Source organism: Stegostoma tigrinum, chromosome 33, assembly GCF_030684315.1.
Source record: "Stegostoma tigrinum isolate sSteTig4 chromosome 33, sSteTig4.hap1, whole genome shotgun sequence".
Taxonomy (NCBI): Eukaryota; Metazoa; Chordata; class Chondrichthyes; order Orectolobiformes; family Stegostomatidae; genus Stegostoma; species Stegostoma tigrinum.
Window position 1 is genome coordinate 32482342 of NC_081386.1, and position 144179 is coordinate 32626520.

The 144179-nt window shown below is 42.8% G+C and overlaps 1 long non-coding RNA gene across 1 annotated transcript; it reads right to left on the reverse strand.

Annotated features, from left to right (window-relative positions):
- Positions 1-12233: 12233 nt before the first annotated feature.
- Positions 12234-92017, reverse strand: LOC132206185 (uncharacterized). The gene is made up of 3 exons (XR_009442903.1): positions 91908-92017; positions 39261-39404; positions 12234-12545 (listed from the first exon to the last, which is right to left on the reverse strand). It is a non-coding gene; the product is annotated as an uncharacterized LOC132206185 (long non-coding RNA).
- Positions 92018-144179: the final 52162 nt, after the last annotated feature.

A 144179-nucleotide genomic window follows, 5' to 3' on the forward strand; every position in this document is an offset into this window, starting at 1 on the left:
AAGTGTGGAGATGCCTGGATTTTCTTTTTAAATGACTCCTTGATAGGCACATGGAGGATAGTAAAATGTAGGGTATGCAGGGTAGATTGATCTTAGTAGGATAATAGGTCAGCAAAACGTCATGGGCCGAAGGGCCTGTACTGAGCTGTACTGTTCTATGTTCAACAAAAGACATATTAGAGTTTTATCTTTAAAGGGTATTTCTTTGAAACAGAATAATTGCTGGGCTTGGTCATTTGAACTCACTTCAGGCACAACCGCTAAGTACTTTATGATTTATGATCATTCTGTTTGAACAGTTCTTGCAGGTTTGGCGTTTGTGTTTTTGAGTTTCAGTTTAGGAAAACATACTACAGAGCAAACTTCTTACCTCATGCCTCGTGTTTCTGAAACTCCTTTGCTAAGAGATCAGGACGCAACCTGGTCATTCTTCTGGAAGAGGATGTGAAAGATCTTGTCAATATTGCATTTCCTGAGCAAGCTGCATCTGCCAAGATCCCAGAGTAAACCATGTCTGATCAGTGAGTTTCATCCAGGTCAATAGACTGGAGCACACTTTGTACCCTACCCTGTTCTGGCCTTCAAGAATAACTACCATTTGCCAGAAACTTTTCTTTTGAAGAGTTTCTCTGGAGAGAGAAATCCATTCTTTTTCCTGTTGCCTGAAATGGTGTGTGTGTGTGTGTGTGTGTGTGTTAACCCGTTGTCCATCTTTGTTGAATGGGTTTATTTTATAATAAAGAAATCATTTTGTGTTTATTAAGGAGCCCAGGTTGATGGATCTCTTCGTTCTAAGCCTTCTGTTGGATAAACTATACAATTGGACTGATCAGGACTTGTGTAAAACTACTTTACTCTACATTGCAATCCATAGAGAATGGGACCAGAGTGACCATGAACTCCTCCCCTCTCAGTCATAACAACCAGGATTTGTCTCTCAATCAGCATTCTAAAGTAGAAAATCTGGCCATTTACTACTTTGCAGTTTGTGGGATGTTGCTGTGCATGGGTTTGCAGCAGGATTTTCCATCATACAACAGTGACTACACTTCAAAAGCACTCCATTGCCAGCAAAGATCCTTGGAATATCTCAAGGTTGTGAAGGCACTGTATTGAAGTAATTCTCTCTCGTTTTAAAAGGATCTCTTGTTGAAAACAGTTTATCAGAAAACACCTTAGGGTTAGGGCTGTGTGTAATAACATTAATCCCATCCACAGTGAATACCACCAGATTCAATGATCGCGTTATGATGTTTAAATGAAACTCTGGAAATGAGAACGAGATAGAAAAATTGAAACCATTCACTATTCCTTTTAAGTGCTTAAAGGTTTCCAGCCCTGTAATCTTGTAACTTGCATTACAAGACTTTCTGTCTCCAACCGCCCTACCTACTCAAACATACTTTTTTCCAATTTTTAATATACTTATGAGTAATCAATGAAAGATGCACAGGGTGCTTTTTATTGCATGCTTGTGCTCAAACAATTGGAAATCTTTGCTGGAACAGTATCTGGACTCAACGGGTTAAATTGCAAGGATTGGTTTCACAGAGCAGGCTTGTACAAGTCGTACCTCCCAAAATCTGACAGCATCAGGACCAGTGCTTTGCTGCTCGTTAGAAGGTTGGGTATATTCGCTGCACAAGCACTTTAGAAGCTAGGACCTGACCTTGACTTGTATCCATCTCTTACAGAAGGAAAAAATGATTTTCCAGCTGAACACCAAAAACAAGATTCAGGGTATCCAGACTGGTCAAAGTGTAACAAAATTAATATCAATAAAGATCAATGTAGAGACACTACAAGGCTAGCTGGGAGCTCTGTGGGTGCTGGAGCATGAAGGTTGAAGTTACAGAGAGCACTTGATTGGGGAAGTCTGACCTTGGTACGCATAAATAAACAGAGGAGTGCTCTAACAGAGAATTTTAGCATGAACCACAGAGGCACAGAATTGCAGAAGGAGGCCATTCAGCCCATTGACTTGTCAAACAAACAAGCCATTTGATGCCATTCTCCTATCTTCTTGCATATCCATATTCACTGGCCCACTTCAAATAACTGTCTATTTTCCTTTTGGAACACTTCAGCTGATGCTGCCTCCCCTACAGTGTCAGGCAAAGCATTCTACACCCGAACCATACACTGCACAAAAAGTTTCTCCTCATCTCTTTGCTGTTTCAAAAAAGTTCACATTACAGAAAAAGCAAGTTCAAGAGGTCTAAGAGAATATAAATGTGGATAAATCTCCAGGACCTGATCTAATGTATCCCAGAATGTTGTTGGAAATAACAGAGGAAATAATGAGACCCTTTGCAGAAATATTTGCCTCATCTATAACTGCAGGTGTGGTTCCTGATGACTGTAGGGTGGCTAATGTTGTACCTATGTTTAAGAAAGATTGTAAGGAGCAATCGGGGATCTATAGACCTGTGAGTCTGACTTCAGTTGTGGATAAATTGTTGGAGGTGATTATAAAAGATAGGGTTTATAGACATTTAGAGAAACAAAAATTGGCTAGAGACAGTCAGCATGGTATTGTTAAAGGAAGCTCATGTCTCACAAACTTGGTTGAGTTTTTTGAGGAAGTTACCAAAAAGATTGATCATGACAGAGCAGCAGACATGTTTACTTGGGCTTTAGTGAAGCCTTTGACCAGGTTCCACATGGTAGACTAATTCGTAAAGTTAGGTCACATTCAGGGTGAGGTTACCAATTGGATACATAATTGGTTTAACAGCAGGAAACAAAGTAATAGTGGAGGGTCACTTTTTTAACTGGAGGCATTGATTCTAGGTCTTTTTCTGTCTATCCTTTACATAAATTACTCAGATGATAATATACAAGGCATGTTTAGTAAGTTTGTGGCATAGTAGACAGTGAAGAAGGTTTTCTAAGATTACAAAGGGATCTTGATCAATTGGGTCAATGGGCTATAAAATGGCAGATGGAGATCAATCTGGATAAATGTGAGATGTTATATTTTGGAACAACAAACTATGGTAGGGCTTGTACAATTAAAGGTAGGGCCTTGGATAGCATTGTAGAACAGAGGGATCTAGGGGTGCAGGTACATATTTTAAAGAATTTTGTAATGTATATAGACAGGATGGTTTAAAACAACATTTGGCTTGCTTACCTTCATTGCTCAGTCCTTTGAGAAAAGGAGTTGGGATGTCATGTTAATGTTGTACAAGACATTGGTTAGGCATCTGCTGGAATACTGCATCCAATTCTGGTAGCCCAGTTATAGGAAAGATATTATCAAGCTGGAAAGGGTTCAGAAGAGATTTAGCAGCATGTTGCCAGGTATGGAAGGTTCAAGTTATGAGGAAAAGCTGAATTGACTGGGATGTTTTTCGCCAGAGCCTAGGAGATTGAGGGGTGGCCTGCCAGAGGTTTATAAACTAATGACAGGGATGGATAGAGTTGACAGTACTTGTCTTTTTCCTAAGGTGGGGTATTTCAAGACTAGGGGGCACATTTTTAAGGTGAGAGGAGAGAGATTTAAATAAGATATGAGGGGCAGATTTTTTACAGAGAATGGTTTGCGTGTAGACTGAACTTCCTGAGGAAGTGGTGGATGTGGGTACAATTGCAATTTTATAAGACATTTGGATAAGTACATGAATAGGAAATGTTTGGAGGGATATGGGCCAGAAGAAAGCAGGTGGGATGAGTTTAGTTTTGGATTATGACCAGCGTGGACTGGCTGGACCAAAGGGTCTGTTTCCATGCTGTATGACTCTATGACTCTATCTCACGTTTGATAACTGAGCCAATGATCTCAAACCTGGGCCCTCTTGTCCTTGATCACTTAGCAATTAGGAACAATTTCTCTATGTCTGATCTGTGTAGGTAATGTTTTAAACTTATGTAAAATCTCCTCTGAATTTCATTGAAAGCAAAATATTGCAGGTCTTGAAAATCTGAAACAAAAACAGAATGTGTTGGAGAATCTCAGAAGGTCTGGCAGCATCTGCAGAGAGAGAAACAGAGTTTGTAGTGTGAATCTCCTTCAGAATCAAGTTATAAAGAAGATGAAAAACACAAGCCGCTCCTTCTTATTTGCACTCAGCTCTTTGGTTAGCACTGCTGCCTCACAGCTCTAGGGACCTGGCTTCACTTACAGACTTAGGTGACTGTCTGTATGGAGTTTGCACGTTCTCCCCGTGTCTGTGGATTTCTTTCAGGTGCTCCAGTTTCCTCCCACAGTCCAAAGATGTGCAGACTAGAGTGGATTGACCATGCTAAATTACCCCTAGTGGCCAGGAATATGCAAACTGGGTTGATGAGCCATGGGAAATGCACGGTTACAGGGTTAGGGTAGGGGTGTGAGTATGGGTGTGGGAAGGATGCTTTTCAGAGGGTTGGTGTGGGTTTGATGGGCCGAATGGCCTGCTTCCACACTGTAAGGCTTCTATGATTTAAAGTTTCCCGCTCCACAGATGCTGGCAGACCTGCTGAATTCCTCCAGGGCTCTCTCTGTGTTTGTTCTCCTCTTACCTTTCTCCTTTCAAAGGAAAACAGTCCCAATTTCTCCAAACCATCATCATAACTGAAAATGCTCATCCCAGGGACTGTTTTTGTAAACCTCGATTGCACTCCCTCAATGCCTTCACGAGACTGTCAGTGGAACTGAGAAGGGAGGTAGACAGAAGTTGTTTCCTCAGAGAGGGGGTGGGGTGGTGCAAGCCCAGAACAAGGTGGCATTACTTTAAAATCAGGGGTGATGTCAGGAAACAGTTCTTCGCTCACAGGCTAATGGGAATCTGGAATCCTCACCCCCTTGAAGCTGAGACTCCCTTCAGATCGATAGAATTTTGTTAAATTAATGGATGGAAGGCAGTTCAATGGAGTTAAGATATAGATCCTCCAACAGGAGGCTGAATGGGTTCCTTCTCTTCTGATGGCCCTAACTCATGGTGTGAATGAGTTTCTGTCTTGTTTCTTTGATACTGATCTTCCTAGTTTAGTGAGCTAATGAGGCAGGAGGTAGGGAGTTACGGAGTCGTACAGCTTGGGAACAGACCCTACTGTCCAACTGGTCCATTCTGACCATGTTCTCAAACTCAACTAGTCTCATCTGCCTGTGTTTGGCCCAGATCCCTCCAGACGGGATGTGGTGACTCTCTCCTGGGGGCAAGCAAAAGGTCATTTAGATGTCAAAAATTTTCCTTTTTTATCTCAAATTATTCATATATTCCTCTCTCTACATGCTGCACCCAAAATCCTGACTCATAAAATATGCATTATTCAATAAAGCAATAATGTTATGATAATTAACAAATTTAATGAACATAAATTATAAATGTACATTTAATTTTTATATTACAATCATTGCTGTCTCTCTTTCTGTGCTGAGGGATATTATTTCAGGTGAATAAGACATATTCCTGTTTTCATAGTTCAGTGTCAGCATCAGGCACTTGCAAGTCAGGGTCAGATGTTATAGAGAAAACTACCCCGTACCCTACCCCGAGATTGTGCCAGAGCAAACCGCCCACCCCACCCCACACATATCATTCTCACTGCCATCCCCCACCCGTGGTAATTTCCCCTTTGTCACCAGGTGCCTTGCAAAGGCTTCTTATGAGTGGGGTTGCAAGTTTCCTGGTTATCAGTTTGTTGGAAGAATCTCCTGTCTGGCCCCATGAAGGTCTGGATTGAGCTGAGTCCTGTTCCATCTGTCATCAAAGGGAAGAATTAAACCTCGTCAATTCAGTTAGTCTGGACTGCATTTTACATTCATTGTCCACTACATCAGCAACAACAGCTTGCATTCTCTGACAGCACCAGTGGCGTTGTAAAACATCATGAGGCGCTTTGCAGCAGCTATCATCTAATGGACTGTGAGACTGTGCCAGATGGAGGTATCAAGCCAGGAGTACAGAGATGTAGGGCGGACTCTGATTGGAGCCTGAGCAAGGTGGGCTACCGCGAGTTTTGTGCCAGAATTGAGTGAGGAGTCCACTGAGGTCTCTCTCTCTCTCTCCATCAGGAGCATCTCACTCTGTCTTTTATGGACCTATCCATCTCCAAGGTGAGATTTTCACTGGGATGTGGCAACTCGCCCATTGAGGGGGATTATTGCTCATTAGGCTCCATGTGAACTGCACATCCTGCCTCATTAGAACATAGATCATAGAACAATTCAGCTTAGTACAGGGCCTTCGGCCCACGATGCTGTGTCAAACTTTTAACCTAAACCTAAGGTCTATCTAACCTCCACCACTACCTTATACAATCATCCATACACCTGTCTAATAGCCTCTCAAATGCCCCTAAAGAGGTCAACTCCACTACCCTTTCTGGAAATGCATTCCATGCCCCAACCACTCTCTAAGTAAGGAACCTACATCTGACGTTTCCCCTATATCTACCTCCACTCACTTTAAAACTAATGCCCCTCGTAATAGTTTCTTCCACCCTCGGAAAAAGTCTCTGACTGTCCACTTTATATATACCTCTGATCATTTTGTACACCTCTATCAAGTTACCTCTCATCCTTCATCATTCTAAAGGGAAAAGCCCTAGCTCTCTCAACTTTTCCTCAATCCTTGAACTCAATCCTTCTATTAATGAAACTAACACACCATATGCCTTCTTAACAACTCTATTCGCCTGGGTGGCAGCTTTCAGGGAACTGTGGACATGAACCCCAAGATCCGTCTGCTCCTCCACACTGCTAAGCATCTTTCCCTTAACCCTGAATTCTGCTTTCAAGTTTGTCCTTCCAAAATGAATCAGGGTTAAACTCCATCTGCCACTTCTCAGCCCAGCTCTGCATGCTATCAATGTCCCTTTGATACCTAGAACAGCCCTCTCCAATGTCCTCAACTCAACCCACCTTTGTATTGTCATTAATAATAACAATACAAACCCAACTTGGCTGGGCACAGTTGGCACACAGTCCAGAGCTTGACATGGTTACTTGCCCACTTGGGCTGCTGTTGGTCAGGGGATGTGCTCGCTAACAGCCCAGGGAGTGGGCAGTGGTCAGTCCGGTCAGGGCCAGCAGCAATGGTCAGTGAATGGCAGGGTCAGTCAGGGAGCTGCAAGGACAGGGGGTAGGGATCGGTCCTAAATTAAGTAAACACTACTAAGTAAATCTCTAAACTCCTTTATAAACTCCCCCTCGCAGGTACACAGACAGACATAAAGAGGGGAAAACCCCACAGACAGAAGGAGAACGGTTCTGTAGTCTTTGTTCAGAAGGATCTGTTTGGTTGGTTCTTACTGATCCAAAGGTTCCTTCTTGCCTTTATTTTTTCTGAATGTTTCCCCAGGCTTGCAAGAGGTACAAGATGCCGGTTTCACTAATGAAAGGTCTGATTTCTCCAAATCACAGCTTACAGCATTTACTGAAGAAGAGAGAGCCTGGTTTTCTGCAGGTTGAAAGTAGCTTACTGCAGAGAACTGAGAGAAGTTTTGGCTGTGACAGATCTGCCTGTTTCTTTTCTGGTTTGAACTAGCTTCTCTCTGTCTTGCTCACAGCCCAAACTGATCATCTCACTGAGAACCAATCGTCTTGTGTCTGATAGGGAGAGAGCTTTTATTGTTGGGAACAGATCCCTTGTTCACAAGCCAATCAGCTTCACTTGTCAACCTCTCAACTCTAGTTCGTCTGCACATCATTGTAGCCTACAACTTCTCAAGCAAGGTTCACAGTTGGTATTAAATTGTTTGCTGTAAAAACATGCAGCCATCTTTGTAAATCCCTGGTTTTGAGACTGTTGTTTCTCATTTCAGTGAACAATTTCTTAAAAAGCATGAAAACAAAAAGACACAATTTTAACATGACACGAGTATTTGATTGTGAGCGAGCAGCTTCCCTCCATCATTGGTCGTTGGAGTAAACATTATCCAGTTTCCTTACTCTGATGGTACAGGAGACACAATGGGAACACGACTCCACAGCACTGCTACAAGAATGCAATTATTCCATCATAGAGTCATGGAGTCATAGGGTCATACAGCATGGAAACAGACCCTTCGGCCCAACCAGTTCATGCCAAACATAATCCCAAACTAAACTAATCCCACCTGCCTGCTCCTGGCCCATTTCCCTCTAAAGCGCTCCCATTCATGTCCTGTTCCAAAAGTCTTTTAAATGTTGTAATTGTGCCACTTCCTCAAGAATTTCATATACAAAGTGATAAAGATCGGGAAAGCCAGGTGAATAATTCTCCCTCTGCCATGTTACCCTGTCAAACCCTATAACCACCAGCTCTCCCCCCTCCCCACTGCTCTCTTTGTAAATACTCCTTAAGTCTCTTTATCCAATGCCTTATCTAATCCAACATTCTATCCTGGATTTCCAGGACTTTCCATTTTATTTCAAGCAAGAGCCTAATTGAAGGCCTGAGTAAACTTCCCACAGGAAGCTCCTCCCTAAATCTGTAGTAGCCTCAACAGAATCAAAGCGGTTTTATACCTTTGCTGGTCTCAGTCGCATGTCGAATATTTGCTGCTGCACAGGTGTCCACCAGATTCCTCTTTAAAATGATTATCCCTGTTAGCGGGAAGTTTGTCTCAAACTGCTACAGCGGTGATAACATCAAACGACGGCCCACTATGGCAGGAAACTCCATATCAATCTGTTCAGAGAGCTTATGGCACATCTTCTGGAGCAGGTGGGTCTTGAACCTGTGCCTCCCGGCTCAGAGGTAGGGACATTATCACTGTAGTGCAAGAGCCTCATGACACTTGACATTCTCACTGAAGTCTTACTTTCCTCATGGTTGCTGCTGTTTAAGTTGAGAATGGCCCACACTATTTGTCAATGAAGTGACTGGGGACAGACATTAAAATGGTTTGGGAAGAAAATTGACAGGCAACTCAAGAAGGTTTTGTTTTAATTCATTTATGGGATGAGGGCATTGCTGGCTAGGCAGCATTTATTGTCCATTCCTAATTGTCCAGAGGGCAGTTAAGAGTCAACCACATTGCTGTGGGCCTGGAGTCACGTGTAGTCTAGACCAGGTAAGGATGGGAGCTCCCTTCCCTAAAGGACATTAGTGAAGCCCAGAGGTTTTCCCTGATAATTGGTGATGATTTCGTGGTCATAAGCAGACTCTTAGTAACAGGCTTTGATTGAATTTAAATTCCACCATCTAATGTGGCAGGATTGAAACCTTGGTCTCCAGCATGTTTCCTGAGTCTGTAGACAGACAGGTCCAGCAATAACACTATTAGGCCATCACCTCCCCCTGAGCTTGAAAGCAATCAAAAAGGAGCAGGCTATTTGTGTATTCCTGATCCTACACACTCTAATTGCTCAGGGAATTAGCACAGTCCAAATCTATCAGCTACCTTACACTGGGTTATGTTAGAGCAAGGACATTGTATTGGAAAACCATCAGACTGGCCTTCAACTACAATTGACATTTTATCCAGGGAGTTTTTCATGTCTGGAACTTACTCTGCAAGGAGGAGCTGAGGCAGATAACATTGATATGTTAATATTTATCATTACCTTTGCCTCATCATATGGCATGTAAGTATTGCACTAGACACCATTCAATTCAATGAAAAGTTAAATGATTGGTCTGGCTCTAAGATGGGAAGGGGGTCTGAGTGCACTATTCTTCCTCCTTCACTAGGTTGGTGAGCTACCCTGGTGTACCACACGAGGTGTGGTTTATGGGTACTCACAGCACTGGTAAAGAGATAGACAATTGCAGTAGCAAGGCCTGACGACAATGCTGCTGGTTATAACAGGAAAACCCAATCATGGGAAAACAGTCAGTCTCCTTTCCTCAACTGGCCCATTTCCCAATTCTCACAAAGGTTTCAACCACTCTTTCTGAGGTCTTTACTCTGATACTTTATGATGTAGTTAAGATTCCTCTAATGGACTGGTTAATGTTCCAGACAAGCTCTCGTGCTTGTCGGCTGTCTTTTTGAGTCTGAGTAAAGAGGTCCCAGGTGGAAAATCCACTTTGCCAAATGCTGCCGCTTTTATTCAAGAAGGGAGTATCACTAAGCTACAATAAAGCACACAAGCAACATGCCTAATATCCTCCACCTGGAAACTTAACCACATAGGAATGGCAGTTAAATGGAACAGCTTGTGTTTTGCAACTTCTTCACATCCTGGAATTTCGTGTTGATCGGGATGGGAGAGCGGACAGTCTTACAGAGGAACAATAAGCCTTAGGATGAGAAGGAGGTGAACAGGGTGGGACAGAGAGACAGGATCAGTTTAACTTGCTGCAGCAAAGACCCTGACCAGGGATAATGATGGGCCGAGGTCTCTCATTCTGTTATCCAAACTTACAAATCAGGCTTTGTGGTGTTTACTCTGATTGTCACGACTGTCATCGTGTGATATATATCACCTCTGCCAGGACGTGGCACAGAATAAGAGTTTATTTTTAGGTTGTTCACTGCCAACAATCCTGGTGTGGGGCCTGTACAAGCCTAAGAAAAGGAACTCGTCTTCGTTTTAGCAAAATGGCTAATTACTCCATTTGCAGTAAGTGCAAACAACATATTGATCAGTCACCATTATGAAGGAATCTCAGGAGTTGTACAGAAGGCATCTGCTGCCTAAGAAAGCTCATGCAGAACTCAACCATCACCCAAAGACTGTGTTACATCATCAGGATGGGTGGAGCTAAGACACTTTCATTGTTAACTCTTTCAGAATTATCTCTTTACTCAGCTGGCTTCCTAAGCTCCATACTCCACTCCCACTCCTCCATACTCCACTCACGCTCCTCCATACTCCACTCCCGCTCCTCCATACTCCACTCACGCTCCTCCATACTCCACTCCCGCTCCTCCATACTCCAGTCCTGCTCCTCCATACTCTACTCACGCTCCTCCCCACTCTACTCCCACTCTTGCATACTCCACTCACGCTCCTCCATACTCCACTCACGCTCCTCCATACTCCACTCACGCTCCTGCATACTCCACTCACGCTCCTCCATACTCCACTCACGCTCCTCCATACTCCACTCACGCTCCTGCATACTCCACTCACGCTCCTCCATACTCCACTCACGCTCACCCATACTCCACTCATGCTCATCCGCACTCTACTCCCACTGCTCCATACTCTTTCCCACTCGCCTTTGTCAGGTGTAAAACTTATAGGTGGGGTCTCGAAAGCAAAATCCTAATAAAAATTATGACGTGAGTAAAAAGTTCATCCAAGACGGCTGAAGGAAACGATCTATCCTTTTCATTGAATCATTCTCAGGAGATGTCATTTGGCCATCTTCTTGTTTCTGACCAATTCCTAATTGGTCTGGAGAGGTTGGTGGTGACATTTTCTTGAACTGCGTGATGATGCAGAGGTGCTATGGAAGTAGGTGACTAGCTGGCTGTTTCAGTTAGGATCTGGCCACTTGACTGGGTCAAGACAGAGCAGGATGAGAGCGGAATGTTCCTCTCCTGAAAGGGGGTGGATGCTGCTGTAGGAAAGTCTATAGCCTGGCAGTGGCAGGTCCTTACCCTCACCATTCCTGGAGTCGATGATGTGGAGGTGCCGGTGTCGGACTGGGGGTGGGCAAAGTCAGTGGTCAGGCAATCCCAGGTTATAGTCCAACAGGTTTATTTGAAACTTCACCTGACAAAGGAAGAGCCCTCTGAAAGCTTGTGATTTCAAATATACTTGTTGGACGATAACCTGGTGTCATGTGACTTCTGATTTCTGGGGTCAGCAAATCACATACAACCAGTTGTTTTAGACAGGATAAGTCTATTTTTGTTTACTGGGGCTGGATCCTGGCTAGCTCTCCCATCAATTCCTAAATTGTTGGGAAAATAACAAAATTCTATTAGCCCTACACGTAACAGAGTCATCAGCCATAATCACACAGGGTTTCCCTCATCTTCCAGCAATGCACATGGAAAGCATCAGGCCCTTGAAACGCAGCAGAAACATCAGATTGCTGGCAGGATATCTAGCGCCGGTTTCTAGAATGTGGTACCAATAATCATGACTCACTTGCAAATTGATGGAATGGAATTCACTCTGTTGATGAACTCAACTGCATTATTATATCACCCTTTGGGATTAACGTGTGTATAGCCAATAGCTTATTGTCGCTGGGGGATGCCAGATGTGTTGGCCAGCTGATCTGGCACAAACTGCATCAGGAACCACGTTGAGGCACACTTGGGTGGATGATTGAGAGATCCCACACATGTCCCCAGAGATTCCCTGGAAGGAGCCAATCATGTAAAAGTTCATGCAACTATCACCTTGGCAACCACGGGGATGGGATGGCCACCCACTGCTTCAGGGTCCAGAAGTTGATCCAGTTCAGTGACAGTGTCCCGGGACATCTCAGTCTATGCTAACACTGTGCCTCACTCACCCGGAGGGGAACGGCACTGAGGGTGATAGACTCTGGTTCTCCTGTGTCTCATCCAGAGAGAAACTTCAGCTGCGAGTTCCTCATGTGGAGGCTGATTGGCATCTTCTCCAGGGTTTGATGTGCATCTGTTCCTCTTCCATCTCTTCACTGTGCCTTCACTGGGTCAAACTCCTGGAAATCCACCCGAACAAGATTGCTGGGGAAAGTCAGCACCTATTGAAGGAAAAACAGAGTTAACATTTCAAGTCCTGTGGCACTGTCACTTTTAAGATCATCCATGATGCATTGTGCTTCATGGGGATGTCTGTCTTCAACCTGCAAAGATATGGTCAACATTGCCCATGGCCAGCATTAAGTACCCCCCTACACAATGTGCAGAGTGTTTTTGCAGCAGTGATGCAATGAGAGGGGTGAGGACATTTCAAAATGCAGCATTACACAGATCAGTGACATGCCATGATGGTGTAGAGCAGCTGGTACATGCCCAATTCCAATGTCTGAGGATGTGTGATTTACGCATACACTGCTCACAGAGCATGCCCTGAGATGTTGATGCCAGTGTCTAACCTGGGGGTCTGGGGGCGTAAGCAGTGAGCTGGAGTCACGCAGGAAAACTGCTCTGACTTTCAGATCAGGAATTCTCAACATCTGTTATCCATCCAGCAGACGATAAAGTGTGAGACTGCACACTGATAAGGTCAGATTAGGGGTGATAATGAGTAATAATCCCTGCTCGTTGGCTTCTCACTGCTTACTAGCAGGAATCTCATCATCATGTCCAACAGTTATCGGGAAAATGGGGCTTCCTGGGCTCGACATTGAGAAGGGCCTCACTGATCATCTCACTTGGTAATCCCAGATTTCCAACCATTTCTAATGTTGTTCTGGAGCCGGGAACGTTCTGCCCCGTGATGGTGAAGAAACACACCAAATCAGGATGGATCATAAACCATAGAACTACAGATGCTAGAAATTTGAATCAAAAACAGAAATTTCTAAGGTTTTAGAGTCAATCTGTAGCTCGGGTTGTGGGTGTTGAGGCTGGTTGGCTCGCCAAGCTGGTTTGTTGTTCCGCAGACGTTTTGTTACAGTGCTTGGTGACATCCTCAGTGCAGCCTCTGATGAAGCATCGGTGTGTTTTCCTGCCTGGTTTTTAAACTCTGGGGTCCGTTGCGATGGATTGCCTCACTTCCGGGTTTCCTCTGTAGTGGAATGTATACGGGGTCGAGTTCAACGTGTTTATTAATAGTCTGCTTCGTGGAGTGCCATGCTTCCAGGAATTCTTGTGCTTGTCTCTGCCTAGCCTGTCCCAGGATCTTGGTGTTGTCCCAGTCAAAGTCGTGGTTCTCCTTGTCCACGTGGATTAAGGTGAGTGATTATTGGTCGTGTCTTTTTGTAGCCAGTTGGTGTTCATGTACTCTTGCTGTTAGTTTCCTTTCTGTTTGTCCGATGTAGTGTTTCTCACAGTCTCTGCGAGGTTCTGATGTAGTATACAACTTTTCTGAAGAAGGGTCTAGGCCCGAAACGTCAGCCTTCCTGCTCCTCTGATGCTGCTTGGCCTGCTGTGTTCATCCAGCTCTGCACCTTGTTATCTCAGATTATCCAGCATCTGCAGTTTCTGCTATCTCTCCACAATTAATACTCACTTGTCTCAGTACACACAGACAATGAGGGCCATCAGTTTGACTGGGACGAAGTGACTATACTGTGACAAGCGAACAACAAGCATGCAAGGAAATTTCTGGAGGCCTGGTTCGCAACACGGGACTCCGTTAACAAACACATAGAAATAAACCCCATGTGCAGACTGCTGCTAAAAAAACCCAAAAATGACAAAACCATCGCACTGGAGGATCATATAAATCCAGAAAGAAGCAGAACACCAATGCTTCGATTAGAGGTTGCATTGATGATGTTGCCTAGAATGGTAACGAAACACCTACACACCACTCCAGAACTACTGGCTCGGCAAGCAAACAATCAGCTGCAACCATTTCATTTATCAGAAAAACCCACCTGGTTCACTAATGCCCCTTTAGGGAGAGAAACTGCTATCCTGGTCTGTCTTCCATGTGACTCCAGACCCACAGCAATGTGGTTGACTCTTAACTGCCCTCTGGACAATTAGGGTGGGCAATAAATGCTGCCTGGCCAGTGATCTCCACATCCCATGAATGAATAAACAAAATGCTGATATCACTGGGTGGGGCAGAGGAATAAGCAGGTGGTGGATAGTTGGCTTCCCATCAAGTGTCCCTTTGATGGCCTAACTGTCTTTCTCTCTTTCTGGGCTCCATCCCCAGCTATCTGCTTACTCCTTTCCAGCCCACTCCTGCGTCATCAGCTTTAACCAGCTGCTATCATTTTGAAGAAGTGTGACTGGACTCAAGATATTCATTCCGCTTTCTCTCCGCAGACTATGTCAGACCTGCTGAGTTTCTCCAGCAATTTCTGCTTTTGTTTCAAATTTGGATGAAGCATGTTTTGGAGGTGAACTTTCACCTCTGCATCTAATATCTTGTGCGGCTGAGGATGGAGAAAGTTAATGGTTTGGCTAAATATAAAAATTCTATGGTACTCTTTGAGAAAAAGCAGAGAACTCTACTGGAATCCTGACCAACAATTATCCTTCAATGAATGTCATTAAAAATAAATTAGCTAGTCATTCCCCATGCCCTGTTGGTGGGACACTAAAGTGTACAAAATGGCTGCCGTCTTGACTACATTTTAAGAAAAACTTGTGAGCTGTTATGTTATTCAGGGACATCCTGAAGATGTGAGGGTGCCTGATAGATGTGAGTGTTTTCCCACTATCTTTGACCAGATAGAGACAGACAACATTCACGGCAGCAGAGATGTTCGAAATGTCAAATTTAAAAGGGTTGCTCTTCCAACCACAAAAACAGTACATAATTTATGGAGTTTAAAAAAATATGCTGAGTGAAATTGTGAGAACATTGAGAGAGCAATGAAACTCAATTAAACTAGTGAAATGTCACACAGCAACTGTTGGATCCTTCCAACTAGTTCCACTTGACCAAGCATAATGAACTAGACACAAGTGCCTCAGATGTACCAGAAGGGCAAGACAATTCTCTTAAACAGAAGCACAGCGTGTTACAGGATGTATTCTGCCTGATGGATGATCTGTGGAGCAGAGGAGATAAAGAAAAGCATTTGAGCTTCTGGCAAATAGATGTCTTGCCTGCCTGCTGAAACAGAGCAAGGTCCAGGGAAGCAGACATACTTTGACAGGGTGTTGAGGGGCCAGACTGAGAATGAAGAAACATCTTCTGACCTTCACAAACATAGAAGCAGAGTTTTGAAAGCAGAAGCTCTCAAGTGCTGCAGAATAATATAGAACCTCAGGCTTACCTTGTAATTCAGAATTAAATGATATGGAAAAGGCAGTCCAGTCATGTCCCCATTAATCTGAATGGAAAACAGCAGGTACAAAGGGAATAAAAGCAGAAAAAACTAGGGTAATTTGCCACCTAATTGTAAAGCACAGCAGTGTTAAATTGATAGTCTGATAGCTTATTCCAATATCACATGAAGCTATACCTATGGGAAATAAAAAAAAGTGTCTGGTTCCTTTATTTTCAGTTTTATTGCAAAAGTTGAACTTGGATCTAATCTGCTAAAGTAAAACTATCAAAAAAAAACTATTTGAAACACTTCAGCAAGTCCAGCTTTGAAATTGCAGGCCAACTGCTAGCTAGTCACTTGGAAATGAAACCGTTTACGCAGACTCTAAACTGAGACTGATATATCAAGCACTATAAATGGACCCTGCCAATGTACAATCAGTTTCAGACATCAAAACATTTCTATTCTATTGGCTTACCCCATATTCGGTAGACAAATATTTGTGCAAAAGCTGTGAAAGATATTTTCATGTCCACGGGGTAAGTGATTCTGTGTGAAACAGCCAGAGAGGACTCGACCTGAGGAAAAAGTTTAATTCATACTAAGGTGGTATGACTCTCCAAAGGTACCTGGGATTACAATGTGTGGAACAGCTCCAGCATCGATTCCTTGTTTAACATCCGGAAAATTTAAATTCAGGATTGTGGCTCTTTAAACAAGAAAACTAAGCAGGAATAAGTCTGATTATGATCAATAATTTTAGGCATTTATAGACTCACCCAGCATGGACAGACCCTTTGGTCTAACCAGTCCATGCTGAACTAAACCCAGAACTAAATCAGTCCCACCAATCTACTCCTAGCCCATACCCCTCCAAACTTTTCCTGTTCATGTACTTACCCAAATGTCTTTTAAATATTGCAACTGTAACCACATCCACCACTTCCACAGGAAGTTCATTCCGCAAGTGAACCACCTTCTGTGTAAAAATTTAGCCTCTTATTTCTTTTTTGAACCTCTCTCCTCTCACATTAAAAATGTGCCAGTCTTGAAATCCCCCATTCTTGACTAATGAGAAAAGATTTTTCATTTACACTGAAGGTTTAGGGGCCTTCTATAGAGGATAGCTCAACACCAACATCTCCAGGGTGATTAGGATGGGGTGATAAAATGCTGGCCTAGCCTGGAACATCTGTGTCCTGCGAATGAACTTAAAAAAAAACCCACATTCAAGGTGGAATTCTGAAGAAACTCCTCTGCCCAGAGATTGATGAGATATGGAACTTGGGGATTTCCTAGTTTGAAAATGGCGTGCAGTTCTGGGCATCTCAAAGGCAAGGATGTAATTGTGCAGGAGCTGGTGACAGAGGCGATTTACAATAACATTGCGAAGACTGTACCTGCTTTTTTAGCCAATGAAAAATTGGATAGCCCAGTGTTGTCCTTCTTCAAAGAGTGGAGGCTGAGGGGGCCTTTGTTTGAGGTGTACAGAATTGTGAGGGGCCTGGATACAGTGGATGGGAATGGTCTACTTACCATAACAGAGACGTGAGTGATCATAGAACATAGAACAGTACAGCACAGTATGGCGAACTTTTACCCTAAACCTAAGATCTATCTAAGCTCCACACCTACCTTATACTATCATCCATATGCCTTTCTAATAGCTGCTTAAATGCCTCTAATGAGGCCGACTCCACTACCCTTGCCGGTAATCTGGGTAAAGAACCTACCTCTGACGTCCCCCTCATATCTACCTCCACTCACAGTGACTGGGGGCATAGACTGAATGTGACAAATTGAATAATTAGAGGGGAATTGAACGGAAGTATTTTTACCTAATGAGTGGTGGGGGCTGCCTGAAAGGGTAGTCAAAACAGAAAGCTGTAACTTAACTTGAAGGTACCTGGATGTGCACAAATGAAGGGAAGGTGAATGGCCTAGAAGTACTGCTACTAGACTATTAATCCAGAGACACTGGTAAGGCTCCAGGGGGCCTGGGTCTGAATCCTGCCAAGTAACAATTTGATGAATCGTTAATAACCAGAAAAATGCATCTGGTTCACTAATTTCCTTTAAGAAAGAAAACTGTGCTTACCTGGTCTGGCCTACATGAGACTCCAGACCCACAGCAATGTCGTTGACTCTGAACTGCCCCCTGAGCAATTGGGGATGGGCAATAAATGCTGGCTGAGCCAGTGATGCCCCTCATAATGGGAATAAAAGGGACAGCTCATTGCTCTTTCCAAAAAAACTAATAACATGCAAAGCAAAAGGTATGCTTTCTACACTTTGAGGAGTGGGAAGCCCAATCAGGGAATTTGTTGCACAGTAAGGAACAGCTTCTAAACTGAGAAACATTCAAAGCTTCAAGGCTGGGCTGTGAAATCAAAGACCTAAATCTTTACCAACACATTAATCAGGAACTGAACTGAACCACGGAGAAAGTAAACACCACCCAACAGGGAAAAGCAGCAAAACTTTTACTCAATTATTAGTGAACTACAATATAATTTCTGCAAAGTTACCTGTTTAATTGATGCAGTTACTCAATGTTAAATTGAAGGGAAAGCCTTGATTTTAAATCTGTGTGTCTTTTAACTTTCCAGGTGACTGTTTAAAAACATACTGCGCAAAGGATTTCAATTTGAATTAACTGCAACTGCACACAAGGCTGGATTCCTGTTGCCTTTCGACACCAATTGTGTCTTTATTTTTTCTAAACTAATGACATTGTTTAAAATAAAATGGCATTTTTTTTATCATGTGGGCAATTTCTGGGCATAGAATCAGAGTTTTTGTAGAATTGGCTGTGTTCACCACCTCTAATTACGAGTGGCCGTTCCTTCAAATTGACGCTTACCACAATATTTATCTTATTATGTGCAATTCCTTTTCAAAATATGAGTTTGACACATTATTACTGTGTCACGCTAGACTCTGCAACCCACTTGCTGTAGCACATTAGGCATTAGCTGTGGTTCGGTTGGTTGAATACTTGAGTTTAACTCTGTAGGTTACACATTGAAGTTCCACTGCAGAAGCATGAAAGTGTGCATCCAAACTGACACTTCCAGTGTAGCACTGATGGAATGCTGAACTATTTGTCATGCTGGTGTGATGCTCCACAATGACAGAAAGGCTCTTTGTCTCAGACAGAGGCTTGAATCTGGTCACCCTGGATATTGGATACATGGAAGCAATGGCCCAGTGGTATTATTGCTGGACTGTTAATTCAGAAATGCAAGTAATATTCTGGGGACCTGGCCTCATATCCTACCACATCAGGTAGTAGAGTTTGAATTTAATAAATATTTGGAATTTAGAGCCTAATACTGACCATGAATCCATTGACAATTGTTGGGAAAATCCCATCTGTCTCATTAATGTCTTTTAGATAAAGAAAACTGCCATCCATACCTGGTCTGGTCGATATGTGACTCCAGGCCTACAGCAATGTGGTTGACTCTTAACTGCCCTCTGGGTAATTAGAGGCAGGCAATAAATGCTGCCTGGCCAGTGACACCCTCATCCCATGAAAGAATAAAAAGAAAACCCATGCCAGGGAATCCAGCCCCTGCTATTTTTGCATGGATGGGATGGAGATGAGGAATGGTAGGGGCTGTAAACTACATATCCTTGGAACCCAGAAGCAGTGACCACTATAAGGCAGCAGCTGTCTCCACTCACATTGGAGCCATTCAGGGAATAAGTAGGAGGTTGACACAAGAAATGATGTCATTTATTGAGACAATGCAGGAACAAAGAACCAAATGGTCTCCTTCTGCGCCATAACACTTCTGTGATTCTGGGATGTAGGATTTTAGTGAGGCAAGTGTCTGAAACCTGAAAAGTACAGATTAGACCCAATAGGAGATAGGCCTATACCTTGTAGATTTATTTGCATTACGAGCGTGCCCCTTTGGATATGGTCCTAGGACATCTTTGGGAATCTCAAGTAACATTTAGAAGTCAGGTGCCCTTTGGGATTATTAAAGTAGATAGGCATGTTTCTAAAATGCATTTAAACTAATTGTAACTGCCAAAGTTATCAAGATATTTAGCTCTGCTCAACTTTATTTTTCTAAATATGTTAAGTTTAAAAAAAGTTTGTTTTCAATTTCACTCTGTTGACATAAGCCTAAGGGTCATCATTAAATAATTTGTGTTGTATGATGGATTTGAGAACCTAATGTGATCACACTGGGGTGCCTATTAATTGAACAATTTGATTATCAGCTCTATGTGGTCCTTGAAAGAAGTGCTTGTTTTTATTAAAGTGTTTAAGGGAAATGTTTATTTTCAAAAGAGATTGGAATCAAAGAATCCTAGAACAGTACAGCACAGGAACAGGCCATTCGACCCACCATGATGCTATTTTAAATTAATCCCATCTGTCTGCACATGGTCTATATATGGTTAAAGAAATTTAAATGTGTTGGATTTTTTTAAAATCAGAGTTTTTTTAGAATGTTGCTGTTGAGAGACATAACTTGAATTTATGTCAGTATGGATCTGGATGGCTGCCCTTTGAGCATTTTAAGTAAGTTGGCTTGAAGTAGGTATGGCCAGAGTGTAGTGAATGAATGGGAATTTGTTGGAATAATTTTTCACTATGTTGGCTCAGGGCTATAATGAGACCAAGGGAATTAATGAGGAGCATGGGTCAGAATAAGGTATGAGAGGTCATGGGAATGGATTGGAAGTAGAGGGTGGGATAACAGGTCTAAGCAATCATATTGGGATGGGTAGAGGGGCATAGCTTGACATCTGGGTTATAAGATAGCCCATGGAAATGTTCGTAGGAAGTCTAACAGAGGGGATTGTGAGGCATAGTCACTGGACCCTAAATGTTAACTCTGATTTCTCTCCACAGATGCAGTCAGATCTGCTGAGCTTTTCCATCAATTTCAGTTTTTTTTTGATTTCCAATATCCACAGTTCTTTTGGTTTTTAGCTTTCCCGCTGAGTGAGGTGTTGTTTGCTTTCATTTTGATCCTTTTCCATTAAACGTACAAGTGTTGATGCAGCTGAGCAGTCCTTCTACAACGCTCACCCTCATTCCCGCAGCTTCTGCTCGCATTGCAGGGGCCAGCCAGGGCAGCTCCCAGGGAAGCTGGCCACCTCCAATCAACAGTCCAGGCTTCAGAACCACTTTCTCCCAAGTTGGGTTTGCAGAGCTGGCCAATGTCCCAGTTATGCTCTCCCCAGTCGAGATTTAAAATCCAGGCTGTCATTGGTCAAATGCAGCATGATCCACCATCACAGGTGGTGTCTGGAAAGAAGATCTCATGGAACTCTTTTAAAGAAGAAAAGGGGAGTTCTCCCAGTGTCTTAAAGATTATTCAGACTTCAATCAACTTCACTAAGAAAAGATTACACCATTGTTATTTCTGGGAGCTTACTGTCTGGAAGTTGATTCTTGCAATTCCCACTTTACAGCAGTAAGTACACATCAAAACTACCTCATTGGTGTTAAAGTGTTTTAGTGTGTCACAAGGTTCATATAAATGTAACTGTACTCCTCTTATCCCTCTCTCTTATTCCGAATGCGGGACGCGTTGAGATACAGCTCACAACCATTGGGTGGGATGAAATAAAAGCAAAAACCCACAGATGCTGGAGACCTGAAATAAAGCAGAGAATGATGAAGAAATACAGCTGTACTTTTGTCACCATCACTCACCATTGTGATGTTTTGGGTTCACTGGGTCAATTCACTGACATCAACTCTTCCTGTTGGGATCTTTGTCTAAATTACTGTCTGCTGAAGGCTGTCCAAACAATGCTCAACTTTGAAAAAGCAATAAGTAGGTTTAGTACATGTTATTAAATCACTAGTTACGTTATATCTGGGATACACAGTGGTCTCTTGTGAGGCTTCAGGCTCAACTTGATCCTTCTCTCACAGCCTTGGAGTCTATCACAAAACCCGAAGCAGAATTGCCAAGCTCCTCCGTGGTACAGTCCTTTTATAAATATTTTCCAAACCAATCTGTTCAGACATCTTCATTTTCTGAAGAAAGGTCCAGACCCGAAACGTCAACTTTCTTGCTCCTCTGATGCTGCTTGGCCTGCTGTGTTCATCCAGCTCTACACCTTGTTATCTCTGACTCCAGCATCTGCAGTTCCTACTATCTTTGTTCAGGGGTATTATTCCTCAAGAGTAGGTGGGACTTGAGCTCTGGCTTCTCATCTAGAGCTGTGGGCACTATCACTGCACCATAGGAAACAGGCTTCTTATTTCCTGATGAGCAGGGCCTAGCTCAAGATGCCAGGGAACCTTTCAGTTGCTGATGGCCTTATAGAATAATTCAACCTGAAGGTGCTCAGTTGGATGGGGCTTTGCTCTCTGATGAAGTTGACTTGTGTTTCTTTGGTGGAACGTGTGAAAGAAATGAAGCAGCGAAGGAATTCACTTAGATCCTAGAACTGCAGGAACAGGCTGATGATTGGGATCAAAAGCATTTCGAAGCAGCCTTTCTGATGATTGGATAGAATGTTGCACTCTGCCCCAGGGCCCAATTGCAAACACATAGGGGCAAGCACAGGCCATTCAGCCCCTACTTCTGGTTCTATGGTCACTGGGCCTAAAAAGTTAAATCTGTTTGTGATGCTGCCAGACCTGCTGCATTTTCCCAGCAATTTGTTTTGGGTTTTTGATTTCTAAGTATCTACAATTTTTTGTTTTTTTTGCCAAGAATCTGTCACTCTCAGTTTTAGATTTTTAATGACCTTCACAGTCTCACCAAGTTTTTGAGAGAATGAGTCCCACAATTCCAATCCCCATTGTGTGATACAGTCGTTCCTGACATCACCTCTGAATGGCCTTTCCCTAGATTTAAGAATCTATTATCATGTTCTGAATTCCTCTAAATGAAGCAGTTTTTCTTTACCTATCTGTGAAATACTTTAATCATCTCAGTCATCTCCTCCCCCCTACCCATTCATCGTCAATGCTCACCCAATCATGGCAGCCTCTTGTGGTGCAGTGCTAATGTCCCAACCGCTGTACCAAGAGTCTGACGTTCAAGTCCAACTGCCCCAAAGATGTGTTTGAGCCGATTGTGTTAAAAGTGGTTTAAGATTAGTCTCAGCAACTTCTCTTCGGACTTTAACCCACTTATCTCCAGCCCAAACTTCAAAAGCAAATCTCCATCTGTCAATTTTGAACATCAACTGCAAGTTTCCGATCTAAGAGAATTCAATCTAATCCAGGATTTTATAAACTGAAAATTCCAGAACAAAGCCACCAACAGAGTGATTGGAGAAAAAAAATGTTCCATTTCTGAAAAACAGTCTTAATGGACTCAATGTTATTTCTGTTTGTCTCTCTCTGAAGATGCTGCCAGACGTGCTGAGTTTCTCCAGCCTTCTCTCTGTTTTTGAAATAAAAATACACAATGCATTTACTAAAATGATGTGGTTTCCACAAATCAGATATGTTTGAAACTCCCTGGGAAGTTACATCAAAAGACAATTAGCCAAGATCACTGAAGATCAGAGTTTGTGTTTTAATTTCACAGCCTATCAAATGCATACAATTAAAATAACTTAATTTGTTTCCCATGAGGCATAGGAGCACAAGTAGGCCATTCAGCCCATTAAGTCTGCTCTGCCATTAAAACTGATAACCCACATCCCACTTTCCTCCCTTCTCCCCATTACCTTTGATTCCTTCACTGATTGAAAATCTATCTGCCTCAGCCTTGAATATATAGTCTCGACAGCACTCTGCAGTAAAGAATTCCACATGGTCACAATTTTCTAAGAGAAGTAATTTGTCCTCATCTCTATGTCAATTATGCAACACCTTATTAATTCCTTACATGCATTATGATATTATTTTATTTATCTTAGATCTATGCAGCTATGACACGTGTTTGCATGCAGTGGGGTTTATCCGCTTTAGAATATCTGCTCCATGCTTCAGCTCTGGTTCTGAGCTCTTTTTTTATAGATTGTTGGTTACTCCCTGAGACCAGGTTTAATCCATCAAGTGCAGTGAGCATCAATAATAAGCAGACGCACATCAACAAACACAGAATAACTGAATGTTACGTGCGATTTAAGAACGATGGCCCCATGCCCCAAGGTCATATCATTGGAATATCCAAGCATTGCAGCCATTTCCCATCTTGTACAAGGGAATATTGTCTAAGTGTCATTCCCCCTCTCCTGAAGGTACTGGCTAATACTCATAATCCAGTTAACAGACAGCCTCGAATAATTCAGCCAAGACTCTGAAATCTCAATGTGAGAGGCCTCCCAGCTTCAATCCCAGCTTGAATTCTGTTCAGAAAATGTTGGCACAAATGGTCTCCCACTAACACTATCCACAAGTTGGCAAGTTCTTTAATTTTTCAGCCACAAAACATTGGAAAAGTAACTAATCTCCTGGCAGACAAAATGTGGAATTTTCCAGCCCTGGAGGTGCTACAAACCATTTGGGAATTCAGATCCCTGAATCATGCTGATTGCTGTTGCCCAAGTATGTCCTAGACTGTCTCTTATTAGTGAGGGAGAATGCACTGAATTATTGCCAGTTTTCAATCGGAGATCCTGTGTTCACGAGCCAAGTGTCTTTTCCAAGTCTCAGTTCCTCAGTAACACAAAATGACTTTCATCCTTAAATTTGTTAATAATGAATTGTGACATTCGGTCATGTAGGCTAACGACTGCAAGTTTTTTGGCAGGACCATGAGAATTTGTTTATTTGTCCTGGCATTAAATAGAACCATTCTGTAACATAAGGACTTATTTTAAATTTGAGTCCAATAAAAGGGTAAAAATGGTCTGCTGGGGCTGGAATTCAAAGTAGAATTTCAGATTGCTGCTCAGGCTTCAGACATTTCTCATACCAGTACTTATCCTGCCTTAACGTTGTATTAATCTAAAATCCATTGGGAAAAACTCTTAACTAAAGGGTCTTTATCATTTTCAAAGCATTTGCTGTGAAGATGAGGAGAAATAGTTTTACTTAATGAGTTGTTATAATCTGAAAAGTGTTGCATGGAAGCAGATTCAGTCAGAAATTTCAAAGGGAATTGGAGAAACACTTGAGTAGGAGACATGTGTAAGGCTTTTGGGGAAGGCAAGTGGATTGGGATGAAATGATTAGACCATTCAAAGAGCTGGTACAATGGGAAAAATCATCTCCAGTATTATATTAATCTATAATTCTGTGCTCCTCATTCATTAGGCACAGTACAAAAGAGTTCAATATTTGTTGAGACTCTATAGAAGAAGAATAGAATCTGGCAGCAAGTTTTGACACTGAGATTGTTAGCCATGTCATAGAGAGCTCTTGAACTCCACAATGTTAACATGTGGTTTCCTCAATAAGACGGGTTTGAAGGAATGTAAGAAAGAACTTGCAATACTGTTGCATCTTTGAAAACCTCAGCTCGCGTCTAAGTGGTTTACAGTCAATTTCTGATGGGTAGTCTCTGTTATAACATCAGAAATATAGCAGCCGATTTGCACACAGCAAACTCCCAATAAGAGCTATGTGATAATGAACAATGTGTTTCAGCAACATGAGCTGACAGGATCAATATTGGTTGAGTCACCAAGAACAGCAGCCCTGATCTTTTTCAAAATACTGCAATGGAATCTTTTACACCCACCCAAGAGGGCAGCTGGAGGCTTGGTTTAACGACTGATGTGAAAGACAATATGTTTGACCGAGCAGCACTCCCTCAGTACTTGCACTAGGCATGCAGTGTGGATACTGTTGTTAAATTTCTGAAACACCTTCCAGATCATAACCAGACTGCTGGCGCAGAGCAGACAGCAAGGATGCAATCAATGGGCTCTGATGAGATGTGAAGAAAGGGGAGGTCTGTAATTCGGAAGAGCAGACTTGGGAACAGGGTTAATTAGGGTAACACCAATACAAATGGGTGAACCCTGGGGCTTGGTCCAGCTTTAAGATAGAGGGAAGGGGGCAGTGGCTATACAACAGGATGATGATATAGTGCAGTGAAAAGTGTTTCCACGGTGATATCACATTACAGTAAGACTGAGTGGAACAGTTCCCTTCCCTACTGCGGCACAGCCAATGGGCAAGAGAGTTGGGAAATTACAACAGGACTGAAAAGAAATCAGAAACTTGATGTCTAGGAAATGTTTTACAACTTTCCCTTTAAACATTAAGTCATGACTTCAGAATCGCACTACTGAGTGATGATCATTTTATTTCAATGCATTTGCATCTTATTATTGGACCAATTTGCCTTATTTCTCTGTTGCTTTCCATTCTCTTCTCTCCTGAGAAACTGGATGCTGCAAATTGACAAGATGGAAGTGGGACTGGTTATCGGGCCGCAGCAGCTCACCGACTGCTTGTACCAGATATCATCCCAACTGTGTATGTGGCACTCTGTCCCTACATGCTCCACAGATACCAGCTTCCTCAACCTTTCATCCACCAGACTCATCACATCCTCACACTATTCTTGGACTAACTCTCACATCACTTCAACCGGATAACACTTTACTTTAGGAACTTAGGACATGTGCACCTACCAGGCTTTTTTGCATGCAGGGACACATACATGGGATGTATCTTATGGCTTTTAACTTGCCTTTTTTTTAGCATTGACTCACGTTACGCTCACTTGGAAGCTGCCTATCTCATGGTTTTTTTGACAGAGGGAGAGACAGGCAGCGTGTGATGGTGGGGAGTGATTCAAAGGGGTAGACATGTCATATGATATCATGCTATATCAACATCATGCCTACGTCGTGCATCAGCAGCAAACACGCCGCACATGTTTCATGTAAATTGCCATGTGTGAAACTCATTAGCAGGGTCTATGGTCACTCAGGTGTACGACTGCACTCAGAAAAAGGGGACATCCAGTTCCAGTCCAGAGGACTACCCATGGTCAGTTACGGGGCTGATCCAACCAAAATCTGGGGATCTGTGTCTGTGTAGACTGGGAATTGGGCTATGGCCAGGCCTGCAGGACAGGTTCAATCAGCCCTGGGATTACAGCGAGGTCATTCAGGATGTGGTGGAGAGATCAGTCCAGGTCCTAGACTGTGATTAATTGGGGCTGCCCTGCCGAGTCAGTCTGAGTGGTGGGCCACAGTCAATCCCGGGAGTTTTGGCTTTAATGCACAGGGGACTTACCAGGTCAATCCATGGAGTCCTGGGAAAGCGGGCTACACAGACCTGAGGATGTGGCTCATTTGACTGAGTCACTAACCGAATGATTACAGTGAAAGGGGAAATTTAAGAGAAAAGTATGGGATCTCATGGACAATAGGAGGGGAAAGAAGCTCCAGGATGGAGGAGCTGTCCAGATCACAGTCACTCTAACATGAGGAAACTGTAGATCAACAGAGATTTGAATTTTCAAAGCCTTCGTCTACTGGGGCAGAGTGGGGATGTTAACAGACATATAAAACGGAACTCAACTGAATCATGGAGAGGCTGTACGGTCATTGGGCCTCCAACAGAAAAGAAAACATGAAAGTTGAGGTGATCATCCAGTGTCTCAGGCAGAGATTGTAACTCATTCACAAAAACGTAATGTTGGAACCTTGAAAGTCAACTACATAATATCTGCACCAAATGTCTGACACCCCATGCAAAATGTCTTTCTTCAGAGTGAAGTGAGGGTTTGCTAGGGACAATTCCAATAATCCTTATTACAGTCATTCAGTAATGACACCATTCTGATGTCAATTTGAATTTCGTTGAAATGTAATTGTCTGAGAATACGCATTAAGAATTACAATTTTAAGCAATTACAACCATTATATCATGCACACTAATTGTCTCCTGGTGATGTTAGCTCAGTAAATATAAGCAGAGAAATGTTCTTAAAAGCATTAGATGAACATCTCATAACAAGATTTAGAAATGAGTTGGTGCTGACTGTAGACTGGCAGTGGGTTAGCACAATGAAGCTCACTGGCTCAGTTGATTGTTGAGTTCTCCATGCCTTGTCATGAATAAATTACACAGCATCTGGATTTCACTGTTCCCTCAGTATCTAGGTCAAAATCCTGGAATCCCACTCTTACGCCTACACCCCAAGGTCTGAAATGGTACAAGAAGGCAGCTCACCACCACCTTCTGCAGAGCTATGAAGAACAGACACTAAATACCAGCTTTGCCCAGGATGCCCACAAACCAAGAGTGGATAATGTGCTCTGTTAGGTCAGTTTCCGTTAAACCCTCTCAATCTGTCATCCAGCAGATTCAGAATGATCCAACTTGTTGAACAATCATCTAACAGTTCCAAATAAATTAAAAAGTGTTCAAAAAGGAGGATTTGAGATACTTGCAAATCATTTTATGAATCCAAGCTCCAAACTCAGAACTGAGAAACTTAGCCAATAGGAGCTGGGTTAGGCTATTCAGCCCCTCAAGTCTGCTCCGCCATTCAATATGATCGTGGTTATTGTCCAACTCAGTCCCCTGTTACACTTTCTCTCCACACCCTTTCATCCCTGTAGCCGTAAGAACTGTTTCAACTTCCACCATGAAAACATACAACATTTTGTCCTAAATTGCTTTTGTGGCAGCGAGTTCCAAAAGCTTACCATACTTTCGGTGAAGATATTTCTCCTCATCTCAGTTTCTTACAAAGGGAAGGTTTGGCAAGCACAAACATCAGTCTATACTGTGACATCTTTCTCAGTGATAGAACACCATGGGGGCATGTAGACAGTGGTCTCTGATACAAACTCCCAGACTGCAATGCCCTGCATCTCCCTTACGTATTAAATGTGTCCCAGTACATGAAGTGAAACGGTTTGCATGAGCTACACCAATAATTCATTCTCTGCAAGCTGGGGCTCACATCTACTGTCAATTCACTGGTTAACCAGTTCACATGCAATTACCCAATGGGCTAACAACACTTGTTTTAAATGGATTAATCACTGCAATAAAACTACACACAGAGGAATTTATATCCACATGTTAACCAGCATGTAATCAAACAAAATTAAACCATGATGTTCCCAGCCACAATCTGTGATGATGTCAGAACCCCCTAGTTGAATTAATATTTGCAAATTGTTGAGAGCTGGAATCGATAATTTAATTTAAACTCTGGGAGCTTACAGCGAGAGAGTTAAAATCTGCTGCTGGTGTATCAAACACAATTCTCTGATTCTCCTTAAGGCAGCATGGAGGAAATAGTATTTATAAAGCAGCAATCCAGCCAAGAACAACATTCCAACAGCAGCATTCCCACTGCTGCTCACTGTGCAATTACACAGTGTCTTTCCATAAACAGAGAACTTCTGACAACAAATGAGTCCAGTTACAAATTATTACATTTAACCTTTTAACTGCTGCTGAGAGGCAAGGTGAGAATCTTATAGGAACCTCTAAAATGCAAAGCTAGAGAGGAAAAGACGGGAAGGATGTTCCCAATGACTGGAAGTGCAGAGCTAGACGTGACAGTTTAAGGAAGGAGGTTAGGTCATTTAGAGCTGAGATGAAGAGAATTTTTGTTCACCCAGAGAGTGGGGATCCCGTGGAATTCTCTGCCACAGAAAGTGGTTGAAGCCAAAATATTGAATGTTTTCAAGTAGAAGCTAGATATACTTCTTAAGGCTAAAGGGGTCATAGAGGATAAGGTGAGAAAGTGGGAACAGGGCTTATGTTGGATGAGCACCAACCATCGTATTTGAAGAGTAGAGTAGGTTCAATGAGCTGAATGGCCTATAACTGCTCTTATTTTCAGGTGAATGTGCAATTGTGGAGTTGAAACATGTTGGGGGTGGAGAGATGGGTCAGTGGGGTTGGGAGCAAGGGAAGAGGGGTGGCTTTCAGTGCCCTCCCTCATCTCTGCCCTGACCATCCTCAGGGTGAGGCAAATAGAGCTCCCCAACCTCTCCAACCCAGCAGGCAGGCAGTGGAAGAAGTGACCAGTGCTCTCGCCCACCATGAACTATCAATCACAACTGCGGATTCATGAGACTCTTAAGCGGTCATTGAAGGTCTCACTGAGGGGTGAGAATGGAAAAACTTCCCCCCTGCACAGAAACTGCCTTCCTGTGGCACCAGTAAGGCAAGGAAGATCTCCCTAGTATCCAAATTCCCCCTTATTTTCCTCTCCTACCACCTTCCCCAACACTGTTTTGGAGGAAATATTCTGCCCTGAGTCTGAGAAAAGATGAGCTCATTCCTCATTCCAGTGTTGAGCACACAATCTGGATTAATCATTCAGAGCCCACTCTCAGAGGTGATGCCTATTGGTTGAGACATTAATTGTAAGAGAAGCTTCCTAATGGCAAGTTCTTTCTTTCTCCAGTTCCCTCTTCCAACTCTCCCATTTTAGCAAGTGCCCATCAAACGTCCCAAGCAGATTATTGCAAAAGTGTTTTGAATAAAAGGCATGCTGCCTGATTTTTGCAAAGAACTTGAATATCTATATTGCCTTTCACATCCTCAGGACGTCCCAGAACTCTTCACAAGAAATGAAGTACTTTGGAAGTGTAGTCACTGTTGTAATGTGGGGTGCAGTTTCCACACAGCAAATTCCCACAGACAGTAATGACATAGTGGCCAAGTAATCTACTTTAATAATGTTAGTTGACGGATAAATGTTGATTAAGGCACTAGATTCTCTGCTGCTTTTCTAATTCACGCACAATATTTTACCTATAGCTGCAGGGAAAGATAGGGCTTTGAAACTTGGCATTCTTGCAGTTGTCCCGATGAGGGCAAGATGAAAAGCTTCAGCAACAAGTCCCTTGTTTCGTTAAGATGCATGGTGTGTACGACTGAGTTTCTGTTTAAAACATGATACCATTTGCCATCCTGCACCCTCTTTGGTCTATATACCACCTGACTGAAAAACTGCACTATGTTCTGAACTGTAGTACATTTCAGATGCATGTCCAGACACTTACAACATTGAAATAAAGTTCACAGAAGTTGTTGAAATGACTGAAAGAATTTTGCTGACTTTTTTACTTTAATTATTTTCTTTTTTTCACTTTTTTACAATAATTGTGGGTAATAAGGCTATAAAATTGCCAGACACAAGGAAAGGAATAGGCCATTCGGCCCCTCAAGCCTGCTCCACCATTCAATAGGAGCATGGCTGATCTGATAAATTAATTGTATAATAATAGCTTCATGAAGCAAAGAAAGAAACCAAACGCCCATCACATCTGTGATGGATTATTGAAAGCATTACTCAATGAATTCCACTCTCTTGCTCCAATATGCCCTGCAACATTTTTTTGCCCTTCGCGTATTTATCTAATTTTCTTTTGAAATTTATAATTAAATTTGTTTTCGCTGCCCTTTCAGCTCATGCATTCCAGACCATAGCAGTTCAAACGCAAAATAAATCCCATCTCCTTCTCTTCCTTTTGGCAATTATTTAAAATCTGTGTCTGCTGATTACTAACACTGCAGCTGCTTAAACCAGCAAAATCAATAAATCTAACAAGGTCACTTAAAACTACATGAGTACATACAGTATTTCTAAAGATACACTGCAGTTTGTGCCTCTAGTATCCTGTACGTAGCATGGGGGTTTTAATAAGATCCTTTAAAGTACTAATTCTTAGAGAACCAGGCCAACATTCTGCTCCCGTTGCTTCATCACTAGAGGTCAGTCACTCAACAGTAGGATCCTGTGTTTCGAGAACGCTGTTAAAATAGAGAGTGTCTAAAGGGAAAAAGATAAATAGAAACAGGAAAGGTCTCTAAACTGTGCCGAAAGAGATTCAGATGAAGCAGCCAAAAGTTGATTTGACAAGATTGACGTTGAATAGAATTTTTTTATTACAGGATGCAGCAAGAAGAGGAGAAGGTGGGTGGGCCAGTGGAAGGGACTTCCAGAGAGTAATGAGGTTGGAAAATCAGCTCCAGTGATTGGATGAAAGCCGATGGGATTGAGAAAAGAGTTGAATGGAAGAAAAATGTAGGAATGGAGGTGACTCTGGATTCATTGCACCCCTTCCATCAATAATCAGTCCTGAAATGACTGGTATTAAAAGTCTCATAGGAGCTCAACATGTTGTTTTTCCTCCTTTGTGTTCAGTGACTACCTCACTACCCCTGTCTTACGAGGTTAACACAGCGCACTATAAATACAGGCTGTTGTTGAATGTGTTAAAGAAATGGCCTCTTTATGTATGTTGATGGCTCTTTCTCCAATATCACAAAAGTCAGTAAAATACAATGTAAATTACTGGGGACCTTGCAGTTCCCCGTTATTTTCTTCTCAGCCAATCAAAATCTACTGGCCTATCAATCAGCAACTTCTTCTCCTGCAATATAAATTGTTCTACTGCCACTTTTTAAGCAATCTTTCATGTGTCCTGATAGGCGCAAAAGGAGAGTTTTGGCATCACATGTCTCTTATTGCAAGATTCAAGTTCAGAAAATAATTTATTGACAGAAAGGAAATGGAACATCCTAAAATATGATCAATAAAATAAAATTGCGAGCTGTTTCTTCTTTTCTAATTATAAGAAAGGGAATTTCAACAAAATATCTTTTCTCCAAGCATACACCAAGGAGCTAAATGACTTTGTTCTGACTGGTAAATCTTTCTTTGTTTATGAAAAAAGTAGCAGTCACGTCATCAGGACTCATTGTAAATATCAAGCCATTAAACTAAGGTTCCTCTTCAAAGAATCACAGAATGGTTACAGTGCAGAAGTGCAACATCATCTGCTTTGTTGATGTTCTGACCGAGAAATAAAAATTGACCAGCGGCATTGGGAGAAGTCGCTCACTTTTCTTTGAAATAGTGCCATTGAATCTTCCACATCCAACGCAGGAGAACTGGCAGTGCTTCAGTTTAATACCTTGTCCAAACAGCAGCACATCCAACGGTTCAGCATTTCCTTACTCACAATGAAGGGGCAGCCTGGACTTCTGTGGTCTAATTTGGGTGCTTACACAAAGCATTTCACTGTCAAACAGAATTTCCTCTGCTCAGCTCAAGTAATTTTCCATTAAACAAAAGGGGCTGCAGAAAATTTAATTAGTGGCTGGGCTGGAATTTCGGAAAACTCTGTGATCTTTTAAAAACAGCTTGCAGGATCTGGATACAGAAGTCTAGACCCCATTTCCATCTGTTCCAGTTTTTGCCAGAAGAGTTTGAAACCTAAATGACATAGGGTCATCTGATCCCTGATTTAAATCAGGTCCCAGTCAGACTCTTCTGAGACCCGTAACCTGCAGTAATGCATCACTAACCAGTCTGGTACTCAATCACGGCCTTGAATTGCACAAAGAAAGCCACAATTTGAAGTTTCTTTGTTTAAATTCTCCACCCTCTAAATGTGAAATAAACAAGCCGACGCAGTCAGTGAGAGTTTATATGAAAAAAATTCTCTGCCAGACTGCTTGATATCTTCTTGATTCATTCACAGGATGTCACTGGCTGGGCAGCATTTATTGCCCCCACCCCAATTGGCTCAGAGGGTAGTTAAGAGTCAACCACACTGCTGTAGGTCTCGAGTCGAGTATAGGGCAGAGCAGGTAAGGATGACAGATTTCCATCCATCAAGGACATTAGTGAACTAGATAGATTTTTAACAACAATCATTGACAGTAGTTACATGGTCACCATTTGACTAGTTTTAATTCACTTTTTTTATTGAATTGAGATGTTACCATATGTCGTGGTAGGAATTGAACCCATGCACTCAGAACTGTGGTGTGGGGGGTGGTGGGGTTCTGAATAGTGACATTATCACTGTGCTCCTCTGATTGACAGACCATATACTGTAGGTCAGAAAAAAAACCCATCTGTTCATGTAATATATTACACATCTTTGTTAACATACTAGTATAATGATATTATGAATTCTTGGCTGAGTATCAAAGGCCATAATTATCGAGATAGAAGGTTAAATATTTGATGCTTGGCTGGCAGTTTAAAGTGGTTATAGATTATTGATATTACTATCATTGGGGTCTGAATAGAAGTTTGTTTTTATTTCAAAAAACTAACCATTTGAGGGAGCATATAAGTTTTGAATGGGTTTTATGAATGGATATTTATTTGGCTATCAAGTGCGTGTTATATGGACTCCTGAGATCTTTCCAAGGAGGCACTGAGTGAGCAGTTATGGAGGTGGAATGGGGACATGAAGGAGCCTAAAGGTTGCAGGGGGAGCAAGTCAGCAAGAAATGGCCATGGTTGGAACAGGTGAGGTGAGCAGCTATGAGTGGTGAATTGTCCAAAGTCAAACAGTTCTGGGAAAAAGTACCAGAGAACCATGGTGGCTTTCTGAACATCTCACCTCAGCGTGCGGATGTCTACAACTTGTTTCCAGGGTCAACAGGCCTGACACTATCCCATAACTGGAAAATGGGTCCTTTAAAGCAAAGTGGGGTACATTGAGTTTCTAAATTTCCCGACTCAAGTTATCCACATCTGCAGTGAAAATCTGACCCATTAAAGAAACAAAGGTAGTTCTTTGGTGGAGATCAAATGTTGCAGGAAGAGTACAGAACCTGAGGTAATTTGACAGCTCTTAAAAGTAGCAGGCACCAGGATAATGGGCTAAATGTCCTCCTGTTACAAATTCTATAATATGGGGAAAAGGGGCCCTAACCCTCTGTATAGGATAGAGCTGTGGAGCTGGTAATGTTGCAGATGAAGGCGTGATCAGCATAATAATATAGATAACTCAGATGTGGAACGAACATGAGCAGAATGGAACATTCATCACTATCTGTTTAGCATGCCAAGCATTGTAAATTTAATGTGCCTCAAATTATTTTCTCAAAATGAGAATGCCGTAACTCTTTCAATGCTACTTAAAAAGAAACCTTTAATTGCAGCTTCATGAAGCACATTAAAAATTATTGCTACCAGCCAACATTAAAACGACCAGGGAACATCGGTCAAGTCAGTGTCTATTATCCTCCCAGTTCGACTGTGCTTTCATTAAGCAGAAATTTGGAAGACATTTCTTTTTGCGCTTTTGCACATTAAAATGAACCAAGCATTGAAAAAGTGATAGAAAGTGGGAAGCCTCCTTTAGGTTGCTGGCATGAGTAACAGCTGCTCTCTGACTAGCCACTGGCTGGTTGATGAGCTCAGTCAGTCCTCCTGATCACGAGGTGAAATTGTCTCATTATGTATCTCAACAAACATGAGAACACAATTGGCAAAGATGAACCTGCTGAATTGTCTGGTTAGCTGCACATTTCAACGAAGCTAGACCAATTCATTCAGCTGGTCTCTGCTGGTAAATGAACACCCTGATTGGAACAGAAGGCTATTCAACCCCTCCACCCTGTTCAACCATTCAATGGCTGATTGATCCTTTGACTTTATTCGCATGCAGCCCATATGCTTTGGAACAGTTAGCCAAGGAAAAAAACCCCATTCATATCAGTCTTGAGAGTACCAGCTAAAGTTCCAACAATGACAGAGGAGCATTTTACAGATTTCTGCAGTTTACTTGTGTGTTTGGGTCTAATGCTCTATGGTCTCCAAAGGTAATGCTGCTGGAAGATTTCTGCAAGAACTCTTTCACCTTAATCAATACATTTATAGATTTGATCAGAGCTCCCTTCCACTTCTCACTACTTATAATCATATGACTCTCATATCATCATCCTGTAAGAAGTCACATATCGTTCCTTTGGGAACATAAACTGGGAAGTAGAAATTGGACACAACGCATCTGGGTAGAAGCTACTAGAAAAGTTCTTTATCTTCAACATGAACATCTGTGGGATTTTTTAGGGTATATTTGAGCCCACGGACTAAGTGGAATTCTGTAGGTGTCTGGATGATGGTGAGATTTGGGACAGAATCAGGTGTTTAATTCTGACAAGCTCCACCTCGATGTCACGAGCATCTCACTCTACATTTTACACTCTTCCTGAGCCAGCAAGGCATGAGGCTTGCTAGTCAGAGGTGAGTTGCTAATTTAGGGGGATTAGTGTTTGTTAAATACCTGATCAACAGCTTAATTCACCCATTAATATTTAGCTACCTGCCTAACCAAATGCACTGAAGATACTTGAAGTCAAGAAATCTCAACATGGAAAGCAGAACAAGCACCTAGCGAATGCTGGTCAGTGCTTGGTCCAAAGGAATCTCCATGTGGGAAACCAGGCACCAATATCTCAGAGCACATTCCATGGGTATCAGCCATGCCACCCAATATCCATGGACATTGGCATCCAACATATGCCAGCCTCTGTGAACCTTCATGGTCCATCTCTGATCCAATTCCAGGCCACTCTGCCCTTCAATGCTGCCCCTTGGGTCACCTTGGTGGCTCTCATTGTAACGCTGCAGCAAGGACACTGTGTGCTCAGAGTCTGCACCAGGCTGTATTTCCGGGCCCTTCACTCACTGTCAGAGCCCCTCACTCACTCTGAGCCGACCCCGATGCCCACAGCATCCCTGCCTTACAGGGTCTTGGCTGCTTGTGCTTTGTCTCCTCAGCCAGAGCGACCAGGCTCATGTCACTTCAGTCTTGCTGCCCCGTTTAGTGTAGTCACAAAGCCAGGAAGCTTTTCATGGTTGTCAGCAAGCCTCTGTCAACACTGATTCTGAAGAAGAAGGGCTCTGAGGAAGAGTCATATCGCACTCAAAATTTTCACTTTGTTTCTCTCTCCACAGACACTGCCAGAGCTGTTGAGCTTCTTCAACATTCCCTCTGTTTGTTCCAGATTTCCAGCATTTGAAGTACTGTGAGTGAAAAATAATTCATGATTTTATGGTTTCCACCAGAATTGCATATAAATCTCATTCTGAAGCAAATGAGCTAAATCTTTCAAAATTTCATTCTAATTTTCCTTTGAGTAAATTGTGGGTGAGTTAAACTTTACTGTCCTTGAGCTAAATTGTCAGCCATTGTCTGTCTCCAAAGGTGATTTAGTGTCAACTCTGAATAAAATAGGGGCTTCAATGTCATATTTGAACTAACAATGTAAGATATTAAGAACTAGGAGCAGGAGTAGGCCATTCATCCCCTTGAGAGTATTCCACCATTTAATACCATCATGGCTGACCTCAACTCCACTTTCTGCCTCCTCTCCATAAGCCTGCAACCCATTATTGATTAAAAAATCTGTCTGTCTCCTCCTTAAATGTATTCAATGTCCCAGCATCTGCCACACTCTGGGGTAGTGAATTTCACAGGTTCACACCCCTGTAATGTGAAAACCACAATGTTTGGAGGGGTTTTGAGGAAACTGTTTTCACCCAGAGGGTGATGGGGGTCTTTAATACACTGCCTGGGAGGGGAGTGGAGGCAGGAAATCTCACATCCTTCAAAAAGTACTTGGATGAGCACAATGCAACAACTTTCAAGACCAAATGCGAAAAGTGGGAGCTGTATAGATTTATAGTGTTATCGATGCAGACTCAATGTGCCATAAGCCTCTTCTGTACTGTATGATTCCTTGAAAGAAGTCATGGTTCCTCATCTCTGTTTCAAACCTTCTACCCTTCATCCCAAAACTGTGACCTCCAGTGAGAATGCTCCATCATGGTAATAGCTATTTCCAATATCGTAAGTCACCAATATTTCTCTGGGTTAGTTCTGGTGAAAATAGCTTGAACCAATGAGACAGCTGCCCTGATCATGAGACCTTTTAAATGGAAATGATCTACAGATGGGTCCATTGTGTTTCGTCATTTCCATAAATGATTTGGATGAGAACATAGGAGGTATGGTTAGTAAGTTTTCAGAATACACAGAAACTGGTGTGTGATGGACAGTGAAGAAGGATGCCTCAGAGTTCTATGGGACCTTGATCAGATGGGCTAATGGGCTGAGGAGTGGTAGATGGAGTTTAGAACATAGAGCATAGCACAGTATAGACCAAGATGTTTTGCTGACCTATTATCCTACTAAGATCAATCTACCCTGCCTACACTACATTTTACAATCCTCCATGTGCCTATCCAAGAGTTTCTTAAGAGTGTCTAAAGTATCTGACTCCACCACCCACTGTCAGCAGTGCATTCCATATGCCCACCACTCTCTGTGTAAAGAACCTGTCTCTAACATCTCCCCATACCTTCCTCCAATCACCTTAAAATTATGCTCCCTCGTAATAGTCATTTCTGACCTGGGCAAAAGTCTCTGACTATCCACTCCATCTATGCCTCTCATCATCTTGTACACCTCTATCAAGTCACCTCTCATCCTCCTTTGCTCCAATGAACAAAGACCTAGCTCCTTCAACCTTACCTCATAAGACCTGCCCCCCCCCCCAGTCCAGGCAGCATTCTAAGTATTTAGAAAGTTTATCTAATTTAGATAATTTATTTAATTTAGATAAATGTAAGGTGTTGCATTTTGGAAAGGCAAATCAGGGCAGGACCTATGTACTTAATGATAAGGTCCTCAGGAGTGTTGCTGAACAAAGAAAGCTTGGAGTGCACGTTCATAGTTCCTTAAAAGTGGAGTCACAGGTAGACAGGACAATGAAGAATGTGTTTGGTATGTTTGCCTTGATTGGTCAGTGCTTTGAGTATAGGAGTTGGGAGGTCATGTTGCAGCTGTACAGGGCATTGGGTAGGTTGCTTTTGGAATACTGCGTGCAGTTCTGTTCTCCCTGCTAAAGGAAGGATGTTGTGAAACTCGAAAGGTTTCAGACAAGATTGACAAGGACATTTCCAGGTTTGGAGGGTTGGAGCTATAAGGTGAGGCTGAATAGACTGGAGCTATTTTCCCTGGAGCGTTGGAGGCTGAAACCTAACCTTTATAGAGATTTATAAAAGCAGAAGGGTCATGGATATGGTGAATAGCCAATGTCTTGTCTCCAGGGTGAGCAAGTCCAAACCTAGAGGGCATGGGTTTAAGTTGAGAGTGGAAAGATTTAAAAGGATGCCAAGGGGCAACTTTTTCACACAGAGGGTGGTGACTGTATGGAATGAGCTGCCTGAGGAAGTGGTGGAGGTATGTATAACATTTAAAAGGTATCTGGATAGGTATATGAATAGGAAGGCTTTTGGGAAATATGGGCCAAATGCTGGTAAATGAAATAAGATTAATTTAGGATAACAAAGTGTGAAGCTGGATGAACACAGCAGGCCAAGCAGCATCTTAGGAGCACAAAAGCTGATGTTTCGGGCCTAGACCCTTCATCAGAGTAATTTAGGATATCTGGTGGCCATGGATGAATTGGACCAAAGGGTCTATTTCTGTGCTGCACATCTCTAAAATTTTGAGATGGTTCTCAACGATTTCCAAGTGAAAGGTCTGTGGCTAGCTCATTCACCAACTTGTGGGCTTGTCTGAGGAAGAAACATTCTTGATAATCATGTCTTGGAAATCTTTATGGGTTACTCTCCTGTGTCTCGTCAATGCTGGAGGGTACCAGGTATTTACTTCTGTCACAAACACAGAATATGTTGGAGAAACTCAGCGGGTCTGGCAGCATCTCAGGAGTGAGAGAAACACAATTAACATTTTGAGTCCAGTATGACTATTCTTGGGAACTGAGAGGTGTTGGAAATTAATTCCTTTTTACACTCTAGACAGAGGCAGAGGAGGAGCAAGAAGGCATTGTTTCTGTCAATTCCCACCAATCGATTCCATACTTTGTAAAACCTTATCTGCCTATTTTTCTACCTGTTTTGATGTAGTAATTCCCGTTGTAAATCTTTGATCAAGGATGTGACACTGCTGTATTTCCCAGGTCGATTCATGTTCACTCGACAAAGAATGATCCCCTGCGTCAGGTGCTGGTGTGTCAGTTGTACTGCAATGCAGGAGCTGGAAAATATGTAACATTTTTATGTTACAGGAACATCTTTTCACTCCCAACCGATCACTCAAAGTAAAGTTTATTTAGAATTTAATTATGTTGACAAGAAAAGGGCATTAAATTCAAACAAGGAGGTAGTGGGAATGGGTGGGAAGACATTTGAATGATCTGTACAAAACTCTAGCTGCAGGCAGATGCTGTAATTGGTCCCCCTTGTACTGTCTGTTATTCCTTACAGATTTCTCTGCAATTTCAAGCAAGTAACTGGTGGAATTCTGACCAAGTTTTGAAATTAATATGTGCAGGCAATGTTCCAAAGCTCTGTGTGATGGGGCACAGGAGGGAATTGTCATTTACTTTGTTACTAACACCAGGCATCAAGTCGCTGTTTGATGTTGTTGGAACACAGGTGTTTGAGCTAGTAAGAGGAACGATGCAGTCCAAGGCTCGTAACAAGGATCAATGGTGAATTTACTATACAAAGGAAGGGAAAATTAAAACCAACAGAAAAAAAACCTTACATTCAAACAGTGCCTTCCCCACTCTCAGAACATTTCACAGCAATTGTCACAGTTGTTACGGCCCTACCTGATGGTTGTTAGCTCAGATGACTGGATGGCTGGTTTGCAAGGCTGAATGAGGCCAACAGCATAGATCCCATTCCCTCACTGGTTGAAGTTAACATGTAGGGCTCTCTTTCTCAACCTCACCTGTCACCTATGGTGACCCTCAGGTTAAACCACCACCGGTTGTGTCTCTAATGACAGATTAGGGGTATGGTACCTTTATCTACCCTTTTAATCATGGACAAATCATATCCCAGACTGAAACTTGGTTTGATAAGTTTTATTTTTGCAAATTGGCTGCCATAGTGATCAGTTGCTGAACATACTCAAGAGGCTGCCAATGTACGTGCAACTAAAAAGATTCACACAACCAAAATGAAAAGAAAGCTGTTTATATGCGATAATTTGGCAATATCTTATCATAAACAGCAAAAGGATTCAGCCTTTATCCCAGCAACATCCTTCACAGATACTCAAACCCATGCAGTGTCACTTGTGTCTTCATTTTTTTAACTTCTTATTCAACTAATGAGGTTGCAAGTATTTCCTTTCAGTGACATTTTGCACATTCACACCAGATCAAATTCTCTCTATCACTATCACTCCCCAAAATACATGGGCTACCTCTTGGGTTTTTTTTTCCATACTTATCTCTAAGATAAGCCGAGGATTTTAACAGCCCTGTCAATTTGGGCAGCTAAAACAGTTTAAGACTTCTTTCTGGCTCTAATAGCTGCCAAAAGGAAGGTGCTAGCATGGATCTTTTCTGTTTAAACTGGACTTTCTCATCTGTCCCTCTCTGGATAATAAACGTAGTGAACATTTGAGCAATTATCTCATCAGGAAATTTGTGACTTGGCTTAATTCACATGATTTCTTGGAAATATTGTTTTAAACCATCTTCTGTATCTATCTGAGACAGCAAATGCAGCCTGAGTTTAGATTAGAATCCCTACAATGTGGAAACAGGTCCTTTGGCCCAACAAGTCCACACCGCCCCCTTTGCAGCATCTCACCCAGACCCATCCCCCTATAACCCACACACCCCTGAACACTACAGACAATTTCCCATGGCCAATCCACCTAGCCTGCACATCTTTAGACTGTGAGAGGAAACTGGAGCACCTGGAGGAAACCCACGCAGACACGGGGAGAATGTGCAAACTCCACACAGACAGTCACCTGAGGCTGGAATCGAACCCGGGTCCCTGGTGCTGTGAGGCTGCAGTGCTAATCACTGAGCCACTGTGCCGCCCCAAGGAATTGGGGCTCAGTGGTTAGCACTGCAGCCTCACAGCACCAGGGACCCGGGTTCGATTCCAGCCTCAGGTGACTGTCTGTGTGGAGTTTGCACATTCTCCCCGTGTCTGCGTGGGTTTCCTCCCACAGTCCTAAGATGTGCAAGCTAGGTGGATCGGCCGTGCTAAACTCCCCGTAGTGTTCAGGGGTGTGCCTTCAAGATTTCATCTGAAGGATGGCACCTACCTCAGAGCTGCACTCAAGTGTCAGCCTTGAGTTCATGCTCAAGCCCCAGAGAGAGACTTAGGGTGAGGGTTAGGGTTAGAGTGGGACTTGAATTACAGTGAGGGCTAGGATTAAATTGGAACTTGGGTTAGAATCAGGGTCTGGAGTGGGCCTTGGGTTACATTGAGGGTTAGGATTAAATTGGAACTTGGGTTAGAATCAGGGTCTGGAGTGGGACTTGGGTTAGGGTGGGACTTGGGTTAGGATTAGAGTTAGACCAGTACATGGATCCATGGCCGTTTGGTTCAGTGGCAGGAATACTTTCCACTGAATTGTGGCTGAAACAGAGAAACTGTTCCAGCAGTGAACAGCCTCTTCAGGCCTTGAAAAGGTACACTCCACCTCTGCTGTTGGTGTCGCGGCTAGAGTGGTATGGCAGCATGGTTCTGATTTGCTAACAATGCACTGACAAAATGGCCTTGTAACACGGGCAGTGGTGCATGCAGACTTTGAAAGCAGATGAGGAGTCAAGAGAGAGAAGAGACATGATTGTGACAACTAGAATGAATGTACCAACTTGACAGCATTTTAATGGAAAACTTAGTCATGCCACTGTAAGATCCAGGGCCTGGAGGTGGGTCCACCCTGAGAAATGTGATATAGACCTCATTGTACAGGAGATACACTTTGCAAGTACTTTTTTTTGCTTCTTGTTTTCCAAATCTGAGAGCAGCTTACTTCCATTTTCCTCAACATGGCTAATGGCAGGTATGGGGACCCTGTTTCTTTGGCATAATCTCCCAAGCCCATGGCATTGCAACATTCTATTGATGGTGTAGACAGCAGAGTTTTATATTAGTTTAATTTTACAAGGTTCAGAGTCTGAGGGATGGTCAAGTCCGGGAATGGGGGTGTGCTGTGGTTGGTGGTAACGCTGCTGATAAGTTGAGGGAGTGTCAGACCTGCACAATATTATGGAAAAGGGGCAAACAGACTCGGTAATGGAGGGGATGAGAGATTGGCTCAGCTTGAGATTAGTAGGGATGCTGTGTGGATTGCCCACACAGTAAAGCCACAGTAAAGGCATTACTGAACTGTGTCAACATCCCATTAATTTGTCGCGTAAGAGTTTTTATTAGTCTGTATTGCATGGAGGTCATTTATCCCTTCAACAGACAGATCACAGTGGGGATTAATTCTCTCCTTTTCCCCTTGATTATCATCCAGTCTAGCTGTAAACCTGCTAAAGCTATTTGACACCATCAAATGCTGTAACTCTGATTCTGTAAAGGCGCAATAAGTCAGCTCACAGAATTAGACACAAGGGTTTTATAAACTCAAAAGCTGCCATTAAAAATATTGCCGTTGCAGTGAAATAGCTTTCATGATGGTTGTTAACCTCTATCAGGATCCAGTGAGCTGACTCACAGAGCTCCTTGGCCTGCATTATTGCCCATTTAACCATGTTATGCTTCAAGTTCAATTAATTTGCTGTGCAGCTGATCTTCAATTTTTGTTTAGTTTTCCAGACCAAGTGTTGTGTTGATTTTCCATTTTCCTCTCCTTCCTTTCCAACTGTCTTTCACTTATCCTCTAGCACACCAGAGGGTAAAAAGCAGGCTCCTCTTGAACAATTCCAAAGCATTTATAGTCCCATTAGTAAGGCAGCGTGATGGGAGAAGAAATTTAACGCCATGGTTCAAATCTCTCCATGTGTTTTGCTGGGCTGGACCTACAATGGAGTGTCAGAGACCCAGACTCTGCCTGTGAAATGTAATGGGCTGTACCTGAAATACTATTTGCTCTTTAGTTACATTGATCCCAATAGCCGCCTCAGTGTTTCTGTAATCAATTACAATCCTTCTACTCAGAATTTTTCGTAAAGTTCGCAAACATCTGCATGAAGGAGAAGAAGGAATACCAGCTGGTATATTGCAAATAGAGCAGTACATCAATAGTATCCAGCTGTCAACATGTGACTTCTGAACATGTGGAATTGGCTTTTCTATGCTTATTGAATCAACATTTAAGTCAAGGGTCTGTGGAGAATCTTCAAGTGCTTTGAAAACTCAAGATGCAGAAAATAATTACAGGAAATTTCAATCACATGGTGACAAAAGGAGCTGTTTGTGATTTAGGTTTGAAGTGCTACCAAATCACATGATAGTGTGAGTTTTACTCAGTCCGTCTTAGCTCATTAATCCAGATGGTCACAAACCAGAAAGGTTAATGTTGCACCCCACTCCATATGCTGCCGATCCACTTCATATGTTCCCAACATTTTATGTTTTCATCCAGAATAAACCTTTGGTTTCCTTCTCCCACAATGACATCCAACTATCTGGGAAATGATTCTAGATCCTGATAGTAAGCGAAAAACTTCACATACTAACGAACTCAACTGCCAGATAGCCTTGTACCTTAGAAACCAGAGCTAATCAAGGCCAAGATGATAAAATGTGAGGCTGGATGAACACAGCAGGCCAAGCAGCATCTCAGGAGCACAAAAGCTGACGTTTCGGGCCTAGACCCTTCATCAGAGAGGGGGATGGGGGGAGGGAACTGGAATAAATAGGGAGAGAGGGGGAGGCGGACCGAAGATGGAGAGCAAAGAAGATAGGTGGAGAGGGTGTAGGTGGGGAGGTAGGGAGGGGATAGGTCAGTCCAGGGAAGACGGACAGGTCAAGGAGGTGGGATGAGGTTAGTAGGTAGCTGGGGGTGCGGCTGGGGGTGGGAGGAAGGGATGGGTGAGAGGAAGAACCGGTTAGGGAGGCAGAGACAGGTTGGACTGGTTTTGGGATGCAGTGGGTGGGGGGGAAGAGCTGGGCTGGTTGTGTGGTGCAGTGGGGGGAGGGGATGAACTGGGCTGGTTTAGGGATGCAGTGGGGGAAGGGGAGATTTTGAAACTGGTGAAGTCCACATTGATACCATATGGCTGCAGGGTTCCCAGGCGGAATATGAGTTGCTGTTCCTGCAACCTTCGGGTGGCATCATTGTGGCAGTGCAGGAGGCCCATGATGGACATGTCATCAAGAGAATGGGAGGGGGAGTGGAAATGGTTTGCGACTGGGAGGTGCAGTTGTTTGTTGCGAACTGAGCGGAGGTGTTCTGCAAAGCGGTCCCCAAGCCTCTAATCAAGGCCAAGTTTACATTGGGGCTATATTATCTCAGAGCAGGATTGTCCAACACCATTTGGTGTTCAAGTGGGAGTCCAGATGTGGTTAATTGTATTTCTAATTTATGAATAAAAATGACCTGTTTTTTGTACCATGTGATCTCAATTATCAAATTCAGATGCTGTGAGAATATTGTCAACTTTCTGTGACATTATTGGCAAACTGTAAAACAATGAATACCGGGCTTGCTGGATCATTGTAACTGCTTCACTCCCTTGATGACTGACTGGTGGGAGATATTTGTTAACGAGAGGCAGTTCCCAGGTTGTGAAGGGGTTCCATTCTGGAATCTCTTCACAAGATGATTTGTATGCAAGTTGGAACACAACACAAGATAATATAACGGAGCTGTTCAGAAGATCAGCGAATGTTTATATGTAAGATCTTTGAAATTATAACGCTGCATGGGATCATGTGTGTCAATTGGGAACCTTCCTGTAAATACATACCAAAAGATGACAGAACTGTTCAGTGAGATCAATTTACTCATAGGTTCTGAACTTGCTCTCCAAAGTGGAAAACATAGACCAATGTCGAGCTGCAATAATGCCCACTGTCTGACCTGTTCCTCCCGTTCTGCTTAAACTGAGCAGAATTCACTGGGCAGTTAAATGTTAACTGCATTGCTGTGTGACCTGCAGTCGCATGGAGGACAGTCCAGGTAAGGATGGCAGATTTCCTTCCCTAAAAGGCATTGATGAACCAAATGGGTTTTTACAACAAGGGACAGATGGCTTCCATTCAACTAACTGTTGTCTAAATCCAAATCTTTGAAAATTGAGTTCAAATTTCACCATTTGCCATGGTGAGATCCTGACCCATGTGCCCAGGATATTAGTGATAATGGGAACTGCAGATGCTGGAGAATCCAAGATAATAAAATGTGAGGCTGGATGAACACAGCAGGCCCAGCAGCATCTCAGGAGCACAAAAGCTGACGTTTCGGGCCTAGACCCTTCATCAGAGAGCTCTCTGATGAAGGGTCTAGGCCCAAAACATCAGCTTTTGTGCTCCTGAGATGCTGCTGGGCCTGCTGTGTTCATCCAGCCTCACATTTTATTATCTTGCCCAGGATATTACCCTGGGACGTGAGATTACCAGCTCAGTGATATGTCCAATCCACCACTTCTCCTGCACTCAATGCCTTTAAAAATGGTAGTTAATCAAAGGTGAAGTCTTTGAATTCCATGCAAACTCCAAAATGATTAGTGCAGTGGAAGGACAAATTACCTCAAGAGAGCCAAACATCCTCTCCACTGCTGAAAAGTCATTTGTGAGAAAATCGTTTTGGGCCTCAATTGTACGAGTTAGATGTCAAGTTTCTGTCGTGATTGATCAAGTATTAAGATATAACATTCTGTGACATGACATTTCAAAAGTTGCCTGAAGACTAGTTGATCATTCATTCATCTACATTGTAAAGACTGCTTCAGGCAACATGGCAGCAAGGGGGCATAGTGTCACACTCTTGCCAACATATTGTATAACACAACACTTGGGGAGGTTGGCTAGCAGCTGCAGCCAGGGTTGACTGAGTCATGGTGACAGGCTAAACAGAGCGTGAATAACCTGCTGGCAATTCAGAGGATGTGTTAGGGAAAGGGCAAGAACAAAATAAACTGAAAAAGCTTAAATATAGATTCATCCTCAGATCTGTTTGAAATACTCTTAAGTTCTTTATTATTGCACCAATTTTCTTTACTAAGATGCAACTTGCTGGGAATGAGGGGTTTGAGTTATAAGGACGGGCTGGCACTGTTTGCCCTGGAGCATAGGAGGTTGAAGGGTGACCTTTATAGAGGTTTATAAGGTCATGAGGGGCATGGGTGAGGTGAATGGCTGGTGCCTTTTCCCTAGCATGGGGTATTTCAAGACTAGGGGACGTATTTTTTAAGGCGAGAGGAGAATGACTTATAAAAGACACAAGGGGCAACTTTTTTACACAGAGAATGGCTCATTCATGGAATGAATGGCCAGAGGAATTGGTGGATGTGGTAAGTTACAACATTTAAGAGACATTTGGATAAGTACATGAATAAGAAATATTTGGAGGGATACAGGCCAAAAGTACGCAGATGGGACTAGCTTGGTTTGGGAACATGGACAACATAACTAGTTCGACCAAAGAGTCGGTTTCCATGTTGTATGACTCTAACTTGCTTTTATGTCGTAAAATAAAACAAAGAACTGTGGATGCTGACGATCTGAAACCAAAATCAGAAAATGCTAGAGAAACTCAGCAGGTCCAGCAGTATCTGCAGAGAGAGAAAACAGAGTTTCTACAACAATTTCTATTTATGTCATTATTTAGCTTTTACTTGGATTGTGGGTGATACTGAGGAAACTGGCTTCCAGGAGCCGAGGAGATTCCAAAGCACAAGGCAATACTTTCAAACTGTAATGTCACCTAAGGTGTGGGATTCATGTGTGTCTTAACACTATTGAGTTTAGAGTTTGGATTTTGAACTAGTGGCTTGTAGATTTTGCTTTGTGTGTATGAGGGGGCTTAACAATGAACTTATCAGGATAGGCCAACAGGGTGTGTTCAATACCCACACTGGCTGAGGTCACCATGAAGAACTCACCTTCTCAACATCTCCCCTCACCTCAGGCATGGTGACCCTCAGGCTAAACCACCACCAGTCTGATGAGTGAGCATCCCTACGATTTAGTAGGGTTATGGTGATTTTTTTTATGCCTGAAGCCATGATTTTAAAAAAAGGATACATTAGGCAGAGCCTATTGTGATTATGGGGATTTGTTTGCATTATGAGGCATTTTAAGAGCAGACAGAGCAAGGAGCATTAACTTGCTTCCTGTTTAGAAGGATCAGCTTTTGTTTCTTATGTAGAGAAAAAGCCTAGAGCTTGAAAAATTTTTATTTTTCACTTTGCAGAGGTCCTTGTCTCAGTTAGATGCATAAAACAGCCTCTCCTGATGAAAGAAGATAGTTTAGAACCATTAGGAAATACTTCACTGTAAGGATTATAGTTTGCATATTCTACACCAGAAGTATGTGGTCAGGATCCTGAAGGTGTTATACAAAGGTGAGAAAGTCTAAGCTCAGTTGTGATGTGGAGGTGCTGGTGTTGGACTGGGGTGGACAAAGTCAGAAGTCACATGATACCAGGTTATAGTCCAATTGGTTTATTTTGAAAACACAAGCTTTCACAGCTCTGCTCCTTTATCGCATGTCACCTGACAAAACAGCAGCACTGAGAAAGCTTGTGATTTCAAAATAAATCTGTTGGACTATGACCTCGTTTCATGTGATTTATGACTAAGCTCAGTCGTGTGATTAATCAAGGAAGAGTTACCAAACTTTCAAGATCAGGAACTGAAAGAAACAGTTAAGTTAAACACATAGATGTGATTAAGAAGTTAAACTCTCGCTAGTGTTTGAGTACTGTAAAGTGATGGTTTTTGAGATAGATGGGATTGTATTTTTACCGTGTCATGTAATCTTTCATATTGCATGACATACAAATACCTTGTTTTAATTTATTTTATCATCTTATCCTTTGCATGATAAATTTCTATTTTATTGTTAAAAACAAATCAGATGTGAACATAGAAGGTATGGTTTATAAGTTTACAAATGAACTGAGAATTGGAGGTGTAGTGGACAGTGAAGAAGTACAATGGAATTTGATCAGAAGGGCCAATGGGCTAAGGAGTGGCAGATGGACTCTAATTTAGATAAATGTGAGGTACATCATTTTGGAAAGGCAAATCATGGCAGGACTTATACACTTAATGGTAAGGTCCTGGGGAGTATTGTGGAACAAAGAGAACTTGGAACGTAGGTTCATAGTTCCCTGCAAGTGGAGTCACAGGTAGACAGGATAGTGAAGAAGATATTTGGTATGCTTGCCTTTATTGGTCAATGCATTGAGTATAGGAACAAAAACAGGAGTTGCTGGAAAAGCTCAGCAGGTCTGGCAGCATCTGTGAAGAAAAGATCGGAGTTAATGCTTCGGGTCTGGTGATGCTTCCTCAGAACGAGAATGTGAGGAGGGGGCATATTAGAGATTGATGAAATTAAAAACTAGACAACAATTGTGTGCCTGTGCCTGTGGGTCTCTCTGTTCTGCAGCACTGCCCAGGCACTGTCATTGATTGTGGGGGTCCTGCCCATGTTTGTTGTACCAAGGTACAGTGCCTCACATTTGTCCAGATTGAACTCTATCTTCCATTTTGCAACCATTGACCCATTTAATTAATAGGAAGGATATTATTAGCTGGAGAGGGTTCAGGGGCGGCACGGTGGCTCAGTGGTTAGCACTGCAGCTTCACAGCACCAGGTGCCTGGGTCTGATTCCACCCTCAGGTGACTGTATGGAGTGTGCACATTCTCCCCACGTCTGCGTAGGTTTCCTCCGGGTGCTCCGGTTTCCTCCCACATTCCAAAGATGCTAAGGCTCGGTGGATTAGCCACACTAAATTACCCATAGTGTTCAGGGGTGTGTAGATTAGGTGGTTTGTAGGGGGATAGGCCTGGGTGGGATGCTCTGAGGGTCAGTGTGGACTTGTTGGGCTGAAGGGCTCCACACTGCAGGGATTCTATGAAATACATTTAAAAGGATGTTGCTGGGAATTGAGGTTTTGAGTTACAAGGGTAGGCTGGTTCTTTTTTCATTGGAGAGTAAGCGATGTGGGATGACCTAATAGAGGTTTATGAAATCATGAGGGTATAGCATAAGATGAATGACAGGTGTCTTTTCTCTAGAGTGAGGGATTTCGAGACTAGAGGGAATAGTCTTAAGGTGAGAGAAGAAAAATCTAAATAAGACATCAGGGTCAAATTATTAACACAATGGGTCATGTGTGGAATGAACTTCCAGAGGAAGTGATGAATGCTGGCACAATGTTGAAACAAAGTGTGGAGCTGGATGAACACAGCAGGCCAAGCAGCATCTTAGGAGCACAAAAGCTGATGTTTCGGGCATAGACCCTCTACATTTGGATAAGTATGCGAATAAGAAATGTTTGGAGGGATATGAGCCAAAACGTAGGCAGGTGGGACCAGCTTAGTTTGGGATTATGGTCAGACTGATTGCACCAAAGGGACTGTTTCCATGCTGCATGACTCTGAGTTGACCAAAGAAAAGTTTAAATTAAGATAGAAGGAGGAGGTCTTATCTCAGAGGAAGATTCTGATTTCAATGAGGGATTTAATTTAACTAAGGATCCACACTTAGTGCCTAAATTTATTAAGGATGGAGGCAAAAGATAGTTTCTCATTTGAGAAGGTAACTGAGCGGATGTAGTGGCCAAAAGATGTTTCAACTCTAATGTTAGAGTGTTTGACGTGCTCAGCTATGACAGTGTCTGCCAGTTTGTCGGAAGAACAATCAGTAGAGTATGAATACTCAATGTTCATGATTTGTGAAGCTGATCATTTATAGTTTAGGACTACGAGAAATCTAACCAAGCAATTGTAACATTTGTAAAGGAGGGAAAAATGCTGCAGGATCAAAAGCTTTAGATCAGCCAAATTAGAGAGAGAATCTGAGAAGGTAAGGGAAATTATAAACATGGAACAATTTTGGGATACCATCCCTGCAAATCTAAAGACAGATGGGTATCAAGTTTTCAAGGTCCAAGAAGCAGCAGTTCTGGCAGGTCCTTATTATATCATGCATAGACAGTTACATGCAGAGAAATGGTCATCTGGGAATCTACAAAATAATTGGAGGAATAGAAAATCTATATATAGAAAGAGGTATCAGCTTTAGAGAAAACACAGGAACACCAAAGCAATAAAGGAAAAAAGGTTCGACATAATAAAATGTATTAATATCCTTCTATTCTAATAACACTGGACATACAAAAGCTAATTGCTGGAAGTTCATTTGTTCAAATAAGGTCAGGCCAAACTTCAAGGTGTTTCCTCAAAAGGTATTTAATCACGCTATATACAAGGGGATCTTACAGGAGCTATCTTGGCCTAAAACCTCACTTGTTCCAACCTTACAGCAGAGTTTCTATCCCATCTGTAAGTCATAGTTTATCTCTGGGTTTACCTGCATCCTCATTAAATCCTATCTCTACAAAAGTAATGCATTGACGGAGAGGTTTTCTGATACACTGTTGATGCGATGACGTACTGTATAAATGCAAATTCTTATTTAATAACACTGAGAGCATTTCTAAGTAATTCACAGTAAGTGACTGATGGGAAAATGAGAGATGTGATACTGCAACATTATTCCTTATGTTTGCAATTTCAACCCAATTGTATCATTTCTCAAAAGCAGCAGTCATGAATCAACCTGATCTCTTGGAACACTAAGAGGAAACTGTTTTAAAAGCACTTAAAGACGATTAGTTCTTTGTGAAATAATTCACTTTAATCTCGTAACGTTTGTTGGTATTTGCTTGCATGCATTAGCAACAAGTACATAATTATCACACTAATTAAATTGCCGAGCACACACTCACTACAAGTACACCTTGGAAGGAATAACATGCCCAATTCATTAGCATCTGCTGTAGGATTATTAATCACCTAACAGGCAATTAGCAAGCTGTTACAATCCTTACTCTGGTATGTAAATAAATTCCTGGGTTAATTTTGTCCTTTGATAATAAAGTAAACATTATTAAAATGTGCTTGCAGACACTGCAAACGATCACTGTTGTTAATTACACTGCAACATTACAATGCTGCATGTGTATTCCTGAGATTGCAGAGAACTGCACTCTTAAAAAATAAATTGGTATCTGTCATGCGTTGCAAGTATAAGTTGCACATTGAAGTACAGATATCTATTGCTACTTAAATTATGCTTGTTTGTGAGTATAGATATATATGTATTCAATTTTGTCATTTCTGCCCTGACTATGCTGACTTGTGTTTACAGATAGCTTTCCTCAACATCTACAAGCCCCTGCAACATTCCACCAAAGAAGTGAGTCTTCCTGCAATGTTCTTAGGTGGAGAGATTGAACAATTTAGCCCAATATTCTCTAGAGTTTAAAAGTTGAGAAGAGATCCTATTGATGTCTGTAAGATACTAAAGGGGATTGACAAAGTAGATGTGGAGCGAACAAATCGTCATGCGGGGCAATCTAGAATAAGAGGTCAAAGTTTTAAGATAAGGAGTAACAGATTTAAAATAGAGATGAGGAGAAATTACTTCTCTCAAAGGGCCATGCGCCTGCAGAATTCACTCCCACAGAGTGCAGCGGATATCAGGAGATTAAATAAATTTAAGGAGGAGATGGATTTTTCATCAGTCAAGGGTTGAAGGGTAATGCTGGACGGACAAGAAAGTGGAGTTGAAACCAAGATGAGATCAGCCAGGATTGTAAGGAATGGTGCAGCACGTTCGAGGGGTTGAACAGCCTACTTCCACACCTACTCCTAATCCTTATGTTCTTATTAGCTTTCACAACACCCGCTATCAACAGATTGCATTGGTGGTCAACTTCCAGGATTCTGTAGACTCTGGAATAGCCCCTGCAGATTAGAGGGTAGCTAATGCCATTCTGATATTGAAAAAGGGAAGCAGAGAGAAAACAGGGAATTATAGACCAATGAGCCTATTATCAGTAGTGGGGAAAATTCTCAAATCCATTTTCAAGGACTTTTTAGTGATGAATTTAGGAAGCAGCGGCAAGATCATGAATTTATGAAGAGGAAATCAAGCTTGACTGATCTGTTCGAATTCTGTGAAGTTTTAACTAGTAGGGATGCCAGTCGATGTAGTATGTTTGGACTTCCAGAAAGTGTTTGACAAAGTCCCACATAAGGGGTTATTGTGTGAGGTTAAAGTGTATGGGATTGGGGGAAGTGTATTGCGACAAATAGGAAGCTGATTGGCAAAGAGAAAACAAAGAATAGGAATTAATGAGTCCTTTTAAATTTAGCAGGCAGTAACTAATGGGGTGCTACAGGGATCAGTGCTGGGACGCCAGTATTCACAATATGTATTCATGATTTGGATGACAGAACAAAATGTAACATCTCCAAGTCTGCAGATGATACCAAGTTGGGTGGGAGGGTGAAATGTGACAAGGTTGCAGAGATCCTTCAGTATGATCTGGGCAGGTTGGGTGAGTGGGAAAATCAATGGCAGATGCAGTATCATTTGGATGAATGTGAGGTTATTCACTTCGGAAGCGAACACAACAAAACAGATTACTACCTGAACGGCTGTAAATTGGGAGAGGGGAGTGTGCAGTGGGACCTGGGTGTCCTTGTGCACTGGTTGCTGAAGGTAAGCATGCAGGTGCAGTAAGTGGTAAAGAAGACAAATGGCATATTGGCCTTCATTGTGGAGGTTTTGAGTAGAGGTGCAGGGATGTGTTGTTGCAGTTGTACTGGGCCTTGGTGAGGCCACACCTGGAATATTGTGCGCAGTTTTGGTCTCCATTTCTGAGGAAGGTTGCTCTTGCTCTCGAGAGAATGCAGCAAAGGTTTACCAGGCTGATTCCAGGAATGGTCAGTCTGATATGAGGAGAGATTGACTAGTTTGGGATTGTTTTTGCATGAGTTCGAATGAATGAGGGAGTTCTTATAGAGGCTTATAAAACTGTAACAGGACTAGACAGGATAGATGCACTGAGGATGTTCCCAATGCTCGGCGTGTCCAGGAACAGGGGTCAGACAAAAACTTCATGAATCCCAATAACCTGCATTTGGCCTGTAGCCTACTATGGCAGGCACTTTAAGTGCTCATGCAGATCTTTTCTAATCATTGTGAGAGTACCTGCCTCCAACACCCTCTCAGGTAGCACATCCCATATTTCTACCACCCTTTGGCTGAAAAATTGTTTCTTCAGATCTCCTCTAAACCACTTGCTCCTCACCTTAAACTCATACCCTCTAGTCTTAGACACTTTCCCAAGAGGAAGAGATTCTCACAATCTACGTTGTCTATGCTTCTCATAACATTGTAAACCTCAAACACATCCTCCCTCAGCCTCCCCTGCTCCAAGGAAAAAAAACCCAGCCTCTCCAGTCTCTCCTTATAACTAAACCTTTTTATCCCAGGCAACATCCTGGTAAAACACTTCTGCACCCTCTCAGTGAAATCTCATCCATCCAATAATGCAAGCAGAAATGCACACAGTCTTCTATCTGTGGCCTAACCAATGTTTTATGAAATTATAACAACACTTCCTTACTCCCATTTGCCCTGGCTAATGAAGGCAAGCATCCTGTATGCCTTATTCACCACCCTGTCTACCTGTGCTGACAACTTCAGGGATCCATGGACTTGGATGCCAGGGTCCTCTTGTTCCTCAGTAATCCCTAGGGATCCACCATTCATTGTGCATACCCTTCTCTGAAATCGATTGATCTCAATCTTGAACAAACTCAATGTCTCATCTCACAGTTAGCTTGGGGGAGAATTCCAAAGACTCACTGTCCTTTGAGTGAAGACATTCCTCTTCAGGAACAAAAACAAAGTTGCTGGAAAAGCTCAGCAGGTCTGGCAGCATCTGTGGACGAGAAAACAAGAGTTAACGTTTCGGGTCCGGGTGACCCTTCCTCCACAGATGCTGCCAGACCTGCTGAGCTTTTCCAGCAACTTTGTTTTTGTTCCTGATTTACAGCATCCACAGTTCTTTCAGTTTTTTTCGGTCCTCTTCATGTCACTCTTAAAAAGCTGACTCCTTATTCTCGGGTTATATCCTCTAATTCCTCAGAAACACTTGATACATCACCATGTGTCATGTCTCAAGGTGCTTATTTACTGAATCCTAAAATAGACCCTTTTGAAAGAAATCTAACCATTTTTGTCTCTGAATTACTCAAAGTGAGTGTGCACAATAAAAATATGACAACCCAGATGTCACAGAATCCTTACAGTGTGGAAGCATGATGTTTAGCATATGGAGCCCAGACTGACCATCCAAACAGCATTGAACACAGGCCCACAACCATTCCGTCTCCCTACATTTCCCACGCCTAGCCCTGGACACTAGGAACAATTTAGCAAAGCCTATCCTCCTAACTTGCACACTTTTGGACTGTGGGAGGAAACTGGAGCACCTGGAGGGGACCCACAAGACACAGGGAGACAGTGACCTGAGGGCGGAATCAAACCTGGGTCCCTGGCGCTGTGAGGCAGCAGTGTTAACTACTGAGCCATCATGCCATCCATGGTAGAACGCCCACATATATGGAAAACCAATGGATGTAAACCCACAGACACTCTGCTAGCGCAGTGTTGAAGAATAGCTGTATTTGATCTCTTACTGAGTTAAGGGGATGAAAGGGGGTACAACATGACATGTTTACATGGACTGTTTACCTTATATATACAGCCAGAAAATTTATAATGAAAGGAATTTGACAGGAAATGCTTCCAGGCCTGATTTTACGTATATTGTAGATAAAGTGAATATTCATATGCTGTTAATGCAGTCAATTTCCTGGAAGTTAATATGGTAATGCTCACTGAATGCATTTTGGACAATGTTCCTCTTGTGGTTATTTCAACCCAGGTCTTGACTAGATCATATTTCCAGGAAGTCTTTGGTGCTTTTTTCACCAGTATCAACAATAGGCATTCCTCAGCTCAGATTATACTTGCCTGACTTCACCCAATGATGACAGATAATTAGACAGCCATTGGCTCTTTGCGGGCAAATGTTTCAGAGATGTAGGAGAGGCCTAAATGGATGAAGCCCAAAAGGATTACAATAGGCATAACCCAATTTCCTGCAGTTGCTAGGAACTCACTCCCTTGTAAATTTACCCTAACCCTTCACCACAGGTAACTAATTTCACATACAGAGGTCACTGGAAGTTGTTACCTGTTACTCGCAAGGCAATGTGGTTTGTGCAGCTTAAACTGCTGTAGTCTTACACATATTGAAGCTTTTATCAATCAATTAACAATTACTTCCTGAATGTACATTTGGTAGGCTTTATTTTAATTTCCTTAATGCTCCTCTCCAAAAAGTGCTGATTATCACTGGCACCAATCCCACACACTCCAATCACCGCCCCACTGAGTCCTGTTATCTGGTGAGTCAATGGTTTGTGCCATGGTGGCCCTCCTTGCATTCATAGAATCCCTTAACAGTGTGAAAACAAGCCCTTCGGCCAACAAATCTACACCGACCTTCAGAGCATCCTACCCAGACCCATTCCCCTATCACCTACCTAATTTACACATCCCTGAACACTATGGGTAATTTAGCATGGCCAATCCACCTAGCCTGCACATCTTTGGACTGTGGAGGGAAACCAGAGCACCTGGAGAAACCCATGCTGGCACAGGGGAAATATGCAAACTCCACACAGTCACCCGAGGGTGGAATCAAACCCGGGTTCCTGGTGCTTTGAGGCAGCTGTGCTAACCACTGAGCCACCGTGCCAACCCCTTGTGTTATATGATACCTGGCCTGCACTCAGGAGCCTCACTCTCACATGGCGATCTCTGGTGTGTTCAGTGCAGAGAGAGACACAGTGAGATGAGAAGGTTGAAGGATTTGCTGGCCTTGTGTTGCCTGTGCCAATTTCTCAGCCAGCCAAGCATTCTCTTTCTGCTCGCCTTTTCCAATCGTTCTTTCCAGTGTCAGTTTCCAGAACTACAAGCTCTCGGCTGCTGTCTCTTGGTGTCAGTGCCTGCCACCTTTAGGTCTCTCCAGTAGGTCTCTGTAGTGGAGGTATGGATAGATAGTGGATGGGGAACAAAAGTATGGATGGGGAGCAGTGAGGTGCATGACCAGCAAATGCAGACCCTGTAACCAGTTTACTGAGAAAGATATATTTTTTGGTACATGGCCTTCATCTATTTGATGAACTTGGCTGAACCAGAGCACACGTTGTCAGTGAGTAATGAATGTAGGCTGGCTGGCTTAAATAAAAGTCTTACACATGAAATAGAATGTTGTGTAGTGAATAATCTCCATTACATTATAAATCATACCCACGACTGGGGCTGATGCAAATAGCCTCCCACAGCCAGTAGCAGAATAGGTCAGTTTGAATTCTGTGAACAATGCTACCATCTAAATTAGAAAACACAATGGCTGAGTGGGTGTCATTGCAATGAAACTAATCTTATCTCGGAGTTCAGACAATAACACACAGTCCCATATCCGCAGTATAGTATCTCTCGGTGAGATCACTTTCTTGTAATCTCGTTCTCGGCTCTGCCCTGGATATATTCTTGGTACTGAGTCTAGGTACTCATTGTTTTCCACAATGATATCATGAGACACTCTTTATCTTGGCATCAGTACCTTCAATATTAATAAGCCTTAATAATAATGATAAACCACAAGTCGCTCCATACTGCAATCACTTCCCTTGTGTGAAACATCTCTCTCATACATTACAAAAATGACTGCTCTTCAAATGTAATTCATTGGCAGTAAAGCACTTTGAGGCATTGTGAAGTGCAGAAAGACAATACATTATAAAAATTTTTTGTATCCATGTTACTTTAGGCCAGACTTGATATTCAGGTACCCAATGCAGTGATATGGGATAGGGGAAGAGTCCTTGTACCTTGTATTGTCCGATGTTCTAAAGTACTTTGCCTGCACATTAGTCTTTTAAAGTGATTCTTTTTATTTCAAAAATATACACTACTCATAAAAAAAACTTTATCAACATACATAGTCACTGAAGCAGTTCAGTTCTGTACAGGCTTTGCACATTGAAAACAAACCTTGGAGTTTGACTCTCCTGACAGTTCCAACCACCTAAAGAAATTTCTTACTTATGCAAACATACTATTTACATATTTTTGAGGCACCGAGAGGGTCCGATAAATTACTGGGCCCCCATTATGCTTTGTCAGAAAAACCTTAGATGGTGGTTTTTCCCCTCTGCGCCTTGGCGTCAGCTAACCCAAGTTTTAGGGCGCCCCTCAGCACATAGACCTGGACTTTGGGAATGTGCCGGTCTGCAGCACTCAGCTGAGGTCAACTCTTTTGAAGTGACAGTATAACTGCATTTTGACAGACCACTTGTCTTCTCTTGGTTGTGCTCTGCTCATTTTTCCATAGGCTGCTAAGATAGCCTCACTATGAACTTGTTGTGACTACCATCACCTGCTTTAGGTAGTGCTTGAAGTGGTTTCGAAGTTGTGACCATTGTCATGAGCAAGTAGATCCAAGAAGAGAAAACAAACTACTGGAGAAACCTAGCAGGTCTGATTGTGCCTATAAATCCTCAGATATTACCTGTTCTATATTCTATTTTGGTTTCTCCCTTCCCTATCCTCAGACGCACCCCTCCCCACTCCCACCTGGTCCCACCTTTCTCAGCATTAGGCTTTGGAAATTTTTTAACCTTGAAACGAGGTAATGATGTATTGGTCAGATTACTGGGAGAGTGTGCTGAGGCCCAAAGCCATAATCCAGAAAATACAAATTCCAATCCAATCACAGCACTTTGACAATTTGAATTCATTTGACAAGAACATGGATAAACAAAGCCAACAATAGTAAATGTGATCACAGAATGCTGAACGGCCAAAAACAAATCCCAGCTGATCCATACCTGTCCTTTAAGGAAGGAAATTTGCTGTTATTTCCCTGCAACCGCAGGAAGTGCTTCACCTGGCCCTACACCTCCCCCCTCACCTCCATTCAAGGCACCAAACAATCCTTTCATATCAGACAGGGGTTTATCTGCACATCCATCAAATTGGTCTACTGTACCTGCTGCTCCCAATGTGGCCTCCTCTACACCGCTCAGACCACACAGAGACTCGGAGACCATTTTCTAGAGCATCTGCGCTCTGCACTCAACAAATGACAGCATCTTCCGGTCGCCAAACATTTTAACTCTCCCTCCCACTCCCTGGGCAACATGTCCATCCTGGGTCTCCTCCAGTGTGACAATCATACCACCCAGAAAGGGGAGGAGCAGCGCCTCAGGACCCTACAGCCCAATGGCCTAAACATGGAATTCACCACCCTGGCCTCATCCCATGACCAACCCTCCCTCACATCCCCACCTCCTTGACCTGTCCACCTTCACTCCCTCCTATCCACTCCTCCCACCTCACTGACCAATCCCCACCACTCCCTACTTGCAGTCATCTATCATCATACCATCTACCTTCCCTGGCCCTACCCTCCTTATCTCCCTATTTATTTCGGAACTCTCATCCCCCTCCCCATATCTGAAGAAGGGTCCTGACCTGAAATGTCAGCTTTCCTGCTCCTCCTCTGCTGCCTGGCCTGCTGTGTTTCTTCAGCCCCACGCTGTCTTGAATCTGCCATCCTTATCTGGTCTGTATCTATGCATGACTCCAGACCCAGAGTAAAGTGGCTGACTGCCCTGTGAGAGGTCAAAGCAAGTCACTTGGGTGTATGAGACCATTCATAGTTTGAAATGTGGACCCACCGTCCTGGGAAATAAATGTCAACCTTGAAAGCATTATCCAGACCCTGAGAATTAGGTTGTTTTAAAAATGTACAAAGACAGGTGACCTTAACCTTCTGGCAGCTATGGAGATCCATGTGGGCTTAGAGCCAATTTGATATTGTGCCAATGCTCTGACTCCTCATGCACAACCTTCTATTCCAGAAAGCATCTTTTGAGTGTTGGCACTAGCTATGGGAGAGCAGTGTCCATGGGGTGAGCGGACAGCACAGTTTAGAAAGGGCTAACCAATTTGTTAGTTCACAGTAGAATAGGTCACTCTCCATAAGCTGTGGAGCTCCAGGAGGGTGACCTGAGTATTGGACGTTCACAGAACCCGTTAGGGGATTTGTTCATCTGTTTCTTCTTCCACAGGATATGCGTATTTGTTGTTCATCCCTAATTGCCATTGATCTGAGGGACTCAGTCAACCATTTCTCAGTCAGCCAAATTGCTGTCAGTCAGGAGTGACATGTTCGGATAAGAACTGCAGCTATCACACAGTTTTGGGGTCACAAAAGCAGTTTGATGCAAAAGGAGGTCATACAGCCCATCATGAGCTCTTCGAATGAGCATCATTACCTAATGCCCAATTTCTTAACCTTTCCCATACCTTTGCACATTATTTTTAGCCAAATAATCATCCAATACCTTCTTAAATACTTCAGTTGAACCTGCCTCCACCACATTTCGAAACTCTAACTATTCATTGATTGAAAATGGTTTATCCCTAATCACATTTGCTCCTTTTGTGAATTACTTAAATCGATGCTCTCCTGTTCCCATTCTTTTTAGGAGTGCGAACATTTTTTTTTCCTGTCTATTCTATCCAGCCTCCTCTCATGAATTTGAAAACTTCAAATCAGATCTCCATTCATCTTTCTTCTCTCCAAGGAGAACAGACTCAAATTCTTCAATCTATCCTCATCCCTATTTCTAAGTGAAATCTTCACAAAGGGCATCAGTGAACCAGATAGGTTTTTACAATAATTGTTGATAACGTTATGGTCATAATTACTGATTGTTTGAGACAACTATATTGCATTCCAGATGTAGACAACTAAATTTAGATTCTATCACTTCCAATGATGGGATTTGAATCCATGCCCCCAGACATTAATTCTGACCTGAGGATTATGGATGTAATGACATTTCCTTTACACCAGCATCTCCCCTGAATTTGGTCTTGTGTAGAGTTATAGAGTCATACAGTGCTGAAACAGACCCTCAGTCCAACTTCCTAAACTAAACTAGTCCAATTTTATTGCATTTGGCCCATTTCCCTCTCAACATTTCCTATTCAGAAACCTATCCAAATGTCTTTTAAATGTTGTAATTGTACCAGCCTCCACCACTTCCTCTGGCAGCTCATTCCATACATGTACCACCCTCTGTGTGAAAAAGTTACCCCTTAGGTCCCTGTTAAATTTTTTTTCCCTCTCAACTTAAACCTATGCCCCCTAGTTTTGGATTCCCGTACCCTAGGAAAAAGACTTGGCTATTTACCATATCCATGCCCTTCGTGATTTTATAAACATGAATAAAGTCACTCCTCAGCCTCCAACGGTCCAGGGGAAATAGCCCCAGCCTATTCAGCCTCTCCCTGTAGCTCAAACCCTCTGATCCCAGCAACATCTTTTCTGAACACTTTCAAGTTTCACAATATGCTTCCTGTAGCAGGGAGACCAGAGCTGAACGCAGTATTCCAAAAGTGGCCTAACTAATGCCCTGTGCAGCTGCAACATGGCCTCCCAACTGCTATACTCAATGCACTGACCAATAAAGCAAGCATACCAAATGTCTTCTTCACTATTTACCTCCAACTCCACTTTCAAGGAACTATGAACCTGCACTCCCAGGTCTCTTTGTTCAGTAACACTCCCCAGGACCTTTCCATTAACTGTACAAGTCCTGCCCTGATTTGCATTTCCATAATGCAGCACCTCACATTTATCTGAATTAAACTCCATCTGCCACTCCTCGGCCCATTGGCCCACCTGATCAAGATCCCGTTGTACTCTGAGGTAACCTGCTTCGCTGTCCACTACATCTTCAATTCTGGTGCTGTCTGTAGTTACTAACCGTACCTCTTATGTTTGCATAATCATGTTATCTATGCCCCTCATGATTTTATAAACCTCTATAGGGTCGCCCCTCAATTCCCTATGTTCCAGTGAAAGATGTTCGAGCCTATCCAACCTCTCTTTATGACTCCAACATTCCATTCTCGGTAAAGTCCTGGGAAAGTTTTTCTGAACCCTGGACAATTTAATAATATTCTTCCTATAGCTGAGTGACCAGAACTGCACACTGTGCTCCAAAAGTGGCCTCACCAACATCCTGTATAACCACAACATGACATCCAAACTCCTATGGTCAGAGGGAACAGTGTCATCTGATTTCCAGGGAGCTTGGAGGGACGAACCCAGCCAGATTTAGAGTGAACTCCCGCTGGCAGCAGCAGTTGACTGTCATTTTCACTCTTAGCAAGTGCATGAGCTGTCAAAGGCCATCTCTTTAGAAAGCTGGCTTGGACAAACTCTCCCTTGTCATTGACTCACAACTATACACTCCCACACGTTGTAGGACAACCTCTTCCAACTTTGTTGCTTCTCCACCATGTGGGGAAAGCACAGCAAATAGAGTCACACTTGGGAAAGCACACTACAATTTTGTGACATACAAAAGGACAAAGTAAGCTTGTAGAGTTGTTTCCCTCAAGCTGTTCATAAATAATTGGTTTTCTCTAATTGAGAGCGCTGTCGATAGTCTTTTTGCAAAATATGGTCCCATACCATGACTTTATCTAGTTTTTCATTAAATCGATAATGAGAAGCAATATGAAGACATTGTATCCATCAAAATCTTGGAATTCTTACCCCAAGGGCATTTGGTCTACTCACAGCAGATGGACTGCAGCGGGCAGCCCACCACCACCTTCTCAAGGGCAACTAGGCTTGGGTAAAAAATGCTGGCCCAGCCAGCGATACCCTCAAATCATGAGTGAATAAACAATTATTTGCGCAATTCTTCTTAACAGCTACCTGTGAGAGTGTGTTCCACATTCTCACCACTCTATTTAGTGTCCAAGCTGGGGCAAAGGAGGTGGGGGGGGGGGGGTAGTTGTATCTGCTGGGGGAGTGGGGGCATTGGGGGAAGGTGCCTTGATGCTCACTGGAAATTCCCTGAAGATAATAATCCCATCGTGATCTCAAACGTTTTAAAAAGTAATTGAAAAGAAACCCCAGATGTTCATTCCTGCCCGTGCCAAACGCATTATCACAGTATTGGAGACAGTCAAGTCTTTGGCCACTTCAGATGAAGCATTAATTATTTATTTATTTGAGTATTGTGGGTGGGCCATCACAGAGCAGCCCCCTACCCGACACCTACTGGGTTAGCTCCAGGCTGTGGGCTACACGCCTGCTGAAAAACCCACCTGCACATGAGATGTATAAACCATGAACTGAGGGACATTGCAAGGACTTTACGTTAAGCGTGGACATTTACGAAATAAGTTGCATCAAAAAATGACTCAAGTGACTGAGCAATCATTAGTTAAAGTGTGATGCACAATGAAAGTGATGAAGCATATTGTTACAAAAACAACTGGCATTTACTATAGTGGCTTCAACGCAGTAAAAGCCTCACAACCTGTTCATCACCAAATAAAGTGGACAAAAGTGTTTTCAAAAGCTAGGTTTAGAGAAGCATCTTAAAGGAGAAAGAGTGCTGTAGAATTGTGGGAAACCTTTTGCAGGGAATTCTCAAGCTCAGGGTACAGGCAGCTAAAGGAACAACTGCCAATGGTAGAACAGTGAGCATCAGAGGTGTACAAAAGGCCAGGATTGGAGGCGTGCAGAGATCCAGAGGGTTGAAGTTTGTTACAGGGCAGAGATTTCATTTGACTTATTACTGTCACGTGCACCGAGGTACAGTGAAAAGTGTTGTTTTACATGCTTCACAAGCAGATCATGCTACACCAGTGCATCAGGGTAATAGAACAGATGGGTACAACGTTACAGCTGCTGAGAAGGTGCAGAGAGCACGGGAGAGGGAGGCTGGATGGCCTGTTTCCCACATGACTCCGAGACGTGAGACACCCATGGAAGCAATATGAATGTGAGTTGTTGTGTGAGCAGCGCTGACCGCTGTTCCACAAAAACAAAGGTTCAAACATTGATTCTCTGATTCCCAAGACATGCCCATTAGGATATCCCAACAGGAGAATGACAGCATTTTCCCCAGCGGGGAGCAGCTATTTCTGCACAGGAAGTGAAGGAAATGCAGAGGAAATGTCTGCTGGCTTGTTCTCCCCTACATTTTTGATAGCTAACTCAAGATCAGAGAAGCAAACCTCTCAAACGCTGTGTTTAATTCAGGAAATCCTGATGTTAAGAATGCCAAAAGCAACATGTCAGTCAATACTTCCAAACGGATTAAAGTTTGACATAAAACTGGGATCCTGTCCGGGTATTGACTCAAATTCCAAACCTGTCGACACGTCCCAAAATATGAACAGCTGCGTAACCTCAGCAGGGAGAGGTAAAACCGTAGCCCAACAAGGAGCAATAATACTGAGCGCCACTCCAGGCTGAGCATTCTGTAATCGCAGGTTCGGGACGTCACGGGAACCTCATGTTAGCTGTAAAGCCACTTTAAATTTTAGGAAGAAGCAGATTGGGAGAGATGAGAAGGGCTTTGACTGCTCACAGCATTAGACAAAGAATGAATTAGGGGGAGTAGAATTCTTCTTGACTGTAAAATACAGCCACCACTTCAAAAAGGGGAATATTTACTTAATAAAACAAAGTTAGAAGAAAAAGCATGTGATGACCTTGTCTTTGAGAATCTCCTGCGGAAACAAAGGTCATTTTACCAAAGTGTACAATTCCCTGCTGAGCAGACTTACTAGAGAGACAGAGTGTAATGCAAGCATATCGATCTCACAAATGCCTGTTTGTTTAGTGACTTTGATGTAAGCTTAGTTCAGGGTGGTGGATGGGCAGAGGTTTATCATGTACCAGTAAGGAACCATGATGCATTTGGCTGACACCGGCTGTGAGGATGTTTGATGATTGCGTAGTGGTGTGTTGATGCATGAATTGTTAAAGATACTAGTTCCTAATGTGCTTTCATTTCTGATTCTGCCTGACTTTCAGGCCTTACTGTCAACTTTAGTTCTTTAGTCTAAGGTGTTTATAGCAATCAGACTTGCATTAAAATATTTGAATCAAGTCAAGACAACAGTTTGCAAACGGTCAATCTTCATTCATCCATACAACCCAGGAGCAATGTTTGCCTGGCTGTGGAATATTTTCCCTCCAGGTGATAATGCTCCTGTAAAGCACCATGGGACACATAACATTAAACGTGCTATATAAATGCAAATTGTTGTTCAGACCGCTGATAACTATTTATACAACTTTCAAAAGCCTGTACATAAAAATAGGTTTTCTTAATGGACTGCACAGACTTTGCACCAATATGTGACAAGATTCTTTATCAGGTGACATTATGGCAAGGTCATGTACATTTAGAGTTATACTCACTTTTGCCACTTTGTGTTGACCCTCTTCAAAGTTCATGGGTTCAAGGGGGGTTTCAAATTTCACAGGACCCCAACACACAACTCCGTCACCAGGCTCCCTGGACCAGTTAGACCAGTCCAGAAAGGAAAGCCTTAGCTGAGCAATTGGGTCCCTATGTTTGAAAGATCTTTGGAGATCCAAACCCATCCAGACTTGGTCCAGGGGAGGCAATTGCCTAATGGAATTTTTGCTCGACCGTTAATCCAGAGACCCAGATAATGTCCCGGGGACCTGGTTTCAAATCCTGCCATGGCAGATGTTTGGTCTAGCCTACATGTAATTGCAGACCCACAGCAATGTGGTTGATTCTAAACTGCCCTCTGGGCAATTAGGGGCGGGCAATAAGTGCTGCCTGGCCAGTGACACCCTCATCTCGTGAATGAATAAAAAAAACAAATATGATGGACATACCCCAATCCCCATAAACATGGGAATGGGTAACATTGGGATTATCTGCCTCCAGTGAATGTGCATCCCAATCTAAATTGCAGCCAACATGCTGCTAAAGTCCAGGCCTGTGTTAGAAATGAAGCATACCATGATGAGCTTAAGGAAGAAGGAAAAGCTCACATTTAGAAAGAAACTTTCATATAAAGAACATCCCAAAGCCCGTTGCAGATCTGAAATGTAGCCACTGTTGTGATGGTGGAAACACTGCAGCCAATCTGTGCACAGCAAGCTCCACAAAAAAGCATTGAGGCAATGGCCAGTTACTCAGTTTTAATGGTGTTGGTAGAGGATAAATATTGTACAGGACACTGGGGAAGAACTTCAGGCCCTTCTTTGAAACTGTGTCATGCTCATGAAAGATAACACCAGAAATAGTGCAGCACTGCCCAAGATTTGTCAGCGTGAAGTCAGTAATTGGACTGGGGCTTGATCCCATGACCCATTACCTAGAGACATGAGTAACACCCACTCAGCCATGACTAACATGACTGAAAGAAATGCATTTCAACAGCAGCAAGCCCATATCTCTTTGCCTATTTTAAGCACAGATAGCTTGTGAATCAATGGTAAATAGTTTTACCCAGTATTTGCTGTTATAAAGAAAATGGTTATTGAAAACAAGTTGAAACATCAACAACATTTGAGCCAAAAATAAATCTTTTCACAAAACATGAGGTAGTACCATTGCTGAGCTCCCTTCCCAACTTCAATAAACTCGAGATCACCATTGGTCAGAAATTGATCTGGGCCTGCCATATAAATACAATGATTACAAGAGTAAGTCAGAGGATAGGAATACTGAGGCAAGTAACTTACAATTGAAGTCACTAAAGTCTGTCCACTCCCTACAAGGCAAAGCCCACTCCATGCACAGCTTTCAAGAGTCACTTCCTTCATCATTGACCAGCAGCTGAACTTGACTCATCGTATAAACATGGGGACTTAAAAGCAGGCCAGAGGCTAGGAATACTGCAGCAAGTAACTCACTTCCCAAGTCCCCAAAGCCTGCATTATCACCTACAAGTCAGGAGTGTGATGAAATATTCCCCACTTGCCTGGATGGGTGCAACTCCAAAAACACTCAAGGTACTTGACACCATTCAAGTCAAAGCAGCCCCCTCTTGATTAGCATCACATCAACAAGCATTCACTCTCATCACCACCTACACACAGTAGCAGTAGCCTGTACCACCTACAATACACACTGCAGCAACTCATCAAAGATCCTGAGGCAGCACCTTCCAAACCTATGTCCACTTCCATCCAGGAGGACAGGGGCAGCAGATACATGGGAACACCACCCCCTGCAAGTTCCCCTCTGAGGCACCCACTGTCCTGACTTGAAAATATGTCACTGTTCCTTCAGTTTCACTGGGTCAAAATCCTGGAACTCTCTTCCTAACAGGATCATGGGTCTAACAGCATTATAGGTGTAACAATGTAGAGAACATCTTCTCGAAAGCAATTAGGGATGAGAAACACGTGCCGACCTAGACATGAAGGAAAGAGGAATGTGGTGTCATCCTCATTCTTTGTTTAAGCATTTGCCTTTTTTTTTATTGGCTCAGCAGATGTGGTGTCACTGACTGGACCAGCATTTATTACAGATAACAAAGTGTGGAGCTGGATGAACACAGCAGGCCAAGCAGCATCAGCAAGCTTTTGTCCTCCTGAGACGCTGCTTGGCCTGCTGTGTTCATCCAGCTCCACACTTTGTTATCGCGGATTCTCCAGCATCTGCAGTTCCCATTATCAGCATTTATTACCCATCCTTTAGCAGGTGGTGATGGTGGTGAGCTACATTCTCGAATTGTTGCAGGCCTCCTGCTGTGCGTAGGCCCACAGTGCTGTTAAGGAGTGAATGCCAAGATTTTGACCCAGCGACAGTGAAGTAATGGGGACATATTTCCAAGTCAGGACTGTGAGTGGCTCGGAGGGGAACTTGTAGGTGGTGGGATTCGCAGCTTTCTTCTGCCCTGGTCCTTCTAGATGGAAGTGGTCATGGGTTTGGAAGGGGCTATCTAGGGACCTGGTGAATTTCTGCAGCACGGCTTGTAGGTAGTACATACTGCTGCTACTGAACATCAGTGTTAGAGTCAATGCTTATGGATATGGTACTAATCAAGTGAGCTGCTTTGTCCTGAATGTTGTCAAGCTTCTTGAGTGTTTTTGGAGTGGTATCCATCCAGGCAAGTGGGAAGTGCTCCATCACACTCCTGACTTATGCCTTGTAGCTGGTGGGCAGGCTTTGGAAATTCACAAGGGGAGTTACTAACCGCAGTATTCCCAGCCTCTGACCTGCTCTTGTAGCCACGGCGTTTATCTGACTGGTCCAATTCAATTTCTGGTCAATAGTGACCCCAAGGATGTTGGTAGTGGAAATTATAATTGGCATAATTGATCCCCATCAAATTTATACGGCGTTAAACTTTTCAGACACTAACTATTTAAATAAATTGAGAGCTTCAGCCAAGATAAACAGCAGCGATTATCTGCAGAGAATGTTATTGATTTGGATAGGTGAATTTCCTCACTGATATTGATGCAGATCAACATGTAAAGGTCCCTAGGTCAGGGCTCCTGATGGTCTGGTTCAAATTCGTTGAAGGTTCCTAGCACAGTGAATCCCTTTCTCCTTTTCTCCGTTTTAATCACTTGACGGTTTCCTTCAGCTCCATTTACCGCAATTCATCGGTAATCAAATAAAGGCATGTACCATGATACACATGTCTCTCTAGCCCCTATTTAATCAGTACAGAGCATTCCCAATTTAATAGTGTCTGACTTCAGAACGCTCATATTTACAAATGCAATCCCAAACAAGGGTGTAATTTTAAAGATCTGGCATACGAATATTTCTCATAATTACAAACAGCTCCTTTATATTTTCCTGCATTGGGGTCCGACCTGCATACAAATAGACATTTGACCAGACTCCAGAAACACACCCATTTCCAGTCTAGGGACTGCCTGTCTAGGGATTCTTTCACTTTAATGCTTTGTGTGCATTGTGGGTTCTAGATTTATCAGGATAGTGCCTTTTGATTATGAGGCAAGGTCAAATAGGTTCAAGTTTCTTTCTTTGAAACAGAAGAGTCTAAGAGTTTTCCTCCCCAGGGTGTACAGCTGGGTGTGGCAATGTTTATTTCATCTCTCATAATATAAGAAACTGGGTGTAGGTATCATTGTATTGAAGAATCCACCATTTATTACATCAATTATGTATAAATGTTATAGTGTTGAGGCATGTAAATATCAGGGTTAACAGTAAGCTATTATGTTGCAACAAGGGAACCATGGTTCCAGTAGAGTGTCATGTTTCACATGGTTTGCGATAAGGTGGAGTATGTGATAACCTCAGGCCACATGCTATAATGTGGTGATGATATCATGAGCAGGTCTCTTAACAGCGCACTGACTGTGAGACATAACATAACAGAGGGCAAATTTGATTGAATTACATGAGGTTATGAAAGATCAAAATAGAAAGTCCCAATTCTGCTTGGTCATAGGATCCATAAAGAGGGGATATAGATTTAAGGTAAGATGCTGGAGGTTTATTCGGGATTTGAGGTAATTTTTCTCACTCAGGAATTGGCGGGGATTCGGAACTCAGTGCCTGGAAAATGGTCCAGATGGAAAAGCCCATACTAGAATTTGCATTTGAATTTCTATAAACTACATGATTAAAATTAGTTGTTTTGGCCAGAAATCATCACGTTGACCAGTGAAAATCTGTGATGGGCTGAAGGGCCTCATTTTGAACTGTAATTGTCTTATTAATTCTAAAAGAATGCACTTTTTTCAAAAGTACACACATTGCAAGCTCTTCAACTTACTGTATGTAATTTATTTTTAAGGCACCTTTAAAACGCATTGTAATGGAAACCATTGCTTGCATGGCTCAGCACTTTAAGGTGAAAAATTAGCTTCAGCGTAAATTCAGTTGGTGGGACTGCCAGACACAATAGCCCAAATCCTCTGCTCTGGAAAATATCCTGATTTGCAACCCATATTGAACGAAATGGTCCCCATTTTCTTGCCCAGTCTTTTTCAGGTCTGACTTCCACTGCAGGATCCATCACTAGAGATCCAGCCAGCAAACCACGTAGGGCACCATCAGAGGGAATCCTCTCTGAAAGCATGTCCCCTTTTATTTATAATAGTTGCATATTTCAGTGAGCAAAACATTTGCATCTGTTAAGGCTATCCTGACAAGCTACTGAGAGGAGGTAAGTGTGTAAGGATAGGAGATGTGCAGCTGAGGGTAGGGGGGGGGATGTCAGTGGGTGAAGGGGTGATTGGGCAGGTGAATGAGGAGATATGAGGGAAAATGTGTAGGTGAGGGGTAGGATGAAAGGAAAGTATATGAAAGGTTGGTTGGCAGGTGAGTGAGTGTTTCCAAGTGAGTGAGGGCAGCCTTGTGCAATGCAGCAACAAAACAACCTGCTGGCGTTCCAGACTTGAGAGTTTCGCATTGAAAATATCAGTCAGCAGTGATGCTGTGATGAAAATTGAGGAAAGATAAGACGCTTGTGTGTTGGAGAATACTGGAGATCACAGTGATGAAAGGGTTCAGAAAAGATTTACAAGAATGTTGCCAGGATTGGTGGCTTTGGGAAGCAGGGAGAGGCTGCGTAGGCTGAGGCTATTTTCTCTGGAGCACCGGAGACTGAAGGGTGACCTTATGGAGGCTTATAAAGTCATGAGGGGCATGGAGAATCAAAGTCTTTTCCCCAAGGTATGGGAGTTCAAAACGAGAGGGCACAAGTTCAAGATGACAGAGGAAAGATTTAGAAAGATATGCGAGGTAACCTTTTCACACAGAGGGTGGTGCGTGTATGGAATGAGCTGCCAGAGGAAGTGGTGGAGGCTGGTACAGTTACAGCATTTAAAAGGCATCTGGATGGGTATAAGGATAGGAAAGGTTTAGAGGGATATGGGCCAAATGCTGGCAAATTGGACTGGATTAATTTGGGATATCTGGTCGGCATGGACGAGTTGTTTCTGTGTGGCACAGCTCTATGACTATATAACTGAAGGGCTGAAACATGAGTTTTGAGAAGAAAGTGTAAAGTTCCTGCTTCCCCTCTAGGGAGAAGAGAATAATTAGCTGCTAATCCCTTTTGTGTAGCTCCTATCTCCCTCCCAAATCAGTTTCAAAAATTTCCCAGTCACAACACTTCATCAAATGCTTAAGAGGTCATGGAGATGTCCTGTCGTTCCCAGAACAAGGTAATTTCCTCAATCATCCTGCTCACATTGTTCTTCGTTCTTTCTTAAGGCCTGTTAGAAAAATGGCCAAATTGCAATTGAATGCAGGTGGTTATAAATCATATGACTCTCAGTATGAGATCAGTAAGTATTTAGATTCCTCAGGGACCAGTCCCAAGCTTGCTGTGATTAATTCACAATGATAAACAGTCTCAATAATGGGATTATAAATCTGTATTTGACAATATTGCGGAAATATACTCAGAGATAAATTGTATCATTGGACTGAATCAGTATTAAAATATTTCCAGAGAAACTTAGCTGGTAACTGATAATTTCCCTGTTTTTCATTTCGTGGAACAAATCTATTTATCATTTTATCAAGTCACAAGCTAATTTTTTCTTCACTGATCAACTTCTGATAAGATCGGCATCATAAGAGTCCTTAACAACTGGAGCATAGGCTCTGTTCTAATTAACACAAACTATACCCAGGCACTTACCAGTCTTGGCCAGTATATTATAATATTCACTGCTTTACTGATAGCAAGTGGAAAGTAATGAATTTTGGAGCTGATACCACTCTAACAATAGAGCAAAGGTTTAATATCAAAATGGTTTGTATATAACTATAAAAGGGTTGAGAGGTGTTAATATGGCCCTAAGAAATCAAAGCCCTTTCCACAAGGTTATGAAACTATTAACAGATTGATGATTTGGTGCACATTTGTTCACTGAATTTAAGTCTAAAGGTGTTTAGAACTCCTGATGTATATCATGTTAACTACTGAAATATCCTAAGGAAGTGTTTTAAAGGAGTCAATGGACATGAATGAGGAACTTGGAGAAGTGCAGAAGCCAAAGATGATTGGAGAAGTGGTACTAAGCAAAACAAGGGAGACACACAAGAGCTCGAGATAACAAGGTGTAGGGCTGGATGAACACAGCAGGCCAAGCAGCATCAGAGGAGCAGGAAAGCTGACTTTTCTGGCCTAGGCCCTGAAGGGTTTCTAGCATCTGCAGTTCCTGCTATCTCTGATGCAAGAGCATGATACTGGTTTCAATAACTAAGACTTAACAATGGATTGGGCAGCAGAGAGGGAAGGGGAGGGAATGATATCCTTAAAAACCGCATAAAAATCCAACACGCTCGCCACTGCGTCACAGAATGATCCGAGGAAGAAACTGGAATTCTGTTTTGGAAGGGCATGTAGTATAGGCCACAGAATTCAGTTGAGGGAAGCTACCTGAGAACTGATACAGAAATAAAGAATTTGAAATGAATGTTATTGACACCTACAAAATAATTAAAAGGATGGATGCAGGTAAGATGTTTCTGAGAAAGAGTCACACCAGACTTAAAACATCTATTCAGTTTTTGTCTCCACAGATGCTGCCAGGCTCATTGTGTTTCTCCAACATTTTCTCTGTTTGTTGAAGAAATTTCTCCTGGTTGCAGAGTCTAGAATAAATTAAAATTATGGCGGATACTATTTAGGACTCAGATGAGGAGGCATCCTTTTGAACTCAGACGGTTGTGAACCAATTGAATCCCCTACCCCAGAGGACTGACTGTGGCCAATTTCTGATTACCCATGATGTACTCAGTTGTGGGGATAAAGGTATTGAAGAGTTTGATCGGTTATGATTGTGGAATTAGTCCAACAGGCTGAATGGCCTACACCTGTTCCTGTGTACAGGGTAATAAGGAGTAAATTAAAACTCAACAATTACAGCCTCCACTATATAGAGCGAAATGGAACAATTTTAAAATGGATACAGAAACGGGGCGATGTGGGGGTGTTTTAAAGGTGGCAGAACAGGTTGACAAAATTAAGGAAGCGTATGAAACCATGAGGATTGTAACTAAAACCACAAGAGCACGAGACAAAGGAAGTACAGCAAAATCTGCATAGAACATTAAAGCTGAAGAACTGGGCGCAATGCTCAACCTTACACTTTAGAAAGGATGTCAGTCCTTTAGAGAGGTCACAGGAGAAATGTTCAGGAATGATTCAGCAATGAGGAATCACAGCTATGTGGCTACGCACTATGAGAATGGACTCATGATCCAGAGGCCCAGATGACTGCTTTTGGAGACATGGATTCAAATCTCACCAGAGCAGCTTGTGGAATTTAAATTTAATTAAGACAACTGGAATGTAAAGCTAGCGGCAGGAATGAAACTACCATATTTTGTCATCAAAAATCCCATCTGATCAGTAACCTCCTTTAGGGAAGGAAATCTGCTGTCCTTAACCTGGTCTGTCCTCCATGTGACTCCAGGCTCTTAACAACCCTCTGAAATCAAGCCACTCAGTTCAATTAGGGGTGGTCAACAAACGCTGACCTCACCAGCCGACCAAAGAATAAAAATAAGACATGGTTGGAGAATCTGGGGCTGTTCTTAGTTAAACTAAAGAAAAAGTCTTTAAAATCCTGAACGATTTCGATACAGTAATCAGCAGGCTTTCAATGGCTGACGAGTGATAGCCGGAGATTTAAGATGAAATAAAAACAGGAGGTGCTAGAGAAACTCAGCGGGTCTGACAGCATCTGTGGAGAGAGGTAGCAGACTTAATGTACCAAGTCCAATAAAACTCTCCTTCGGGAGGTTAATTCTCTTCTGTTTTTATTTCAGATTACCAGCATCCGGAAGTTTTGCCTTATCAGAAATTTAACATGATTGGCAAAAGAGCCAGAGTGGGCACGGCAATAATTTAGAATGCACTGTCTGATAGGATATTGGATCAACAGTTACTTTCAAAAGAGATTTGGATAAATACTTGAAGGAGGAAAATAAATTGTCAGGAACTGAGGAAAATAGCATAGGATTAGGACCAAATGTATTTACACTTTATAAGAGCCGGAACCAACATGACGGATTGAAGCCTCTTTCAGGCCTGTATTGTTTTATGAGTGGGTAGACAGGACATATGATAGTCAAGTGCTATGAACAAGAATAGATGCACATAAAGGTAAATGGTCCGTGTTTTGGGCACTGCGTATCGCATAGCAGACTGGCATTTGTATTCTGTATAAGCTGCATACACAGCTAACGTTGACTTACATTAACGTGAGTACCAGATGCCAAGACCAAGGTAATAAAATATATACTGAGTTCCTTATTGCTGTGAAATGTGACCAGAGCTTCCTATTCATGACAGAGCTCAAACAGTCAATGGTTTGGCTAAAGTCCCAGCGATGGTACTTAGTTCAAAATATATATAGTGTTCAGGAGACAGCATTAAAAAGCACGTTACAGAATTGCTGGGAGAATGAGCAAAGTGAAAACATCTTATCCCCACAACTTAAGTTTGCATCAGACTGGTCATAAAAATTACCTCGTTAGCTTATTTTTCTCCCCAAGCTCAGTCAATTAGCAGGTGAGCAGTACCAGACCCATGTGAATAAGCTGATGTCAAGGAGAGTCATGTCATCTGTTCTGGAAATGATCCCTTAATATACCAGTCAGCTCAAAGTAACTCTAGCCAGCTTCCAACCCACTGTAAAATCAATAGGAACAGCCAGGCCACAGTGTTTTAAACAAGGAAACTGCTGGGGAGATCAAAAAAAACTACAAAAAAATGCTCGGTAGAGATGTCTACAAATCCACATTGATGACTCAGTTCAAGTAATACAAGTAATTGCTTTTATAGCTCTGCTTTTCCACCCAGGTATATGGCTCAGATTCAAACAATAATAAGAAAGAAATTAAGAAGGCCAGCAGCTGCTTCTCCATGTTGTATTAATTTGTTCTTTATGAATATATAAGCATTATTGATCTTTCTGTTCGCACTTGCCTGGTGAATTGTTCAGGAAGGTGAACGTGTTTGCCAGACAGCTTGCAGATTAGAACTGGCCATACACGGCCCACACCAGACTCTGATGCCATCGCCCACACACAGGGGGGCCACTCCCACTGCCATCCCTGTCAGCGCTTGCGTGGGCACACAAGCCGGTACAGCTCCGCACCCACCTTAATGCTACCTGGGTTGGGGTCTGGCCAAGGAAGGTGAAGCCAAACGACAAGGAGGAACTCAAACACAACCAGAGGTGTGGTAAGAGATTCCATCCACCTTTCCAGTGAGCAGCATTCAAGAATAGTTAAACGCTCACGAGCAGTGAGATATGACAGTCTTCTTTCCCATTTCAATGGTTAACTTAGCCTCACAGTTACCTTACAGAATAGCCTGAAGTGGAAGTTGCTCTCTATAAATAGGGGCAGTGCAGTGGAATCCAGAGCAGATCCCACAAGTCCAGGTACCCAGACAGAAGGATTTCCCATGGATAGGTCACCAAAGGTTTGGTCAAGGAAATAAGTTTTAGCTTTAAAGGAGCAGAAAGTGAGGCAGAGAGAGAGGGGGGGGAGGAGAAGAGGAAGAGTGAGATAGAGAGAGACTTGAGGAGGTAATTCCAATGAATGAAGGCCTGGCCAACAGTGTTGAAACGCAGTGCCAGAGGAGAGCAGAGATGCTGGAAATTCAAAGTGTTGGAGGAGGTTACATGGTTACGGTGGAGTGAGGCCATGGAGGGCTTTAAGCTCGTGGATGCAAATTTTAACTCGAAGCTCATGTTGGAGCTGCCACCAATGTAGCACAGTGAAGATATTATTACCAACTGTGTGATCCTTGGCTTACAAAGCATTCCGCTCAGCCATTTACCTCACCGCTGTTTGTGGGATCTTGCTGTGCTTTCCACATTTGCCAATGCAAGTCATTGCACTTTGGATTCATTCATTCATTCAGACATGGTAAATACAAGTCTCTAATCTTCCTTACACAATGAGTTGGAATGAAGTTAAAATATTCATTTTGCTTTTAACACTATTTTTCACCTGTCACACATGATTTACCAGTGGGTGAGTGAAAGGCCTCAGGGATTCAGCCCACATCAGAAGCTTACTTCTCCGCCCTCATTTCTGCAGGCTTCAGCCAGCAACAAATTCCATTTGCCTCGCACATCACCCATCACTAGGAAGCAGCATGAACTCGCTTCTAAGTGTGTCACATTCTTTGTTAGATGAAGATTTTCATTGTGTTCAAGGGCACAGTTAATAGCTTCCCACTCACCACACAATAAAACACACTGTCCATGAAACCTTAGCCAGCAGTCTGCGGCTAAATATAATTGTGAATGCAGGCTGTAAAATAACGAGTGAAGAACAGGTACTAAAAGGATCTCCAGCTCTGGATAAAGATATTCCTGGACATTTCACTTATTATTCATTCATGGGGCGTGGGCTAGCATTTTTTGCTCTTGAGAAGGTGATGGTGAGCTGCCTCCTTCAACCTTTGCAGCGCCTGGTCTGTAGGTTGACCCACAATGGATTCAGGGAGGGAATTCCAGGGTTTTGACCCAGTGACACAGAAGAAATGGATTTCCAAGTCAGGAGGGGAGCTTGCAAGTGGTCGCTTACCAGTGTATCTGAAACCTGCCCTTCTAGATGGCAGAAGTTGTGATTTTGGAAGGTGCTGTCAAAAGGGCCTTATTGTTATTCTGCACTACATTTTGCAGATGGTACACACTGTCGTACACACTGTTGTTGCCACTGTACATTGGTGGACAATCGTAGAATCCTTACAGTGTGGGAAAAGGCCATTCAGCCCACTGAGTCTGCACCAACCCTCTGAAGAGAATCCCACCCAGACCTAGCCCCTGACCCTATAGAGTACAGACAATCCACCTAACCTGCTCATCTTTTGACAGGGAGAGAGAGCCTAAGGAAATTCATGCAGATACAGGGAGAACATGCAAACTGCACACAGACAGTCACCCAAGGCTGGAATCGAACCTGACTCCCTGGTCCTGTGAGATAGCAGTGCTAACCATTGACTTTTAAGGCAGATGAACTTGGAGCATTGATCTGCACATAGGAATGTGATATTGTTGCAACCTCTGAGACATGGTTAAAAGAGGACAGGACTGGCAACTCAACAACTGACAACTTCTGTACTCTATGTCCGTCTGATCTTAACACCCCAGGGTAACAAAGTTTCAGACATTATTGATGGGGTTGGGGCTGCATGTAAGAGAGGTAGGGGCACTGCATGATTGATTACGGAGACCATTCCTGCAGTAATGAGGGAGGATGTCCTAGAAGGACCTACAATAGGTAGAGCTTAGAAACAAACAAGGGCAACTACCTTGCGAGCACAAAAGCTTACGTTTTGGGCCGAGATCCTTCATCAGAAAAGGGGGATGGGGAGGGGATTCTGAAATAAATAGGGAGAGAGGGGGAGGCGGATCGAAGCTGGATAGAGGAGAAGATAGGTGGAGAGGACAGTATAGGTGAGGTAGGGAAGGGTTAGGTCAGTCCGGGGAGGACGGTCTGGTCAAGGGGGCGGGATGAGGTTAGTTGGTAGGAAATGGAGGTGTGGCTTGAGCTGGGAGGAGGGGTTAGGTGGGAGGAAGAACAGGTTAGGGAGGCGGGGACGAACTGGGCTGGTTTTGGGATGCAGTGGGGGGATGGGAGATTTTGAAGTTGGTGAAATCCACATTGATACCATTGGGCTGCAGGGTTCCCAAGTGGAATATGAGTTGCTGTTCCTGAAATCTTCGGGTGGCAACATTGTGGCACTGCAGGAGGCCCAGGATGGACATGTCGACATTAGGATACATAAAACCATAAGAGGTATAGACAAGGTTAATCATGAGATGTGTCTAAGACACAGTTAAGGTTTAAGTTTAAAGAGCAAGTGGTTTAGAGGATATTTGAAGAAAAACATCTTTCACCCAGAAGGTGGTAAAAATATGGAATGTGCTACCTCAGAAGGTAGTGGAGGCAGGTACTCTCCCAATATTTAAGAAGCATCTGGATGAGCACTTTTATCATCAGGGCATAGTAGGCTGCTGACCCAGTGCAGGTAAATGCAATTAGTGTAGTTTGGTGTTTATTGGTTACCATACACATGGTGGACTGAAGGGACTGCTTCTGTGCTGTATGACTCTATGACTTCAGTTCTGTGGCAAACGTGGAGAAGCTGGATGATTTCATCTCAGACCAGAAAAGGTTAAAAAGGGATTTGATGGAGATTTTTGTGAAAATATGATGGTTTTGGTAGAGTGAATAAGGAGAAACTATTTCCAGTATCAGACTAATGGGTGAAGAGCGGACACAGATTTCAGGTGATTGGCAAAAGAACCAGAGATGACGTAAGGAAACAATTTTTATAGAGAGTGAGAGTGCCACCCCCTACAAGGTCCCCTCTGAGCCATTCACCAACCTAACTTGGAATATATTGGTGTTCCTCCAGTGTCATTGGGTCAAACCTCTGGAATTATCTCCCTAACAGTATTGTGGGTCAACTGACAATAAATGAACGGTGGTGCTTCAAGTTGGCAGTTCACCACTATCAACTCGCAGGGTGATTGGGAATGGGCACCAAATGTTGACCCAGCCAGTGATGGCCAGGAGTAAGTAAAAAACAATGTTTAATGTCCAGGCTGCAGTGCCATAATTTGAAGGCTAGTTAGCTCAGCTGGTTTGCAATGCAGAGTGATACCAACATTCATGGGGTTCAATTCCTGGGCCAGCTAAGGTCACCATGAAGGACGTTCATTTTCAAATTCTCCCCTTGACTGAGGCATGGTGACCCTCAGGTCAAATCCACCACCAGCCGCTTTTCTATAGTGAGAGAATAGTAAGGTAATGGCAACTTTTTATTTGCGACAGAAACAGATTCTGGAGCGACTTCCAGGAGACGTGCACATAAACACAAGAAGGGAAGCCAGTTACTGGGACATGATGACAGATCTGGGCAGTTGAACAGGCTGATCAAAGAGACAGCAGGAATAGAGTGGCCTTACTGTATCTCTCAATATTAGATATGTTAAAATGCAGCAAAACCTGTGCCCGAAACATCAGCTTTTGTGCTCCTAAGATGCTGCTTGGCCTGCTGTGTTCATCCACACTTTGTTATCTCGGATTCTCCAGCATCTGCAGTTCCCATTATCTCTAAACAATCCTGTTATTTATTTCTTGGGCTTTTGTTCGCTGCAGTATCCTGGAGATAAATCTTTAATGCCTGGAGTTTGCAGGACTGTCCTGGAGCATTGGCAATCCTCAGGAAAGTGGGAAAAGCTGTGATAATGTGTACAGTCGAAAGAAACAATTGATATCATAACAGGCACACTGCCAAGTTCATAGCTGAGCTGCACACTTTGAAACCTGGTTTTTCTCACAGTGGCAATCTGATAAATATCAGGAAAACTGCAAATTACTCTGAGGGAGATTTTTGCAAGTCTGAAGATCAGAAAATGCAAACGATTTTACAGGGTTTCTCTATTTAATGTCACAACAAAGAATGAGTGCCTTTGATCTGTGAGCTGACTCACCTGATTTTCTAATACTTCATCTCTGAAGTTTATAGTCCACAAGAAAATCCCAGCATTGTTCCCTTCTTGTGAGCATCTCATGCTTGTTGGACCTCAGAAGTCATTGTTTGTGCTTTACTTGATATCAACAGGCTATCACAGGGCAAGGGGCTCTGTGTGTAGCAATTTCACCTCAGAACATCACAGGTTCAAGCCCTCCTGCAGGACTTTAGTGCAAAAACCCAGCCTGAGATTCCAACACAGGACCAAGTGAGTGCTACACTGTCAGAGGAACCATCTTTCAGATGAGATGCACTCCTTGTGACCACATGCTTTGAATCTGCGTCTGAACAAGGGTAGGAAAGAGGACAGAGATTATGGGAACTGCAGATGCTGGAGGATCCGAGATAACAAAGTGTGGGGCTGGACGAACACAGCAGGCCAAGCAGCATCTCAGGAGCACAAAAACTGACATTTCGGGGCTAGAAGGGTCTAGGCCTGAAATGTCAGCTTTTGTGCTCCTAAGATGCTGCTTGGCCTGGGGAAAAGGACAGCAAGGATTCTGCAGTGTAACAGCTCCCTCTGTTGAATGCTCGAAACAAAAGTGGCCGAATAATTAGATAAAAAACACAATTCTGGCTTTAAAAGCAACTCATGCAGACAGAAGAAAGGAGCTGAACAATCAAGACGCCTATTGTGGCTCCTTATTTGTAAATTTAATCAAAATGGAAGTTCCATAATTGAACAATCAAGCAGCCTGCAGCAGGTTAAGTTCTGCAGCAGTTTAACAAATCATTCAATTCAGGGACATTTCCTTTTTAATTTCTTCATAAGATGTGGCTGTTGCTGCCTACCCCGAGCTGCCCTTTAAGAAAGTGGTGCCTTCTGCAACTGCTGGAGTCCATGTGTTGTAGGTAGACTCATAATACCCTTAGGGAGGGAACTCCAGCAACAGTGAAGAAACAGCAAAAAATTTCAAGTCAAGACAATGAGTGATTTCTGGGGGAACCTGCATGTGCTGGTGTTCCAGGGTGCCTGCTTTCTTTACCCTTCTCAATTGTAGCAGTGGTAGGTTTGGAGGGTGCTGTCTAAGGAGCCTTGGAGAGTAAATCTTTGGAATTTCCAACTTAAAAAAGATGGTGGAATCAGAGACCTCGAGTATCTCTAAAGCAAAGGAAATAGATTCTTGTTAAGCAATGAAGGGGTGACAGTGCATTAAGAATAATGTGGATTTGAGGTTACAATCGGACCAGTCATGATCTCACTAAAAGGCTAAACAGATGGGAGGGGCTGAGTGGCCTGCTCTTGCTCCCTGTTTTTTTAACAGTGGATGCTCTATAATTGAAGCTTTAGCCAAGGAATAAAGAATTTACTAGCGCCACAGAAACCAGGTTTCATTTCGAGCAGCTGGTCAAGTGAACAGGATCCTTTGTAAAAATTGATCAGCAATGGGCTTTATTAGAATTTCCACAGAAAGAGTGAATCATTTAAGGGAAAGCTGTTAAACAAATGGCTTTCATCATTAAACATGCAGGCAGCAGGATTTATTTTTGTAAATCGGTCAAAAATGACAGGAATCATTTACTGGGCCACAAAAGGCATGATTTTTCCATTTTGGACATGCAAAACAAGAATCTTTCATTTCTGCCCACAAAGTTTTGGGGAAAACCTCCAATATAACAATATGAATGAAGATAAAAGACTGCAGATGCTGAAAATTGGAAACATAGAAAATGCTGAAGAAATACAGGAAACAGAGAAGCAGTATGCCGATGCTGTAGAATTAAAATTCGTTATGACAAGGAAAATAAAATGGCCTTGCCGTGAAGCAGGTTTAAATGTTTTTCAGGCAAAAAGAATCAAGTAACATGAAATAACTACAGAACTGAAAAGCTTTAAAGTAAGAAACAAATAATAACAGGACACATGGTAGCAGAAATGGTGCTGCCAGGAGAAATTAATTTCAGAGGTGGCCAATGAAGAGTTGACATTGGAAAAAGCTGTTCAAATGATGTTGAAAGCAGGAATCAGAGACAACCATAGAGAAATCCTAAGAGGAGAAGAACAACTTTACTCCAGGTGCCGAATATATTTATTTCTTAAGGAACAAAAAACCTAAAAATATATATATATAATGTGGAGAGTACATCAGACAGCAGATACTAAGGGTCAGAAAATATTATAAGTACAAGTTATGCCCAGCAACTGATAATGAAAACTTTATTTGTAAAACAATAGGTCACTCCCAGAAAATGTGCAGAAGTAGGACGCATTCAAAGAGCAGAGGTCAAATAGCTACTCACAAAAATGCATTAATGAAGTAGAGCCACCAACAATAGAACTTACAACTAATTATTCTGAGTGGCAATTGACAAAAATAATCCTATATCAGTGAAAATCTCACTAATTTTAAGCTTGGTACAGGGGCAAGTGTTATTATATACTATCAGATCATATACCAGAGTGAAGAATCGGAAATTATGATCTACAGAAGTGAAACTATGTGGTCCAGGGGGTAGACCACTTAAAATTAAAGTATGCTACAAGTAACTGTGCAGCACAAGGGTGTTGGTAGCAGTAGATAGCAGAAAATGTATTTGTCCTTCACAACCAGGAATTCTTATTCTTGACAATTAAGACATGTCTTGACCACAACCTTTTTTAAATGGTGGACAGCATTTGACTGACCTAAAGCTGATTGAATTATGATTGCTATCTCAAAAATGTTCTCTACTGATAACACCTTCCAGCTGTCCAGCTCATTTCTGAAAATTAGGTCCAGAACCGCCCCTCTCTCATTGAGGACTTTCTGTATTCTAGCTAAAATTGTTCTCTTGCTTTAAGAGTTTTGCTCCCTCTATTCCCCGCACACCAAAGCTATCCAAGGACAATATTTAGGTGATTAAAATCCCCTACTGTTACTGCCTTACGCTTCACACAGTTCTCTGAAAACTGATTATAAATTTGATTCTCTATCTTCTTTGACTGTTTGGGGAGTCTGTAGTATACGCACAACAGCATTTTTCCCCTTTTTATGTTGTTTGCTTTTTCCATTTGCCCTCATGTGATGACCCTTTGAAGATGTCATCCCTCCTCACTATTAGAATTGATTCCTCAATCAATTTTGACCCCCAGCCCGTTTTCCATTCCCTTCCCTATCTCTTCTGAAAAGGAGGGGCATTGATGCTAATCCTGCCCATCTTTCAGTCAAGTCTCAGTCTTTGCTAAAAATCATGTACCCACTTGTCTATCTGTGCCCTCAGCCCAATATATTTTATTCCTCACATACCTTACGTTCAAATATTTAGCCTTATTCATCTCACTTTTTTTAATCAAGCCTAGGTTTCTACTGCCTTCCAGGCTCACTACTGTTTTAACTTCTAATTCCATCTCAAGCTCCCTCACCACTGAACTATATATCAGGATCCCAGCCCCCTGTCGAGCTAGCTTAAATCTCTCTCAATAGCATTCACAAACATCCCTTTTTAAATCAAAAACAGAAATTGCTGGAAAAGCTCAGCAGGTCTGGCAGCATCTGTGGGGAGAAATCAGAGTTAACATTTTGGATCTATGGACCCTTCTGCAGACAGTTCCTCCAGAAGACTCTTCCTCAGTTCCGAAGAAGGGTCACTGGGCCTGGAACATTAACTCTGGTTTCCCTCCACAGGTCCTGCCAGACCATGCTGAGAGTTTTCCCAGTAATTTCTGTTTTGTTTCTGATTTCCGACATCCACAGTTCTTTTGGCTTTCCCTGTGAGAATGTTGGTTTTGTTCCTGTTCAGATGTAACTTATACAGTTACCGCCTCACCGAGAATCAATCCCAGTGTCTTTAGACATCTAAAGTCATTCCTTCCATACCATCTCTCAAGCTACACATACACCTATTCTGTTCCCTGTTCATAGACTGCCTACTGCCTCAGGAGTCATAGACATTACTACCTTGGGAGGTCCAATTTTCAGTTGCCTATCAAACTCCCTAAAGTCTGCCTACAGGACTTCACTTCTCTTCCTTTCCATGTCTTTGGTCCCAACACGGATCGCGACCTCTGGCTATTCACCCTCCCCATTCGGAATGCCCTGTAACCATACTGTGGCGCATGGAGATCATCATACTTATCCTAGAATCAGGTCTAGGACCTCAGAAGCACTTCACTAACAAATTCCCCACCATTAATGTCCTTCCATATATCTTCATCTGCCTCAGGCACATAGTGCCACAGCTTCAGTTCTGACAGGTCACCCATCCTCTCTCCAAGGAAGGCTGCACTTCCTTCAGCTGCAGGATGACCATGTCCTGTAGTGTGTTCTCCATGATCCTCTTAACTTCATAAATCATGCGCCCAGCTTCTGTTCAAACTCCAAACCACCAGAGCTCGGCCTGGCTCCAGCTGCAGGCACCTTCTACACACATGGTCATTCAGAGTGCTCGGAGCACGTAGGGTTAACCACATCACATGGGATGTGAAGATCATGGACCTGAGCCCCCCAGGCATGCCTCAGCTGTATATAATATGGACCCTCACTTTTATTTTAGTCTAACTCTTATTTGAATATTAACCAGAAAAATCTTTTTCATGTTCCTGTCAGAATTGCTTAACTCTGTCAAATAAAGACATTTAGTTTTGTCATTCTCAAATGTTAATGGCCTGTGTAAAGTTTTTAAGCTATATGTACAACCTTAACTTAAATTAATCCCCAGTCACAGGAGATAAGAGAGAATTATCCACCAATGGCTCTCACATTGACTTTGTTGAAACAGAACCCCCTCCCCCCTCCCCACTCCCACAAACCCTGGTCTCTCTGCTTCTGGGACTCCCCACCCCACTGACACTGCTCCATTTTCCCTTACTGCCCCCACTTCCCAGTCCCACACAGCTCTACCCTGGTCTGCCTATACCCTCTCTGCTCTTCTCCCAAATTCTCATTAACCAGTATTTAACACCGAGCCATTTAAAGTCATATCAGGGCAAATGACGTAGCCTGGCTAAAGAGGCGGGGATCGAGGAGAAACATTACGAATGAGGGACAGATGTTGAGGTAATAGTTTCAAAATGGCAGATCTTGTCGGCTGATGGCACAGGGGCCACTGACAGGGAGGTAGACATTTGGGAAATGAACTAATATTGCATTTGGGTAGCGCAATGTCAGTGTTAGGGGTGAAGCTTGTTCTCTGTAAGCAAGTGCACCCTTTAGAACATTTACATGGCAAGGCAACAATGTGTTTTTAACTTGAGATATCAGCCTTACCACTGAAACCATTCACTTGCCAAGGTTTTTCAGTTTACGTATTCAGTAGCTGTTCTCAAGCTCCCTTTTCAATTAACAAGGATTCGTTCTCTTTCAGTTGCCTCATGTGTTGTAGGTGGTGATTATTATCAGGACCAGAGCTGTTTCTGGTGTCAGCAAGTGAATCACATCCTCTGAAAGACATTTTCAGACCAAATTCATTTCACACCCACTAAGAAACTCTCAGGTTGTACTAAATGATGAGGGAAAGGATGCGTAGCCCCACAGCTGATGTGCAATCTTTTAGCTTTTTTTTCTCAAACTAGAAGCCAATAAAAATTAATGGATAGAGGAGTTACATTTTTTTTGAAGAAAGCTTTTCCGAAGGCAAACAATTCCACAAGTATCTGAATCACCTTCATATAAACAGCATTGACACCCAGAATCAATAGCCTTTTTTCTTACATTAATTTATCTTCCTTCTCCCCTGTTAGTGCAGTTCCCCATGGTTACTTTACTCAATCAGCCAACAGCCCTTCTGCGACAAATTCTAGGAGGTTGTATAACTGCACAAATCATACCGCTATGTTTGGTACCACTGATTCAGCAACTTGGAGAAGGTTCACTCCACAAATTCCTGGATTAAAGGGATTGTTTTAGAGGAAAGGTCATACAATTTGGACCTATAGTGGAGCTTAGAAGAGTGGGAGGTGATCAAGGCAGATATCTCCAGAGGGGAGAGGACATCTCTGATGAAGGGTCTAGGCCCGAAACGTCAGCCTTTGTGCTCCTGAGATGCTGCTTGGCCTGCTGTGTTCATCCAGCCCCACACTTTGTTATCTCCAGAGGGGACTTCCCTGGGCAGATACTGAAGGATTATCCCCTTGTAAGGATGTCCACAATCAGGAAGCACAGTTTAAGAATTAGGAGTCTCCCATTTGAGACTGAAATGAGGAGACATTTCTTCCCTCCAGTGGATCATTAGCCTGTGGAATTATCTTCCCAGTGACGACTGAGTTAATTTAAGGATAAGTTACAAAGGTTTTTGATCAACTGTGGAGTCAAGTGCTTATCGTAAGAAAGTGGATTGAAGGTCATCAACAAATGGTCCATTTCTGCTCCTGTGGACTCTCACATTTCTTCAGCTTACGCACATCACAATGATCAGAAAGGGCAGCTTTAGGCCCACATTTCCCTCCACCAAGCCCAAGGCACTGAGATCATTGAAGGTGGCATGGTCCTCCCACGGCAACAACCTGCAGACTGGTGTGTCAGCCTGGGAACTCCTGCCCTGAGCAAGCCAGTTTCTAGAGAACCAAAACTCTCCGACAAAGTTTAAAGTACTTTTAATCTTGTTCTCACACCGTCTTGTAGATAATGAATTGTGGAATTCCTGAAGCTTTGGTGGAACAGAGCCAAGGAGCCTGAGACGGTAACTGCAAGTGCTGACCTAACTCAACAGGCCTGGCAGCATCTGTAGAGAGAGGAAGCCAATATTTTGGGGTCCAGTGACCCTTCATCAAATTTCCCCAAGAAGCCTGGGGCTCCCCTCATGGGAACATCTTACAAAATGGCTGCAGACAGTGGTGACTCAGCGAGTGGATATTCTTGGGATGGCTGCACTTGCATTTTGAGAAAGACTGGATTGGTTGGGACTATATCTACTGGAGTTTAGAATATTAGATGAGGGCATGAGTTTCAAAGAAAGCTGTAAAATTCTCACAGGACAAGACAGGGAAACAAAGGATAAATGGTCACACAAACTAGGAGACCAGAAGCAGGGGCCACAGTCCGTAAATATAAGATAGGTCATCTAGAACTGGGATCAAGAGAAATGTCTTCACCGAGATAGTGACGAGCCTGTGCAATTCTCTGCCACAGAAAGTGACTGAGGCCAAAACATTGAATGTTTTCAAGGAAGAGATAGATATAGCTTTTAAGGCTCAAGGGATCGTGGGGAGAATAGGGAAACAGGGGATTGAGTTGGATGATCAGCCATGACCTTATTGAAGGGTAGACCGGGCTTGAGGGGCTGAATGGCCTAATCTTGCTCCTATTTTCTATGTTTTTTATGCTTCCTTACAGTAAGATTTATTCATTATGACACCTCATACAGAAGTGAGGGTGAGAGACAGCTTCTCTCAGCTTGTACACACACAGGTGCTTAATCTACTTTCTTCTGATAAAACCATGTCATCACTAATGGTGTCGCTGTTAGTTACCAGAGAAGCTGACTGCAACACAGGAGCTGTCACCTCTGCCTCCTTTCTCCAGCTCGATGCCGTAGTTGCTGCCAAGCCTCTTCACATCACGCTCCTTGCAGTGGGATATCAGGTACCCACTTGTTCCCCTTACTTCAGTGTACAGAAACTCCTCTCCCAACCCATCACCAAACAAGTCAAAACAAGCACAGCAGCAAGGTCAGCTTTATGGTATCAGGAAGTGAACAAGGTTATTCATTTTACACTTCACAGACTTTATTATAGCACTTTTGTCTCAATGTGTAAATGTTACACATTTCAAAATGTTGACTTTTTCATAAGCAGTTTTTCTCATTTTACTGTAATCACAGCAGCTCTCCAGTCATGTACCTTTTATTATTCTGGTTGTCATTAAAAATTAAACACTTTTTTAAAGTATTGTTACAATGAATGTGGGTTGACCTAACACCAGCTGTAGTTAACCAAACATGAGCTTGCTTCAGAATTTGGACAGTTGATAGTTTGATTTCTCAAGAGTCCCTTAGGTGGCATTTCATTTTCAACTTGCTTACATTTGCAATCATCCACATTGCAGCAACGCAGCTCCATTCACCTGTTGCCACTTCCCTCGCCACTACCATGGTCATCAGCCAACATTGATTTAGAGTAAATGAAGGTGTCCATTTCCAAGTTCTCATTCTTGTTTTCAAGCCCCTTCACAACATCAATCCTCCCAATCTCTCTGTCGCACACAGGAAGAACAGTGATCATTTAACACTGGCAATTTATACTTCCCTGACTTTAATTACTCCATCACAGGCAGCCATGCTTTCTGCTGTGACAACTCTAAACTCTGGAATTCAATCCCCAAACCTGTCCATATGTACCTCATTGGTCAAGCCTTTGGTTATCTGTTCTCATATCCTTTTTAGGACAGAATAGAATCTCTACAGCATGGAAGCTGGCCATTCAGCCAATCAAGTTCACACTGACCCTTTGAAGAGCATCCCACCCAGACCTACATCCCTCGCCCATTACCCTACATTTCCCATGGCTAGCCCACATAGCCTGCACACCCCTGGACACCACGGTCAATTTAGCATGGCCAATCCAGTCTAACCTGCGCATTTGTGGACTGTGTTAGGAAACTAGAGAGCCTGGAGAAAACCCCGACTTGAGGAGATTTGAAAACTCCACACAGTCACCCAAGACCAGAGCCAAACCCGGGTCCCTGGTGCTGAGGCAGCAGTGCTAACTACTGAGCCACCGTCTGCCCTTTGTGTGCCTTAGTCTCAAATTTAATTTGAGAATCACTACTTTGAAGCCTGTTAGTATGTTCATTGCTCATTCATTTCTTATCATGTGCTTTGCTGCCACACTATTGGGAGTTTGGGTTTAAGACAGACTGGTTCAGGAAAAGGTAAAGTCAAGGCTTGGATTTCACAATAACTCTAGTTATTAAACTTTCATAAGATACACTGCTGCACTTGGTAATCTTCGGTATATTAGACTCTAGCTTCTGGTTACATTAGGTAAGGACCATTCTGTCTACTTTGTGTGGTTTATGTCTGTGTGTACTTGGCTTCTTTCTCATTCACGTGTTCCAGACTAGTGTAGTGCTGTGTGTTCTAAATCTGCTCACACTGTGCTATTTATACTCAGTGATGTGCAGCTCCATGACATCATCAGAAAGTTTGCACAATTTCCACCAGAATAACAAAAATAAGCTGCTTATTACAGTGAAATATGAGGTAAGACAACAAGCGTCTTTTTCTGCAGATATCCTTGCTTTCAAAAATGATAGTTGTAAAACTTTACACTGTCGTTTTCAGAATTAGCTGAAATTATGGCCAGCTCCCAATTGAAAGAGAAAGATTGTGAGGTCTCATTACTATCCCTCCAGATCTCTCTCATTGACACAGCATTGATGAGAAAGATTTAGATTTATGTCTGACCTTTCACAGTCATTCAATGTTTCAGTGTGCTTCCCAGCCAATGAAATACTTCCTTAAAGTACAGTCATTGCTGTAATGTAGGGAACACAGTTGTCATCAGCTGCAACAATGTTGGAAAATTAAGTTTGGAAGAAGTTGTAAGAAGAAAACTAATACTGGAAATCCAATACCTACCCAGTGGGACCATTTCCGACAAAGCGTCAAAAGGCACAATAGCAACAGTGCTATTTTTCTTGTTAGTTCTTCCACAGAATATGAGTGTCACTGCCATGGCTAACATTTGGAGCCCATCCCTAACTGACCTTGAACTGACTGGCTTGCTCAGCAAAGTCAGAGGGCAGCTAAGAGTCAACCATGTCATTGTGGGTCTGGAGTCACATGTAGGTCAGACTCAGTAAAGAAGGTAGATTTCCTTCCCAAAAGAACATTAATGAAGCAGATGAGTTTTTACAGCAGCCAATCATTACTAGATCTAGCTTTCAATTTCAGATTTATGAATTGAAGTTAAACTCCACCAATGGTTGCTTCTTCCTGCTTCATCAGCCTGGGTTGCTGATTACCAGGCTGAATGAGCTAACCGCTACACCACTCCCTCACACACGATGATTCAAATAACTGAGGCCATCGTAAATAGAAAGAAGTTCATCACCATTCACAACCATCAAATTCGGAAACAGGGTGCACAATTCATATTTTAAACGTGATATCAGGCCCCTGTGTCCATGCATCATGTTAAGAAGGGGCGTAGTGCGTTGAAGGTTGTCCACAGTTCAAAATCAGTGAGCAGCCATAGTTTCAGGGTGTCACCCCTATGTTGTACAACACAAGGCATTTGGTTCCCTCAAAAAGTACCAGTCTTTTGGTGTTAGTGCCCATCATGGACCTGAATTTGCAAGTTTAAACCTTGAATTTTTATAAGATCCTAATTTCACCATTAAACTTTCTTGAGAAACTCTTAACCATGAATCAACATTAGTCCCATTTCCAATCCATGCTCCCAGCATCCAGACCAACAGGACCGACAGAGATGATTGTGGCACGGTGGTCATGTTCCTACCTCTGGGCCAGGAGGCCTTGGGTTCAAGTACAACCTGCTTCAGACCAACCGACTAGCACCCTTCAACAGGTTGGTGGGGGGAAGCAGGTGGTTGACCGTAGATAAAAAGGAACTGGGAATTTGAAACAAACTCAGAGACTGTTGGGAAAATACTTGGCAGTTCTGGCAGCATCAATGCAGAGAGAAACAAAGCTAACATTTTTAGGATAATAGGTCAGCACAACATGGTGGGCCGAAGGGCCTGTACTGTGCTGTACTGCTCTATGTTCTGTATTTCATTGGAAATGAAGATTTTCTGTGGAAGAGTCCTGGTGGACTCAAAATGTTAGCTCTGTTTCTCTCGTCACAGACGTTTCCAGGCCTGCTGACGTTATCTGCTTTTATTTAGGATACATACCTTTTCACAAAGGCCATTAAGACTGGACAGAAGGAAACACGGTGACTGGAGCATTGGCTGACCCCTCAGTGTGCCCATCTGTCTTATCACTCCTCACCTCTTCCACCCTATCAGACCTGGCTCATTGAGTAATTGTTAGCAAGACTCAAAAGGCCTATATATTGGCACTTATAGGTGGCACAGAAGCTATGGGTGGGGAGGTGCGCGTTTGTAGTTCCAATTCATCCTGCAAATTGAGATGGCCATCCTGCATTCAAGAAAAGTAGGCAAACTATTCAGCATTTCCATTATCTCTGGAGTCAATTTAAACAGGCACAGTACAAATCAATTTAAACACAGCAAGCGTGCTGATAAAACAGGGAGGAATCTAGTGAGAGGATGATGGGCTCAGAGTTTAACGTACAATATAAATTACAGGCAATAATGTTAAGGTAATAAATAAATACTGAGGAAGCTCAAGTCATTTGCACTTTCCTAACAGCTTATTCCCAGAATATTCACCTGACAAGACTTCCAGAGGAAAAAAAAGATATAAAATGAAAGCAATTCAAAACGCACGGCTCTAAATTTAACCTGTGTTGCATCTAAAATATACCTCTCAGACATAGTGTGCTTGAAGGAAATGTTTCTGTCAAAATGTGTGTGCTAATGGGATTTCACAGTGAAAAAAAAGGGTAAAACTGGTTGTGAAGGTTATTTTTCATTCCTCTGCTAAGCAGCCACGATGTTGAGGTGCCAGTGTTGGACTGGGGTGGACAAGGTCAGAAATCACACAACACCATGTTATGTGAGATAATAAAATGTGAGGCTCGATGAACACAGCAGGCCCAGCAGCATGTTATGGTTGGACTATTTTGGGTGACTTTTGATCCTCTTCAAAACAAGAATAACATTACGACAATTCTTCTCGAACCGCGCGGGCACTGCTCTAGGTGGTAAATAGCTGAGCATTTGGTGCCGAGTGAGTTTGAGATTTTCCACCCTCACTGAGCCAATGATCAGAATTGGGATAGGCTGCCTATCTCTGCAGCCAGTCTCGCCCCAGCTCCTTGGTGTCAGTGCAGGGTCACCAGCAGGAGAGGAGTGCCAGTCAGGCTCATTGTGAGGCTGGTTTATGGAGGCCAGTTGGAATTCTCTGTTGGGTCAGTAATCCCGTTAGGCCCTCCTTACCTGCCTTTGGATGCATGAGCAACGTTTGATGGTCTTGTACAGGGCTCAGGGGCCCTCTTGGATGTAAATGCCAGGCTGTCGGGTCTAACTTTTCATTAAAGCATTAATAAGTTGTGGAGAGAATGTCTCAGTTTTGAAGTTCTCTCTCTCTCTCTTTCGCACCCTCTGTTACGGCCTGCAGTTCCTTTCAAGGCAGAAAACTTGTGATTGACTCTTCATTGGGTGGAGGACCCAGACCAAGCCAGAGACTAGGAGTCCTCCAATAAGTCACTCACCTCCTGACTCCCCCAAAGCCTGTGCTCCATCTATAAGACATACATTAAGAGTGTGATGGAATACTCCCCACTTGCCTGCGTGAGTGAAGTTCCAACAACACTCAAAAAGCTTCATACCGTCCAGGAAAATGTAGCCCACTTGATTGGCACCATATCCACAAACATCCACTCCCTCCACACCGACACTCAGTACCATTTACAAGATGCACTGCAAAAATTCACCGAGGCTCCTCAGACAGCAGCATCCAAACCCATGACCATTTCCATCTAAAAGGACAAGGGCAGCAGACCATTGGGGATCACCACCATCTGCAAGTTCCACTCCAAGTAACTCACTACCCCGACATGGAAATATATCACTGTCACTGGGTCAAAATTCAGGAAGTCCCTCCCTAGCAGCATTCTGGGTCAACCTACAGCACACAGACTGCAGCGGTTCAACAAGGCAGCTCAGTACCACCTTGTACAGGGCAGTTAGGGATGGGCAGTAAACATTGGACTGAATGAATGTTTTTAAAGTTAGCTGGTTTCAGAGTGCACAGTGTTTGAGGAATGGTGCATTCTGCTCTATGTTGTGTCACTGCAGTGTATGTGGTAATCAAGCACAGTCCCTCCTGGTAAATCACTGAGGGTGCATGTGCGTGTCTGAGAGCGTGTGTGTCTGAGGCTGTGTGTGTGTGTGGGAGAGTGTGTGTGAGTGTGTGTGTGTGAGTGTGAGTGTGTGTATGTATATGAGTGTGTGAGTGTGTGTGTGAGTGTGAGTGTGTGTATGTATATGAGTGTGTGAGTGTGAGTGTGTGTGTGTGAGTGTGTGTGTGTGTGTGTATGTGTGTGTGTGAGTGTGAGTGTGAGTGTGTGAGTGAGTGTGTGAGTGTGTGCTTAGAGATTAGGTTCTCTATAGTGCATTAAATGGAGAGAAAAGAATAACTGCCTGCAAAATCATCAAAGGATTCCGATCTGTGTAGAAATGGCAAAGAACACACAGCCCCACTAAACAACCTTTCCGATAAATGTTGACCCTTTTAATTCCCACTATTATGGCTCTTGAGACTAACACAGAAAGAATCTTACACATAATAACTGAATAACAAAGGCAAATACTCACTGTTCGGCACCAGGCAGCTTTATTTATGCCTAACTGTGTTTTTTCATGTGAGAAGCCAGCTATAATTTGCTTATAAATAATTGACTTCTTCCAGCTTATACTCTCTCGAGGGCTCTCAGTTTATTCACAACAGCCAGCTTCTGCAATGCAGTGCAAATTAGGCCTTTCAGACTGTCTCATTTCAGCCAGCGATGTTATGAAGAATGATTTTCTTCATGTAATAACCTTCAACTAACCTTTAAACTAAAGTGAATAATTTAAATCCTATTTTCATATCAATGGAGAAGTCAAGCCAGGCAATTATCTTTTATCTGTACACTATCCTTTCATTGCAAGGAATAATAAACTCTTCCCAAGTGGCACGGAGAGAGCGAGAGAGACTTTATCTGAAGTCATTAATATGATGATGAATTATTCAGTAATGAGTGCTATATCTATCATATAGAAGCCGCTGTTTACATCGACACAGAGCTCTCGCCTCTGTGCCTCAAATGTAAAGCCTGTCCAAAAATAAATATGACAAATTGGCAAATGATCTTCTGCATTAGAAGAGAGAGGCAGGTGCACAGTGCTGTGGTCAGGGGCTGCGCAGTGACACATATCTGAGCCAAAACACAATAGCATGGCGGCAAGTATCTCATTTACGTGACAGTGATTTAGAGTTGTGAGAGGGCTCGCGGAAAAATAAACCCATGGTAAAAATTCCCTGTGGTACTCATTAAAATTCTGCAGCAGCGCATCCCCCCACTCCCCGTCTTCCCCCACTCCCCACCTCACCCCTTCCACAAGACTGGCCACGTTTACTTTTATTAATTCATAAAACATGGCACAGCGATTGAGCCTGAAGATTATAGGAGCGGGCAAGCTGGGTGCAACAGTGAAATATTGCATCGAGCCACTCTGTGCAAACAGGCATCTGAGTGGGGTTGTTGTTTATCATAAAAATATTAATCTCCCTGAGCAGCCATGGGCAAATGGAGAGAGGCCAGGCGACATTTGAGGGGAGAGGATTATTGTGTAAGAACAAGTCTCAATGTTTTGGCTCTCTCTCCCCTCCCACCATTGTTCTCTGAAGCAGACATTGTGTGAATCCAACTCCATTATCACAGTTATGCACACACCCACCACTGGGAATACAACACTGGGGCCTTCGCTTCATTTGCCAATAAGAATCACCGCGAGGCGATGTTTACTGAGATTGCCTCGAGTGCATTAAAGATATTAGAATAAGAAGATCAAATAAAAAGCAGAAACCATCAGCAAGGGATCAGAAAGAGAAGGCGAGAGGAAAGAAAAGCTCATTGATGTTGCCACTCTTGTACCTCTTTTGTAAAAAGATTAGACAGCGCAGCCTGTGCTGATAAAGGCCGTTGCAGCTGACATCAAATTAAATATCCTGACAATCCAAACGACATTCTTACTAGAGATCCTTCAGCAGCTTTGCATTTTATGACTGATCAACGGACAGCCCGGTGTTCTTTCGAGAAAAGCAAATATTAATGCTGATAACTCTAAGGTCCTTCCTAAAACGAAGAATACCTCTAATGTCAAGGCTTTTGTTTTAAACAATTGTGTGCAAAATAGAACTTATTGTCATTAACATGAGGAGAACATACCCCAGCCCTTTTGTCAGATCTCATTAAAATCTTTAGTGGAAGCATGCTTCGGCATTTTCTTTGAATTATTTCTATCTATTACTCACAAAACCATGGCAGAGGTTGGCATTTGTCGGTGGGGTGTGAGCCGGTGGGTGAAGGAGTTTGCATGGGTGGCTCAGTGGTTAGCACTGCTGCCTCACAGAGCCAGAAACCTGGATTCGATCCCACCCTCAGGTGACTGTCTGTGTGGAGTTTGCACGTTTTCCTTGTGTCTGCGTAGGTTTTCTCTGGGTGCTCCGGTTTTCTCCAACAGTCCAAAGGTGTGTAGGTTAGGGTGGATTGGCCATGCTAAGTTATCCCATAGTGTCCAGGGATGTGCAGGCTGGGTGGATTAGCCCTGGGAAATGCAGGGCTACCTGGATGGGGTGGGTATGCATGGGATGCTTTTCAGAGGGTTGATATGGCCTCAATGGGATCCCTATGATGGGATGGGGGCAAATGGTAAAGAGAGGGAGGCCAATGGGTTGTGGTAAGAGTTGTGTGGAGTAGTGTAGAAGGGTCTAGATGAGGGGGTATATGAAGGAAGAGGGTGTGGGTGATGGAGATTGGGCATGCAGGGAGGGTGCAGCAGGGGCTTGAGGAAGACTGTATGAGCAGCAGGGACATATTGAGTTACAAACTTCGCCAACAAGGATTGGCCAGATAAGGCATTTGAGTATTGGCCAGGGCATCAGGTCATGACACATAAACAAGACTAGTATCTACATTGAATAACAAGGTGTAGAGGTGGACGAACACAGCAGGCCAAGCAGCATCAGAGGAGCAGGAAAGCTGATGTTTCAGGTCTGGATCCTTCTTTAGAAAGGGTCTGAAATTTCTGAAGAATGTTCCAGACCCAAAACGTCAGCCTTCCTGCTCCTGTGATGCTGCTTGGCCTGCTGTGTTCGTCCAGCTCTACAACTTGTTATCTCAGATTCTCTAGCATCGGCAGTTCCTACTATCTCTGGTGTCTATATAGAACCTCCAAGTTCGTAAAACATTGCAAGGTGTTTCACGAGAGTGTTGCAAGCTTATAACAGTGAGTCATATAAAGAAATATTGGGGCAGTTGACAAAAGGATTGGACAAAGAGACAGGGTTCTTAGAGGACAGAGATTTTCAGGGGTGCGTGTATCCTTATTATTATTCATTCACAGGATGACCAGACATTGCTGACCAGGCCAGAACTCATTGACCCATCCCTAATCGTCCAGAGGGTAAGAGTCAACCACATCGTTGTGGGTCTGGAGTCACGTGTAGGCCAGACCAAGGAAGGAAGGCAGCTTCTTTCCCTAAAGGGCATTAGTGAACCTGATGGAAACAAAATCAGAAATTGCTGGAAAAACTCAGCAGGTTTGGCAGCATCTGTGGAGAGAAAGCATAAAAACTCAGTTCTGAAGGAGGTTCACTGGACCTAAAACATTAACTCTGCTTTCTTTCCACTGAGACTTCCAGACCTGCTGAGCGTTCGAAGCAATTTCTGACTTTGTTTCTGATTTCCAGCATCTGTCATTCTTTTGTTTAGTGAACCAGATGGTTTTTTCCCCCCCAACAATCAGCAATAATTTCATGGTCATCATTAGATGCTTGATTCCACATTTTATTGAATTTAAATTCCACCACCTGCTATTGCAGGATTCACACCTGGGTCCCCGGAACATTATCTGGGTCTCTGCATTAATAGCATAGTGACAAAACCGTTTGGCAATCACCTTGCCTAACTAGCTAAAGGCATGACTCATTGAGAGAGCAGGGCGCATGAAAAACACTCAGTTTAAAGATAAAATGGAATATTCCCCACTTCTGTCCCTGTGAAAATAGCAGACATGATGACAGAATAAATTACACAGTCTCACATTAATCGAGAAATGTTTTAGCAGCTCACTATCAAACCTTACAATAATTGCATGGGATTCTAAACAAGATTATATCACGCTGTTCAAATGGTGTTCCATACTGTATTATGAATTTTCACAATGAAATGTCAACACTGTCAGCCCAGATCAAGAATTCATTGCAACAGTTGTATAATTATATGGGCCAACACTGTCATTCTCAGTTGTCATGGATTATGTAGATAGTCTTCCACTTAGTCAAACAGTGTTAATGCAGCTGTGCAGCAAATATTAAACACAGCAACCAACAAAAACACAATTAATCAGCTAATTAAGCAGAGATAAAAATACATTTGAAGTGATTAGAAGTACTCAGAAACCACTAGCTGGCAAATACACTCGGGTTACCAACTCTGTACAAGTATGTTTCTGGGGATTTTAACTCCCGACCTCCTGGGGAATTTCTAGCTATTTTTCAACAAGTATGAACAGGATTACTACCTGTTGGATATCGGTGGCATTAAACCAATTAATATTGCCAGTCATCTGTTAACTGTCAGTGAGTTATCAGCTGAAGGGCAGAGATGTGAGAAAAGAAAGATTTGCATTTACAAAGCACCTTTATCAACCACAGAAGGACTGAAAATGCATTTCAGCCAATGACGTGCATTTTGAAGTGTAGTCATTGTAATGGTGGAACCACAGCAGATACATTGTACATAGCAAGATCCCACAGGCTGCAATGTTAACCAGATAATCTGTTCAGAGCTCTTGATGGAGCAATAAATGCCATCAAGCCTTCTTCCACGTTCACAGATGGGTGTTTCATGTTCAACTAAGTGAGGAGACTGGGCCTTGGTAACAACGTGTGAAGCTGGATGAACACAGCAGGCCAAGCAGCATCTCAGGAGCACAAAAGGTGACGTTTCGGGCCTAGACCCTTCATCAGAGAGCCATGGTGTTCAGTTTCAGTGATTCACTTCTAACAGCTTCCACTGTAACCTTAGAGAATTAGCAATGTAGCCTGTTCAATCAAAGCAACAAACCCAGTGGGTAAGGCAGGGCGAACTTGTGAATATTGTAGCATATTTTCTGTCTAATCCATAGGAGATGGTCATTGCAGTTGGGGTTGGCATTTGCCACCATCCTTAGAGAGATGATGGTGAGCTACTTTCCTAACTCATTGCAGTTTGTGTGGTAAGGGTGCTGTTATATATTGCATATTGATGCACACAATGAAGCGTCACGGACAGGGTCAACTTTTAATGTCCATCCCTTAAACACCCTTGAGACATTTGGATTGATAGCTTCAGGAGTTTGATCCAGTGACACCAAAAGAATGATGATTTATTCCCATTTCTGGAGGGGAGCTTGCTGCTGGCAGTGTTCCCATGTACCTGCTGGCTTTGACCTTCAGGTTGTTTGGACCAATGCATTTGTACACTGTATTCACAGCCATATGCTGTGGCTTGCACTTTACTTATGGTAAACATTAGACTTACTAAATGAAACTTGTCTTCAGAATTTTGAGACTGAGATTGCATTTTCAGAGTTGTGAGAGAGCCACTTGCTACAAACAAAAACAACATGGAAGAACTAAAATCATACTCTACAACTCGAACTTGTTGGAGGAGTCCAGATGGCTCTGAGTTTTCCATTCTACCTGTGAGTTACGGGCAGACAGGATAGTGAGTTTGGTACATTTGCATTTATTGGTCATTGCATTGATTATGGGAGATGGGAGGCCATGGTCCAGCTGCACAAGATATTGGTGAGGCCATTTTGGAATACTGCATTCAATTCTGGTCTCCTTGTCATAGGAAAGATGTTGTTAAACGCAAAAGTATTCAAAAAGATTTATAAGGATGTTGCTGAGGTTGGGGGGTTCGAGCAATAGGGAGCAGCTGAAAGGGCTGGGGCTATTCTCCTGCAGCATTGGAGGCTGAAGGGTAACATTATAGAAGCTTATAAAATCATGAGGAGCACGGAGAGGGTGGATAGCCAGGTCTTTTCCCCAGGGTAGGAGAGTCCAAAACGAGAGAACATAGATCTAAGGTGTGAGGGGTAAGATATAAAAGGGACCGAAAGGACAACATTTTCATGCGGAGGGTGGTGTGTGTATGGAATGAGCTGCCAGAGGAAGTGGTGGAGGCTGGTACAGTTACAACATTTAAAAGGCATCTGGGTGGGTAATGAATAGGAAGAGTTTAGAGAGACATGGGCCAAATGCTGGCAAATGGGACTAGATTAATTTAGGATATCTGGTCGGCGTGTACAAGATGGGCTGAAAGGTCTATTTCCATGCTGAATAATTCTACAGCTCTATGACTCACTTCCCTATTGCTGTGGAAATGAAAGGCAATATGAAGCAGAATTGGGAGATAACACAGTGTGGAGCTGGAAGAACACAGCAGGCCAGGCAGCTTCAGAGAAGCAGGAAAGTTGATATTGTGGGTCGGGACCCTTCAGAAATCTGAAGAAGGGTCCCGACCCAAAACAATCAACTCTCCTGCCCCTCTGATGCTGCCTGGCCTGCTGTGTTCGTCCAGCTCCATGTTGTTTTATCTCTGACTCCAGCATCTGCAGTTCTTACTATCTCTGAGGCAGAACTGGAATTTGTTCCAGATTCAGTAGCAAAAGTACGAAATTGCTCCAGAAATAAATAAAAAAAAGCTGAGCAAATAAGAGTTAAAATTCTGTTATCAGCATTGGGAAAAGAGTTCTATGACCTGTGCTGCAGCCTAGTTTGCACCGAACAGAAGAAAGCTCAGGCAGCAAATGTTCTGAAGGATTTGAAAATGTATTTTGAGTCCCTATTTTAATATTGCTTACAGTGATATGTGTTCAACACCAGAGAGGAAGGCAATTGACCATTATGTGACCACAATGATACTTCCAGCTAAATCCTTAAGGTTTGACCAAACGATAGGTAATCCCACCAGAGGTAGAATTAGTCTTAATGATGAAATCTTGCGGTGAGAGTACGTGCTGAGAGTGGAGAAATGTACTTGAGAAAGATATCGACATGCGATAAGGCCACAAAAATTTAGTACATAACATAAGATCACGTGGCTTAGCAGTAATTTGTAGCTTGGATAGAGCATTGGCTAAACAACGAAAACAGGCAGTTAGGATAAATTGGAGATGACAAGGTGTGGAGCTGGATGAAAACAGCAGGCCAAGCAGCATCAGAGGAGCAAGAGAGCTGACGTTTCGGGCCTAGACCCTTCGTCAGAAACAAATTGATCTTTTTCTGGTTGACAAACAATAGCAATGGGGTGCCACTGGGTTTGGTCCTCAGGCGCCAACTATTTACAAGCTATGTTAATGACTTGGATGCAGGGATAGAATGTACTATAGTCTAATTTGCAGATGACACTAAACTAGATGAGAAGACAAGTTATAATAAGGAAATAAGAAATTTATAATTGGATATGGATAGAGTAGGTGCATGGGCCAAAACCTGACAGATGGATTTGAACATGGATAAGTATGAGGTTATTCACTTTGGTCAGAGAAACTTCAAAATGCCTTGGTGCCGAGGGATCTGAGCATCCTCATAGTTGAATCACAGAAAGCTGCTGTACAGGCATATAGGTAATAAAGATGGCGAATGGAATTTTCTTATTTATGGCTAAAGGAATGGAGTACCAAGGTAAGGAAGTATTATTGCAATTGTACAAGGCATTGTACATCTGGAGTACTGTATATGCCATCGGACAAAGGGGCAACGCTCCAAAAGTTTATGATTTCAAATCAACCTGTTGGACTATAACCTAGTATCATATGACTTCTGACTTTGAAGAAGGATGTAGTTGCATTAGAGGTAGTTCAGATCAGTTCACTTGATTAATTCCAGGGATGAAAGGCTTTCCTATGGCAAGCAATGGAGCTGTTTAGGCCTGTACTTGCTAGAGTTTAGAGGAGTGAGAAGATGTCTAATTGAAGCATGTAAGATGCTAAAGGGGATTGACAAAGTGAATGCGGAGCAGCTGTTTCCCCTTGTGGGCAATCCAGAACAAGAGGTTATAGTTTTAAGATAATGGGTAACAGATTTTAAAACAGATGAGGAGGAATTACTTCTCTCAAAGTGATGTAAATCTGCGGAATTCACTCCCCCTGAGTGTGGTGGATGCTGGGACATTGAGTAAATTTAAAGATGAGCTAGACAGATTTTTAATGACTGATGTGTCAAGGGGTAATGGAGGCTGGGCAGGAAAGTGGAGTTGTGTCCAGATTAGATCAGCCACAAACATATTGAATGGGAGAGACAGGGCATTTTAACTTCATTTGTAATTGTTTTCAGTGCTCGGGACTTATAGATAAATACAAACAAATGGTTCAATTCCCCCCACCCCTGGGGTCCAGAGCATCAGGTGGTTTTCATATACTGCCCACAATGCTATCCCAATATCACACAACAGGCTCAAAGTGGACTAAACTAGAATTCTATTTAAAACAAAATGGGAGGTAATGGCCTAATGGTATTATTGCTAGACCATTAATCCAGAGATGCGGGTAATAGAACATAGAACATAGAAAAGTACAGCACAGTACAGGCCCTTCGGCCTACAATGTTGTGCCGTGGAATAATCCTAATCCAAAAATAAAATAACCTAACCTACATTCTCCTCAAATCACTGCTGTCCATGTGCATGTCTAGCAGTCGCTTAAATGTCACTAATGGCTCCGCTTCCACGGCTACCACTGGCAAACTATTCCATGCGTTCACAACTCTCTGGGTGAAGAACCTCCCTCTGAGGTCTCCCCTATACCTTCCTCCTAACACCTTAAAACTATGACCCCTCGTGGCAGTCAATCCTGCCCTGGGGAAAAGTCTCTGGCTATCGACTCTATCCATGCCTCTCATTACCTTGTACACCTCAATTAGGTCATCTCTCTTCCTCCTTCTCTCCAGAGAGAAAAGTCCAAGCTTAGTCAACCTCTCCTCGTAAGACAAGCCCTCCAGTCCAGGCAGCATCCTGGTAAACCTCCTTTGCACCCCCTCCAAAGCCTCCACATCTTTCCTACAATAGGGCAACCAGAACTGGACACAATATTCCAAGTGTGGTCTCACCAGGGTTTTGTAGAGCTGCAGCATAACCTCGCGGCTCTTAAACTCAATCCCCCTGTTAATGAAAGCCAAAATACCATATGCTTTCTTAACAACCTTATCCACCTGGGTGGCAACTTTGAGGGAGCTATGCACTTGAACACTAAGATCCCGCTGTTCCTCCACACTGCCGAGAATCCTGCCTTTAATCCTATATTCAGCATTTAAGTTCGACCTACCAAAATGCATCATTTCGCGTTTATCCAGGTTGAACTCCATCTGCCATTTCTCAGCCCAGCTCTGCATTCTGTCAATGTCTCACTGAAGCCTGCAATAGCCCTCGATACTATCAATGGAACCTCCAACCTTTGTGTCATCAGCAAACATACTAACCCACCCCTCAACCTCCTCATCCAAGTCATTTATAAAAACTACAAAGAGCAGAGGCCCAAGAACAGAGCCCTGCGGGACACCACTCAGCACTGTGAACGTCAGTTTAATTACAGCAATGGCAGATGGTGGAATTTTAAATTCAATAAAATGTGGATTCAAGCATCTAATGATGACCATGAGTTGTTTCAGCAGTGAGAGTCCGGGAGGAAGCGCATGGGCAGCCTGGGAAGGTAAGTTTCCACCCAATAAGTTTGGGAGTCTGTAGGCACCAAATAATGACATCATGTTGGGGCGGGCAATAAACATAGAAATAGCTAATGCATGTAAAAATGGGACAGCAATTATCTTGGGGGATTTTAATCTACATATCGATTGGTCAAACCAGGTCGGTCATGGCAGCCTTGAGGAGGGGTTCATAGAATGCATCCGTGATAATTTCCTTGAACAATATGTAATGGAACTTACGAGGGAGCAAGCAGTCCTAGATCTAGTCCTTTGCAAGGAGATAAGGAATAATTAATGATCTCACAGTTAGGGATCCTCTCAGAAGGACCGTTCACAGTATGGTTGAATTTAAAATACAGGGCATGAGAAGGTTAAATCCAGTACCAATGTCCCATGTTTAAACAAAGGAGACTATGAAGGAATGAGGAAGGAGTTAGCTAAGGTATAATGGGAGCAAAAACTTTATGGTGGGTCAATTGAGGAACAGTGGAGGACTTTCAAAATGATTTTCCACAGTGCTCAGCAGAGGTATATTCCAGTGATAAGGAAGAACTGTAGGAAAAGAGAGAGCCAGCCATGGATGTCCAAGGAAATAAAGGAAAGTATCAGATTGAAACAAATACACATACAAAAAAGCAAAGAGTAGTGGGAAACTAGTAGACTGGGAAATCTTTAAAGGCCAACAGAAAGCCACAAAAAAAGTTATAAAGAAAAATAAGATAGATTATGAGAGTAAACTCGTTCAGAATATAAAAACAGGCAGCAAAAGTTTCTATAAATATGTAAATCATAAAAGAGTGGCGAAGGTAAACATTGGTCCTTTAGAGAATGAGAAGTCCAGTTTAATAACTGGGATTGGGGAAATAGTCGAGACATTGAACAATTATTTTGTGTCAGTCTTCACAGTGGAAGTCACGAATAACATGCCGAAAACTAATAGCAAGGAGGTTATAGCAGGTGAAGACCTAGAAACGATCATTATCACTAAGGAGGCAGCGCTGGGCAAGCAGATGGGGCTAAAGGTAGACAAGTCTCCTAGTCCTGATGAAATGCATCCCAGGATACTAAAAGAGGTGATGGGGAAAATAGCAAATGCGCTAATAATAATTTATCAAAATTCACTGGACTCTGGGGTGGTTCCCACAGATTGGAAAACAGCCGATGTGACACCACTGTTTAAAAAACGAAGTAGACAAAAAGCATGTAACTATAGGCCAGTTAGTTTAACTTTGGTAGTGGGGAAAATGCTTGAATCTATCATTAAGGAAGAAATAGCAAGACATCTGGATATAAATTCCCATTGGGAACACCCAGCATGGGTTCATGAAGGGTAGGTCATGTTTAACTAATTTGCTGGAATACTTTGAGGACATTACTTGCATGGTGGGCAATGGGGAACATGTGGATGTGGTGTATCTGGATTTCCAGAAGGCATTTGACGAGGTGCCACATCAAAGGCTGTTACATAAGATAAAGTTGCATGGTATTACAGGTAATGTATTGGCATGGATAGAGGATTGGTTGACCAATAGAAAGCAAAGATTTGGGCCAAATAGGTGTTTTTCTGGTTGGCAGTCAGTGGCTAGTGGTGTGCCTCAGGGATCAGTGTTGGGACTGCAATTGTTTACAATTTATGTGGATGATTTGGAGTTGGGGACTAAGCGTGGTGTGTCAAAATTTGCAGATGACACTAAGGTGAGTGGTACAGCAAATTGTGCAGAAGACACTGAAAGTCTGCAGAGGGATATAGATAGTCTAAGTGAGCGGGCAAAGGTCTGGCAGATGGAGTACAGTGTTGATAAGTGTGAAGTCATCCATTTCGGTAGGAATAACAGCAAAATGGACTATGTTTTAAATGGTAAAAAATTGCAGCACGCTGCTGTGCAGAGGGACTTGGGTGTCCTTGTGCATGAATCGCTGAAGGTGGGATTGCAGGTGCAGCAGGTAATTAAAAAGGCAAATGGAATTTTGTCTGCCATTGCTCGAGGGATGGAGTTTAGAAACAGGGAGGCTATGCTGCAGCTGTACAGGATCCAGGTGAGGCCACACCTGGAGTACTGTGTGCAGTTTTGTTCTCCTTACTTGAGAAGAGATATACTAGTATTGGAGGGGGTGCAGAGGAGATTCACCCAGTCGATTCCAGAGTTGAGGGGGTTGGATTATGAGGAGAGACTGAGTAGACTGGAATTATATTCATTGGAATTCAGAAGAATGAGGGGAGATCTTACAGAAACATATAAGATTATGAAGGGAATAGATAAGGTGGAGGCAACGAGGTTGTTTCCACTAGCAGGTGAAACTAGGACTAGGGAGTAAAACCTCAAAATAAAGGGAAGCAGGTGTAGGACTGAGGTCAGGAGGAACTTCTTCACCCAAAGGGTTATGAATCTGTGGAATTCCCTGCCCAGTGAAGCAATTGAAGCTATTTCGCTGAATGTGTTTAAGGCAAGCTAGATAAATTTTTGAACAGTGAAGGAATTACGGGTTATGGTGAGTGGGCAGGTAGGTGGAGCTGAGTCTCAAAAAGATCAGCCATGATCTTATTAAATGGTGGGGCAGGCTCGAGGGGCCGGGTGGCCCACTCCTGCTCCTAGTTCTTATGTTCTTATATGAAACCATTGCCAGTAGTTAGGGGAGAAAAAAAATCCCATCTGGTTCACTAAACAAATAAAAACAAGGAACTGCAAATGCTGTGAATCAGAAACAAACCATAAATTGCTGGAAAATCTCAGCAAGTCGATGGTGGGGAAACTCATCTCGTTCTTTAAGGAAGGAAACTGCTGTTCTTACTTGGTCTGGCCTACATGTGACTCCAGACCCGCAGCAATGTGGTTGATTCTTAAGTACCCTCTGGGCAATAAGGGATGGGCAATAAATGCTGACCTGGTATGCCATCCACAGCCCATGAAAAGAAAAGCAAGCTTGAGGGACAGGATTGGCTACTATTTTCCCAGCTTGTATTTCCAAATAAAAAAAATGTAGTGCCTACACCTTCCCTAAGGACTCCAGTTGTGGTTTCAACAGTGCCATGTATAACTGAAGCATTACCTCCTTTCTTTTGAAAAGCTCCCTCTGCATTGTAGCAAATCTATGATTTCCCTGAGTGCAGTTCAGAGGCAGTTTGAAGACTCTTGTAATCTAATGGCATTGAAAAGATTACTTTAAATTAAAGACATATGATGAGAATGACTGGAAAAGGACTGTAAGAATGTTTGCTGACACATACAGGCCACAGATTACAAACAGTAAATTCAGCTACTTGTACAGAGATTCTCTGGAGCTATTCCAACCAGTTTTTTTTTAAGTCTTCAGTAGTCTAGTACACGGAAAAAAGCTGGGATGTTTAAACTGTCGATAACTTAGAGTGTCCGGTCCTTTTAGCGTTCACAGGCAAATCACCATGGCAGTAAATAGCCTAATCCATTACGAATTAGAGCTAAGTGCTAACAATATACATGGAGTTGACAGCACTAGCCCTCAACGTCAAGTGGCTGTTCTGCAAGTGCCCAGATTGGAAAGAGGAAATATATTACTTGTTTTCCTTCTCAAATTTGCTGCTTTGAAGATATGCCAAACTTCAGACTCAAGGGAATAATGGGTGGGGACATACTCAGAACTACAGGCCTTCTAAAACAAGAAATAAATATCTTGCAAGTGAAAATGTTCTTTACTGTGGAGATTAAACATCTTGAGTGCAATAAATTTAATTTTCAAATAAACATTTTCAATAAAATCATTGTAATTGAAATGAACGTTGTAAAGTTTATTTGGGAATAAGCAAGCTCATTCTCTTCCCAGTGGTTTATTGCATGAAAAGCTGTGTGCGATGTTGGTACTGAGTGTCACGCAGAAAGGGACTGTGCTGAGCATAATGTCCCCAGCTTGGCACAACATTGGGAAAGGGTTCGAAGTGCCCTGAACTAAGGAGAGCGCTACGAAAGTTCTTCTCATATTGCTCGGAGAAGTTAGGCTTTGAAGGATTGTGCATCAATGGTTTAATGCCACATTCTATTGACTAACCTGTAGAGGTTTATTTAACAAAGCCATTGAAAGGTCACTGTAGACATCAGGGATTGTTTTTAGCAAAGTTTCCTGGGGCTCACTGGTGATAATTTTGTTGGCTTTGCAGGTGACTCTACTGAGTCTGTTTATGACCAATGATTGGCATTCTTGTCCTTGTTCTTGTTTTATCTGCTTTGGTTAGATGTAAGTCTACCAGGAACAAGTGCCCATTGGATCTCCTCCATTTCTGAAAAGAAAGCACTCCATATCTCTCCAGAGTGAAACATATTTGTTCTTTTGAATGAGTGACCAAAAGAACAGCTCAAAATTGTAATTTCTGAGCAACTTCTAAAAATTCATTCACAGGATGGCTAGATCCCTGCCTCCCGAACCTGTTCTTCCTCCTCCCACCTCAAGCCACACCTCCATTTCCTACCTACTAACCTCATTCCCATCTCCTACCTACTAACCTCATCCCGCCCCCTTGACCTCTCCATCCTCCCTGGACTGACCTATCCCCTCCCTACCTCCCCACCTATACTCTCCTCTCCACCTATCTTCTCCTCTGTCCATCTTCGGTCCGTTTCCCTCTCTCTCCCTATTTATTCCAGAGCCTTCTCCCCATCCCCCTCTCTGATGAAGGGTCTAGGCCCGAAATGACAGCTCTTATGCTCCTAAGATACTGCTTGGCCTGCTGTGTTCAACCAGCTTCACACTTTGTTATCTGGGAAATGATGGCAGTTTCCTTCCCAAAAGGACAATGTGAATGAATGGGTTTTTACAACAATCAACAATGGTCATTATTAGATTTTTATTTCCAGATTTTTAAAGTTGATTTCAAATTCAACCGAGTGCCATGATGGCAGGACTTGTCTAACAAGTTTCTATAGTACCTTTAGCATGTCCCAGAGAATCTGGGAGTTTGCATCCAAAGAAGGGCATTTGACAAGTAGTCAGTGCTAAAATGTAGGAAGTGAAGAAGCCAAGTTACTGTGCAACAAGATCACACAAACAGCGATGCGACAATGGCCAGATCATGGGATTTTACATTGCCTTGGTTGAGGGAAGAAATATTCATTCCATTTTTTGAAATAGTGTCATTAGATCTTTGACAGCCTCCAAGAGGACAGACAGGGCCTCAGATTAACAGCGCATCCACGAGATGATAGTGCAAAAAGATTAAAACGGTTTGTGAAAGGGGTATCTAGCAAAGAATGGCTTCCACTGCTGAATGGAATGGAAGGCATACATTTCGAATTTATACTGAAATCCAAATGAGGAAGTTTAGATGGAAGCACTTTAGGTAAATAGTTATCGGAATGTGAAGTGTTGCTCAATTAGAACTAATCATGATACCTAAGGACATCAAGCTAAATACTGAAGAGAGAAGATTTCAAATGACTGTGAGGAGGGAATGAGGAAATGGGGATGGATTACTAAGGTGTAAGAGACTTGGAGGGAGAGAATCAGTAAAACATGCCAGTGCAGAGATTAGGAGCTTGTGTGGAGATGCTTGGAAGCTATGATTGTTCTTCTCAAAGTTGAGAAAGTTTGGTGAAGTTTGCTTCCCTGAATGATGGCAGTGAAGAAAGGCTTCAGTCCTGTGCATACACAAGAAAGACAAGATCTGTTCACTTCAATCACCGAAGAGCACAGAAGAAAGCCATTCAACCTATCATGTCTAGACTTGCTCGCGACATTCTGTTTCACTATCTTGTGTTGACATCATAGGCTATCACAGGTATTCCACCAACAGAGCAATGTGTTTCTCCCTTGGATCATGGAAGCATAGAATCCCCACAGTGTGGAAGCAGGCCCTTTGGCCCAACAAGTCCACACCAAACCTTAGAGCATCCCACCCAGGCCCATCCCCTGTAGCCCACCTAATCTACACATCCCTGAACACACTGGGCAATTTAGCAGGCCAATCCACCTAACCTGCACATCTTTGAACTGTGGGAAGAAACCAGAGCACCTGGAGGAAAGCCATGCTGACAAGGGGAGAATGTGCAAACTCCATCACTGAACCACCGTGCCGCCCTAAAAAACTCATCGCCCAAACGGGGACTTGAACCCTGGACTCTGAACCCGTGGACCAACTGTGATAATATAAATACTACTATCAAAGTTTGGGGATAGCAGCAGAGAGAGCATATGCATGCACACAATCCTTCCATGTGCTATTGTGAATGGTGATGGATAGTCGAACAAATGAAAGGAGGTGGTTCTATGAATATCCTCTTGCTAAATGAAAGGGAAATCCGCCTCTCATATCCTCACCAATCAGACTCCTAGCTGTTGCAGTGTTACTGTCCCTCTGACCAGGTAACTATTGCCCACATGGACACACATTATCGTATGCTCCTCAATCCAGTGGGTAAGGAGGCTCCTCCATCAAATTATAGGGTTTTCATTTAACTTAAGGGCCATGAGATGATGATGGACAATAGTCGGTCCAAGGCAGAGAAAGGTAAAGGCAGACGGTTTGGTAGCTTTTTATTTTAAACATTTTCATAGGCATTAAGAGCAACTGAGAGGATAGATAACAATAACAAGTTAATGATTCATAGCATCCTCTACACCATGGAAGCAGGCCATTCAGTTCATTGAGTCCATACTGATACTCCAAAGAGCATCCTACCCAGACCCATACTCCTACCCCATAACCCTGCATTGCCCCACAATTAACCCACCTACCCTGCATGTCTCTGGATGCTATGAAGCAATTTAGCACGGCCAATCCATTTAGTCTGTACATTTTTGGATCGTAGGAGGAAACCCGTAAACACAGGGAGAATATGTAAACTCCACACAGACAGTCACCCGATGGTGGAATCAAACAGGGGCCCCTGGCGCTGTAAGGCCGTGACGCTAACCACTCAGCCGCTGTGCCACTCTGACTATTGACTGACTATGATACATTGGATGCTACAAACTTCAAAAACCCCATGTCTATAAAGCACTTCTGACAATTCTGAAACAAACACAGAGAATACTGGAGAAACTCAGCAGGTCTGGCAGCATCTTTAGAGTGAGAGACAGAGTTAATGTTCAGATGAAGAAGGGTCAGACTGGACTCAAAATGTTGACTCTGTTTTTCTCTTTCCACAGATGCTGCCAGGCCTGCTGAGTTTCTTCAGCATTCTCTGCAGTAATAGTCTGTGGACATGGGCATAACACAGGATTTGGTAAAATTAAATTTAATTAATAAAATATCTGGAATGAAAGCCAGATTTTCATGAACAAACCCAGCTCTGATTATTATATAAACCCATCTGTCTCACTGATCTGTTCAATCCCAACTGATGTCAATATTGGACCAATCAGATCCTAGAGTGAATCCTCACTTGATTTTATTTTTGATTTGTTCAAAGGTCATGGCTGTGTCTGGCTGGGCCAGCATTTATTGCCCGATCGTAGGTTTTTTAAATTCATCCACAGGATGAGGGCATCACTACCCACGCCAACGTTTACTACCCATTTCATAGTTACCCGGAGGTCCGTTCAGAGTTAACCACATTGCTGTGGGTCAGGAGTCACATGCAGGTCAGACCAGGTAAGGATGGCAGCTTCCTTCCCTAGAGGGAAGTGATAAATCAAAGTTTTTTCGTTCCCCGACAATCAGAATGATTCTCTCTAAAGGACATTAGTGAATCAGATTAATTCTTATGATAATCAGCAACAGTTTCATGCAGATCATTACCAAGGCTAGCTTTTAGATTCCAGGTTTGTTAACTGAAGGTAAACCCTATGAGCTGCTATGGTTGGATTTGAACTTGTGAACTGGCAGATTAAATCTAGGCCCCCTGGATTACTAGTCCATTGACATGACTACCCAACTTTGTCTCCCTTGGCGTGATACTTGTGGCTCTCCTTCGATTGCTCAGCTGGTAGAGTGGAGGGCTTTAGAGTGTTGCAAACCGGTGATCCTTAGGTCACTGGTTCAATTCCACTCAAAGGAGATCCCACCTTCCTTTAACGGCACGGTGTCTCAGTGGTTAGCACTGCAGCCTCACAGCACCAGGGACCCGGGTTCAATTCCAGCCTCGGGCGACTGTCTGTGTGGAGTTTGCACATTCTCCCCGTGTCTGCATGGGTTTCCTCCGCGTGCTCCAGTTTCCTCCCACAGTCCAAAGATGTGCAGGTTAGGTGGATTGGCCATGCTAAATTGTAGTGTTCAGGGATGAGTAGATTAGGTGGGTTAAAGTGGGATGGGTCTGATTGGGATGTTTCCAAGGGTCAGTGTGGACGTGTTGGGCCGAAGGGCCTGTTTCCACACTGTAGGGATTCTATGATTTGCTGGAATCTGGAACATCTTGAGTCACGATTTGAGTGAAGATTTTAGGATTTTGAAAGGTGTTGATTGCACAGATACAGATAAACATTTTTCACTGGTGGGATCGAAGGCAGTTGACTGAAATTAGAGGCAGGCCTGTGCGAGAGGTGTAGAACTTTCATCTTAAATGATAGGTACTAACTTAATTAATTATGTTAATGAGATAAAGAGGTTGTTATTTGGTCTAGACATGGCTTTGAAGGGAAATGAAGCTGAGGCAGGTGGATGGAGTTAATCAGCCTTGATCTCAGTAATGGTTCCAATGGCTGAATGGCCTTTTTTGATGGTCAGTGGGCAACCTTACACACGAATGATTGTCTGGGAAAATACTGAAGAGCTTGAAAGAGTGGTTTTATCTCTCTAATCCCTGTTTCAGTCCAGTCAAGACTCAGGTTTTGTTGTTCAAACATTTCTTTCTGCATGCATGGTAAGTGTACCCATCAAAAAAGGCAGACAACTAAAATCGTTGTTACAAAAACAATGCCTTAATATCATTTTCATTGATAACAAGCTTCCAACAAAATGATTACACATTGACTCACCCATATCGCTATCCAACAGTGTTCACATCGTCTACATTCTGGGTTCGTACATATGTCTATATTATCCAGTAATTTTCAAACAAGCATGCACGATTGTAGTATCCAATCATATCAGAATATGAGCACGTTGTCCAACTGCGAGCACATACTTGTGAATACCAGAAAACCTATACTGCCCTTTTCCCTTCTTTGAGGAATCACCACATCAGTCACAGCTTTAAGAAGGGAGTATACATTCATGATGGAGTCACATTGTCACTGATTGGATCAACAATATCACTGGAGAATACAGCGCATGTAAACACTCATAACCCAGTCACACTGAAGGATACAGCAGCACTCCACTCTCAAGGTGTGCCTTCATGCAACAAAAAAATGTTTTTTTCTGAAAATGATCACAGTTACTGCATGATCATCAGTGATCTGCTCCTATTCAATCACTTCTACAAGCGCAGCTCACAGGGGAACTATTGCTTTGTAAAGATAAATGAAACCAGTTTTGTGTTGCATCCACAGCAATCCCCAGGCAAGATACTTTACACAAAGGCACATGAAACTACTTTCTCATATGCTAGTGCTTCGCTCCAAGGCCTGAACCCTAGTCTGATGTTCACACGCTAAAATGCAGCAGGATTTGAACACATCCTCAAACCAGGAGTAAATGAAAACAAAAATGGCTGTAGAAACTCAACAGGTCTGGCAGCATCTGTGGAGAGAAAGCAGAGTTCATATTTCAAGTCTGGTGATTCACAATCAGAAAACCTATACTGTTCTTGAATGTAGTCACTACATTGATCACAGCTTTGAGAGGGAAGTGCACCTTGATGATGGAGTCACATTAGAACCACATTTCTCACTCCACAGATGCTGCCGACCTGCTGAGTTTCTCCATTTTTTTTGTTTCTGATTCTGTTTTTGTTTTTGTTTCTGATCTCCTGCATCCACTGTTCTTTCTTTTATGTCAAAAGGAAATGGTTGGTTTATCTTTATCCACCTCAGAATACAAAGTTGTTCAATTGCAACTATTTTCCTTTGCTAAAACGGTCTTTTTTTTAATGTCTACATCTCAATATCAAAATATTCCCCTGCTTCAACCTTCCTGTCAAACCTGACTCTCCTGACACCTGTCTTCTGTATTCCAACTCGGCATTAACCCTGTCCACTGGAACCCATATCGTCAGACTGGGACCCAGTGTCTCTCATTTAGAGTTCTCACTGAGTGTTCAAATCCCTCACATACACACTACTTCTGCAGCGTCCTGCAGCCCTACCATGCTTCAAACATTTGTTGCCTCTCTAGTTTTGGCTCTTTCTGCGTCACCACCTCCCATCCCACCTTGATGAAGATTAATGTCTTCAAAACTCTGGAATCCTCTCTGAAAACTAGCTTTGCCTTTAAGATGCCTTTTAAATCCTATATCATTGACCAAGCTTTTAGTCACCTTGCCTGCTATATCCATAGCTCCCTGACACTGCTGATCTGATATGCTTCTATGAAGCACCTTGGGACATTTTCCCAAGTAAACGGTACTATATGAATGCAATCTGTTGATGTACTATCCAAAATATAATGTAGATGCTGTACTATCCAAAATATAATGCAGATGCCAGACTTGTCTCACTAATTAACTCACTTTCTTCTGAAGTGGAAAATATTGTGTTAAAACTTTTAATAGAATCAATTGTAACCTCATACAGCAAATAATCTGAAAGCCCATAAAGTCCTTTTGAAGTGAAATCACTGTTGCAATGTAAGAAATACTGGTTTAAGTTTGTATACACAGCAAGATCCCAAAGTGAGAAATCAGATCATTGGAGCAGGCAGTGATGTAGTGGAAATGCCAATGGATCAGCAATCAGAACCCAAGGCTGATGTCCTGGGGACATGGCTATGGCAGATGGTGAAAGTTCAATTCAGTAAAAACTAAGGGGGGTTAGAAAAGTTAACCTAATAGTGACCATAGAACAACTGTCGATCAATGTTAAAAACCCATCTGGTTCACTAACATCCTTTAGGGAAGGCAATCTGCATTACTTACCTGGCCTGGTCTACATGTGACTCCAGACCCACAGCAATGTGGTTAACTCTCGTCTGCCCGTTGGGCAATTAATGCTGGCCTGGCCAGTGATGCCTACATGCCATGAACAAAAATAAATGCATTTTTCAACTTTATCAAACCAGGAACAATAAATGGGTCTCCATTTTCTCTGAAGGTTACACCCCAGACTAGCAATCTCACCAACAACACCACATAACAGTGATTAGTGTGCTATGTGATAAATAGCAAGGGTCTTTGTACTTTAATATTCTGCACTGATATAGATGAATGGAGCTCCATCAACGCTCAGCAAGCTTGACATAATCCCAGAAAAAGCAGTTGACTTGTTCGGTACTCCATCCATCGACTTAAACATTCACTCCCTCTCTCCATCCCCGATGCTCAGTAGCAGCAGTCTGTACCATCTTCAAAATGTACTCACGAAATTCACCAAAGACCCTCAGGCAGCACCTCCAAACCCAGGGTCACTTCCATCCAGAGGGACAGAGCAACAGATACCAAGGCCTACAATTTCCCCTCCAGGTCACTCACCATCCTGACTTGGAAATATATCACCTTTCCTTCACTGTCACTGGGTCAAAACGCTGGAATTAACTTCCTAATGACTTTGTGAGTCAACCTACAGCACATGGACTGCAGCAGTTTAAGAAAGCAGCTCACCCCCACCTCCTCAAAGGAAATTCAAGATTGGCAAAAAATGCTGACCTCTTCAGTGACCCCACATCCTGTGAAAGCATAATAAAAAATGCTAAGAATATTCAGTACCTTTATATCACTGATTTGAGGGCTTTTAAAAACTGTATTTTGTATTGCTCCAAATTAATTCCAGGCCTGTAGACCTTTGTAAGATAATCAGAGCTCACTCTCAACAATAGCAGATAGTATTAACCCAACACATTCATTTGAAATCAGTTACCACTTAACCGACATGAATGAGCTGCATATTAATAATCATTAAGTCCACACAAAGAAAATTGTTAACTTTGTGTGTAATAGGTTAGCCATTCTATAAATAACAAGTCATTGCTGCAGAGTAATTACAGGCAGGATCATACACTTTCTGCCATGAGAGCAAGGAGACATTGGAAGACGAGAATGAACAACCAGCACTCCCTCCAACAAAACCAGCCAGAGTCTCAACCATCCGGAACATTCCCAACACACCCACCAATTAGGATGGCAGCACTCAGGCCACCCTCCTCCCTCGAGCCACCTTTCTGACAGAGGATCAAAGTTCCCTGGTTGGTGAGTGCATAATTCGAAGATCTCATTATCCTCTTATCCATACATTTATCTGACAGGATTAAAGAGAGGCCAGTGACTGAGCTATCATCAAAGATTAATGGAAAGTATGGGCAAGAAAATCAGAGCTAACATGCATTGTGTTTAGCACGAGTGATAGGACTGACAGGGTTATTAATCAGCAGCTGAACGGATTTAAGCCTGTTCTCTTTGGTTCCAAGCATCGCTCACCAATTTAAGTCTTTAGTTTCTCCTTACTATGGCAACTACAGGTCAAAAAGCCACTTACTAATTGGTTCTACAGGGTACTGAATAGTAATGAGAAGGGCCCAATTATAAAATCACTTGGCATTAGAGGTGATTAGAATGTAAGAGAAGAACATACCAGTGCCAGGAATGATGAGCATTACAGATAGATTGTTTATCACACTCACACATCTTCCCCTGGTGTTAGCTATTAATAAAATGTATAGATCATTGCCAGCATCAATTTTATCGGATGACTGCAAAGAAAACACCCAGTGTTCCTGGGGTGATTTTGTCTTGTTCATTATTCTGCTTTGGCTTTTTTGAAAGCTCTACAATATTGTGGGGAGGAGACAGACAGAATTGCATGGTAAAGATTGGGAGTATCCTGGAGCAGCTAGGATGTTGGTCTTACTGTGGAATCACATGCTACAGAAGAGGCCCCTCATCCCATCAAGTCTGTATCACCAAAGCCACACTAGATCTACCCTCGTCCCACTTTCCAGCACTTGGCCCATAATCTTGAATGTTATGGCATTTTATGTGCTCATCCAAGTACTTTTAAAGGTTCTTAGGCTTCTTTCCTCAACTCCCCTCCCAAGAGTGCATCCAGACCCCCATTGTAGGGACTGTAACACGGTCAGCCAGATGGATCTCATAGAATATGAGTTCCCTGATTGGGCTGTTAATCTCCTCCAATCAGAGAGACTTGGGTTACAGATAAGAACAGCGTTCTAGTTTGATTTAATCCATACCCTTTCCCTTCACAAGTTTTTTTCCTTTTTCATACAGGCATTGCTCTTAGACTTTGCTCATTAATGGTTGTCTGGCCACATAGGTGTTTTTCCTGGTGGTAGAAATATAGAATAAAGTCCTTGCACATTTGTAATCAGAGATAATGGGAACTGCAGATGCTGGAGAGTCCGAGATAACAAAGTGTGGAGCTGGATGAACACAGCAGGCCAAGCAGCATCTCAGGAGCACAAAAGCTGACATATTGGGCCTAGACTGCTTTTCTGATGAAAGGCCTAGGCCCGAAAAGTCAACTCTTGTGCTCCTAAGATGCTGTTTGGCCTGCTGTGTTCATCCAGCCCCACACTTTGTTATCTTTGCACAATTGTGTCTTTTTGACAAAAGTAGAAGAAAAAAATAGAAAAAGCTTAAACAGGAGAGTCAGAGGTTCTGTTCACTCTGACAGCTGGCTCTGAGGAGGCTGTAACAGTGTCAAGCACTATGCTTATATAAATAAAGGGTGACTTGGTGAAGGGATATCAGCCTCATTGGAACTATTTAACAGAATGCCCTCTGGGCAAAAAATCATTTCCTTGATTTCCCTCTAAACCTCCCCGTTTCACCTTAAAAGTGTGCCACCTTGTTATTGACCCCTCAACAAAGGGGGACAGGTGCTTTCTACATATTCTGTAGATACCTCTCATAATCATGAGATCTTCGCAGACTTAAAAATCTCTAAAATATATCCAACAGTCTCAAGTATGCACACCCTGCTGTCAAAACTGACAGTGCTGCTCGAATAACAGATTTGCATTTGCATAGAGCCTATAATGTTACATGGCCCTTCACTGGTGCATAATCGGGCTAGTGAAACACTGAGGCATGTCAGGAAACATTAGGGGTTGTGGCCAAAAGTTTGATCAAAGAGGTAGGTTTTAAGTCAAGGAAGGAGGATAGAGATATAAGAGGTTTATTTTCAAAACTTGAGGTCTAGACAGCTGACGGTATAGTTGCTGATGGGGATTGATGGAAATCAGGAATGCTCAAAGGTCAGAGAACAACAATCTCAGAGCTGTAGGGTTATCATATCACCTTGTTCAGATTTGATAATCTCATTGGTGTGGTTAAAAGAAAACGGTGATGGGTTTTAATAATGTATGATCACATGTAAGTGGGGAGGGCCCCTTGTGGCTCGATGGTAGTGTCGCTAATTCTGAGCTAGAAGGTCCAGGCTTAAGTCCCACCTTGCTGCAGAGGTATACAAAATAACATTGCTGAACAGCTCAGTCAGAAATTGAAATTCTCACAGGTAAGTTGGGAGATTGCTCTTCTGGTGGTGACTCTACCTCTGAGGCAAAGTCCCACCTGTCTCAGAGGTGTAATAATATCCCTGAACACGTCGATGAGAACATATCCATATGCAAGTGGGGGAAGAGTCTTGGTAGTGTCCCCACCTCTGGTCTAGAAGGGCTGGGTTTAAGCCCCACTTCCAGAGGTGTGTCATGCCACGTCTGAAGAGGTTGACTAAAACTAAGGGCATCCTGTGATGTAGTGGTAGTGTCCCTACCTCAGCCTCAGGGCACCTTGGCTCAAGTCCCAGCTGCTCCAGAGGTACGGCAAAACAGCTCGGAGCGGGTCAATTAAAATTGTGAACAGTTGGGGCACGCAGAATATTGGATGAGAGCTGTGAGACTGAGCAGGTCAACAAACTATTCCGTAAAGAAAATGTCTATGTCCTATGTTCTGCCTCAGCAGCGGGTTGCAGTTAATTAATATGTTAGCCAGAAACAGGAAGGGCAAGGCTATGGAGGGAAGTGACCAATGGGAGGCCACTTTAAATTCATTTCTCTTAATGCCATGGTAAATAATGCAAAGATGAAACTACCAGTGACACAGTTACAAAACAGGAAATAATGTGACCAACATACAAAAACAAATAAATAGATTAGGAGTGGAAGGAGATGATTTAGCCCCGTGAACCAACTCCATCATTCAAAAAGACTATGGCTGATCTTTTTGAGTTTTGAATTTCACATTTCTGTTTACCCTCAATAACCCTTGATTCTCTGCCTAACAAGAATCCATCAAGAGCCTCTGTCCTACATATATTCAATGATATCGCTGCCGTCTGAAGCAGGGAATTCCATAGTTGCACAGTGCGAGGAGAGAAAAAACAGTTCCCCTTATCTCTATCCCGAAAGGATGGACCCTAATTTTAGAACTGTGTCCCCTAGTTCTGGACTGACCCATGGGAGTAAACGTCCTTCCCACATCCACCCCATCAACAGCATTCTGGGTCTTACAAACTTCCATCAAGTTGCCTCTCACTCTTCCAAACTGGTGTGGAAACAAGCCCAGTCTGCTCAACCTTTCCTCATAAGACAACCTGCTCATTGCATGTTTCAATCTAAACCTCCCCAGAACCACGCTTCCAATGCATCTACATTCATCTTTAAACAAGGAGAGCAAAACTGCCAGCAGAATTTGAGATGTGGTCTCAGCAATGCACTGTATAACTGAGGCTTAACATCCTAACTTTTATAAGATAACACGGTGTGAAGCTGGATGAACACAGCAGACCAAGCAGCATCAAAGGAGCAGGAAAGTTTGACGTTTCGGGTCGAGACCCTTCTTCAGAAATGGGGGAGGAGAAGGGGATTCTGAAATAAATAGACTTTCCTTCTCCTCTGATGCTGCTTGGCCGACTGTGTTCATCCAGCTTCACACCGTGTTATCTCAGATTCTCCAGCATCAGCAGTTCCTACTATCTCATCCTAATTTTTACGTTCAATTCTTCCTGACTAGGAGGCTTCAAGGTTCATTAATCTTGGCCTGTACAGGTAGGGTGGTTGAGGAAGAAGCTTGTGTTGACATCTCCAGGAATGCATCCGAATAGAGCTGGCAACAGATGGGAGAGCAGATGTGTAAAATAGATTTGATTCAATCAGACTGGCTATAAAAGTGAGAGCTTTTATTATAAACAATGTCATGTGTCTGTACTTAAAAACAAAATGTTAACCATGCAGAGCCTGTATAACTAATTAAAGTTGGTCCTAAGGAAAGTTTTTCATTATATGGAAAGGTAGAATTGAATATATCACCAAATACAATGTACAGCACCAAGAAAGAATATAGAGCAGTAACACAGCAACAGGCCCTTTGGCCCACTATGTCAGTGTTGACCATGTTACCATTCTAAACTAATCCTATCTGCTTGCACATATTCTGTATCCCTCTATTCCTGCTTATTCATGTGTCTGCCTACATGACTCCTGAACATTTCTATCAGATCTGGTTCTACCACCTCCCCGACAGCACGTTCCGTGCACTTACCACCATCTGTGTAAAAAATATTCCTCTCACGTATCCTCTAAATTTTCCCCCTCTCACCTTAAACCAGTACCCCCTAGAATTTGACATTTCCACCCTGGGAAAAAGACTCCGACTGTCCAACCTATCTTTGTCTCTCATAATTTTATACACTTCTATCAGGTCAACCCCTCAGCCTCCAATGCTCTAGCAAAAACAATCCAAGTTTGTCTAACCTCTCCTTGTAGCTAATACATTCCAGTCCTGGCAACACCCTGGTAAACCTTGTTTGCACCCTCTCTGTGGGTTCCACATCTTTCCTGCAATGAGGCAACCAGAACTGCACACAATACTCCAAATGTGGCCTAACTAAAGCTGCAACATGACTTGCCAACTATGTTACTCAATCCCCTAACTGATATGCCTTCTTTAACCACCTTTTCCATATGTGTCACTCTTTACAGGGAGCTATGAACATGCACTGCAAGGTCCCTCTGTATACCAATGCTCCTCAGGTTCCTGCCATTTACTGAATAATTGCGTCTTGCATTTGACCTTCTAAATGCATTGTATCACACTTGTAAAGATTAAACTCCATCTACCATTTTTCTGCCCAGCTTTAGAAATGATTTTTCTTCCTTTGACAACCTTCCTCACCATCCAGAACGCCAACCATTTTTGTGTTGTCTGAAAATTTAGTAATCATACCACCTCCATTTTCATCTAAATGAATTACATAAATTACCAATACAGGTCCCAGCACTGGTCTTTGCAGGACACCACTGGTCACAGATCTCCATTCAGAAAAATACCCCGCCACAACTACCTCCATCTTCTGTGGCCAAGCCAGTTTGTATCCAACTTACCAACTCAGCATGTGACTTAATCTTCTGGACCAGCCTGCCATGAGGGACCTTGTCAACTGCTTTAGTAAAGTCAATGTAGAGAGCATTGGCTTGTTCTCTATACCCTCATCAATCATCTTCATCACTTCCTCAATAGATTCAGTTGAATTTATGAGAAGGCCTCCCACCGCATAATGCCATGCTGACTGTCCATGTTATGACTTCAATCTGTTCTACCAAGGTCTCCGATCAATGCAAGTGCCACTTGAAGGGCGTCACGTTTGCTCACACATAGATCCTGTGAGACCAGACAGGAAAGCAAGCTAACTGCACCCACTCCAGCTGTAGATGCAGCCATTTCCTGTTTCTAGGTAGCACTTACAATTTATATGAGAATGTATGGCAGCAGAGACAGACCTAGGCTCAGCCTAGAAATGAAGACTCTCCCCGAACCTCCATGCTCCTTTCTTCCTTGCACTCTCTGTCGAGGCCATGAGCTTCCAAACATTCCCACACAACTCTTTCATTTATAAACATCATCTCACAACGTTATGTGCATAACCCCATCCCTGGTGTCACCAAGGCAACCATCGTGCTGCACTATCCACATGTCGAAACCGGGGTGATATGGAATGATGGTGACTTGCACGCACGCAGTAACCCATATCCTTCAATTGCACTAATACACTGACTTTCCCACCGCTTCCACAATTACTGACCACTCTACCTTCGAGTAAGCTGTCCCTCCACCCCGGGCCCGGAACTGACTTCCCCACATTCCCAACTACAGCAATGGCCCCTGAACACCTTGTTGAATTTCATTGAACTGACCACCAATTGACAGGATTGGACAGGGACAGCATGTATTCAAACAGTATCTCTTTACAAAATGCCACTTATCCAATGTTCTGAATGCAGTTTTTTAATCAGATGAGATAACAGACGCGTCCAGCCCTCCAACTTCTAGCTGCCTCATCACAGAACCACAGAATTGTCATAGCATCAAAGGATATCATCATAATGTCATCCCCTTGTAGGGTCTCTCAAGGATCAATTCAACTAGCCCCAATGCCCTAACCTTCTCTTGTAGCTCTGCACATTTTGTCTTAACAAATTATATTTGAATGCACTCTCTTCTCATACAGAATGGTTTTCCACTTAAAATGATATTCTTGCCAGTTGTCCTGATGAAAGACAAAATGAGCCTTTATTCATTAATCCTCACATTCTGTATTACCAAGTTAGTTAAATATGATTTTTTCTTAACTAACCTTTGCTGACTTCTCTTCATTAACCTGAATTTCCCCAAATGGCTATTTGTTCTGTCCTAAATTATAATTTCTAGAAGCTTACCACCAACGAATTAAAATTGATAGACTATACTTGCTGGGCTAATTCTTTTTCAAACAGTGTAACATTCACATTTATGCAGTCCTCTGGCCCTATCATTTAACTTAAAGAACATCAGAAAATTATAACTAGCATGTTCGGAATCTCAGCTGTCACTTCCTTCAGTATCCTCCAATGTATTTCATCCAGACCTGGTGTCTTCATGACTTTAAGGCAAGACAGTCCAACTAATACATCGAGAGAGATATTAAGAGCTGCTGATGCTGGAGTCAGAGATAACAGTGTAGAGCTGGATGAAAACGGCAGGCCAGGCAGCATCAGAGGAGCAGGAAAGTTGACGTTTCTGAAATGTCAACTTTCTTGCTCCTCTGATGCCATCTAATACATCATCCTTGTCCATTTTAAACCTTTCAGATATCCAAGTTGCCTCATCTTTCACAATTACATGGGCATGTTTTTTCAGTAAAGATAAATACAAATTATTTGTTAATGTCTCATTTAAGATACTGTTTCCCCATATAAGTCTATTCTCTAATCTGCCTCTCTCCTCTTCTTGCATCTTTTTCCTATTTATTTGCTAATGGAAGACTTTGCCTTAATATTAACTGCCACTCACTTTTCATACTTTCAACTTCCTTCTCTTATTTGCTTTCTCAATTCCCCTCTGAACCATCTATATTCAGCCTGGTTCTCAATGAAATTGTTAACCTAATTTCAGTCGTAAATATATTTTTATTCCTCATTTTAATCTCTACCTCTCTCATCATCCAAGGTGCTCTGCATTTGTTTGCTGTACCATTCCCTTTAGTGTGAAAATACCTTAACTCTGCTTAGACTCTATCTTCAGTTATAAAACTACCTGCTAATTGTAGAAACCAGTTTATCTGGGTTGAAAAAACTCAGCTTATTCTCCTTTCCCCACTGTCAACAGCAAAAGAAGCACTATTTTCCAACTGCTTTTAGTTCTCAAGAAGTGTCCATCCAACAGAAGGTGGCAATGATGCTGATTGGCGGTTGGGGCGAAGATTTGCATAGATGCAGTCACCAACACTAAATGGGAGTTTGAGGACGAGGTGTTGTCAAGTCACCAAACTACAGCAGTGATGTTGGGAATGACATTAAATAGGAAATTAGAGATGCATGTGATAAGGGAATATTGGTGATCCTGGGTAATTTTAATGTGCACATAGATGGGCAAGTCAAATTAGCCACAATGCCATAGAGGATGAGGTCCTGCAGTATAACTGGGATGGTTTGCTTGACCAATATGTGGAGGAACCACTAGAGAGCAGGCCATCTTAGACTGGACACTGTGTAATGAGAAGGGAATCATTACCAATCTAGCTGTGTGAGACTCCTTTGGGAATGAATGACCATAACATTGTAGATATAGTAGGAACTGCAGATGCTGGAGAATCTGAGATAACACGGTGTGGAGCTGGATGAACACAGCAGGCCAAGCAGCATCAGAAGAGCAGGAAAGCTGATGTTTCGGGCCTAGACCTTTCTTCTGATTTCTGAAGAATGGTCTAGGCCTGAAACGTCAGCTTTCCTGCTCTTCTGATGCTGCTTGGCCTGCTCTGTTCATCCAGCTCTACGCCTTGTTATCTCATAACATGACAGAATTTTTTTATCAAGATGGAGAGTGAGTTTGTTGATTCGGTGACTAGGGTGCTGAATCTTAATAAAGGAAACAACAAGGATGTGATGCGTGAGTTGGCCTTGATAGATCGGGGAGAGTGACTTGAAGGAATGACAGTGAATAGGCGAAGACAAATATTCAAAGAACGCATGGGGGAACTGCAACAACTGTTTATTCCTGTATGTCACAAAAGCAAAATGGGTGAGACGGCCAATCCATGGCTTACAAAAGAAATAAGAGATAGTATTCAATCGAAGGAAGAAGCATACAGATTGGCCAAGAAAAATAGTAAAAATGAGGTTTGGGAGCAGTTTAGAATTCACCAAAGAAAGACCAAGGGATTGATTAAGAAGGGGAAAATACCCTTACGAAAGTAAGCTTGCAGAGAACAGAAAAACTGACACTAAGAGTTTCTATAGACACATGAAGAGAAAGAATTGGTGAGGACAAATGTAGATCCCCACAGAGCGAAACAGGGGAATGAATAAAAAGAGACAAAGAAATGGCTGAGGAACTGAATACATACTTTGGTTCTGTCTTCGCAAAAGAGGACACAGATCAGATACCAGAATTGTTGGAAGATGCAAGATTTAGTGAGAGAGAAGAACTGGGGGAGATCAATATTAGTAGACAAATGGTGCTAGGAGAATTGTTAGGACTGAAGGCCAATAAATCCCCAGGACCTGATAATCTACATCCCAGAGTACTTAAGGAAGTAGCTCTAGAAATCATGGATGCATTGGTGGTCGTTTTCCATGATTCTATAGACTCTGGAACAGTCCCTGTAGATTGGATGGTGACTAATGTCAATCTAATATTCAAAAAGGGAGATAGAGAGAAAACAGGGATTTACACATCGGTAAGCCTAACATCAGTAGTCAGGAAAATTCTCAAATGCATTGTCAAGGATTTTATAGCAGAGCATTTAGAAAGCAGTGGCAGGATCAGGCAGAGTCAGCATGGATTTATGAAGGGGAAATCCATTGGAATTCCATGCAGATTTAACTGGTAGATTTGACAAGGGGGACCCAGTTTGTGTAGTACATTTGGACTTTCAGAAAGCATTTGTCAAAGTCTCACTTAAGAGATTAATGTGCAAGATTAAAATGCATGGGACTGGGGCAGATATATTGAGACAAACTGGAAATTAGTTGGCAGGAGGAAACAGACAGTAGGATTAATGGGCCCTTTTCAATTTGGCAGGCAGTAACTAGTGGGGTGCTGCCGGGATCAGTGCTGGGACCCCAGCTATTCACAATGTATATTAATGATTTTGATGACAGAACAAGTGTAACATCTCCAAGTTTGCAGATGATACCAAGTTGGGTGGGAGGGTGAAGTGTGACGAGGATGCAGAGATCCCTCAGCATGATCTCGACAGGTTGGGTGAGTGGGAAAATCAATGGCAGAAGCAGTATAATTTGGATAAATGTGAGGTTATTCACTTCAGAAGCAAAAACAAGACAGCAGATTGCTATCTGAACGGCTGTAAATTGGGAGAGGGGGCTGTGCAGTGGGATCTGGGTGTCCTTGTGCACTGGTCGCTGAAGGTAAGCACGCAGGTGTAGCTGGTGGTAAAGAAGGCAAATGGCCTTCATTGTGAGGGTTTCGAGTACTGCAGTAGGGATGTGCTGTTGCAGTTATACAGGGTCTTGGTGAGGCTACATCTAAAACACTGTGTGCAGTTTTGGTCTCCTTTGCTGAGGATGGATGCCTTTGCTCTCGAGGGAGTGCAGCAAATGTTTACCAGGCTGAGTCCAGGAATGGAGAGTCTGGCATATGAGGAGGTTGGGAGTGTTTTCGCTGAAGTTCAGTCAAATGAGGGGGAATCTTAAAGAGACTTATAAAAATCTAACGGGGCTGGACAGGGTAGGCGCAGAGAGGATGTTCACGATGGTGATTATGTCTAGAACCAGCGGCCACAGTGTGAGGATTCAGAGTAGATTATCTAGGACAGAGATGAGGAGACATTTTTTCACACAAAGAGGGGTGAGCCTGTGGAATTTAATTTCACAGGAAGTAGTTGGTGCTGAAAAACTGAACTCAAGATGCAGCTAGATATAGCACTTGGGGTGAATGGATAAAAGGTTATGCGGAGAAAGCAGGATTAGGCTATTGAGTTGGATGATCAGCCATGATTGTGATCAATGGCAGAGCAGGCTCAAAGGGCTGAATGGCCTCTTACGACTCCTATCTTCTATGTTTCTATATTGGACACAAAGAGTCATAAAGCTATCAACCATGGATACAGATCATTTGGTCCAACCAGTCCATGCCAATCGTAAATTAATCTAGTCCCACCTGCCTGCACTAGGCCATATCCCCCCAAAACATTTCCTATTCATGCACTTATCCAGATCTCTTTTAAACGTTGTAACTGTACCAGCATCCGTCACTTCATCTGGAAGTTCATTCCACACACAAACTGTGCGGAATATGGAAAAATAATTGCTCCTCATGTCATTTTTAAATCTTTCACTTCTCACCTTAAAAATATGACCCCACCCTGGGGAAAAGACAACAGTCACTCACCCTAGCCATGCCCCTATGACTTTATGAACCATTACAAGGTCAATCTTCAACCTCCTATGGTCCAGGAAAAAAAATACAAACATTATCTCTCTCCACAGGCCTGCTGAGTTTCTCCAGCACTTTCTGTTTTTATGTCAGATCTGTAGTATTACGGTTTAATTACCTGGGCTCCATCCATTCGTACCTTATTGAATTTGGCTTTCCCCCAGTTAAATGTTCTTACTCTGAAGTGCTTTATGTCCTTTCCCACAACCAATCTAAACCTGATGATACAATGGTCACCATTCCCTAAATGCTCCCTTACTGACGTTTGATCCAACTAGCTCACCTCATTCTGGGCAAACTTTCCTTTCTTTTTGGCGAGGAACTTGCAAGTGCAGACAGCGCTTCAGGAACTCTTGCTCTCTGATGAAGGGTCTAGGCCCGAAACGTCAGCTTTTGTGCTCCTGAGATGCTGCTTGGCCTGCTGTGTTCATCCAGCCTCACATTTTGTTATCTTGGATTCTCCAGCATCTGCAGTTCCCATTATCACTGCTTCAGGAACTCTTGCTGTTCTCCATCATTTACACAACTTTTAATGTAGTCGATATTTGAATAATGTAAATCCTCCATTATGAAGAGCACAGCAATTGCACTTCTGTTCAATTCTCCAGATGTGTAAAGCACAGGCTGTTAATTCTTCTAAAACTGGGGGTGTTTTAATTTTCTTCTCAGAATTTGATTTCAAACAAAAGTTTCACTTCAAATCTGGGAACCAATAACAGCTGTCAGAGGAAGTGGTGCAGGCTGGTACAATTACAACATTTAAAGACATCTGGATGGTTGTATGAATAGGAAGGGTTTAGAGGGATGTGGACAAATGCTGGCAAATGGGACTAGATTAATCTAAGATATCTGGCCAGCACGGATGAGTTGGACCAAATGGTTTGATTCTATACTGTACAGCTCTATGACTCTAAGGGTTTGTGTAGGTGTCAGCAACCAGTTATCATTATGTTGCTCCTACTCACATCAACTAATAATCTGGGCTTGGCTTGTTTGTACATTTTATTTAACTGTGGCACATAGAAAATGATACATCAACTCAAAGGGTCTCACCTGAAATGAGTTTGGTCAGATGCAGCCTGTATGTTCACGCTAATGAGATTTTTTAAATAGAGTTTGTCTAAAAATTTCTAAAACACAAACCAACCATGACAGCACTCAAAAAGATCAACACCATTAGGGTGGAGCCTAGCTACAAGATCAGAAGGGCTAGGAGCAGGAGTAGGCCATTCAGCCCATCTGGTCTGCTCCACCATTCAATGAGATCACATCTGTTGCGGTGATCCTCAGGCAGTTATAAGATATCCCACAGCACTATTTTGAATTGGACAATTGAATATGTCCCAGGCAGGGACATAGGGGAGAGTGCAGGGAAGTGGAGTTGAAAAGCCCATCAGCCACGATTTAAATGGTGGAGTGGGCTTGATGGGCTGAATGGCCTTGCTTCCACTCCTATGTCTTATGGTCTTATGGTCTTATGGTCAATAGTTATCAGTCAACTAGAGCAGGTCACTCAGCACCATCAGCCTGCGCTGTAATTCAGTGCAATCATGTTGACATATATTCCCAAATCGCTATACCAACATTTACTCCATATCCTTTAAAATCTAAAACTTAATAAAAATCCATTCATCTCATTTTTAAACCTAACTCAACAACAACTTAAATTTACGTAGCATCTTTAATATATGAAAGATTCCAAAGTCCATCATGGGAGTATTCACAATAAGGTATGGCACTGAAAAACATAAGTGGACATTTGGTCAGAACAGCAAAAGTGTGATCCTGTAGGGGAAGGCTTGAAGAGTGCCTTATAGAGAAAGGCAAAGCAGAAAGACAGAGTGGGAACAAGGAGGGAATTCCAGAGCTAGGAAACTACAAGCCACCAATGACAAATCGATTTTAGTTGTGACATGGAGGAGCCGGTGTTGGGCTGAGATGGACAAGGTCAGAAATCACACACCAGATTATAGTCCAGCAGGCTTGTTTGAAATCACAAGCTTTCGGAGCCTCGCTCCTTCTTCAGGTGCTAGAGAGAGAGGTAGTATCAGACACAGAATTTATAAATAAAAGATCAAAGGGTCACACCACTGATGAGGATGCATTAAACAAACTAAACAAAGATGCTGTTAAATCTTTAATCAGTTAGAAGGTTTTAATTGATTAATATGCATATGTAAATCACCAAATTCCTTTGAAATCACAGTCCTGAGAGAATTAAAGGTTTTATTGCTGTAAAGGAGAGGTGACATTTTAGGTCAGATAATGCATGTTGAAGGCTGAGGTCATGTTTAGAATGTGTTTGTGTTTTGGTTTGGAGTCAGACTGGTTTTATTTCTAAAGTAGGAATTTATAAATCACCACACGGACTGACTCCATTGAGTAAGGACCCGAAAGCTTCTGTTTTCAAATAAAACTGTTGGACTATAACCTAGTCAGAGATAATGGGAACTGCAGATGCTGGAGAATCCAAGATAACAAAGTGTGGAGCTGGATGAACACAGCAGGCCAAGCAGCATCTCAGGAGCACAAAAACTGACGTTTCGGCCCTAGACCCTTCTCTGATGAAGGGTCTAGACCTAAAACGTCAGCTTTTGTGCTCCTGAGATGCTGCTTGGCCTGCTGTGTTCATCCAACCTCACACTTCGTAATCTTGGACTATAACCTGGTGTGTAATTTCTGATTATATTAGGGAATACGCAATAGGCCAGAATTCAAGAAGTGCAGATATAGTCTTAGAGCTGTACAGCAAGGAAATAGGCCGTTCAGTCCAACTCATCCATCCCAACCAGATATTCTAAATTAATCTAGTCCCATTTGTCAGCATTTGGCCCATATCCCTCTAAACCGTTCCTATTCAAATACCCATCCAGATGCCTTTTAAATGTTGCAATTTAACCAGCTTCCACCAACTTCTCTGTCAGCTTGCTCCACACACTCATTACCCTCTGCGTGAAAAAGTTCTCCCTTAGGTCCCTTTTAAACTTTTCCCCTCTCACCTTAGACCTATGCCCCTCTAATTTTGGACTGCCCTACCCTTGGAAAAATACCTTGGCTATTTACGCCATCCGTGCTTCTCATGATTTTACAAACTTCAATAAGGATGCTCCTCTGCCTCCAATGCTCCAGGGAATAAAACCACTCTGAGAATTGTGGAGCTGGAGGAGATTAGAGGTAGGGAAGGACAGGACCTTAAAGGAATCTGAAAATCAGAGTGAAAATTTTAAAATCAAATTGTGCTCGACTGGGAGCCCAATGATATTGAGTGAGCACAGGGACAACAGGGAAAGGAAGAATGGAAGAAGGAAGTGCAACAATTGAGAGGGTGAGATGGAGATGAGGTGGAGAAGAGGAGACAATTCCAGGGCATCAGGGACATCCAGTTAAAGACTTGATCAGAGATGAAACTGCAGGTGTTCCTCAAGGATAGAGCTCCTCCTTATTTTCTATCTCTGCTGATATAGAGACTGCCACGATGCCTACTGTGCAAAGAAGACACTGCGCCTAGAAGGCACAGTGCTAAAAGGCAGCGTGGTGGCTCAGTGCGTCTCACAGCACTAGGGACCTGGGTTCAATTCCAATCCTTGGACAACTGTCTGTGTGGAGTTTGCACATTCTCCCCATGTCTGTGTGGGTTTCCTCCGGGTGCTCCAGTTTCCTCCCACAATCCAAAGGTTAGGTGGATTGGCCATGCTAAATTGCCCATAGGGTACACTGCAATGATTGCAGATGGGGTCTGGGAGCATTTGAAATGAGGGGAGTTAGGGAGGTGAGAGTGCCACAGCTAAATCAGAGTATCAGGCACTTTGGAAAAGGTGCAAGGAACAATTGTGAGGACATAAAAGACAGTGAGAGGAATGAAAAGTTATCAAAACTCCTGTTTTTTCAATGCTGTTATCTTGCAGAACTGTGCTGGCTGTAATCCTCCAATCGGTGTATACAGTATGCTTAATAAGGTGTAGAGCTGGATGAACACAGCAGGCCAAGCAGCATCTTAAGAGCAGGAAAGCTGACATTTTGGGCCCAGACCCTTCATCAGAAATTGGGGAGGGGGAGAGGGTTCTGAAATAAATAGGGAGAGAGGGGAGGCAGATAGGAGAAGGATAGAGGAGAAGATAGGTGGAGAGGAGACAGACAGGTCAAAGAGGCGGGGATGGAGCGAGATGAAGGTGAGTGTAGGTGGGAAGGTAGGGAGGGGATCGGTCAGTCCAGGGAGGACGGACAGGTCAAGGAGGCAGGATGAGGTTAGTAGGTAGGAAATGGGGTTGCGGCTTGACATGGGAAGAGGGGATAGGTGAGAGGAGGAACAGATCAGGGAGGCGGAGACAAACTCGGCTGGTTTTGGGATGCGGTAGGGGGAAGGGAGATTTTGAAGCTTGTGAAATCCACACTGATGTTCACCTGCACATCTGCCAATGTGGTATACTACACCCGCTGTATCTGTTGTGGCCTCCTCTACATTGGGGAAACCAAGCGGATGCCTGGGGACCGCTTTGCAGAACACCTCCGCTCGGTGCGCACTAAACAACTGCACTTCCCAGTCGTGAAGCATTTCAACTCACCCTCCCATTCCTCAGACAACATGTCCATCCTGGGCCTCCTACAGTGCCACAACGATGCCACCCAAAGGTTGCAGGAACAGCACCTTATATTCCACTTGGGAACCCTGCAGCCCAATGGTATCAATGTGGATTTCACAAGCTTCAAAATCTCCCCTCCCCCGACTGCATCCCAAATCCAGCCCAGTTCATCCCCGCCTCCCTAACCTGTACCTCCTCTCACCTAACCCCTCCTCCCACCTCAAGCTGCACCCCCATTTCCTACCTACTAACTACATCCCGTCCCCTTGGCCTGTCCGTCCTCCCTGGACTGACCTATCCCCTCCCCACTCCCCACCTACGCTCACCTTTACTGGCTCCATTCCCGCTTCCTTGATCTGTCTGCCTCCTCTCCACCTATCTTCTCCTCTATCCATCTTCGATCTGCCTTCCCCCTCTCACCCTATTTATTTTAGAACCCCCTTCCTCTCCCCCATTTCTGATGAAGGGTCTAGGCCTGAAATGTCAGCTTTTATGCTCCTGAGATGCTGCTTGGCCTGCTGTGTTCATCCAGCTCCACACTTTGTTATCTCAGATTCTCCAGCATCTGCAGTTCCCATTGTCTCTGATACAGTATCCTCAGCCAGCTAGGCACATTTATAGGTCATGTTTAGGGAATATTATGAACAAGGTTTCTCCACGCAGACCAGCAGCAACTACAGCACAGAAATTAACGCAACCTTTCCACTTTGAGATCAGCAACTTTTAAACTGCTATGAGGCTCTTAGCGATGCACAGTCCCATTCAAGCTCAATGTAATATCAGCCTTCTGCAAAACCGCACTGATTCTCTCCCTGACAACGTACCCTCACCCCTGTCTATCCCCATCCACCCACCCAATGATTACTTTCTCAAAGTAGTGGGCAGCCTGTCAGTAAACTCCTCCATCATGATTTGAGAAAGAACATCACATTTCTTTCCACAGAAAAACGGAGGAGTGGCATTTGGAGAGAGAACATTCAGCAAGGCCGGGAATGAGCAGCGTCATTTAAAATGTGGTTAGTGTGTGGTGACATAAAGAAGTTGATGGTGCAATTTCTTGTGGTGACTCTGCTGCTCAGCAGCTTCACTTCTGTACTGACAAAGGCCATTGTTATCTCCAGCTGAACTGAAAGTAGCTATTTCTGTAATTGGTAAGCATCAGACCACTTGCGTGTGGCCAACATTTCAAACAGTCATTTCGAAAGGAGACTTAATTCTCTTCCACAGAGGAAGACTATTGGCAAACACACTATCATTATCAGTGTATTATCTGCAACACCCTCTGTTTGAACTATAAAAGGCAATTTCTAAAGCATGCAAATTGGGGAGGTGATGGCCTAGTGGTATTTTCACTGATAGTAGGAACTGCAGATGCTGGAGAATCTGAGATAACAAGGTGTGGAGCTGGATGAACACAGCAGGCCAAGCAGCATCTCAGGAGCACAAAAGCTGACGTTTCAGGCCTAGACCCTTCTATTTTCACTGGACTGTTAACCCAGAGAGCCAGATAACATTCTGGGGACCTGGGTTCGAATCCTGCCACGGCTGATGGCTGTATTTGAATTGAATAAAAATCTGGAATTAAGAGTCTAACGATGACCATGAACCCATTGGCGATTGTTGGAAAAACCCATCTGGTTCACTAATGCGCTTTAGGGAAAGAACTGCCATCCTGACCTGGTCTGGCCTACATGTGACCCCAGACCCACAGCAACGTGGTTGACACTTAACTGCCCTCTGGGCAATTAGGGATGGGTAATAAATGCTGCCTAGCCAGCGAGGCCCTCATCCTCAACTCACCTCCCAAATGCTTTATAGATCATCTTTACCATCACATCCCAGGCCAGGTTCTTCAATCTAGACAGATATCCCAATTTGTTAAGCTCCGAGGTGAGAAGCGGTGAATTGACTTTATTCAGCTAATCCCTGCTTTCATCTACATCAATGGAACTGAGTTAGAAAGGGTGGAGAGTGTCAAATTCCTTGCAGTAATGATAACCGACAATTTGTCCTGGGCTTCCCACATAGATGTAATGGTTAAGAAAGCACAATGATGCCTCTTCTTCCCCAGGGAGCTCAAGAAATTTGGCATGTCCATGAGGTTTAAATCAACTTTTACAGATGCTCCATTGGAAGAATACTGTCCAGGTGCATAACGGCCTGATACGGCAACTGCTCAGCCCAGACCATCTCGGAAGCCAACCTTCCATCCGTGGACTGCCAACATCATCAAAGACCCATCACAGCCTGGTCATGACCTCCTACAACCTTTTCCATCAGGCAGAAGATACAGAAGCCTGAACACACGCACCAGCAGTTTCAGGAACAGTTTCTTCCCTGCCATTATCAGAATGATGGATGGACTCTCTAGACTCAAATAAGGCTGATCTTGCTAACATTGATCTCACCTAGCGCACAGCCTGTACACTGTAACCTGTATGCCTCTGTCTAAGTCTTTTTGATCTGTTTCCTTGCTTACTACGTTCTGCCTGTACCACTCATAAACAAAGCTGTTCACTGTTCTTCGGTACACGTGAAAATAAATCAACCATTTGAAAAGGAATGCTTTCCTTGTGGGTACCTTTCTCCCAGACTCAAACACACTTCTGTTTTAAAAGGAACCAATTCAACCAGTTTTTCCCGAATGAACAGAAAGGTTCATTTAAAACCAAAAATATGATTTGCATGTGAATAGGAGTAGGCCTTTTGGTCTCTTAAGTCTAATATGCCATTCATTTAGGTTGTGGCTGATCTGATTATAACCTCAGTTTCACAGTCTCATCTATCCCCAATAATCTGTGATTCACTTGTTAATCAAGAATCTATCTCTGCCTGAAAAATGTTCAATGACCCTGCCTCTGGCACTCTCTGGGGAAGAGAGTTCCAAAAACGAACAATCTTCTGAGATGGAAACATTCCTCCCCATATCTGTTTTTTCTAAACTAGAAATAAATGTAACTCACCCATGCATTATTGCTGTACACTTCTCATGATCCTCCATTATATCTGGTTGTTTTTCCCTGTCCTATTTGTAATTACGGTTAGGGGTCACTATCTATTCCCACATGTGGCTTCTTCCATTTAGCATTTCTCATCTCTATACAAATAGATTCTACATCTTGATCATCAGGCTAATGTCGACTGTCTCTCTCTCTCTCACTCTCTACAGTATCAGCGCCATTCTTAACTAACAGAGCCATTGCTCTATGTGTTCCTAGCTTCCTGTCCTGTCCAATGTTAACTCCTGTCACATGGCCAAACAGCAGGGGCTGAACTTTTAACCCAGTGGGGATCAGAATTGGCTGGGGGATAGGGTGGGCAGAGGAATAGTTGAGGCAGAAATTTGCAATGCCTGGTGAAGAGATGTCGGCACCATGCTGACCTAGGCCATATTCCTGGAGGTGCAAGTGAAAGCACGAGTCAGAGTCATAGAGTCATACAGCATAGAAACAAACCCTTCAGCCCAACTCATTCACGACGACCAGGTATCCCAATCTGAACTAGTTCCATTTGCCAGCATTTGGCCCATATCCCTCTAAACCCTTCCTATTCATATACCCATCCAGATGCCTTTTAAATGTTGTAATTGTACCAGCCTCCACCACTTCCTCTGGCAGCTCATTCCATACATGCACCACCATCTGTGTGAAGAACTTACCCCTTAGGCCCGTCTTAAACCTTTCCCCTCTCACATTAAAGCTATGCACTCTACTTTTGGACTCCCCTCCCCTGAGAAAAAAAACCATGGTTACTCACTCTATCCATGCCCCTCATGGTTTTATAAGCCTCTATAGAGTCATCTCTCAATCCCTGACGCTTCAAGCAATAAAGCCCTGGCTCTTCAGCCTCTCCCCATAGCTCAAACCCTCCAGTTCCACCAACATCCTTGTAAATCTTATTGCGTATATGGTAAATACTGCAGCCTCTGAACACATACAGCAAAAAAGTCAAGCATGAAGGAGGAAGCTCTTTTGTGAAACACCTGAAGATAGTTGGCTGAGGACACTGTCTATAAGGAGTCCCTTGGTGTTATCCTAAGAACAAAATATGTGCTAGCGAGTTTTGGGAAGATTTGTAGCTCAGGTTGAGGTTCTGGATGTGAGTTTGCTTGCTGAGCTAGAAGGTTAGTTTTCAGACGTTTCGTCACCATTCTAGGTAACATCATCAGTGAGCCTCCGGTGAAGCGCTGGTGTTATGTCCCGCTTTCTACAACCCAAGGAAACCTAAACAGATAAATAGAAAGCGGGACATAACACCAGCGCTTCACCGGAGGCTCACTGATGATGTTACCTAGAATGGTGACGAAACATCTGAAAACGAACCTTCCAACTCAGCGAGCAAACTCACATCCAGAACAAAATATGTGGTCATCAACAACCATGGCCACCTTCTGGTTTGCTCAGTTATCACTCCTGCCAGTAAATATTATTCACTGATTGCCAACGATTTAATGTTACTGGCGATCCTCAATGCCACACGCAGCCAGTTGCTGCTTTCATGTTGAGAGCAGTCACTCTCACGTCCATGTTATACTAAGGCTCTAATATAAGCAGGAGTCGAGTGCTCCTGGCTGCACCCAACTGAGTATCAATGAGTATGTAATCGGTGAGTAAATAATGCTGATAGTACTGTCAACAACACTTTTCATAACTTTGCTAACATTCAAAGCAGCCTGTTGAGGCAGTAATGGGCTGAAATGGATTTTCGCTGCTCTTTGTAGATACAACAAACTTGAGCAATTTTCCACTTGTCAGGTAGATGTTAATGGGAAGCTGTCAGAACAGCTTGGTTAGAGGCCAGGGGCTATCAGCGCCCAATGTGTTTTCTGCATCCACTGCACTGAGCATTGTGTCAATCATGTTACTCCGGTGCAAATGGTAGCTAGCTAATTAAAACGATTAAACAGCTACTCAAAGCGATTTGTCATAGAACCTGTCTATCATTCTCATTTAGAGGGAAAACTGTTCACTGGCTACTCATTGGCTAAAATCACGGCTACAGCAGTGAGGGATTCTAATCCCCATCTGATTGGTCCTGTGTTACAGCGGTAGTGCCCCATCTCTGAGCCTGAAGGTCTTACTTGTAGAAGTGTGTCACAACAAATCTGAACAGTGTGGTTAACACTAACCAATTTCCATCTGGCCCTGGCACAGGGTCCCAATCCTAACCTCAAAATCCAACCCCAGGGCTTTGGGGAGTTGGCAATTAGGCCTTGTTCATTTGCAGCCCATCAATTGGCCTGAAATCTGTGATCAACTCAATTCTAAACTCACCAATCCTAGGCTAATGAGTGCTACCTCAGATATTCAACTGCTCACAGAGTGATTGAGAGATGCAGCTCCAACTTCTCAACGGGCAAAAAGGTTGTGATGGCCTTGATGCAAAAGATATTTACCCCAAACAGGTGGTGTTTGTTTATGTAGTCAGCGGTGACTGACTTCAGATTTCAAAACTTGCTCCTTCTGTCACCTAGTGGCCACTTAATGTAACTCCATTGTTACAGTTGACATAGAAAAATTGAATGGAAGCATATGGCCATGATGCTACCCAGTGGCAGCAAGAGGCTTATATCTACATGATTTCCCTAGCATAACAGCTTGCATACATAATTGTGTCTGAGACGTTAGTTGGAGCTGAACATGTAAATGGTGACATTGAGAAGTAAGTTGTGAGGGAAAAGTGGAGAACCCAGAATGAAGCCAGAACCAACTTGAGAAGAATGAGTCAAGTAAAGAACCAAATGTCCGAACCGTGAACATTTAGTTCCCCTTAAAATGATGACTCTGCTCTTCCTGGTGCAATCAGAATATTAAAATTGTTGTGTTTAAATAAAAAGAGAAACAAATCTGAATAAGTATTTTCAATATATACACATATATGTATACAAAAGTTTGTATGGGCATCCATGGTTCTGAAAAGGTTAAAAATTACATTACATCAAGGAAAATGTCAGTCATGTCTCCTGACTGTTACTCAACCATCACGCGTTCTCAGAGGGAAAAGGAAATGCAGGATGGATGTGGGGAGAGCTGCACTTTAGATAATGGTAATTAATGGAAAACCAAATAAAACAATTACAAATAAGATTTGAACCCATGGGCGGCCCAAAGATCCTGAAGCAGGGATTCTTAATTTCACTAACATCAGATTATTACAAGCAAGAAGGCAAATTAAAGCTAAAAGTGGAACACGTCATATTTACATGGAATTAAGCCTGTGGATTACATCTGATTGTAGAAATGCTTTGTCAGTCTGATCCTTGTCCCTGTGACGACTCCTTCCCCCAAAGACAATGTTCTCACCAAGGAAGGTTTGTTTGACTGCTCCAACTGCCTTGCTTGGTGCCCTATTTCACAGTCACTGCCTCCTGCTGGAGGACTGGCAGATTGCACCAGCTACCCCACTTGGTGCCCTCCATCGCCTTTACCACTGCTGCTGGGGATGCCGTTACACAAATACTTACATTTCCATAGTGCCATCCACTACTTTAGGCTGTCCCATGATTCTTTTCCACCAATGAAGTACTCTTGAAGGGCAGTTGCTGGTATAACGCTGTCATGTTGGAAGCTTCTGAACACCAGTGTCCTCTCGTTGTGCTGGGGATATTGCAGTCAATTTGCACACAGCGAGATCCCATGCACCGCAAGGTGATACTGACCAGGTCATGGGTTTTTATTGATGTTAGGGATAATTTTTTCCCCAGGGAAAATTCCTCTATTTGACTTCAAAATAGTGACATTTTGCATCCAGTTGGGAGCTCAGGCAAAGCTGCAGATAATGTCTAGTCTGAAATACTCCACAGTACTGAAATGTTATCCACAGTGTGGGCATCGGAGTAGACTAGTAACCCAACAAATATGCCAATGGGAAAGAAAAACAATCAATCAGCAAATTATTGGAGAACAGTGGTGATTCTAAACGCAGAATTTTCTGGATTTTGTTGACTACCAGTATTATTTTCACATAGGACAACAGTTGCAGTGAACCTTCCAACATAATCTTTCGGAAGGCCACCAATTAAGATCAGGATTGCTGTTTAATTACAGACAACAAACGTGCCAAAGAGCGTGAGAGGGTGATTCAGTTTGCCCATCCCAAGAACGTTGGGCAGCACTGACTGAGCCTACAATGAGAGCACTATTGGGAGCAATGCCCCACGAGAGGGAACAGAAAATGCCATTGCTGTGATGGTGTCACCCCAAACACGACTGAGATGGGGAGTTGTTGTGGTGGGGGGGTAGAGGAAGCGTTGGGGATCATCAATCCCCACACAGTAACAAGCCACTTTCTGAGAATCCTTAGTGTAGTCCTTAGCCTTTGTCTTTGCTGTTAATGACTGGGGAGCCTCGAACTCTCACACTGCACAGTGCAATCACCTCCTCTGATTTGTCGAGGTACTGACAGAGAATGAGGCACGTACAACACCAGGAAAATCTCATTGCTGGTGAAGATTAAATTATCTGCTTCAACTGGTCTTCCACTGCCACCTGCAGAATTGGCAACACCAGACTCATAACCCCTCCCTCTGGGGGTAGATGAGATACTGATGCTAGGGGTGGCACGGTGGCTCAGTGGTTAGCACTGCTGCCTCACAGCTCCAGGGACCCAGGTTCAATTCCAGCCTCGAGTAATCATCTGAGTGGCATTTGCACATTCTCCCTGTGTCTGTGTGGGTTTCCTTCGGGTGCTCTGGCTTCCTTCCCACAGGCCAAAGATGTGCAGGTTAGGTGGATTGGCCATGCTAAATTGCCCCATGGTGTGCAGTCTCAGTGGATTAGCGCTAAGAAATGCGGGGCTACAGAGAGATGGTTGGGTCTGGGTGGGATGCTCTTCAGAGGGTCGGTGTGGACTCAGTCAGCTGAATGGCCTGTTTCCACACTGTAGAGATCCTATCATGGACTCTAGGAATTTTATCTGCAGAGTCGCAACCTGGAAATAATGTTGATTCAGAATAGCAGCATCATTGCACACCCAGTACAGGAGACAGTCCACTTGGCCCACTGAGCTTGTGCCAGTTCCTTCAAAGAGCCATCCACTTGTTTGCCAGTAAATAGCTATTTATTGAACAATTTATCAAGTTCCCTTAAGAAAGTCCCTATTGATACTGCTTACACCCCCGTCTGAGGCAGTGACTTTCCAGATCACAAGTCTCTGTGTTAAGAAGAAACAGTCTCAGGTCCTCTACTATTTTGGTTTTGGCCAGCGAATGATGTATGTCAACAGAGCAGCTTGGAAAGGATAAATGGCAGCAGAAGAGCATGACCCATAAACAGTTAAGACAGGAACTAAAGCTTGCAGGAGGACGTGTTTACAAGACAGTTACTATTATACAGACGATTGAATTTTCTCTCAGGCCCGGGAGATGGGCGCAGGGTGAGTAAATAAAATGTGAATACAAACCTGTAATGGGACATTTCCAAGGCACAGAGACTGACAGTTCTCCAGGCTGCTGAAGTATTTCTGCAGGTTAAAAAGCTACACAGCTCACTGCAAGTAGTAATGCTTTCACATTTCAGCACCAATCCTATTCCACACCATTTCTTCCAAACATTAACACCAGTGAATTATTGCATTGGGCTCCAGATTATCCGTGAGGGATTATTAGTGTTTACGACACACGCCTGCCTCCTCATAGCATACCAACAACTTGCATTTATATAGTGCCTTAGCAAGGCATAGTACCCCAGGGAGCTTCAGTGGACTGTAACCTGAGAAAATCTGACATCGAGGCATTGAAGAAGTCGGTTAGGGCAAATGACTGAAAGATTGATGTAAGAGGTTGCTTTTAAGGGATGTCTTAAAGAAAGAGAGGGAGATTAAGAGGTTTAAGGAGGGAATTCCAGAATTTAATGTAGTATACCAGGAATAAATATGATAGGGAGACAATGATGTATGGTAGGATGTAAACTGACACCAATAGCATTGCGCAAAAGACTGTGAAGAAAAGATAAAATAGTCTCAGACTAGTGTGAGATAGGCTTCCAGGGAACACGATTATTTACATAGAGTAAATGAAAGAGCTTGCAGAAGTCTGCCGGAGTCAGACGGAGGTCGTTCATTGGTAAGACGCAACCATTACAGGCCACATATTCCCAGCAGTGACTAAGAACATTGTCTCTCCAATGTGCAGAACAAAGCCTCAAGCCACAAGTCCCATCATTTACAGCTCCCAGCAACTCTGAGGCTTCTTTAAAATGGAAGTTAGTGACTAGGTGCCAAGCGAGGTCGGAATAAAAAGAACAACAGAGAATGACTAAACAGCTCATCCGGAAAAATAAGTTAGAGAAAGCCAGCTAGCAATGCAAAAAAAAAACAGACAGGAAGAGCTTTCTATAAGTATCTAAGAAAGAAAAGGGAGATAAAGTGTGTTTTGGACCTCCAGCGGCTGAGAATGAGCAGTTAATATTATAGAATAAAGGAATAGCAGGTGTAAGGAATAAATAATTTTATTCTGCCTTTACAACAGGAGAATACAAAAAAATGCCAGAAATACATCGAACGAAGGAAGTTGAAGAAAGAAAGGAACTTAGTGAAATTATAATCACTAAGGAAGTGATACTGAGCAAACTGATGGAGGCGTGGTTTGATAAATCGACAGGTTCTAAGGGGCTCAATTCACGGACTTTACCAAAAGCGGATAATGAGGTATAAATGAATTGTTGGCCATTTTTCAACATTTACTGGACTTAGATAGGTTCCTTGAGACTGGAAAGTGGCAAGTTTAGCCACACAATTCAAGAAGGGAAAGGAGGCAGTCAACAGGGAATTATAGGGCAATCAACTTGACATCTGTCATAGGGAATGTATTAGAATCCACCATTATGAAGATTATAGCTGGACACTCAGATAAACTCAGTTATCAGTAAGAGTTGGTATAGTTGTCGGAAAACAATTTATTGGAGTTTTTTAAAGAAATAATGTGCTGCAGATAGAAGGGAATCTGTTGATATACTTGGACTTTGCAAGGCATTTGATACAGTTACACTTAAAGGTTATTGTACAAAGTTGGAGTTCATGATGTTAGGGGGTAATGAACTAATACGGATTAAAACAGAAGTTGCTGGAAAAACTCAGCAGGTCTGGCAGCATCTGTGAAGAAAAGTCAAAGTTAGTGTTTTAGGTCCACTGTCCCTTCCTCAAAATGTGGATAACACTTGCTTGGCTGAGGGAGAACATGGCATATGTAATTCAACAGGATGTGTTGAGTGAAGTCCTATAGGGTGTCAGCACTGGGGCTTAATTATTTACATGTTTAATGCTGGGTTTGCAGAAGACACAACATTAGGTAGGAAAGTATGTTGTCAAGAGGACATGACAAGGATGCAGACCAGTACTGACAGGTTGTTAGAGTGGGCAAGTATCTGCCAGATGTATACAATGTGGGAAAATGTGAAGTTGTTCAATCTGACGAGGATAATGAAAGGCAAGATTTTATTTAAATGATCAATACCTGCAGAATTCTAAGTATCAGAGGGATTGAGGTGTTCTCGTGCATGAATCACAAAACATTACAATACAAGTACAGCAAGTGATTAAGAAGGCTAATGAGATGTACTTTATTACGAGAGGAATTGAACATAAAAAATTAGGAATGTCATGTATCAGTTAAACAGAGTATTAGTGAGACCACATCTCAAATATTACACCTAGTTTTGATCTCCTTATCGAAGCAAGAATGTAAATATATTGAAGGTGGAGTGATACCACGAATAGTGGTTTATCTTATGAGGAAAGGATGGACAGGCTGGGCTTGTTTCTACTGGAGTTTAGAGAGTGAGGGGAACGTAATCAAAGTGTATAAGATCCGTAATGTTCTTGACAGGGTGGACATACAAAGCACATTTCCTGTCATGGGTGAATCCAGAGCCAGGAGATTCTGTTTCAAAATTTGTGGTCACACTTGTAGGACCAAAATGAGGAGCATTTTTTACTCTCAGAGGATTGTCAGTCTTGGAACTCTCTGTTTCAGTGCCAGTGGAAGTGGCTCATTGAGTACTTTTAAGACAGAGGTAGATTGATTCCTACACCTAAACAAGAATCTAAGGTTATCGGGGTCAATGAGAATGTGGAATTTGAAATACTACAGATCAGCCATGATCTTATTGAGCAGTAGAACATGCCTATAGAGGTGATTAACCTAATCCTGCATCACATTGTACATGCATCAGTCAATAAGCACGGGGTTGAATAATAAATGTGATTTAGTAACAGGAAGGGCTGGGGATAGAAGAGTCTCAGATCAGTACATAGTTTATGTTAACAGACTTCTAAGCAGACCGCTCAAATTTTAAAATTAAATGTGAATCTCACTCTTTGTGCACCTTCTCTGCAGCCATAACATTATTCCCCGCTCTGTTCTATTACCCCCTAATGCACTTTGTACAGTATAATCTGCCCGTACTGCATGCAAAACAGAACTTTTCACTGTACCTAAGTACATGTGACAATTATAAATCAAATCAAATCAAAAATGAATTAGACTGGCCCTGATAGCCTAGATAATGTTTGATTCCAATAGTAACTTGAGCTGGGAGCCAGATTAACAACAATCTGGAAATAAAAGAAATGTCAGTGAAAGTGACCATGAAACTTTAGTAAAAGGCCAATCAGTTAGTTCCTTAGGGAAAGAAATCTAACGTCCTCAGCCAGTCTAACCTAGTCTGGTTGAAATTCTACTCCCATATCAATGTGGCTGATGCTGGTCATGTTGCTCAATAAGGGTGATAGGTATTGGGTAATGAATGCCAGTCTTACCAATAATATCCTACACACATAAGAAATGGGAGCAAGAGTAGGCTATTTGATCTCTTGAACATGTTCCACTATCCAAATAAGGTCATGGTTGCTCTGGGTCACTAACTAGAAGACACAGATTTAGCACAACTTGAGAAAGAACTAGAAAATGAGATGAGCACCATAGTCAGGGTATCTGACAGTCAGCAATAGTTTCATGGTCATCATTAGAATCTTAATTCCAGATTGTTTTATTGAATTCACATTCCACCATCGGCCACAGCAGGATTCAAACCTGGTGATTGATGTTTATGATTTATTCTCGGGCAGCATTATAAAGTCACTGTGCTGGCCGTGTACATATCAAACAATGATGGATGGATTGGTTACCCAAGAGCTGCATCTTTGCTGATCCTTCACTAGAACTCCCTTCCTAACAACTCTGTGGGTGCAGGGGGTTGCCAATTTACAAATGTCGGATGCTATCCCAGGGAAGGCATGTAATTTCAATATCTAACGTGTGAACATTTCTTGTACTTACAAATGGCAGCTTTATAGTGTTCTGTGCTCTGTTCCAAATTGCATACAAATCAACTTGTGAATGGACTCAGGAATGGAACACTTTACAACCTGGGAACTGCCTGTAAATCAATACCACATGGAGTGCTAAAGTTCAAGGCAAAGGTTCATCACCATCTACTCCATTGAGATCACTCTGTTAAGGACTCGGCCTGTGATTACATACTAGTGAATCAAGAGAGGCCATTCAGTCCCTGTGCCTGTACCAGCTTTTCAAAAGAGTTATAATTAATCCACTGCTTTGCTGTTTCTCCACAGCTCTGCAAATCTTTGCTATCCAGTTATTTATCCTTTATTCGTTAAACAGGGATGAGGCTGTAACTGGCTCGGCAGCATTTATTGCCCAGAGGGCAATTCAGAGTCAATCACATTGCTGTGGGTCTGGAGTCACGTGCCGGCCAGACCAGGTAAGGACGGCAGTTTCCTTCCCTAAAGGCCATTAGTGAACCAGGTGGGGTTTCCCCCCAAAAATTGATTCATGGTCACCATTAGACTCTTAATACCAGATATTTTTATTGAGTTAAAATTCCCCATGTACCATAGCAGGATTTGAACCTGGGTCTAGCAGAACATTAACTTGGTCCGTGGATTAACAATCCTGTAATAATACCACCAGGCTGTTGCCTCCCCAGTTATCCTTTGAAGGTCAAGATTGATTCAGCTTCCGCCTCCCTTTATGGCAGCACATCTGATGATGATGTAATGATATTGTTAAGACAAATGCATGAAGGCTTTTCTTCAATTAAGTACTTGGAGCACCTAGAAAGAGAGACTGTATCCAAGACCAATGGGCATCACAGAAGGTGGGGTGTGTCATCATCCCACGTGCACTTTAATATGAATTTGCAAGTTTTGTTTGTAGCTTTGTCTTTCGTTGTAGCGCCCTTTAAGGGATTCTTTTCCTTGTAAATTCCGTTCATTTAGTTTAATTGATTTCAGTTGTCTACAAGCATAAAAAGACACCAGTGAGCACTGCAGGCGTTGGAGAGATCATTTCCTTCCAACCCCCACCTCCACACCCACTCCCGCTACTACTTTTGTCTAGCTATGATGTTTGTTACACAACGTCTTCAGGGGACAAATTGCCAATTGGTTAATGTGTTTTTCAAGCAGTTATACAGAGAAACTGGGATGGGGCAAATCAAAGCACCCCCTTTTGGGGGCTTGACTATGGTAGGCATGAAAAGGGCCAGGTGGGAGTTGGCAGCCCCGCCTCTTGCCTGTGGGTATCTCTGGATGAGGAACATGTGGATCTACTGTTTTGTTTGAGATCTTCAGAGGCTGTGAGCACTGTAGTGTCTGGAGTGCACACCCAAAGCGAAGTTTTAACCTACAGGGGTTCCCTGATTTACAAATCTCTGACTTGTGAATGCAATCCGATACAGAGGTATAATTATAAATACCTGACATCTGGACATTTCCTGTACTTACAGGCAATTGCTTTACATTGTTCTGCATTGTAATTTGTACACAGGTCTAGAACAATCAGTGAATGGAGACTGGAATCCATTTGCAATCTGGGCACTACCTGTGATGGGATTTTATTTGTTTTATGGAAAGTGCTTCATCTGAGAAGCCCCAACATTTGTTTAGTTATGTTTATATTTTGTATTAATTTTTCTGAAAAAAGAGCATCATACAATCCCTACAATGTTGAATCCTACATTCAGCCCATCAAGTCCATGCCTACCCTGGGAAGAACTTCCCACCTACACCCAGCACCTAACCCTATCCTATAACTCTGCATTTCCCACAGCTAACTAATGTTGCACTCACACACCTGGGCGCTATGGAGCAATTTAGCACTGCCAATTCAACCTAATCTGCACACCTTTGGACTGTGGGATGAAAATCATGCAGAGACGGGGAGAATGTGCAAACTCCACACCGGCAGCCTCTTAAGAGTGGAATTGAACCCAGGTCGCTGGTGCTGTGAGGCAGCAGTGCTAAGGCACCATTAGGAGGCAAACATACATAATGTAGCATTTTATGGATATGTCTATTATCAAAAAAAGTATGAGTCTCTCTCTAGCTTCAGGTGTCTCTGGTATAGAGACTATATTCAGAGCGTTTAAAAGAATGGGGAGTGGTCTCATAGGAACATCTAAAATTCTAACAGGAGTAGCGGAATAGGGGCCAAATGCAAGCAATTGGAAATGGCTGAGTGGGCACCATGGTCAGCATAGGCCAGTTTGGGCCAAATAGCCTGTTTCCACGCTGTGTTAGTCTATCACTCTATGATGAGACAGCATAATTGCAGGAATGATGATGCTTATGACTGTGGAGTCCAGAATCATGTGCCACAGTCTAAGGAAGAGAGGCAAGACCATTTAGGACTGAAATGAGGATTGCTGTATGACTGAGTCTATAATACTTTCTGTATCGTACAACTTGTCACAAGGTTTTCCGGCCTCCTTGCTGTTTCTTTTGCCAATTTATGCAAATATTTTTCTTCTGGTTACTGAGCAATGCTACAAATAAGCACCAAGACTGCCTGGGCATGCATTAGTATCAACGTACCATATGCAGGCTCAGTGCTGCATTAAAAAGCTGCATGTGCAGTCATGCAGAAACATATCGAGGGTGCCATGCTTTGGATGAAAAACGCCAGACTCAAAAGGGATACCAAAGTATGAAGCTGGATGAACACAGTAGGCCAAGCAGCATCTCAGGAGCACAAAAGCTGGCATTTCAGGCCTAGACCGTTCATCAGAGGCTCTAGATTTAGGCTGGATGAACACAGCAGGCCAAGCAGCATCTCAGGAGCACAAAAGCTGACGTTTCAGGCCTAGACCCTTCATCAGAGGCTCTGATGAAGGGTCTAGGCCCAAAACGTCAGCTTTTATGCTCCTGAGATGCTGCTTGACCTGCTGTGTTCATCCAGCTTCACACTTTGTTATCTTGGATTCTCCAGCATCTGCAGTTCCCATTATCTCTGACTCAAAAGGAAAATTTTACAGGGAACCTTGTCACTAACCCTCCATTTTCTCATTCTTTGGTGTCAATTGCCAGAAACAGAAATGCAAGAGAGGAAATACTCCGAAGGTTGGGATTAAAGTACATTGTCAGAATAATAAAACAGGAAGCTTCTATAACACAGGCAGTACCTGACCTGGGAGTTCTAGATGTTAATATTGTGCTTAAAGCGGGTAACCATTGCATTCATGTCTTTGAAAAGCAAAAAGACATCATACAAAACATAATCCTCATTTGAAACTTGTTATTGCAAACACATGAGGGCTGACAATGTAGATTAATCATTAGATCACCTTAACAGGGCTTGAATTCCCTTATTGATGTGCTACATCTAGTGAGGCTGGAGAAATGTGTTTCTAATAACAGGCTAGTGTATGAG